The sequence below is a fragment of the Chanos chanos genome, chromosome 6 (genome assembly GCF_902362185.1).
Source record: "Chanos chanos chromosome 6, fChaCha1.1, whole genome shotgun sequence".
Taxonomy (NCBI): domain Eukaryota; kingdom Metazoa; phylum Chordata; class Actinopteri; order Gonorynchiformes; family Chanidae; genus Chanos; species Chanos chanos.
This window is the reverse complement of record NC_044500.1, coordinates 40,716,194-40,857,373: the sequence shown is the minus strand read 5'-3', so window position 1 is coordinate 40,857,373 and position 141,180 is coordinate 40,716,194. Positions and strand designations below refer to the sequence as shown.

The 141,180-nt window shown below is 40.2% G+C and overlaps 12 protein-coding genes across 17 annotated transcripts; 4 read left to right on the top strand and 8 right to left on the bottom strand.

Annotated features, from left to right (window-relative positions):
• Window positions 1–13,731: 13,731 nt before the first annotated feature.
• Window positions 13,732–19,397, bottom strand: rpn1 (ribophorin I). The gene is made up of 10 exons (XM_030777331.1): window positions 19,064–19,397; window positions 17,705–17,769; window positions 17,270–17,576; window positions 16,743–16,952; window positions 16,392–16,584; window positions 16,182–16,281; window positions 15,950–16,088; window positions 15,470–15,589; window positions 15,037–15,282; window positions 13,732–14,748 (listed from the first exon to the last, which is right to left on the bottom strand). The coding sequence occupies exons 1-10, from the start codon at window positions 19,289–19,291 to the stop codon at window positions 14,566–14,568; spliced, it is 1,791 nt and encodes a 596-aa protein (XP_030633191.1). The 5' UTR covers window positions 19,292–19,397; the 3' UTR covers window positions 13,732–14,565.
• Window positions 19,398–21,983: 2,586 nt separating this feature from the next.
• On the top strand, window positions 21,984–29,941 carry rab7a (RAB7a, member RAS oncogene family). Its single transcript, XM_030776980.1, has 6 exons — window positions 21,984–22,294; window positions 28,258–28,320; window positions 28,712–28,838; window positions 29,008–29,226; window positions 29,478–29,606; window positions 29,771–29,941. Exons 2-6 carry the CDS (start codon window positions 28,268–28,270, stop codon window positions 29,864–29,866), a joined length of 624 nt encoding a protein of 207 aa, XP_030632840.1. The 5' UTR covers window positions 21,984–22,294; window positions 28,258–28,267; the 3' UTR covers window positions 29,867–29,941.
• Window positions 29,942–31,874: 1,933 nt separating this feature from the next.
• hmces (5-hydroxymethylcytosine binding, ES cell specific) lies at window positions 31,875–34,484 on the bottom strand. The gene is made up of 7 exons (XM_030777213.1): window positions 34,447–34,484; window positions 33,721–33,925; window positions 33,495–33,638; window positions 33,200–33,397; window positions 32,745–32,896; window positions 32,471–32,663; window positions 31,875–32,215 (listed from the first exon to the last, which is right to left on the bottom strand). The coding sequence occupies exons 2-7, from the start codon at window positions 33,907–33,909 to the stop codon at window positions 32,009–32,011; spliced, it is 1,083 nt and encodes a 360-aa protein (XP_030633073.1). The 5' UTR covers window positions 33,910–33,925; window positions 34,447–34,484; the 3' UTR covers window positions 31,875–32,008.
• Window positions 34,485–34,687: 203 nt separating this feature from the next.
• Window positions 34,688–37,842, bottom strand: tada3l (transcriptional adaptor 3 (NGG1 homolog, yeast)-like). The gene is made up of 8 exons (XM_030777802.1): window positions 37,624–37,842; window positions 37,284–37,531; window positions 37,054–37,159; window positions 36,638–36,770; window positions 36,330–36,433; window positions 36,116–36,216; window positions 35,689–35,880; window positions 34,688–35,313 (listed from the first exon to the last, which is right to left on the bottom strand). Exons 1-8 carry the CDS (start codon window positions 37,831–37,833, stop codon window positions 35,121–35,123), a joined length of 1,287 nt encoding a protein of 428 aa, XP_030633662.1. The 5' UTR covers window positions 37,834–37,842; the 3' UTR covers window positions 34,688–35,120.
• Window positions 37,843–39,379: 1,537 nt separating this feature from the next.
• LOC115814005 (actin-related protein 2/3 complex subunit 4) lies at window positions 39,380–41,686 on the top strand. Its single transcript, XM_030776716.1, has 6 exons — window positions 39,380–39,392; window positions 40,005–40,123; window positions 40,213–40,324; window positions 40,421–40,516; window positions 40,751–40,921; window positions 41,126–41,686. Exons 1-6 carry the CDS (start codon window positions 39,390–39,392, stop codon window positions 41,129–41,131), a joined length of 507 nt encoding a protein of 168 aa, XP_030632576.1. The 5' UTR covers window positions 39,380–39,389; the 3' UTR covers window positions 41,132–41,686.
• A 1,766-nt stretch (window positions 41,687–43,452) lies between these two features.
• On the bottom strand, window positions 43,453–55,300 carry pfkfb4a (6-phosphofructo-2-kinase/fructose-2,6-biphosphatase 4a). Of its 6 annotated transcripts, none has more exons than XM_030776450.1 (14): window positions 55,249–55,300; window positions 49,379–49,495; window positions 49,186–49,282; window positions 48,907–48,973; window positions 48,656–48,730; window positions 48,509–48,565; window positions 48,296–48,417; window positions 47,790–47,997; window positions 47,515–47,661; window positions 47,326–47,430; window positions 46,414–46,543; window positions 46,137–46,199; window positions 45,925–45,989; window positions 43,453–43,554 (listed from the first exon to the last, which is right to left on the bottom strand). In XM_030776450.1, exons 1-14 carry the CDS (start codon window positions 55,298–55,300, stop codon window positions 43,495–43,497), a joined length of 1,365 nt encoding a protein of 454 aa, XP_030632310.1. In that variant the 3' UTR covers window positions 43,453–43,494. The 6 variants fall into 6 exon arrangements, with proteins under 6 accessions (XP_030632310.1, XP_030632306.1, XP_030632309.1 ...); XM_030776446.1 differs by lacking the exon at window positions 55,249–55,300 and adding an exon at window positions 50,809–50,999; XM_030776449.1 differs by lacking the exon at window positions 43,453–43,554 and adding an exon at window positions 44,855–45,322.
• Window positions 55,301–58,640: 3,340 nt separating this feature from the next.
• On the bottom strand, window positions 58,641–68,008 carry mapkapk3 (MAPK activated protein kinase 3). The gene is made up of 10 exons (XM_030777338.1): window positions 67,597–68,008; window positions 63,170–63,309; window positions 61,951–62,015; window positions 60,998–61,077; window positions 60,732–60,858; window positions 60,332–60,407; window positions 59,988–60,112; window positions 59,510–59,595; window positions 59,311–59,391; window positions 58,641–58,981 (listed from the first exon to the last, which is right to left on the bottom strand). The coding sequence occupies exons 1-10, from the start codon at window positions 67,867–67,869 to the stop codon at window positions 58,826–58,828; spliced, it is 1,209 nt and encodes a 402-aa protein (XP_030633198.1). The 5' UTR covers window positions 67,870–68,008; the 3' UTR covers window positions 58,641–58,825.
• Window positions 68,009–69,283: 1,275 nt separating this feature from the next.
• Window positions 69,284–97,810, bottom strand: dnah1 (dynein, axonemal, heavy chain 1). Its single transcript, XM_030778376.1, has 77 exons — window positions 97,607–97,810; window positions 97,387–97,447; window positions 97,073–97,247; window positions 96,699–96,855; window positions 96,359–96,491; window positions 96,039–96,193; window positions 95,449–95,684; window positions 95,177–95,334; window positions 94,891–95,102; window positions 94,452–94,750; window positions 94,113–94,263; window positions 93,230–93,423; window positions 92,805–93,030; window positions 92,520–92,639; window positions 92,257–92,339; window positions 91,872–92,013; window positions 91,576–91,731; window positions 91,233–91,431; window positions 90,691–90,944; window positions 89,814–90,026; window positions 89,467–89,631; window positions 89,205–89,326; window positions 88,997–89,102; window positions 88,706–88,885; window positions 88,476–88,616; window positions 88,218–88,381; window positions 87,893–88,006; window positions 87,511–87,699; window positions 87,289–87,394; window positions 86,986–87,099; window positions 86,707–86,856; window positions 86,528–86,614; window positions 86,202–86,388; window positions 85,924–86,015; window positions 85,668–85,822; window positions 85,274–85,451; window positions 84,896–85,090; window positions 84,625–84,744; window positions 84,238–84,396; window positions 84,006–84,110; window positions 83,721–83,861; window positions 83,231–83,391; window positions 82,920–83,077; window positions 82,172–82,345; window positions 81,612–81,790; window positions 81,149–81,379; window positions 80,860–81,056; window positions 80,282–80,417; window positions 79,995–80,203; window positions 79,716–79,887; window positions 79,258–79,449; window positions 79,017–79,127; window positions 78,675–78,860; window positions 78,098–78,289; window positions 77,854–78,021; window positions 77,231–77,422; window positions 76,750–76,881; window positions 76,528–76,653; window positions 76,263–76,382; window positions 76,015–76,164; window positions 75,773–75,933; window positions 75,317–75,542; window positions 74,970–75,165; window positions 74,520–74,671; window positions 73,981–74,177; window positions 73,724–73,868; window positions 73,370–73,528; window positions 72,543–72,674; window positions 72,282–72,452; window positions 71,935–72,114; window positions 71,365–71,541; window positions 71,010–71,180; window positions 70,651–70,781; window positions 70,411–70,555; window positions 69,995–70,201; window positions 69,601–69,835; window positions 69,284–69,405 (listed from the first exon to the last, which is right to left on the bottom strand). Exons 1-77 carry the CDS (start codon window positions 97,808–97,810, stop codon window positions 69,284–69,286), a joined length of 12,591 nt encoding a protein of 4,196 aa, XP_030634236.1.
• Window positions 97,811–107,792: 9,982 nt separating this feature from the next.
• si:dkey-202e22.2 (netrin-4) lies at window positions 107,793–112,661 on the top strand. Its single transcript, XM_030778375.1, has 10 exons — window positions 107,793–107,850; window positions 108,612–109,078; window positions 109,539–109,880; window positions 110,088–110,214; window positions 110,344–110,532; window positions 110,903–111,119; window positions 111,315–111,436; window positions 111,674–111,742; window positions 111,955–112,125; window positions 112,525–112,661. Exons 1-10 carry the CDS (start codon window positions 107,793–107,795, stop codon window positions 112,659–112,661), a joined length of 1,899 nt encoding a protein of 632 aa, XP_030634235.1.
• Window positions 112,662–113,293: 632 nt separating this feature from the next.
• On the bottom strand, window positions 113,294–115,593 carry chchd4a (coiled-coil-helix-coiled-coil-helix domain containing 4a). Its single transcript, XM_030777168.1, has 3 exons — window positions 115,470–115,593; window positions 114,653–114,751; window positions 113,294–114,516 (listed from the first exon to the last, which is right to left on the bottom strand). The coding sequence occupies exons 1-3, from the start codon at window positions 115,489–115,491 to the stop codon at window positions 114,170–114,172; spliced, it is 468 nt and encodes a 155-aa protein (XP_030633028.1). The 5' UTR covers window positions 115,492–115,593; the 3' UTR covers window positions 113,294–114,169.
• A 1,594-nt stretch (window positions 115,594–117,187) lies between these two features.
• ora1 (olfactory receptor class A related 1) lies at window positions 117,188–118,135 on the bottom strand. Its single transcript, XM_030778506.1, has one exon. It carries the CDS (start codon window positions 118,133–118,135, stop codon window positions 117,188–117,190), a length of 948 nt encoding a protein of 315 aa, XP_030634366.1.
• Window positions 118,136–121,127: 2,992 nt separating this feature from the next.
• Window positions 121,128–122,105, top strand: ora2 (olfactory receptor class A related 2). Its single transcript, XM_030778373.1, has one exon. It carries the CDS (start codon window positions 121,128–121,130, stop codon window positions 122,103–122,105), a length of 978 nt encoding a protein of 325 aa, XP_030634233.1.
• Window positions 122,106–141,180: the final 19,075 nt, after the last annotated feature.

Sequence of the window (141,180 nt, the reverse complement as noted above, 5' to 3'; positions counted from 1 at the left end):
TGGCAATTACGAATCGTTTGTTTCACCTACTTACGCTATTGTTTGGAATTAGAGAATTATCAAAATAAATTGTATTGAAAATAATTTGCGGATCGTAATGCCGAATTAATAATTGCACTTCAAACATTAAAATATCTTGAGAAATTGTGAACAGTCTGTCAGTCAGAGAAACAGCGATGACTAAGCCTGTCAAAATTACTTTCAGATGCATGTATGGCACTCTGTATTCTAACTCATATGTTGACTGAGTGATACTGATCAAGATCCAACAAGAACTCATTTAATCCCATAACACCGGTTACTAAGTGTTACATTCACTATTCCATAGTGCACAGATCACATGTTGTTGGAGGCAATATTCATATTACATTAATATAACAATTTGCAAAGTGTCAGCTACTCTTGTTATGACTTCTCTGCAACCCACTCTGAGTCTCTGTCTCAGAGTGGGTTGTAGATCTGATCAGGTCATATCCATTCAACAACAACAACAACAATGCATGCTCTTTTTAAGTTTGTGTTTTAGATCATTCAACAAGGCATTGCATTCTTTGTGGTGTACCTTAGTTAATCCAGTCAGTATCAGTACTAGAACAAAAGAGGGTACTTTTCTCAAGGACACAACGGCAATGTCCCACAGGGGGGGTCCTATCCCGGGAGTCCTTTTAACAGAGAGGAGCGCTCTAACTCTTTCCTGCTGCACTACATATAAACCACATCTGCTCTTGCCATAAGCAGTTCTGCCTCTCAAGGAGAAAAAGTGATTTTGCATGTGAGTGTGTGTCTGTGCATATGCCTCGATACAAGCAATGTTATCGGACGTAAATAGCATTGTAGCTGGTGTGATGATGACATCACATTTGTATAGTGCAGTGTTTTACTCTAAATTAATTGCTTAAAATAATTGGGTGAGCTTATTGCTCAAGTCAGTGGAACAAGCGTCGCATACTGCAGCAATCATTCCCATAATTAACAGGTGCCGTGAAATGGGTTTGCTTCTCTCACCCCGTTTGTCTCCATCACACATTTATCATTATCCATGGGGTTAAAGGGGGAAGGGGGAGAGCAGTGAGGACCACAGAAGGGTTTGTGAAGATAAGCAGACTCAGGGATGGGGGAATGACACAAACCAGCTGAAGCATTATTGTCCTTTACTCATGGGTAATTAGATTGTGACAGGGCACTGGGGGGCAGAGACAAGCACAGGCAAAGTCACAAGGCTCTCCTGCTGGAAGATGGATAACAGGGATTGGGATATGGAAACAGGGCTTTCGCCCCCTTTTTCTACACCGAATGAATGTCCACATTTAACGTGTTCAACTAAGATTCTCTTCTCATTTTATGAGCAGAGATCAGCAAACTGGTTGTATCGATCTTGTGTTTATTTTCCCAGTTTTTAAAGTACCGTAGGTTGTAATTCAGCGGTCAGACTAAGAGTTATGTATCCATATGCTTGGATGACCAATTGAAAGTTTTTCGAGAAACTGAATTTTGTTGGCACTTGATCCGTCTGAAGTCATAAATCTGAGGTTCGATGGCATTGCCGACGCCTCCCGTTGTGTTTGACAGCTCTTTGTGTCACAGTGATAGTAGGGTTAAAAAAGAGGAAATATTTGAATCCATTTGGTGTCTACAAGCGAACAGATGAAGCTCATATTATTCACACAATATGAATTCATCGTTCCGACGCTTACTCTTAGTATCCCGAATAAGAATGCTTTATGGTAAATAGAAATGTAGAAGTTGAATGCTAGATTATTATTACTCAACTGACTAGGTTTGTCAGCTTACAGAATTTAAGTGCATATACAGGGTTATGTTTCGGTCTCAGTCTTTGTCTAGGTCTTTTCAAACACTGTTCTTTTTCTTACTAAAAATTCAATTTGTCGCTGCATGCTTCTTTACCAATTTTCTTTTTTTTCGAAATCGAAATTTCTAACCTGAAAAGGTGGCGCAATGTCAGAACAAGTTAACGGTTGTATAATATTGAAAACCGTGTTTTTATGTAAACACACATGGGAAAACACGATGTATTTTTGAAAATATATTATGAACGTGTTTCAAATCCTCTGTCAGAATTCATATCGCAGTTACGACTTTGTCATATCTGTATTCACTGCCCTGTAGGTTGTCACATCACCCGGTAAACTATCAGATATTTTGTGTTACTTATAACATAAGGTAAATTTGAAAATTAAAATATCAACCTAAATAACATAAGCTGGTTCTCGTATGTAATACTGAAATGATCCTCATAATAACTCCAAACTCCCGCCCGGCAATAAGAAGGAATCTTTTATGTAATGGCACATTTGCAATTGCACATAATGTGTTCTATTTGTGGATTAATGATCACGGCAAATCATCACCGACATTATTATTATTATTATTATTATTATTATTATTATTATTATTCATTATGAATTATTATAGCAAAATACCACATTCCAATAGCTGTTTCTTCATTGTACGTAAAATATAAAATCAGTACATTTTTGGATCAAATTAAAAGAGTATTAATATTACTTCATGTTTTCCTGGGATGGAGTAACACTCAGACAAGCGCAGTATTATGCATCGCCTAATAAACACAATTTTATTTATTCTGCGGTAGACCAGGACTCTAACCAGAGGGCAAACATCTAAAATGGCACTTTAATCGCGTCAGAGAAATAAACATGGACATAGCCCATGCGCAGTCGCTTTAAAACTGCAAATAGAATGTATCTTACCTGTTCAACGTTTTACATTGATTACAGTATTTTCTCCAGAATTACACGGTACAGCGCGATCTTTCCGGAGGGCAAGTCGATGCTGCGCGGTCTGGGAGCTCAGTGCAGAGGTGAGTGTTCTTTATGCGGGTAGCTCACTACTCCTGGGTACGCTACAACCAGCTCAGTCTTTGCCTTACTTCAAAATCTTAACCGGTGGATGGCAAACTGTCAGGACTGTCAACACTCTTCTCATATGTTGTCGTCCACAGATGCATAAATGCTGCAATGATCTGTCTCATTTGACTTCTGTCCTCGGTTTGCGGTGTGGTGCCTCTCGACACTATCTTACTCTTTCTCTCTTTCTTTCAGTGGAAGCAGGGAAACTTGAGGAACAAAGTAGGCTGCAGCAACGTAGTTGCGCGTCAGCCAATCTCTAGTCTTCCGGGTCGAGGCTGTGACAGTTAGAAACTGAGTTAAAACTGGCAGGGGTTGGTGAAGTGTGGTTCACTCAATTGATCAACCTATAAAATTCCACCGCCACTGAGACTGCAAAAATGACCACACCATGTATTTCACTTAAGGACTGATTAAATCTGAAAAAAGACGCTAAAAATAGGATCAAGATGCTCGTTCTTCACAGTCAAAATCAAGATGATCAGTTATACAGATTTGGAGCGCTTTCTCGAGAATTGGCACATTGCACTCACTGTCATCTTGTGATTACTTTAAGGGATAAGGGCCTAAATACCATCTCATTGACAACAAACAAAAGTAAAGTATTGTGACAATCAGGGCAAGTTTTACTCCATAACATCTCTCTCTCTCTCTATTCAGTTATTTCAGTGTCGCAAAAACTTATTCTTATGAGCAGTCCATTTCTAAATGTAAGCTAATTGGGTGTGAATAATACATCCCAAAGCGAATTTAATTAATTCTATGCCTGATCGTGTTAATAATTGTTTGGCCAAGGAACTATTTTGCTGTCGACCCTACCCTCTCCCATTTTTTTCTCTCACATACATAACACCAACTTTTAAAACATGCAAAGCCTCGGCAAATCTCCGGCACGAGACTTGGGCTCGTGTGCGCCTCTAAAGCTGGGCAGGTGCAAGGGCGCTTGAGCCGCTGCGTCTTGCGCCCGTGCCCTCCAGAGCACGGAACACAATGAAAGCAGACTCGTGCAAAGAAAAAGTGAACTCTGACAGAATTAATTTCATTATTTGGAATGCCAAAAATAACAAATGTTACACTCAGTCTCAAGCATTATTTTCTTTTCTTTCACGGAGACATACAACAACAGGCAGTTTCAAAATCAGCACCAGAATAAATTCTTAGTAGGTCAGTCATAATGTATAAATTAACGATTATAAGACACGTAAAACCTTGGGTCGGTTTATAAATTAAGAGTTTAATTCTGTATTCTTTATTTAAGACACGTCTTGTTGAATAAATATGAACCTCCCCTTTCCTGCTTATAGATGGTGAAATGTTAATACAAAGACAAAATAATTAAATATTTAACACTGCGATTTATGATTATTTGATGTTTAAATTCATTCCGAGGTCATAAAAACAGCCAGTAAGAGCTAACTTTTTATGCAGTAGCCATTCGATCCGAGAATTTTTCATTTTACTGAAAAATAGTCGTATCCTAATTTTCAAACTTTATAACAACATGTAAAACATTCAGTCTTAGCGGAGACATTTACAGATATTTTCCGTCTGCTCCGTCTGGAATTTGAAGCCTCCCGACAGCTAATGTTTAAATTGGAACCCAATTCTTCTTGTGTGAACGCTCACAGTTATTCTGGAGTTACAATCTTCCTCATTTGCCCCATTAGAATATCTTCACAGATGCGTGTCACTGTCGGTCTCATGCCTCTATTGTGTAGTGATGTAGGCTACTCCGAGATACACGGGGCTTGACTTTACTACCTAAATGGATCCATAAATCTGATGTGATGAGGTGCCTGTTGTAGATTAGGGCTCGAGAGATAATGTTAACGTTGCTCACTGATAAAACTTTACCAATGCTTCTGCCCCAGCGTTGCTGCCCAAACTATTGACCAAACCTCAAACTGAAGCTGACTGAAAAACTGACAACTGGTAATCAAACAGTAATACTTACAATATTTTAACTCATAAAAAATATTATTATTATTATAAAAGTAACAACAACAACAACAACAACAACAACAATAATAATAATAATAATAATAATAATAATAATAATGTGATTGCTATTTTTACTGCTCAGTTTATTTGGAGCTACGGTTAAAATAAGATTTGAGTCAGCTTTAATGAGAATTTATCAGTGTTCTTTCGGTAATGCAACCATTGTCATGTTAATCACCAGAGATCAATATTTAGGTTCTTGGCTCAAGGCAGGTATTGCGATTTGACCGGCAAAAAGAGCTCACTCATGATGAGCGCGTGATAAGGCCTTATCAGCAGCCAGCTTGCATCTCCAGCCCGCATTAAAAAAAGAACACTTTAGACTAATAAAGCTGACTGCTAACCCCGCTTGCTCTTTTCCACAACGCACAGTGGCAGTCACGGTGACATTTCCATTTCAGGTTGTCCATCAAAGGCAGCCAGCATGTAAAATCTGATCAACATTTCCCAATTTCAGGCTTCGTGAAGTGAAATATATTCCGAAAAGTATGGCGCACATATCTACACTTTAAAAACGTATAACAGAGTGTTTTTTTTATAATAAATCTCATAACCACATGATGTAGAGGTGTTCAGTTGAATTTAATGGCACAATCAGTAAATAGAAATATTCAGTAAAAATATATAGATATATGGAAATAATATTTAATAAAGAAAAAAAAGACAAAACAGATTAAAAATTTTCAGTTCTCCGAATAAGTCAGTATTCATGGACCATTTAAAAGATAAATCATCAGAGTATGATCAATGGTTAATAGAACATAATAGTAACAGTAATAGAGAATAAACATAGCAGCAATAACAATTTCAAACAACAACAGCAACAGCAACAACATCATCATCAACAACAACGACAACTACAATAACAGCAGCAGCAACAACAACAACAACAACAACAACAACCACAATAATAATAATGATAACAATAATAATAATAATAATAATAATAACAACAATAATAATAATAAAGACGTGAAATATTTTATTGCATATATATATATATATATATATATATATATATATATATATATATAAGTGTGTGTGTATATATATATTTTTTTTCTTTTTTTACTATCTTTCTTTTTCTGCACGGCGCCATGCAGTAACGTTATTATTTATATATGCATGCATTAGATGCCAGGGCCCTTCTTCTGATGATTATTACCAGGGGTAATATTTCATCGGCGCTAGGCAATCTTTGTTCTTTGTGAAGATAATAAATGGCCTAATCGTTATCAGCCTACTGCTGGAGGTGTCAGGACCGACTGAGGCTGGAAGCAGGGTCCAAAGTGCCGCTGAATAAATTGGTGTTCCTTATCTCTCACTTCCAGATTATCGCCGCCTTTTCAAACTAGCACAACAAATACATTCAATGCATCTAATGCATCATTTGAGGGGAGAGATCGCGCAGGTTGATAGAGACAGATAGGCAACGCGACGGAGAAATATTTACACATTTAACGCGCTCCGGTGTAGGGCCAATATTAGCTTGTTTTTGAGCGAGTATATTGGATGGGCAAGGGTGCACACACTTAACATATCAATACAGCCAGTATCATTCATATTGTACTGTTGATGGCTATCTGGGTGATTATTCTTTCTTGTCATTAGATCTGTAAAGTGTTGAATTAGTTGTGAAATTAGCTCGTCTCATCCAAACACTTGTTTTCTCTTGTTTATCCGGGGAATATCAGCAGTTCATAACCCACGTGTGCTATTTTGTTTGTCTTTTTGTAGAGACTAAAATCAAAATCTAAAGAACCTAACACGATGCAATTCCCAGATGTTTCGGGGCTTATACCGGTGGTTCTTAAAAGTGTAAATAGTTCCAAATTAAACCAGTTGTTTAATTAATAGTTTATTTGATCAAGCATGTTGATTTTGTTTATATCTTTATTTTTGTTTGTGTAATTTTTTCTTTTCTTCGCTCTCGCTATTGCTCCTAAGAAGTATGCTCTTTGACGTGATACAGACAAGAAATCTGTCTTAACCTACTTAATAACATCATCAGACAGCGGGCCACATGTGCCGGATCTGTTTTGTTTTTGTCTCTAAATTCTCTAGAATAAAAATGTGGATCATTTGGCATTTTTGACGGGCCATTTTTATGTTATACATGTTTATATAACATTCTCATTGGTTTCACCAACATGATAATGTATATGAACTGAAATTACAGCTCTTTTGTCAAGTTTCAAACTTCTGTTAAACCTTGAATTGAATATAAACCTGGACGCACGTTGCCAACATGCCAGCGCGTTATATTTGTTAGTACAGATAACTCCTTGAGTATGAATGCGAGTGCAGTGAACATGTAGGCTGTATCAAATTGAACTTTTTCATCATTTCCTTCTTAATTACAGCGGACCTATTAGGTCACACCGGTTTCACTGAATAATTAATTATGAGCCCATAGAATGAGCATGTGCATATTTGTATATGCGCTTAATTTTAAGTTCAGGCAACAGGACATTTTAAATACAGATTTAATACTGCATAGAGCACTGGCGCCTCTAAAGTCCACCAAACCTTGTGTTTGCAAACAACAACAAACAACCTATTACTGCGAGCGACCACAACAAATCAGCAATAAAAACAAAGACGACGAAAACAAATATCATCATCATCATTATCAGGATGATGGTGATGATCATCATATGATAATCCTTTCATTATCATTATTGTTGTTGTTGTTGTTGTTGTTGTTGCTATTGTTGTTGTTGTTGTTGTACTTATATGAGACTAAGTGTTACTGTATAAGGCCGACATGGGTCTGGGCTATTACTCCACAAAGAAAATTAACGTTTTATAAGCCTTCGTTTGAAGCCTGCAATTTCGGTATTTGATTTTACCTAATTAACGTCTGTTAAATTAATTGGTGTCGCAAAGCTAAGAATGATAGGATACTCAACGTTTTATCTCTCAGATTGTGGCTTCATACCCTATGCAGATCTTTGAAGGCTCATTCCCTTAGAGGCCCAATTCTATCTGTAGAAAATGGATTTCTTTGCTTAACCATGCTGAGACGATTTCTTATGTTGGAGAGAAAACAGGTTTCCATTTATAATCGAAAAGGTAACATAGCGCTTCTGAGTGACACTTATGACAAAAAACGCAATATACAAACTCCCCTTTTAATAACTAGGCATCTTCACCGGCCCCGCACTCTGATGGTCTCCAAGGCAACCTAGATAACGGAGCAGCAGTTTTCCATATCGGCACCAGAGTCTATTATATCCTGGGATTAGCTCGTTTTCCGAAAAGGTCAAACACAAAGTCATGAAACCTGGTATTTTCACCCTTTCTGCGAGTCCGTGCACATTCATTCGCATAGGCTACGTCCTTGTGTCGTTTCATTTAACTAATTTCATCAACGTAATGGCCTTTGCAGGTTCATTTCCAAGTGACAAAGTATCAGCATCACATAAAGACAACGCTGTAAGTCGCGACTTTTGTATTGTAAATATACAAACACTGCGTCGTTGAGTGCGTAATCATTTTGTGGTGCATGGATGATCCCTTTCAAATGATTGTGGTCGTTAGGCTTTTATGCTCTGTAATCTACTGACCTCTAGTGGTCGAAAAGTGCTGTCGTCAAATTAAGAAACATACGAAAAAATAGCCTGTAGGTCTTCAAAAGAATATTATTATCTTATCAGTATACTCTGAAATAGCATGAATTTCTCTGTTAAATGTCTAAGATTTCAGACAAAGTGCTCTGTTGGGTTGTGGTAACCCCCCCCCCCCCCCCCATCCACACACACACAGAGAGAGAGAGAGAGAGAGAGAGAGAGAGAGAGAGAGAAACATTTTATGGATGGAATGTCCCAGTTGGGATTCCCAGTGGCTGCAGAGGAAGCGTGTGCAGAGCTGGCAGGAAGTGTGCACTGGGAGGACTAGCTTTGGGTGGTGAGAGAGGGGGGTAGTTTCCTGCTGGCTGATATTCCTCTCAACCCTCTCCAGTTTTTTATTTCACTTTCTCTACACTACCATCTCAACATTATGTATATCTTTCCACTCCAACAAAGCTCATTCTATCATCCTTCAGTCTCACATTTTTCCTGGGCAAATTTCCCTCCGGCAAGACCTGAATGATCTTACTTTTATAAAGCCATATTAATTTTTCCATATTCAACAGGTTCCTTACTACATGTCTGTCTTCTTTTACTGCAGAGGGTTAGTAAGATATAGCAGATATCTTCTTCTCTTAGGTCACACAGAGGAAACTATTCGTCTTCTGTTTCCAGAATGTTAACATAAGGTTATGTTTCAATGAAATTTTGACAAAGTCAGATTTGACATACTGAATTCTATGATTTAGACTCATGCTTTGTAGCCATGCAGGTGAACCATAGAGGACAATGTGAGTGTGGACAGCTGGACTACAGGCTGACATTAAAAGATTGGAGGTCAGGCTATCTGGCAGCCAGGTTGGCAGAGGTGTAAATAAAGTGTGACACAGGAATTAAGAGCGACAGAAGGGCACTTCCTTACTGTCAAAGCACTCAAGACCTCTGACTTTATAACTTCTCTGTGCAGGCTGCCAACACACCTGGATTCACCTTGCCGCTCTGTTTAGACAAAAAGAGGGCAAATAGTTAATGGTGAAGGGCACAGTGGAAAGGATAGAAGGGGGGAAAAAAAAAGAGAATTCGAGATAAAGAAAAAAAACATGAGTGAAAGTATGAGGAGATGAGACATAAAGATGTGTGTGTGTGCGCGCGTGTGAAATGTCGGAGGATGTATGAGGAAAAGTCTCTTTGTCTCTCTGAAGCTGAGTGGACTATCAAAGTTTCCTATCAGCACTGAAGTAGGGGAAATTGGCTGCCCTGGAAAACAGAGGGTTAGAGACTTGCGTCCAATGGGAAGTGCCCCTGTCACTCCAGATACTACTGGGAAGTGCTTGTGTGTGTATGTGTGCATGCATGTGTGTAGGTTTGTGTGTGTGCAAGCCTGCGTGTATTACTTTGTTTGTTTGTACGTGTGTGTGTGTATGTGTGTGTGTGTGTGTGTGTGTGTGTGTGTGTGCAATAGTTTTGAAATTCTGATTCAGAGAGACACTTGTATAGTATGATACAAACGGTTTCTATGTGTGTGTTTAAATACATTGAAATAGATGTCCAGGCTTTATGTTTCAGGAGATGAAAGAGAGTTAAGGCACAAAGTATACTGTATAAAGAGAATCAGAATGTTTACTGTATATATCTTGTGTATCTGAGGTGTTTATATCCTTAAAATGGATCAAACATAATTTGTGCTGCTCTAGCAGGCAAGTCTTATTCTACATTTGAATTGTTGTTGATGCCAGGAAAATTATAGTTATGAAACATTTGACAGAGATCTGTCTCATATTCAGAGATAGCTGAGATGTGAAGGTGCTTTGGGGGTGAAGCTTCCTCTAGCAGGCCTGAGTGGTGAGGCTTTGATGGTTTGCCATGTGGCACAGATCAGGGGCTCTCTGTTGAAGCTTTAGACTGTTACACACACAAGGTGGAGAAGGAGAGGATTAGAGACTGATCAACATAGATTCACAAAGAAACTGCTCACACACAAACAAATCTAATACCAAAAAAATATGCTAATGGTACATTTACTGTGAGTGCGGGTAGTCACAAACACAAACATATATACAGACACAGACACGGACACACACACACACACACACACACACACACACACACACACACACACAATGAAAACATTCAGATACAACTAAGACACACAGACACATATGCTTATACCTGAAGTGATAAATATCAATAGGTGCACACACTCACCCAAACAGACAGCATTTTCCCCCGCTGTCCCCCTCTACTCTCTTGTCCCTCTGTTTCGCCACACGTCCACACCCCCCCCCCCCCCCCCCCCAGTCCTCTCCCAGAAAGAATGCGTCCGTCGACACACGGGATCCAATCTTCTTTTTGAAGTTTCATGGGCAGAGTCTTCCTTCCATCTTTCTGTCTCTTTTCCCCGAACCTCGCCCCTTTCCCCTCCTCTGTGCATCTGTCTATCTGTCAGCCTTGCTCATCACCGCCCCCTGCAGCTGCGAGAGGGACACAGACTGCCTCTTTGTGCCGTCGTCCGCTCACGTCCCCACATCTCTTAGCGCCCTGATCACACCTGCCACCTGCACAGGACACGGCCTCCGAGCTCCCGCCTTTCATCCCCTCTCCAAAGCTCCGGCGCTGTCAGTGTGGAATGACTGGCAGAGAGGGCAGGGCTGGGGCTGTACAAACAGGGGCCATTGTAATCTACTCAGCCTCTCTTTCCAAGTCCCCGTGTTCTGTTGTCATAAGCAGAGGCCATATTACACGTTTATGAAAAGTCAGAACCCACTGAAAGGTCCGCCGAGAGCCGTCACAGCTGCTCAAGAATTTTTTTTTTTTTTTTAATTTCTGGAGAAGTTAAAAGAGACTTGTGAAGTTAAACTAGTGATCTCAAATAAGACCCCCTGGGCCTTTCAGGTCAACTGTAAATGTTGGATGTTGGGGTTTAAATTATTGACAGCAGATACAAGGTTATTTTCTTTTGGATTTTATTGTATTGGGCTGATGTACTAATGACTGGGTGGCTCAGAGTTAGTCTTTCTATAAATTCATCCTGAATATAACGTCACATTCAACGTCACTCATCCATAATAAAGTAAATGAGGAGTTAGACCAGGTACTGAAATACGTCCATGCACATAAACAAATAACCATCTGTGTGTGCTTCTTTTGTGTACATAATGTATATATTCTATATTTGTACTCTGGTAAATTACCTTGTCTGAAAGACTCCGAAAATACGGATCTCTGGGGCAGCGTCGGCATAGGATTTATGACATTCTGTGCGTGTGTACGTGCGGCTGCGTGTTTGTGACGAAGTGAGGACAGTGAGGGCGGTGTCTCTGTCACCGTGGTGATTTATGAGCGTGCTCTGTGCGAGGTCCACAGTGCAGGATATTGTTCCCTGACACTGACTGGTCTCTCAGCAGGCTGTCAGGGGAAGTGGGTGCATGTGTGGGGTTGGAGTTAGGGAGAGGAGGGGAGGGGAGGAGAGAGGAGAGGGGGTTTCGGGTGGGTCAGTGTCTGCAGGTGAGCCCTTCGCAATCAATCACCACCAGGTTAGTCCAGTCCTGAGGGCCGTACCCAATCCACAGCCAGTCTGCTATTGTTAGCCAACTAATCTGTAATTAATGAAGGTAAACTTTGAGTTTCAGAATAAATGAGCTTTTCAGTCTCGCGCTGCAGTATTGTGCTTAATTTTCTTGATGCTGTCACTCAACCTCAGAGCCAGGACAAACTACGCGCACCCAACCACATGGTTCCCCCCAAGCCTCTAACCCCCCAGCTCTCTAGCACGTCTCAGCTTTCACAGTTCACCACATCAGGATACAGTGCTGCTCATGGATTCCGGTTTAAACAGAATTTTAGCTCCGGTTTGTTCAACAGCTCAAACCGCAGTCTTGGCACAACCAGCGTGCATATCCCATTGGTCACAGCAGGCAAAAGAGCAGAGAACATCACCCCTAACGAACTTTAGCCTCTCCTATCAACCAATCAGCTCACTCCATAAATCACTGGAAACACTGACATCAAAACACTTTCTACCTTATTAATATCATGTTACAGTCCTAAAGGAAGGCAGCTCAACAGGGATGATTATTGCTTTTAACATGCTGTTGGCAATTGATTCTGAGTGAGGAATCAACAAATGAGTCCAAGATTTGATATAAAGCTCTTTGTATATATATAGTTTTATTATGCATTCACGACAGTTATGTCACTCCTCCACCTACAATGTCATAGAATTTGATCTGCTGCTGATAAGTAGAGACTTACTTGCTCCAATTATTTATGTACTATGAAATGTAAGTTTTAACAGAGGCCTTTCTGACATAACTGCATTTCAGTCAGTGTGAGAATATGGGTTTGACAGCGTTTCCCACCCTTCAGTGTGAAATCCATCCAAACTAAGAAAATCTGCACAATTGTGTAGCCTAACCAACAAAAGCATCAGCGCTAACAGACATTGTCTCTGTTTCCCTCAAATGTGTACTTTCAGAATGAATATTGTATGGCATATACAATATGTCTGTGTTATCATGGGCGGGGAGAATGGCCCTTGTTATTTTGGCGCAGGAAATGACTCGGTGTGATCCCAAGTGACCTCACAGGGAAAGTTATGACCCCAGACTGACCCACTGCCTCAACCTCCTGATTGTCTCTGAATCTGACACAACATGGAGACAGGGTCTTCTCAGTTGCCGAAACGTGAAACTGAAAGGAGCAGCGGTGACTGGGTGTGGTTAAATCACGCCTAAGTTTATTGACCAAAGTGTGCCATGTTATAAAGTCAGAGAACTAAGAGCTAAAAGATAAGGCTTTTTAAAAAAGTGATATTGAAAAGGACAAGCACTGTTTCTGACGATGGATGAGCATGTCTTTTACTGAAAAATCCCAAGTAGTATTGGCATGATTTGTGTACCAACAGCATGGCACGGCGGTATGCTTGAGCTAGGCCCTTTCTGATTCTCCGGCAGCTTCGGAAAATTCCATCGGAAAGCTGACAAAACTGGAACTGGTGCACCCCCTTCAGGGCAGATATGTAAGCACATTTACTCAGATCACATGAATTTCCAGGAATTTGACATTCAGAATTGATTGATGGCTAACGGAAATTAAAATATTATTTATTTATGCAAGAATACATATCTCCAGAGGATGCTTTTAAATTAAACATACATACATTTTTATTCTTTGTTCTTTCACATTGTGTGTTTTCTTGATTAATATGTTTCTATACTCAGAGTGCATGTTATGTCTGTGCCTGAGGGGAAAAAAAAAACACTGAGGCAAACTGAAACAAAAAATCTGTTTTTTTTTTATTTCGGATTCAGCATTTTCTGATATCACTGTAATTTAAACTGAAAACGTCTTCCTGAAGTCCATTCCCTATCCACACACCAATCTCATGCATTTGCTAATCTCATGTTCATGAAAGCATAGCATTTACAAATGAGAAATCATAGAAAAAAAAAAAAAAGAAAAGTAAGAAAATGTCCAAGTAGAAAAGGTGAAAACATGTACGGAAGCCATTGATGAGAATTTTCACAAATAGTCAGCGCATTAGTATCATTTATATTTTTCACAAAAGGACGGGGACCAGTTGTACAAATGTGTGAGATTAAGTGCAATGAGGACTGACAAAGTGGGAGTTCCAATCCACAGACCCCATCGACCATCCATCCAACCCCCCGCCCCCCCCCCCCCCCCCAAAAAAAAAAAAACTGCAAACAGCCATGACAACCGTAAAATGCGAGATGGCCACTGTATGGTCCTGACTCTTAAAGAACAGTCATCAATTTAACATTTTTCTAAGCTGAAAACAAATATTCAAAAACATTCCCAAATTTAAACATAGAAACTGCTGCGTCTGATCGCGCCTGCAAAGCTCCCACACACACTCAAACACAACCTTAATACTCAAAGAATACCAAGGAAAATGGGCAGAAAACCCCTGCGATGCCAGTTTTACACAAAAGCATCAATGTGAATGGGCATCTAGAAGTGTCGACGTATATGTGAGTACTTGTTTTTAAAACAGGCCCCAGATCAGCTGCATGTGAGCGTGTGGAAGGGCATGGCTGGGTTCTGCATGGCATGGCTAACGTAAGCCCGGGTGCGATGACTGATTACAAGGCGTCCAGCAAGCTGTCTATGCGGCTCACTAGCTCTTGCCTCTTGCTGGCCTGTGTTTTCTCTGACTCGATGTAAGCTTCCTTCTTCACCTTCCCGGCCACCAGCCGCTCGGCCTCCTGGCAGGAACGACAGACCAGCTCCTTTAGCTGGCCGTCCAGCTTCTGCACCTCACCCACCTGTGGACGGAGGAAAGGAGACTGTCACTAAGAGCCTGGTGTACGCAAGCCGCTAGAATGGGAATAACTTGTGCAAAACCAATCTTAAAACCCATCAATGCCAAGGTGCTTGATTTTTGAGATGCTGGTTATACCAACTTTAACAGAACAAAAACAAGAAAAAAAAAATATTTAAATGTATTTGAATATGTTGCATCTGTTTGTTTAAGTGCTGTTGGATAAAAATAAAACTGAGTTCAGTAATTTCAGGTTTACATGAGTATAAGACACATTAACAGGCCCACACACCTTTTCAGCCAGGTCAGAGCCCTCTGCTTTAAGCCTGGCCTGCAGAGAGGTAATGTCATTGGTCAGGGTGCGATGCTCCGCCTCCAGGGTCTTACGGCCGCTGTTCAGGGCTCCGGTGTCTCGGGATTGCTTGTAACGATTCACCACTTCGTCCATGTGGCGGTACAACCCCAACCTTTTGTTCACCAGAGTCAGAACCTGCTCAGTGATGGAGGCGACCTTCATCCTCACTTCTGCTGCAGGGTCCTGATGCAACATCACAGGGAAAGCAGAAACACAAACCCACACAGTCATAAGAGACCAAAGGAAAAATGCGGACATACAAGAAAGGATTACTACTAACAAACATTAACTTCTGGTTTGGATCTCTGCCTTGAGAGTGAGAGGTGGGGTGCATAAGGAGAATATCATACTTGAGTGTTTCCAAGAATACCTTGGTGATGGAGAAGTCCAGACGCACATAGATGATGACAGTGAAGAACAAAATGTAGAAAGCTCCAACCACAAGCAGTGGTTCCTGCAGCATCAGAATCTTGTTGAATGTGTAGTGTACCTGTGATGACAAACATAAAGGACGGTGAGTGAAAAACGGCCATTCAAAAGACAAATGCTATGCAGCTATGATCAAGGTTGTTACAGTTGTTATTAAAATTAACCAGTTATTATTTGATCTTAGTCCTGGATCAAAAGTTGAATTGGGTGCGCTCGCTCTGGGTCGGTAAAGATGTGATAGTGAGTGGGTCCAAGTTACTGGAATTAAGAAAGGGGGTTCAATACAGTATTCTAACCATATGTTTACGATCTCTCCCTATCGAGACTTCATCTTACAAAACTGCTCAGACACTACAGAGCTTTTTTCCAGCCTCTGGATCCATGATCAGAACATTTATTTCAGTTCTCCCAAAAATCTTACCACCACATCCTGAATGTGCTGCTCCACAAGGTTACTCTTAGTGGCCACCAGTACTGGTCTGCCAAAGGTGTCTAGATAAGTGTAGTGTAACTGGTCTGGGTCACGGTCAATAGGGTAAGGAGTGTCCATATGGATATTTCTGTGGAAAGAATATGAGAATATTGGAGTAAAAATAAATAAATAAATTTAAAAACGCTAATTTTAAGATCACAGCATATAAACCACTGCCTACCTTGCTCCCTCCGGAAGAATGATCTTAACAGTGAGTTGGTCAATGACCTGGTCATCATAAACATGGTCCACAAGCCTCATCTTCAGGGCATACTGATCACCTACAGAACAGAGACTTGCATTTAGATATGGATGATATGAAAGTGGAAGTGAACATAGTTTCACGTTTATCAAAAAAAAAAAAAAAGGGAATGGAAGGCAGGGGACATACCGAGGGTGTACAGGTACTCGTAGCTGGGCAGATTGTAGCCAATGATATAATGAGTCTTCCAGCCTCCAAACAATGGGAAGCGGGGCCGCACCTCCACCTCAACAGAGTCCTCAAGAACCTGCAGGTGGGAGGTGGAGATGTTGCCAATCTCATCGCGGTAGTACACATCCTGAGCAGAGGCGGGGAGGATGGTCTACGGGGGTGAAGAGACAAAAACAATACAGAGATACAATTAGACAACAAAAATAAATTGATGTTAAAACAAGCCATTTATGATCGAACTAACACATCAAGACCCAAAACAAATTGATGTCAGCACAATACTATAGGCCAGGCAAAACACAAACATACCTTGAAAGATTTGACTGAGGAAATTCCACTGTCAGACTGCCTCTGGTAATCATACCGGGAGAAGGGCCCCTTCAAAAAGGCTCCAGTATGACGCAGGTCAATGGTTTCCTCTACTGCAATGTTCCCCCAGTGGGAAACCTCAATGGTGCGTGTGATACTACTGATGGTAAGGAAGGGAGTGTTGTTCTCGTAATGGATTTTCATGGCATCCTAAGGGATAAAAAAAATTCAGTGTCATCATCTCATGATAACCTGCTCAGCAACTTGCACCACTGTGATATCTCGTCCTGTCGTTTTATATTTTAGGTCAGATGTACTTCTCACATTTTAAAAAATGCATTCTCGATACTGACATACCATGAATTAAGAACAAATATACCATTCTACCATTGAACACACATTGCCTCTCTAATAAATAAACGGCATGGACAATTTCACATTGCAGAATCAATACTACACGAAATCTAATATTTAGCGACAATCAGCCACATAAAGCCGCAGTTGAGCTTTCTGAATCCAGTCCTTACCTGGCTAAATGGAGCAATGTCCCTGAAGGGCCCGTATTCGATGACATCATCATTTTTGCTGGGGTTGCCCAATTTGGTGTAGCTCTCTACAGTCTTGGAGGCCAAACGAACTCGGGTGGTCTGAGTACGGGTGGGGTAGGGCGAGTACAGGTAGTGGTTGCCCTGGAACACCACCAACTGCCGCTCGGCTTGGGTGATGTGAGTGGGGAAGGGCCGAAGCACATGGCTCAAAACAGTCTCAACCTTTACACGTAGCTTACCATCAACTGCCAAGGAGGAGGGCAGCTGCACCTGGAAGAATTTTCCACTACAAAAATAAAATGAAAATATATTTTAATATTCTGTTGAACCTGTGTCAAATGTCAGGTTTGTCAAGTTTAACTTTCCTTCAAGACTTGCTCCACTGATATCTACCATTCTCATCTAAATGCATACCTCTGGCCTGGCAGTGATGTCTCCTTCAGTTCTAGGGTGCCATCCTCCTCTTCCTCACCTTTTATCTATTAAAAGGAATAAAGAAAAAATACAATGTTTGCAATAGACAGAAATATAAAGGAACAACGTCATCATCAAAATGAAACAATGAAGTTAACTTACATCGTGTTTTGGATTTGGCCATGAGGAGTAGAACTAGATGGCAATGAAATGACCTACGATTTACAATCCAAACCAGTGTGGGGTCTTTACTTTACACCATATTATTTTCTTCCCTAACATATGTACAATGATCAAACGGAAAAATTTGGATTAGTGCGTGCTGAAAGATCAGAGGGGGGACGGAACAGAGTAGTTTAGTGATTTTTTTTCAAGCAATGGTTTAAATGTTCAGTGTATTTATTATGCAATTTTAATACAAGCGTGAAAAACTGTGAAAATATGCAGAATAAATGTTTTTCCAAATATTTTTTTATGTGCACGGATAAGATACAACTCCTCTTGTCCACTTACGTTGACTGAAAGAGTGCGTACATTTTTGCGGAACTAACCACTGCTCCATGTGCTTACGTGTCATACTCCAACTGCCAGACTGATATGACCGCGGAAGTGATTCCGAAAATCGAGTACAATGCTAGCTGCAAAACCAGCACGGAGCAATAAAAAAAAATTGCTCATAGATATAATCATAATTTGAAAATTTACATGCACACTAAACAACTTATTTTGCACGTTGCACACAAAGCCACAAGGACACTAACAAACTTACATTTCACTGTGTGGAGGTTTCTGGGTCCTGTACTAACATCAGCTAATGTGTGGCTATTATACCTGTAACGTCATAAACCTACCTAGCCTGAAATTTATCGTGAACTCATTTTAAAAACACCATCCTACAGCTCCTTCTACCAAAATAATATAAACATATGCAACCACTGCCAAGGTGACAGCAAGTTAACAATACAATGTTAACTTAGGCATGCAAACGTAAAGCTAGTAGCTCGCACAACTGACAAGAGCAGTTGGCTAGAGACACTAAAACACAAAACTATAGTTTGTAGGGTTTACAAAGGCCGCTTGCAAATTAAAGACATCTTTCAGCAGAGTGGGATAACGACCTGGATAAATAAATAGGTGTAAATAGAACGAGTAATGAGTCTTGTGAAGGCGTAGCCAGCTGAGCTAACTAAGCTAGCGAACAGCCAGCTAGTTAGCCAACTTTATACAAGGTAGGGCGACCACTAAGCGAACCTAGCCAGCTAGGCTTGCTAACGCCGGTTAGCTACACTTATTTTATTGTGTGCACATTTAGACTTCAATCAATGTTAGCTAGCTAGGGACTTTAGAGAAAGCACTTACAGACGCTCCGATGTACGCAAGGTGTGGAGCAAGGTCGGGCTCCAAAGCCAAGATAAAGCTTTGTGCAGGAGAGTCTCCCTGGTTTGATAGAAGGATCTCCGATGTTATCTTGGCAAGGTGCGTGCTCAGATCCACTGTGCGTTTCACCTCCTCGTTGACCAAACCGTTTACACTGCCTAGCCAACTGACTTGCAAAACTACAAGAATTACACCGATTATTCGTTGCATTTTGGAAATGAAAAAATTATGTTTGTAATTTCTCAGACGTATGTGTCAAAACCAAGTGATCCGAGGCCGAGCGCTATGGAGCCCAGTTCCCAGACACTGGCGAATGGATGACGCTTCATTCATTCAGACGTACAGTGACGCAAAATCGTGGCGCGCTGCGATAAGTTGTTCTCTCCGGTGCTACGCACATACGCCCATGACTGGCAATGGCAACATTGAATAGCCCTAAAAACATAATATTTTTCTTATTGAGTTTTGTGCTTAATGTACGAAAATTAGTGTGTATCTTTGTTAGTGTGTTGTTGTTTACCATAAAGATGTAGGCGCAAACTTCAAGGGTGTATACATCGTAAGGGTTGAAAATATACCTGACATCTGGAGTCATGACACTTTAATTCATAAATGGGGTGTCTGACAGTCTGACAGAATCACGGCACTTTTGATTTAGCGTTCCCTTAAATACCTATGTTCTGTCTAATGTCATCAAGGAAATAAGATGCATACTACTATACTTACTATATTAGCTAGAAGTGGTGCTATTCACCAGAATACAGATATTGCAGACTTGTTTCAATCACTCATACCTGAGTTCTGTACACTGATAGAAAGAAAAGAACAAACTCAGTTCAATCGTATTGTTCAACTAATTTTTAAAAGTTGTTTAAAGAAATGTAGAAAATAACAGATGCTGAAAAACAACCCTTAAAGGTATATAACATACTACATGAGAGGCACATTAATTTGCTGAGAATGCCTAATTTTTTCTAAGGGAATTTTGTTCTGCAATCATAGACCAACAAATCTCGGTTCAGGTGCAGGAATACTGCCACCTGGTGTGATACACTGATTTAAATACATGGATTCAGGTGACATAAATGGCTTTCAGACAGAGATTAGACAGAAACATTTCTGAATCTTGATCATCTTGATGAATCTAATGCTTTCTCTGATTTCCCTGCTGTGTCAATCAAACCTTTCTGAAATATGTCACAACTAATTCGGTCAACTCATCAGCACACACTTCACCAGTGATTAGCCTCTGGCTTCCCCTTACAATCTATTGTTCCTTTACAATCAGGATCTGAGTTTTATTATAGAAGTTGCTTTCTGACAACCATATACATGCTGAAGTCACAAAAGAGGGGAGAAAACAAGCCAATTTCCTCACCACCAAAGACAAAACGTCCCACTACATCACATTGTCTAGGTTACTGACTGCTGCTTGGAGAATGCAGAACCCAAAACTACGATCGGTTCATGGTCCCTTAATTTTGGCCTCCAAAGTTTCAAAGGACTGTGTTGTGTACACCCACAAAAGAGGCAATTTGGGATAGGCCAGTGCAGTTTGTTTAGACCTCTTCGTGAATATTATCAAGTTTGTTTTTCATTAGCCTCACAATTAGAAATATGGGTATGAAAACATTTTGGCTCATGATCGCTGCCCTGAAATCTACGTCCCAGTTGTTCAGAAGTAATCTGATCAGAGATCAGCTATCGGATTGGATCAAATCTTGGAAATGGCTTGTTCAAGAGAAAAAACGTATTCTGAAATCAGATTAGACTGCAAAATCCAATCTTGGTTTTGATCTGGATCAAACCTTCAAAATGTGTTGTTCAAAACTTTTTGGTAGGATTGGGATATCTTTGATCCAAAAACTCAGGATTATCCTGATCCCAGCAGAAGGGTGGATTCAGGATGGATTTCAGGAACAAAGAGTATTAAAACTTTAAAATTGGTCAAATAATACAACATTTGTATCATGTAGTATAAATACATTTATTTATATTTTGCACTTGATTTGTTTAACCGTTGCATTGATAAAGTAGATAAAGTAGACATTGGCCTACCTATTAGGCTTCTTACCTAAGCCTTTCAGTACAATAAAGTTAAAAAGAAAAAAAAAAAGAGGGGGGGGGGGGTTTTGTCCCCATAAAATAATCCCCCAAACAACTGTCAATATCACGCAAAAATAATATATTTAATTTTAAGTGTCATTTATCACTATATATTAATTACAATGACACAGTCATCAGAGATGAACCAGTCAAAAGAAGTTTCTAACAACTGCATCCCTTATTACATGTCCAGTCTGTCCCTCATTCTTTATATTGTTAACTATTGGACATTTAAAACACAAGTTCAAAATATCCACAATGTATTTGTGAATAATGTGTATTTGTTTGTTTGTATTTATTTGTTGTGGGTCAGATGAGGGGTTTGACTGTTTAAAAGAAATTGAAAATGGAAGGGGATGTTTGTATTGTTTTATTGTGCTGTTTTCTGTCTCTTCAAATAAAGTGATAACCACACTGACTATTCTACCTGTTGTTCTTTACATAGCTAGGAGCCTACCATGTGTTATGTAATCTAGAGCACTGGTAAACTGGATTTTGTAATCTTGAAAAATTTGTATCTGGATCAGGTTGATCCAATCGAATGTGGCTTTGAAAAACCGGCACAAAAGTAAGATGGATTACCTGATCCTGAAGAGCAAAACATGGGATTTCCAAATCCGGATCATTCTGATCCAGATTGAATTTTTGAACAACTGGGCCCAGGGAATTTACAACAGTCTGATTCGGACTCAGACTAGATGAAGGTGTGCCATTTGCGTGATGACGTCACCCACTGCCTCTACAGGGGTTGTTTTGGAGGAAGTGGACTGTGAATCCAAAATAAGAAAGAGAAAGAGGTAGAGCGTATGGTTATCCACTAGCGGTGTTGATACGATAGGTATCGGCTTTTTAAATGTTATAGTAGAAAATCCAATCCTCGCTCTAAAAATCAGTCCGTTTCAGTGAATCAGTTGCTGTCTTGTCGTTGTTACGATTTGAAAGACTGAAATCTTAAACAAAAGACAACAGTTAGACAGCTAGCGAAATTAGCTTGCTAGTTGCGCCAGTTGTATAGCCTCCACTTAGCAATTCAAGCTAGCAAACCCAAATAAAATTCAGAGGCTTGACATTCTGAAAGACGTCTTCCTCGGGTATTGCTTGAACAAGGTAAGGATTGTCATAGAATTGTAATTTACTTTGAAGTCACTATTTGTTGAATGTTGATTGTGGGTAATTTTACGTGTTTGGTTAGCTGATCACAATATAAGATTGCGAAATTCCGGACAGTGTGGAGCTTGCTTACCATGTTGCCCTTGTCGGGCTCAAATTTCGACTGTGTCGGAACACAGAATAATTCCTCACTGAATCACCTGAAGCAGTCAGTTAATAATGACGTAAATATCACAATTTATGTGAATATTCATCTAAGCTAGGTATGATTAGCACTACTAGGCCCGAGTTTAGATATTTCAGCCCGTCGCAAACAAACCACAGGCCTTGATGAAAAATGGTTCTCGTGGGATTTAAATAATGCGCCAATTTATAGTGTAATGACAGCTAATAAACTGCTAGGTGCGTTGTCGTTTAAGCTGAGAATGTCCGAATAGTGTTGCCTTAAGCATTGTGCAGTGTTAGCAAAATCAGCTGGTGATGGTTGATGGATAAGCTGTCGATTTCACATGAAGTAGCTCAAATCATATCAGCTGAAAGAATCATGACTGCTGTGTCTGCTGTATTTCAAGGAGAATCTTTCAATTCTTTGTTTGTGAAATAAGATATTAAAGCTGTTTGAAAGTTATACAGTCTTTTCCAGAGTTAGCGAATGTTGTATGGAAATGTATATATACACGAATAACCGTAGGATCATGGCAATAGCTAGCTGCGGGCTAGCCATCGAGAACCTTGGTTGTGAAATTGATGGACTAACCAGGTGTCCGATGGTAGAGATTGCATGAATGACTGGGACAGGGTTCAGTAACGGTGCGACTTTAGTAATATGTGTCTTTGTGACAGTAGAGTTCACAAATATGTTTTAACCCAGTCAATACAAGCTCCTCACATTGTCAGTGAGTTGGAGCAAAAAGAAAGTGGTGCATCATGTGATCCGACTTTCCGAGTGTCATGGGTTCCAGATTAAATATGGAGTCGCAGGGAGCTGCAGGCAACTGCACCGGTAACGAGCATGTGCAATAAAAAATGTATTCAAAGGTATATAACTATCACTTTCGTTTTTTAGATGTCCCCTCCTACATAACATTATGCTTGCAGTTTGGGCTTCAGCATTTGCATACCTTTATGGGCTAGGTTGGTGGCTTATGTTTTGGAATCTAAAATTTCGTTCGAGGGAGGCAATACCGCTGCTTAAGTGTTGCATAAAACTTTTTGCTTTTTGCATATGCGGAAAATAGGGGATGTAAGCCATCATGCACTTTGCATGTTGTAAGTTTTTGGGACATCTTAGAAGTTTATAAGCCTGAATCAACAGTCCATACTGAGGTTGGGTGTGAGACTGTAGACAGTGGAGCTTCTCCACCATCCAACCCATATGCAGTTTGTCACTGTATCATATACAGGTCACCAGTTGTGGAGAAAGAGATCGTGGTGGTTCCTCTGTAGTGTCTGTGAAGTTGTGTTCTCATGTTTCCACATTTCTACTGTGTGCATGTTTGCTTACAGTGGCATTTATGTGAAGATTTTGCTTGAGATCTCAGACTGGTGGTTCATTGTGATGGAAATTAGAGCTTTGTATTTTTTGAGGTGTAACTCAGACGCATTTAGGGCATGAATAGTTGTTGGAGTAAGCGCTTACGATTGAGAATTTCAAAGCTATCAGGCCTGCAAGTGTTTAAAAATGTCTCCACATATGAAGGAATTGGAACACAATTACACACCACGTGTTGTTTGAAGAGAAGGCTAGTGCAGCGTTCCGGGAAATTCCCAGATAATTTGTGATGTATTAGTGGCTTCTACATATAGACAATTCTTTTCCCCAATAGTTGTCACTGAAGCCTGTTACTGTTGTTTTTGTGAAGTGGAACACAAAACAGCATAAGGAATGCTAAGAATGGCCATACTGTCTGCTTCCAGACTACTTAGCTACTCTGGTTATGGACCAGTGGCGCATTGAGTCCTGACTTTGGGGGAAGAATGTGATATCAGGGGCTGCAGCATATCTGTGAAATGTTCCAGAGCAAAAGGTGCTGATTTAGGGACAGTTTTGCCTTTCATTATCCTAAGAAATAGAATTGATACACTTTGGCCCAGACTGAGCTTTGATAGGGGCCAGAGATAACAGTCCTGCTCGGCCCAACTTTTCTCATTTCATGTGTCAAGTGTATAGTAAAGCAATAGGACTAAATGTACTTGACTTGTATGATGTTTAGTGAACAGGATATGCATTTGCATTGAAAATGAAAAAAAAAAAAAAAAACACTTACACCATTGCAAGAAGAGTCCCTTATTCCCTCCCCGCACATTATTCTTTAAATTCAAGGCTTTGCCAAAAATTGAAGCGAAATGGATCATATGCGTTCAATATTAAAAATGAACCAGCAAATTTCTTTCATTTGTCCAAGGAGCTAAGCATATTCCATGATCAGTTGCCTAAGGGATAGTTGGATGCTCATAATGCTATGCAGCTTATTAAGAGCTCGCTGTTATGACTGAAACACTGCGGAGCTTTCATGTGGGACATATTTTAATATTAAGACTAGTGGACTGCTCCCCGGTCCTTTGATATGGATTTCAATTTTGGAGACGTTTGAGAGGCTTGAATTTTAGGGTGTTTGTTAATGCATTGCTGTTTTTTTTTTTAAGAGGAAATGTAGGTCAGACGGAGTGAGAGGGATGGTTTAAAGGGAGAGAAAAAAGCTGTTTTTATGATGAGGAGTCTTCTTTTTACTGCTTGCATTAGCCGTCTCCTATACTCAAACCTTTTTTCAAATAAGACATTTTTCTGGTTTTCTAATGGATCAAATAAGAGAAGCTAAAAAAAATTCCCGTCAAGTTTTTTTTTTTTTTTTATGACAGCGAAATGCATGTTATCAGTGAGATTATCTTTTTACTGATCTAAGTGGTTTGCATCGCTCTATTCTGCAGAAGAAGGTAGTTGTAGCATTTAGCATCTGACTGAGGTGCTGAAGGGAAAAGGGTATGCAGAGGTAGCACAAATTTCTCAGTGTGTACTCAGATCATCATCTTAGCCTAGATGCTGGCAAAAAGCAGTTGACAGCACGGTCTTCTCATGTAAATCTTATAATAATTCTTATGAAAGCAGGAAGAAAAACCCCATCCCAAACATTCTGGTTGATGATAGATGATGGTTTAGTTTATTCTTCAAGACCAAAAAAAAAAAAAAAAGTGGCTTTGTTTGAACACTAATTGAAAACAAAAATAAAAATGACCACATTCACTGTGTTCATGAGTTCTTTGTAACCTGTTTGAGGCACTGCACTACATGTGTTTGGGTCTCTAATCACAGTTAACCCCATAGTAACTTTGTTCTTTCTGTCTGTGTTCTCCCTGTGTAGAACGTGGTGTGCAGACCAGACATTTAAGTTAATGGCTTACTGACTTACTCATGTATACCTGGGTTAATATTGAAGTAAGAGGAAAGACTCCGTTAGGGTGAGACGTTCAAGCCTGAGCTGAACAGTTTGGTTCTCAAGAGAGGATGAGTTTCAGCTGCAGTTATTTTCTCTGGGGTTTTTTTTTCTCTCCCCTCCCTTTAATACTTTTCGAGGCTTTCGTGTTTCTCTGGAGTTCTGAATTCTGTAATGTGCCTAGGGCCCTTATCCCTTTGTGTTGTATGCTCAGATTTTGTTTAATAAAACTCGCGAGAAGTTATCGTTGCATTTTGTCTGAGCCTGGAAAAATATCCTAGTTTCGTGATGAGATCAGTTCTTTATTGCTCTTTACTTACAAAGAATTTAATATGCCTAATGACCTTACATTCTGTTTACCCTACACCAGTGTTCCATAACCCAGTTCTGGAGGCCCTCTTACCCCATACATTTTTTCCCCCAAAGCATAACTAATTTGGTTGATTCTGGTTTTGAACGTTGACCTTGTATTTCTTCTACAGCTGAAATAGTAGAACACTCCTTAACAGCAGCATTTTTGAGAAGTGGACGGCTACCGTGAAGCACTCTTGTCTGACGGATTAGCAATCCAGAAACCGTTAGCACATAACGTAAACAGTCACTCTGTTTCATAAATAACTTTCTAGCCCGCTGCCAACGCTTAGAAGACGTATGGTAATGTACACTAGTTGTATTCAGTTTGAGTATGTTACATTTGAATTTTTCTTCAGTTTATGTTTTGATACAAGATAAATGCTTGAACAATTTGAGGTTTATGGTAATATTTTGATGATTATGTCAGTAAACTATAAACCCATGGTCATTTTTCATATATATTTAGGGTTAGGGTCGGAGGCAGCCGTGCCTAAAGGTTAGTGAAGCGAGCTTGGGACCAGGAGGTCGCCGGTTCGATCCCCAGGACCAGCAGGAAAATTGGGGGGGGGCAGTGCTTTCCCCTCCCTCCATATGCACGGCTGCAGTGGCCTTGAGCGAGGCACCTAACCCCCACCTGCTCCCTGGCCGCTGTGGCTGTGTAGCTGCCCAGTGCTCCGGGTGTGTGTGCCCACTGCCTCCTAGTGTGTGTGTGTGTGTGTGTGTGTGTGTGTGTGTGCTTATTGCTCACTACTCTCAGTGTGTGTGTGTGTGCTTATTGCTCACTACTCTCAGTGTGTGTGTGTGTTCACTGCTCCAGATGGGTCAAATTGTAGAGTCCTAATCTCCACTCAGGGATTAATAAAGCATCTAAAATTTAAAATAGATAAATAAATGAACATTTACTATGGATGAAATATGGAAGAGGAAATGGTGTATGTGAAGGTATAAGATAGTAGGCTATTTCTCAGTTGTTTGGTGTAAAATTCCAGCTCTGCTGAGCAGCTGTGTGGTTTTTGGGAGTCACCCCCCCCCCCCCTTCAATGAAATGAAAAATTGTGGCTTTTTAAATACCACTTTATAAAGCTCTAACCCTCAAATAACCTCAAGGTCACAGTGAGCCACCGCACTGTTACAGACATCGGACTTGCTGATTTGTTTTTGCTGTTGAAATGTTTGTAACACAGGACACCCTGTACCTCGTAATGTTGTTAGTTTGATTTAACACTCTGAGTATTGAAACCACAATGTGTATGCACTGCCAGTTGGCCTGTCGCTTCTTGGATACACGTTCGCGAGACTGACAGACTGGATTGGAGAGAAATTTTCCACGTGAGACAGAATAAGTAAAAGTGGATGTCCGTGGCACAGAGCAGTTATTGCTTTATTGAAAAGGGGGGGAAGTAAGCCTGTCTAGTGTGACAGGGCATAACTCTGTTTTTTCTGTGTTCCTCGTGACTTAAGTTGTTGCAGAGAACGAGCACATGACTAGTGTATGATTTAGAGGGAACGCTTTTAGAGCTACACTCAAAGTAACACAAAGCGTTTTCTATCGCACCCTGCGCTGTGTCTATTAATATGTCGGACTAATGGTTGTAGCCTAGTTGTAATAGTGGTCTTATGTGCTTAGAGTGAAAGCTTTCTAAAGAGCCTGTAGAATGTCTCGGAGAAGTCCCGCCCACTCCCGTTCCCACAGCGTTTCACACGCTAGTTTGGTTGTGTTACAGCCCGTGTCCACTGATTTAGGCTGCAGCCTATGCGCACACCCTTTTTGTAAGCTGTCCTCCGTTTTGATTTATTTACTTGTCCCAGAGTAGAAAAAAAGTTTGTTGATTTAAAGTCAAAGGTCCTGGTTTGTTTGCGATTGTTCTCAATACCTGACATGTTTTTTTTTTTGTCCAGATATGATGTGCTGTTAAAGGTAGTTTAAATAAGTTCTGCTTTGACTAACATGTATTTGTTATCAGCCGTTCTTTGCTGCATATCTGTAATGGTAATGCATGTTTCTTGGTGCATGTTTTGATGCAAAACGTTAAAAGGTTTTCGTTCTAAATTCACTGCTTTCTCTCTGTAAGTTCATTGTAGTTAATGATGGAAATGCCTTTTCATGTGTGTGTCTGTGTGCGCGTGTGCACACGTCATGATCATTGGCTCATGTACGACCCTCTGTGTTTGCAGCTGTGACAGAATGACATCTAGGAAGAAAGTGCTGCTCAAAGTTATCATCCTCGGAGACTCGGGGTGGGTAGGATCTCTGCACTGCATTTTTTTACTGGAATAGACAAATGTGTTTATATGTAAACTGGTAGAAAAGATAGTGTGGCTGTGAGTGGGAGAGATCTTGAATCTAAAATAAAAAGTCTGTTCTGTCAGGAATCAGCTATGAATGATTTCTGTACAGTATTCATCTCTTCAGCAATGTATCGGCGGACGGTGAATATTAGGTTAAATATTTCTTTCATAAGGATCCGCCTCCTTATTGTCAGTTAATGTTTCATAAAGATGTTCTCTTGCCAAACTGAACGTATAGCTTTCTTGTTGTTCATCAGTAATCTAAAGTAAGCATACACGAATGGTTTCAATGTTCTTCCTCGCCATTTTTCATGAACTACATCTCTCTTTTTCTTTCTAGAGTTGGAAAGACCTCTTTGATGAACCAGTATGTGAATAAGAAGTTTAGTAATCAGTACAAAGCAACAATAGGAGCCGACTTTCTGACGAAAGAGGTGATGGTTGATGACAGGCTTGTCACAATGCAGGTAAGGGAGATCTGCTTATGGAATCAAAGGAACAGTTTTATCAATAAAAATCTTTTTATGCGGATTTAATGCCATATCAGACCTTTATGTATCGATGGATCATAGAGTGTGCTGATTCACTGTTTATTTCACCACCTCATTTTTTTTTTTTTTTTTTTTTAACTTTCAGATCTGGGACACAGCAGGCCAGGAGCGTTTCCAGTCTTTGGGTGTAGCTTTCTATCGTGGTGCTGACTGCTGCGTGCTCGTATTTGATGTGACCGCACCCAACACCTTTAAGACACTGGACAGTTGGAGAGATGAGTTTCTGATCCAGGCCAGTCCCCGTGACCCAGAAAACTTTCCTTTTGTGGTGCTTGGCAACAAAATCGACTTGGAAAATAGACAGGTGAGTGCTTCTGCAGGGTGTACCCAAAGTGTATATTTCATGACGCGGTATGTCAGTCCCTGTCGGACCTGTGCCAGCATTTCATTGGTTAGCAAATTCCCAAAGAGATCCAAAACACATTTGATGCATCAGTTGCATCTGTGCATTTGTTTTCAACTCTGCTTAACGCTTCTAAATACAGAGAGGCTGTGCTGAGGACTGGGATTGTTCTTCAGTAACTGAGAGTTCCTCTTTGGTTTTGCTGCTTGTAGGTGACAACCAAACGAGCACAGGCCTGGTGTCAGAGTAAGAACAACATCCCGTACTTTGAGACCAGCGCTAAGGAGGCCATTAATGTAGAGCAAGCTTTCCAGACCATTGCACGCAATGCTCTTAAGCAGGTAGGGATGGAGGCGGAGAATTTTACAGACGCGCAACAAAGCGGCGACCCTGAACCCCGATTATTTTTCTCCCTATTTATTTACCTAACTTGCATTATTATTCTAGCCTTTAAAGTCATGCGGTCTCCCTTTGTGCTCAAGCCTGCGTGTGTTGTCTCTTTCAGGAAACTGAAGTGGAGTTGTACAATGAGTTCCCAGAGCCAATCAAGCTCGACCGGAACGAGCGAGCCAAACCGTCGGCGGAAACCTGTAGCTGCTGAGGACATGGGATCCTGCAGGGGGGCTCTGCTGTTGACCCTCACCTTCTCTTGCCTTGTTTATCTCACCCGCCCCGCCACTCCCCCGACCCCCCCCCCCCCCCCCCCCCCCACTCTGTGTCCTCCTTTTACCCAATGTAATCACTGGCCTTTGTAGGGCAAGCAGGCTTCCTCTCATAGAATATACCGTACACAAAATGCACTCTCCACCATACAGACACACATACACACGCCAACGTTCAAGAGGCTAAAATGCAACCCTAGACGACCACCAAATTGAAATCAAATGCTCTGGTACTTAAGTACATTTTCCCAGCGTTAGCTCTTTTAACCGTTTGTTTTTCCTTCAGCCCTCGTAGAGTTTTTCAGGGGATTTTCTGTTCTCCCTTATCTTCATGGTTTATTGTGTAACTCTGTGTAAAACTAATATGGGAGTTTGCTGTACATTACGTTATCCTACAGATAAATTGACAACTCATGTTGATGGGAATGAGGGATAGGAATTATCAGTGTATTTGACCTGTTCGGGATAAATGACTGCCTGTTCCCTGACACTGGAATACTAATTGGTTTGAGGCTATAGGATGACAGAACAAATGGAGTATGCTAAATCCCTTTCTTTTTTTGCACTCAGCCAATGTGCAAACCATGAATGCACCTCGATTCTTAGCTGCATACACCACCTCAGCTCAATACTGGAACACTGTAGCCGCATGGACTTCAGCACTGCCCCACCACCATTTTGTCTGTGAACTACAGCTGACTAACAATCCCTCAAACACACGGAGAAACCTTTTAACATACTGTACCTTAAACAGCGGATCATTTGAGGAAATCATCAAACCGAGAGTGGATAGCCAATCGTATAGTCAGGGAAGGGGAGCAGGATTTTTCTTTTGAGTATGAAAATGACTCACCGAAACTAGTACTACTTTGACAACTAGTATTCCTATATTGTCTACTTTTTTATTGTCAGCCTTCATGTTGCAATACTTTGTATCATTGCAAATCTGTCAGTCAGCTGATTAGTGGCAATGGCCAATTCTTTCTCTGTTTTTTTTTTTTTTTCCCCCATATCTCGCTCTATCTCTGCTGGTAGCTCAGGTTGGCGAAGAAATTAAGTGCTTGATATCACTCAGATCTTTTACTTGTTTGTTCATACATTATTATAATTATTATTATTATCATTATTATTATTATTATTATTGAACACAAATGAAAAATCAGACTTGATAGTAACAGGGGAAAACTGAAGCATTCATCATGACATGTAATGAAGCAACAAATGCACAGCATATACATTGTTTGAAAATAAATGTATTTCAAAGTAATAAGGAAAATAAAAAGTTGTTGAATAAATGTGAGTTCTGTGTTGTTAGAAATTCAGATTATTCAGTAATCTGAGATTGGTCTAAGAGGTTCCGACTGAGAAACATATTCCTGGCTATATAAGCATCATCTCCACTTTCCCTGTAACCAAATAAGTAATGGTGCTAATGAGGATGAGATCTTTTATCAAGTTATAGAATGGGAAAGCACTTACATTTCCACTCAGATTCCCAAATGAGTAAGAATGTACTGTTTTTCAGCATGCAATAACTTCATTCATTTACTAGGAAGACTTTTTTAGAGCAAAGCTACCTGTAATGGAATATATACACTCATCCCCATGCATACACACTTATCTGCTCAAAATGGTGGAATTCCTGCAGAGTTTAATTCAACATTCCACCATATTAGTCAGTAGTGTTGAAATAAAACATAACGACAAAGCATGTATGATCCCATATTGGCCTCATCCTGTTTATTTGACTGGTGCATCATTACTCTGCTTTACTGAATGAAAGGGGCAAAAAACGTTAAATACTGAACTATATGTATCTATCAATACACCAATCGCCAGCTAACTCTCAACAGCTCAGGCATATTTTCACCTGCCGACAAGGAAGATTAAGTTATCTTATGAAATAACAGTGAAAAAATACAACATGTTCATTTTTATTAATGCAAAGTTTATTAAAGCAGATACTCTGAACAGGGATTCATGCTATTTTGTTAAAAAATATATATATGGAGAGAAAGTTTTGACGGTACACTCCTCTTTGATGATTTTTTTTTTTTTAACAGTCACTGCTTGTTCTTTCATTAAGTAGTCTGGCATTTCTTGTTTGACCGTGATTCCAGCAGCCACTGCTCAAGGACACTTCCTGGCTTAGGCTGCTTCTTTGGTGAGGGTTTTCCAAAAGACCTTTCCTTGTGTTTGTCGTCCTCAGCTGGCTCCTTTCTTTTTGTGGGTGATCCAGTCTTCAGCCAGTTCATCATCCTATTGCTGCTTGCTGAGGGCAAAGGTGCCTAGGGGGGGGAGTTTGCATGGTTTAAGTTTCAATCGAAGCTGAGAGTGTAAAAAGTATGACAGAGAAGAGCTGGAGAACTGTATCTCTTAGTTACTTTAAAAATATGATTTTTTACACTGCAATAGTTTTATTCATTTGATGACATTTCACTTTGATGCTTGCCTCTGTAATACATCTCCACCCATTCAAAAATCTTTAGGATTTAAACCAGAGAAGTGCTTAACTCTTATTATGCATCTATGAATCACTGTACCTTCTTGCTGTTAAGGTCCACAGGAAGCAGACACTCAGGAGAGTTATTGCGAGAGTTGTTGACAAACGAGGAGACAGGGTGAAAGGTCAGTGTGGATTTAGGCTGGAGTAATTTCATGGCATCTAAAGACCGCACTTCTCCAAAATCCAACCACCTCCTTACCTCCTCCTCTCCCTCCAGCACTGCTGGCATCCTATTACACACACATGACAAACTGTAAGGACAACTAAACAGGACCAAGTAACTATAAAAATGAATGCACGTTTGAACATACCTGTTATGTATGTCTTGTATGTTTGGTGCAGCATCCACTGTGATAATACTGTAGGAGTAGAGTGCCTCCCCACCACCAGGGGGGGTCCAGCAATCAAAGAGTCCCGCCATAGTGAGCAAGCGCCATCCTCCCCATTCACTGTCTGCTTTATCCTGTTACAAACAATGTAAATAGTGACAAGGGATCGAAAAGATGGTCAGGTGTTATATTGCAAAATCTCAACCAGGATAAAACCCACTCTTAGTATTTATCGTGTTAAGCATTTATGCATTTCAAAACTCAGTACGAGGAATACTGAGTTTTATGGGGAGGGGGTTATGTGTTACGTGTTTTACTTCTCATTATGTGTTATGGTATGAGTATTTGTTGTCCCGTCATGAGCATACTAATGCAAATTCCTAACAACTAAGTTGTATGGCAATAAAGTACTGAATCTTGAATCTTAATTAACATACTTGGTCCAGGTTTTTTTCCATGGGGAGCAGCTTTGATGTGTTTTTTTCATCTTCTTTAGCTGTGTCTTGCTGACTCAGCACTTTTCCCTGGCTCTGAGGGAAGTAGATGAAGAAGGGCTGTTTGCCCTTTTCTTGCCTCTTCCACTCATAGAAGCCGTCAGCTAAGATGACACACCGCTGCCCTTTCAAAAGAGGATCCTAAGGCAAAAAACGACATAACTGTAATACACCTTTCTGATAAAGAGTAAACCGTGACTGTCACATCATTTCTGGCCGTTCATGAACTGCATCAGACCTTGTAGGACTTCTTCTCCAGAAGGCTTTCACTGCGGCAGTTTGAAGTGCTGTACTGCATCTTGCTTGGGTCGTTCTCTTTGAACCAAGCTGGCACAAGACCCCAGCGCATTGATGCTAGGACGAATTCATCTGCTGGTGCATCCTGAATGAGGAGACATGACTCAGTTTATTGCTCATCAGATCACTAGTTTGTAATTATACACTGATAATGCACATGCTCTTGCCTTATTAAAATGTCTATGAGACAGTAAAACTGGGCTGAAAGACTGGGGACTTTTGTTGTAAGATGATCGGTATTTGTCCGCATCTCCGTCCTTCCATTTGGGCCGTCGTCGTCGCCCTGCACGGTCGCGGTACCTAGAGGCTCGACTGATCTCATCCGGTGCTAGAGTGCAAGCTGTTCTCCCACACATGCCCAGGCAGATACCACTGAACACAACATCGTTAGCACATACACTGGTTAGCAGTGGGTTATGCAGGAGCTCGAAACGTATGTACTATACACAAAAAACTTGCTATTTGTTTGAATACGTGACTTGTGCACTAGTACACAAGTCACGTATTCAAACAAATAGCAAGTTTTTATTCAGCCATCACAGAAATCATTCAACCATTACCTAAAAACGCGGGCGGTTACAACTAAACAAGATACAGTCGTCATTAGTAGCTGATAATGCTGTTTAAATGCCATGCATGAAAATTTGTAAGCACAAAATGTCTTTGCACAATTGGAGTCAATCCATATTAGCAAATTGGTCATAGACGTTAGCTTCCTAGCTAGTTAGCCAACTTGGGTCGTCATAAGGAGCTATAAAAAGCACATAACGTTTGCATCAGCTCGTCGATAAAAATGCATTTCGTTTTTTTTTAGTACAGAATACTGCATTGTGACATTAATGGCAAACTCATGTCAACTTCAGTTTATTAAAAAATGTTATGTAATATCTCACCTGACAGAACCAAACGCAGTGTGACTGAGAAAGAAAATGTTTCAGTCCAGGATTTATTGCGCGTGCTTGCCCCTTTAGTCCAATGAGCAGGCTGCACGACACTGGCTGGAGCATGCATGAGCGAGCCAGATGTTTTGCCGTTATTTGAAACACCGATGTCAAGCCGTTCATTTGAATATTATCAAAATGTCGTTTTAATGTTACGTACATGCACATGAGCGACAACGAAAATACACACAAAAGCCCAAAACAGGTAACAAAATCCACAATACCAAGTGATCTCGTGTATATAAAACCACATTTTTTTCCGTTCACAAAATATCTTGATACACTCCAACTGCATTTTGATGAATACTGTATTGTACAACTATATTTGCGACCTGTTATTAAAAAAAAAAACTGAATTGAAAAAAAAAAATATTCTGCATGCATCATAACCCGTGTACTTCAAAGAACAATACATCATTTACTTACAAAAAAAAAGTCCAAAAGTGGCAACAGCTTTCAACTGACAATTACCGAATAAAGGAAACAATGGACAAAGACAAACACCAGCATGATATGGCCACTCACAGTAGTGTATTTTCAGTGACAGATTAGTTTATTTTGTTAGCCTAAGACATCTGGCCCACCAACATACTAGAACATTACAAAAGAAAACCTCTGTAGTCCTTCTATCCATCTAGCAGTTTGAGAATGCTGTCTCTTTCTTTCAATGCCTTCCAAGCCTGATCTTTCTCTTTTTTTGTCGGTGTGCGTTTTTTCTGTCTGGCAGCCATGATGCGACGGAAAGCCTCCATGACTTCGTTATCGGACACACGAACCCGTTGTCGAAGCTCCTGTTTCCGCATCTCCTCTCTTGCCAACCTTCAGTGACAGTATACAGTGTCAGGAAGGTAACAATAAGGCAATGAAACATTTGAAGGAAAGAGAAGACAAAACATTCCACAAAATGACAGCCATAAGATGAATCCACAAGAATTTGATCTTGTGTGTGATCACATTTTATTGGAGCGAACACAATGAAGTTTAAACTACTTCAGTGTAAGATTCCTTCACTATTATTTACAATACTAGTTACCTGCTCAGCCCAACGCATTTCTGTATAATAACATCATATTTCTGGTATATGCTCTGCAATAAGCCACAGCCTTAGCATCCAACAAACTTTTTTGTTTATGAATACTTGTACACATTAATGTTCTCTGACTGATGTTATGGGCTCAGTGTATTGACTCTCACCGGAGTAGTTCTTGTTTACGGCCACGGTTGTGGGCACTTAATGCCTTCAGCTCTGCTTGTCTCTTATGTAGCTCCGCCAATACCTCATCCTCCGAGTCCCCACCAGTTCCCTGACGCTCCTCAGAATCAAGGAGGCCTTGTGCTATAAGCTCCTCCTTGATTCGTGCTTCCAACGAGCGTGTGTGAGGCACACTGTGGAGGAAAGCAAGTAAGAGCCTAAATATTATGACTGATCTAAAAGCAAACAAAATTTTAAAACACATATCTATAAATAAAAATGTAAATATAAATCAATACATACATACATACATACATATAGTATATTGACACACCCGTATTTGTATCATCTGGGCTTGTTCACTCCCAGGAGTAGGTGCCACAGCATTGGTTAAATGTAGGCTTTACAGGAGCATTATATGGGCTTTACCTAAAAGCTTTTCCTTGGCTGCGAGGTGAGGTACCAGCTCCATCATCCTTCCCTGGAATGTCTGGAATTGGGGAATCCTCCATAGGGGATATTATGTTTTCCTATAAAACAAAGATTGTTTTCTACTTTTTTCACCGTAATTTTCGGTAAACCTTCTTGTTTATCTCAGTTGAGTATAATTAGGCCCCTTGAAAAAATGTGTCATTCATCTGACCTCCACTAGGGCCTGCAGGAGGCGCTGTGTAAGAGGGCCAAAAGGACAGCCATCCTCTGGAGGGTCATGCTGGGACTCAGACTTTTTTAGGAGTGCATCCACATCTGACAACACAAGGACATATTCAATTAGTCAAAAGTAAAGCCTTCCTTAAGCGGTTAAGCAAGGACAATACACAAAGTTCTCTAAACTGTGTGAGGTCATGTGATCAGTAAAAGCGTAGGCAAACAGTCTTGTATATGTAAAGTCTCATTTTATGGTTTCCCACGTTAAGTAGAATGTTCTCTTGTGTTCAATTATAGTCTTACCTTTGGCATCAAGCTCAGAGAGTGGCCCCATAATGCCTTTCTTCTTGTCATTGGCCCTGGCTCCCTCCCTCTGCTCCTCTAACAGGTCCTCCTGTGCCCAGCGCTGAGAATAGTGCTTCCCCAATGCAGGGATCTAAAAGACAAGGAGAAATTTCATTCAATCATTTAAGATATAGCATTTTAAAAAAAATTAAGAAATTGAGTTTAAAATTCGCTGCCCCAGACAACGTTAAAGTATTATTATTATTATGAAACAAAACAATAGTAATGCATCATACACTTATTTAAATTGACCTGATACTAATACATTACTGAATATCTAGACTGTGTTGAATTTGACCTTCTCAGTTTTTACTGAACCTCAAGTGAAATGAGAGGACAAATCACAGTTTTGATAAATAGTGAATTAACTGTACCTTATAGTATTCAGCCTCATCTTCAGGTGGCTTAAGAAGTTCCTCAAGGACCCTTATCTCTTCATTGGTAATATCAGCACAGTATGGCTCCACTGAGGCCCAGAACCTTTGACAAAAACAGATATTTTCATATGTATGTATGTATATGAGATACAATAGGTTTGCAAGGGCAAGTAATATACAAGGTATGACAGGTTTCACAATTTTAGGGAACAGAATTGTGGTCTTACCTATTAGGAGCATCATTTTTAGGGTTGCGGGGAATCTCTTGTGGGTCATCGCCGATTTCGTACTCTTGGGCTTTCGGCTGCAAGTTCTTAGATTTGGGTCTGCCAGGACCAGGTCCAGTTCCATGTCCGCCTTTGCCATCTAGTTTTTGTTTCTTGGGTTTGGAATGGCGTGGAGTGGTTGAAAGGTCTTCTTTACCCAGCTTCAGAAATCTTTTGTCCCCTTTTTTGTCCTGCCAGTCTGTAAGAATCTAAAAGGCACAGTGAAAATAATTGCCTTTAATTAATAAAAATAATTAACAATACAAATTAAAATAAAAGGACATGAGAATATCTCTCTAACCTGTCTCTGTTCCTCTAATGCTCGCAGACGTCGACTGGCAGAAGAAAGGAGAGTCTCAAGTTCCAGCTGCAGTGTATCTAGTTCTTCTATGCCAATGCCATCGTCCTCTGAACGGCCTAAGACAGCAGTGTAACGTGGGCATAGCTTGACATGCTCAACTGGCTTGAAGTCATAGTACTTGAGTGGTGGACAATCCTTCAGCTCACTCATCTTTACAGGTGTTGGTGTCTGTATCTGTGAACGGTAAAAGAAAAAACAAACATGAAAAAAACAAATCAAAACAACAACAACAAAAAGGATCAGCTTGTCTGATGAATGATGTACAATATCTCCTGAAAACAAATTGTTTTTCCCCCCAGAAAACTCTTGCAACCCATGAAGCAACATGCAACAACCGGTCTGTGAAGAAGGTTAGATGTTCTAAAAAATAACATCCCATATCTCTTAACAACGCTAGATTTTGATATCCACGTTACAGCTTTCCCGATGATTATACCGTTGGAGACGCAGTGCACTACATTGTCATGATGCATAACGTGGAATCTCACTTCAGTTTCATAGTTTGTTTGGTGTGCAGCGCCCTTGAGAGGGAGGGAAATCTACACTTTAGGAAAATACAATGTTAACTTCCTACCCAGCAATAATGCGGTGAAACAATGTCACCTATATTTTTAAGCTGACTGTAATTTCAACGTACCTTTAGACACTCTTTTCAAAACAACCTCCATTCACTATCATTTACCGCATTTTTATCCTATAATGATAAATGAATCAGCTCTCCCACGTTGCTCCATATAACCAAAGTAGTTAGCGTGAAGCTAACGTAAGAAGCTATGTATAGCAGGTGATTTAGCAATGTTCTCGTATTCGACGCAGTGTATACTTATTGTGCACAAATAAATGGTTAAGGGCCCCGCATCCAGTATTTACTTTAACTGAGAATTGCCTGAAATGTGATTTCAAACAAATTACTTCATTTCATATTCTCTAAATTTGATTATAAATCGACATTATTTACCTCGGAAAAGGGGCATCCATTACTGGCAATACCATCTGAGGAGGCATGGGGGTGTACGGGCCATCAACAGTTCGGTTTCTTTTTTAAATTTATGACCGAATAGACCGTACAGAGTGCGGCAAGTACAAAATATAAGTGAAGCACATACCTATTATTAAACGAAGACTAACATTTACCGGTTTTCCCATCTAACTATTTTTGCGTACCATTGATATCCCCCAAACGCATGAATTGCAAATTTGCTAATGAAATGGTACATTCTAGATGGGAGCGGAGCAGCATGGCATCATTTTGCATGACATTCAATATAGCTGACATTTATTTTATATTTATTTGCTTTTTATTTACTGTACTGCAGTTGTATACCCTTATTGGTACAGATAAATATCCATTTTGGTACCCCCCCTCGTATTTCACTAAAATGGCTGTGCCAGTTTCCCTTATATGGACAAAAACTCGAAAACTGCTTAGACCCCCTAAGAACCGTAAATATGTTAATATGTAATACCTGTACATTTTAAATAAACAGACGAAATGATACCGGGGTGTCTTATGTGTACAATATTTTATTTAAAGAATGATGTTTTTCGTATTTGTGCGCACTCATGTTGTATTCAATATTTTTGCAGTTATCAAAGAGAATAACTACATCAACATAGCAACCGGTTCTGAGTGCGCACACGGACTTGTCTCCAGATAGCTGCAGGCGTGACGTAAAGACTTCCGTCTTTCTGAAAGAGCACAGAGAATGGTAAGACAATTTTGTCTTGATAGAATATAATTTTTTTGCAAGACAGTTTCTGATAATATTGTGAGAATTCCTGCGTTGTTTTCTCTTTTTAAAACGAGGTATTTAGGTATAGCATAGATTTAACTTCAGTGGTGTAAATAATGTTTTATCTCTTTTAAAAGTCTGGACTTTGCTAGCTAGTTAGCAGTGATCAGGTATGCGGTTGATTTGCAAAGTACCTGATTGCACGTCTCACCCTGCTCGCAGTGGTTTGAAATACTGCAATACAGACTACAGGAACGCATTGACCAGATACTTGGTTACGTCCACGATGAATATTGCAACCAAACCAATGTCATTATGTATCGTTACTAACTCGAACTGTCTTCAGCTGTTTGCGGAACAAGGGTATCGGAGTTAGCTTCCCCCTAACAGCAATGATAATGAAAAATTTGTGGTTTTGGAAATGTCCTTATGTGTAGTTGGTTTGTAGCGTTCAAGGTAACAAGGGTGTGAGGCTTTTTGATCGACTGCATTGGTTTGGATCAATGAACTACGACAACTAAACCTCTCTGTATATATCGTTATATGCTTGACAACACATTTGATGACTATGTCTGTGCCTTTTATTAGACCGCGACCTTGCGACCATATCTGAACGCCGTGCGCGCGACGCTACAGGCGGCACTGTGTTTGGAGAACTTCTCCTCCCAGGTGGTGGAACGCCACAACAAACCAGAAGTGGAAGTTCGGTGAGTCATTAAAATTGTACAGTAAACTGTCTCGTTGCATGCTTAAAACACACCTCATTACTTACCCATTCCCTTTTTGTTCATAACAGGAGCAGTAAAGAGCTGTTGCTACAACCAGTGGTAATTAGCCGCAATGAAAAAGAGAAAGTTCTCATTGAGGGTTCCATAAATTCTGTGCGAGTCAGCATCGCAGTGAAACAGGTCAGATATTTAAGTTTGCAAGCAAATATCAGTGTAGCATCCTTTAGTCTTAATATTTCAGACTTGTGGTTTTATGAATTCATTTTGTCATTATAGGCAGATGAGATTGAAAAGATCTTGTGCCACAAGTTCATGCGGTTCATGATGATGAGAGCTGAGAACTTCTTTATTCTTAGGAGGAAGCCTGTAGAGGTAAGTGAAAAGTGAGACTTTTGAATAGAGATAAAGAGATGAGAATAAAAGTGAGGAATGAGAGTGTCATTTAGAAAACTGCATAAAAGTTTTATTAAAATTTATTTAGAATGGACTTAAAATGGTTTAGGAAATCTTTTATAAACGCGAATAAGTGATGAAATATGTTGATACTGATGGTAATTTCCTTTTGAGTTTTTAAATGTCCCTGTTCCTCTTTTTGAAATGTTTTAGGGCTATGACATCAGCTTTCTCATCACTAACTTCCACACGGAGCAGATGTACAAGCATAAACTGGTGGACTTTGTTATCCATTTCATGGAAGAAATAGACAAGGAGATCAGTGAGATGAAGCTGTCAGTGAATGCCCGTGCCCGTATTGTTGCTGAGGAGTTTCTCAAAAACGTAAGGCTTTTTTTTTTTCCTTCCCCGCTGTTTTTACTAAAAGCAGACAGAGATTCTTCGTAGCAAAACTACTCAATTATTTATTTATTTATTTCGCACTAATGTTATGTGCGCTTAAGCACAATTTGTTAGTTGTTTATATTTGTTAGTAGCTATTTCATATGCAGTCATATTTTAAACAGTATATTTTGAATGTCTTTACAGTTCTGAGGATGTCTCGACGTTCCCTACGCTGGTCATGTAATCTGGTTAAATCTGTGTTGCCTATGGAGAGAAGCATGGCAGGCTTGCAAACTGAAGAAGAAGAAAAAGGAGTATACAGCTGACAGGCAATCAGCAAGAAAACTTTGCAGGAAAAAAAAAAAAAGACGTATCTTGTAAGATATATGCAGTGTCCCCTTTACCCTTTATTCAAGGTGCTCCATGTGCCCAACAATATTAACAATTGTACATTTTTCAAGAATTTAGTACCGTCATTTTCTGTTGTTCAGAGAGAAAAAAAAAATCAAAAGGTGAAGGCAGGTCCTTATGAGTATTAATTGATATTTGTGGGCACATGAACACTGTAAATGCATTGCAGTGGATACGATGGCTTGTTATTTTTATACATGTATTCTTATGTTGTCATTTTTGTTAAGATGCAAACATAAAAAAAAAATATGGATGTTTATATTTTGACAGCCAAACAGAATAATTGAACTGTTCAGAGAAATATCTGCGTAAATTCTGATGAAAAAGACAAATCCAATAAAATCTGTCGTGCTTTTTTTTGTACTTGTAGAGTTATTTCAGATACTTAACTGCTGTTCACACTAAGCATTTGCATACATGTAAAGCCGACTTTGATACAACGCTTTATATAAGTATGTAGTGAGAGTTATTCAAATTAACTTCCATTCACTACCTGCTACCCATTCTGCCTTCCACTGTTGTCTTTGCCGGAGTAGTTACATCAACATGAGGCTTGCCAAAATAAGATTGTATTTCTGTTCAGTAAACTCAGCTAATTAGGTGGCACAGGGGAACATATGACCAAGAGATGTTTTTCTCCTTAAGTTTCCTCAACACAAGTCACAATGTCATAAAAGAAGTACACGTTTCCTTCCTCTCTGCGGAACATCACAGTGTACCAGTCTGTCAGATGTGCTCCATATCTTTTCTACCAGTGAATGGAAACACAGAAGAGCATTAATTATGTCAGCCACAAGTACTTAAAACATATATTGATCAGAACACCATGTAAAACCACCACAAAATGTTTATTGAAGGAGAATTTCATATAATATACTAAAAACACACCAGTACAGTAGTTAATTTTTCACAAAGTTTGTTTGGTAACATGCGTCCCCTTGACATGGTTCATATGACAGTGCTATTCACGTCACAGAAAACCACACATGAAATATCAAAGCTTTACAGGTTTTAAAATACAACATAATATGCACCAGAAAGATGTTCTGAGTAAATGTCCACGCACCTAAAGCTCACTGTTTTGGCAATGGACCTTGTACTATAGAACAGATGGACCCAACTATACAAAACTCATATTTATAAACAATGTTGTGAAATGCATAAATATAACAGTGAAATTTTTTTTCTGCAACAACACAGTTGAAGATGTCTCTGCTCCCACGTTTAACACAAAAATTGGTTTGTACAGTTGTAATGTGTTGAGTTTTACTTCTTATTTACCTACATCCATCTTTCATTACTTCTTTCATTCCTAAAATCAGTTTGATGTATTGGTGAGACATTTAAATCTTACACTGCTGTATTATATGGTCTATTGTATGGGGTGCAAATTATCAGTAGAATTTTATTCCATCACAGTCACAAAAATAATGCCCCAAGCAGCTACTAAACAAGTGATTCAAATGAATTTTTTCAAAATTAGGGATTCAAATCTCATTCAAAAGGACACATAAAATATCACTCTAACTAAATTTCACATAAATAGAGTTTCATTAGACAGACAAATCTTATAGGTCTTGAAGTAAAAAATATGTTGATCATAAAATATATTTTCTTTAGTATCACAGACACATTCAGTAACACATGAAGGAAAAAAAAAACTAAAATAATAATAAAAAAAAGGAAACCAAAACACACACACACACACACAAACAATTGTTCTACCCCTCTCTCAAAGTAATAGAGAGATTAGAGTCAAATGATCATTTGTTAAAACAGTAACACAGTACTGACAAAATGAGCAGTGCAAAAACAGGAAACCTCCAGAGTCCATCCAGTACTTAATGAACCCGAACTCTTCATAATGCTAATGTCTGAATCCCAAGGCCAGCTGAGCTGTGCAATGTAAACGCTATTTCTGATACAGTAAATCTTCTCCGGCCAGTGGAGAGACAGTAGCCAGCATGCTACGTCGACAACAGGTATGAACACATGAACACACGAGACAAATCTTTCACTCTGAATCTTCAGTTAAATTAGATATTATACTTTAAAAGGTCAGGTTTTTTTGGACTTGGACAAATCAGTGTTTTCTAAAATCATAGGTGATGCTGGACAGAGAACAGCAGAAGGGAGGCCATCCTGAACTTCAGCTGAAGAGGTCACAGATGAGGGGGGACAGTTTGCAAGGCATCTTCTTTAGTGCGATGAACGTTCACATTCTGTTGAGAAAAAAAAAACAAAAAAACACACTGAAATAGTTCATTTACTGAAGTCAAGCTCTTAGAATTATCTCATTAATATTAGACTACGAGTCTCCTAAAAAACCTGAATCATGATCAGTCACCCTGGTGAAAAGACACCACTACTAAGGAATGAGAAGAGCTGATGCACTTCTTCAGTAACACATTGTCATCGTATTGCTTTGGTACATTGGCTGAGAGGTTTCTCTGTAGTCTGTGGGAGGATTATAGCCATAGACAGGGGACGTGAAATGATTGAGTCATTCACACTCACCATGATGTTCGGTGTAAAAATCTTTGAGCAGCTAGTGTCAGCCACTGACTATTTTTTGTCAAACACAGACCTTTAATAATCATCATCATCATCATCATCATCTGGCGGCTCTCCATAACTACCAGAAACTAAATTTAGTCATGTACTGAAACATAATTGTCTAATGCTTAAGGGCTATGTTTATGACTCATTATATTCAAACCGTGAAAGTCTTGACTAACTCTATTTGGTCATTGTTTGTATTAAAACTGATCTTTATATCATAATCATGGATGGCCATGGAACTAGCATTACAAATGCTAAAAAAAAAAAAAAAAAATCATGCTGGGTGTTTTGCTTCAGTGAGGTGAATCCTTCAGCCATGTTAAAGTGAGATGTAAGTGAACTCAAGCCTTAAACGCTTGTTTTGAATGGTTGTGTCTCAAATGTCAGTGGCTTTCTGAACGTTGCCCAGGCCAAATTGACAACCATCCATTCTAATAATTTACTGTACCACTGTGCCAAGAGGGTGAAGAAAAAGGAAAAAAAAAACATGCAGATATAGTTTCATCAATTCATCATACAAACATGAAAAACAGCAGTCACATAGATTAGATTATAGTCATCGAGTCAAGCAGATTTTATTAACATTGTCAGTAGATGATGCTCAGCAGGGGGGAGTTGTTTTACATTGCAGACCTCCTCAGCCTACTCAATGAGAAAAATCCATACAGGATATACCAGGAGTGCACCGAAAAACTTCAAGGGCACGTTCTACAACCCAGTGGTGGCTCAGTGAACAATCACATGATAAATAAAAATGGAAAAACTAAACAAAAATAAATTTGGCATCACAGACAAAACAAAAGCTTATAAAATCAATTAAGTTTCACAGTAAAAGTGCAAAACACATTGGCTGCATTTGGCCATCCAAACTTTGGAAGCTAAACACTAGAATGTGCGTTTCATATATATATATATATATATATTACATTATCATAGAGGTGTACATACACACACCAAAGTTCGAATTAGTGTTGTATGATTCATGATTAGCTGCTACTGTCCTAAAATCCTATTATTGTTGTACTGATCTAAAGTGTCTCACAGGAACTACTTGAAACCAGAAACATTTCATTCTTGACAAACAACACATTTGCATAAAGAAATCTCACTGAATGAATCCTTAAAATAATTAGACCCTAATAGCAGGGTTAATCACATTTGAACTGGATTCCAGTTAATTACCACGGCATTCTATAGGATAAAAAAAAGCTCTGAAAAAGCCGTATTTCCTGGTGTATGAAGCTCAGAAAATATATTAGTATTAGTATTATTGCTCTGATAAGGCCCAACTGGGACAATTCTAGCGAGTGAATGCCCTGTCCTCTTGAGTAAAGACAGTTAGAGGGATAGGGAAGGACAGACACTATGTCACTGGTGAGCTGGCACTGTTAGCAGAGCTTCCTCTGCCATCCGCGAGACATCTACGTTCTGTTCAACAACACAAAGACATCACAGAACACATCAGAAACACAGGAAAGAGCAGCAGGTTTGGTGAACCAAGCATCAAACAACATTCACCATCAGACAGAAACAGAAACTGATCATTATGTGAAAACTGGAGGCTCTGATAAGAGAAATTGTGAATATTGAGGAACGCTGTTAAATAAAAGTTAAGACACAGATTTAAGGAGTAAGGGTGTAGGAAGTAAGTGGGTGTCGGTATTGTGTCAGAGACACTTCCCTGAGTATCCAGTAGGATGAAGATAACCTACTGGAGAATATGTATGGTTTTTTTTTTTTTTTTTTTTATATAGGTAACACTCTTGTACAGTGATTGCAATCATGGACAATCAAAGCCCTGTCAAATGGGCCTCTTAAGCTATCATTGCTGTAATGAAGCTCTGTTTTTATTGCACCAGCATTAACTGATGAATATAACTAAATAAACAGGGCACAGAGCACAGTCCATAATCCCCTCATCAAAAATGAGGATGAAGGCCTGCTCACACAGAGTCAATGAACAACAGTACACTGCACTTAACCTTGATCAGAGAGTACTGTTATGTGTGTGTGTGTGTGTGTATTCATACCTCTGGTCTGTCTCTGTGGGTATTTACTGCCTCCACATTCAAGCAGATAGACTCCACCTTACAGCCTGGCATGAAATAATGTGCAGTAATGTATCAAGTGAGACACCTTATAGAAAGATTCAACAAAACAATCTCATCTGTAGCCCTAAGTGCATTAACACATGTCTACCATTAGACAGAGAAACTGAACAGTCAGGAAAAAGCAGTCTTACCATAGGCCACTGGTGTGAGCTTCAACACTGTGTGCAAAGGGCACTTCAAATAAGGCAGCTCCTCTAAGGGTAATAAATGATTTCAATTACACACAAAAAAATTTTACTGTCTCTTATTAAGCAAAAAGTCATCCAACTATTTGAACTCAGCTGTCATTTTTTTGTAATTATTAATAACTCCTATAGATCAGTAGTGATTGAATTGGTCACAAGCTTCCCATGGGTAGACCTAAGTGAGAGCTACGGTTTAGGTTCAGTAGGAGAACTAAACACCAACCTGCTGACTTATCAAGGAAGTACGCCAATAGACAGCGCATGACTGCCTGGTGACAGATAACCAAAACGTTCTCTTGACGTTCTAGCTCCATGATCACAGGCTCTAGACGCTGAACCAGGTCCTCATAGGACTGCACAGAGAGGACAAAATAATTATACCCACCCCCAACAGTCTTAAGGGCCATGATCAGGATTCCGCTTTGAGGTTCAAAACAAGCAACAGATCATAACGCCTGCAGAGAATGTCCAAACAGTGGTCCACCATTTAATAACCCAATCCTGCTGTAGATGCTATATAAGTGAATAACTGTAACTGGTAGGAAAGCTTATCTAAACATGTCGTGCTGGTTTTGACTGAGAGGCATTAATTCAGAGTGCTCTATTGAGCAGTCCCAGCGAGGGAAACGGTAAAAGGCCCAAAGGGTAATGATGTGTGAGGTGCTTGCTATGGACACAACACGATTAGACAAAATAAAAACACATTTTCACATAGCTGAGAGAACAACCTAATAGGTTTGTTTATTCCTGTTGCTACAAGGCTGATCCGTCAGATGGGCAGATTAGCCTGCGGGTAATCGTCAGTTGGCTGAGTAGCCATTAACCACCTGGCCACAGTTTTCCCAGCCTGTGAGAAACTAAATCTGCCAAGGTCTGAGTTACACCACCGCTTCGACAGCTTACAGAGAGAAACGAATTCAAATAGGGGAAACGAAAACGTAGATTAAATTAAAGAATAATGGTTGCATTCACAGGAAAACAACAGTAGCATTCTTTGAACGCTGTGAGTAAATCACACTCACACAGGTGCATAACAGCTCATAAGTGGAACGTTCTAGAAATGAAGGTATGTTAATGACTAAAAAGAATGTTCCTTTAGCTGAGGGTAAGGATTAGAGGTAATTAAGAGACTCACTTCTCCCTTTGGGTATCGGTAGCGGTATTTGTCCTGGTCCCGTAGGGCGAACTCTAAAGGGTAGTGTTCCTGGATCTCTTCATACATCATCTCCTCACAAACACCCTGGGAACCAAAGGACAGTCAGTCATCTTCCACTTAATACGCAAACTGGACAAAACAAGGTGAACTAGGTTGGTTTATACTCACAGCGTCGATTTCATTAAGAGCCTTCCACTGCTCGTAAGGCACACTCAGTGCTTCAGCTGTCTGAATCGTCCTCTTCATCTGACTGGTCCAGACCTTCAGATCACTGATGTCCTGCTCCTGAATGAATTGGCCCAAACGTTTGGCAAACTGTAGAAAGACGTAAAGCAAAGAACACAAGGAGAGAAGGTAAGGGAGGACACCGAGAGCTGCTCATTTGGATACAGGAAAGAATATAATGTATGGGTGAGGGGGTCTGAAAAGGGAGTCAATTATACCTCCTTGCCCCTTTCTGAGAGACCGGAGTCCCCACCGATGCGACCCTTGACATTGAGATCACTCTCGCCGTGCCGGCACAGGTAGATGGAACGAGGTGTGATATGAATATTCATGAGGTAGTAAACAATACGGCTCTGGATGTGGTCCTGCACCCGGTTCACCAGGTACCGCCGGCCAACATCAATGATCTTAATGTAGGACAATTCTCTGTGCAGAGGAGAGGACAAACACAGATATTTTCAGTGGCACTGATTCATTTCACTTATTAAACTGTAACTCTCAACGTAAAATAGTAACGGCTTCAAAACATCAAGCTAAGCCAGCACAAGAGAAGAAAAATGATCAGACCCAGATAAATCCAACCATCCATCCATCTATAACCCTCTCTTCCCAAAACACTACTGCAGAGATTCTCTGACATTTCATTACTGTGAGGAGATTTTTATTTGACACTGGTAGTGTTTTTTTTTTTTTTTTTTAAATATTTCAGATTTTATATTCTTACCTGTCTAAGACCTCATCAAGTGTCTGGTACGAGTTCTCATAACATTTTATCCTCTTCATAAAGTCTTCCACAGCTTCCTCTGTGTTGCAGTGGGTGTAGTCTGGACTGCCTAGCTTCACTTGCTGTGCAATAAAATTCACAAATTTCAAGCAACACAGCATCTACGAAAGGCAACTTTTTAAAGATATTAACAATACCCTCCAGAGCACTCACCACAATGTTTTCTGCAATTACATCAGGGTCCTCACAGACAGACTCCACAAAGAATACCTGTGAGGGAAGGAAATCAGTCTTAAAAGTTCAGAAATTACAGAGATTACTAAACCAGTAACAATCACTGCGAGATGTCAAATACAGCACCTTAAAACCATTCTGTTCAGCAAATCTGATGATGGTGTCTCTCCTCTCCCTTGTAGTGTTTGTTGCATCAAAAACCTGTAGATGAGAACAGGTAAACCATATAAGGGTAAACATTTAAAGGACAATTCATATAGTTGTCACGACAAAGGAATTATTGAGATGTTGAGTAACTGATGCTCTACAGTAAAAAGATGGATATTTATATCTAGTAACGAGTCATTCCAGAGATTTTTGAACATAGATTGACTCACTGCCACTTGGCCTCCCTCATCTGTGAGATATTGCCGTACGTCATTGAGAGCTGCTGATGCACACTGCCTGGGGAATAAGCAATTGACATTATTACTGAGTGAATCTGAGTTTGAACTCTTGTCATCGAAAACACTTTTCGGCTGAGTAGCGGAAGTGCTTAGAGTGGAAGAGTTTCAACTTTGTGCACATACGCAACACAGAATTAAGTCTTTTTTATCTTTTTTTTTTTTTTTTATGTCAACACACTTATCCCACGCAAACTGGCTTTATGCCCTTACTTCCTAATCTTGAGGCCCTCTTCATTGTCTGGACGGAAGAATTCAAAAGACTTGTAGATCTTCACAAACTCCCTTCTGTACTGCCCAACATTGAACTCTAACAAGGTGGAAAAACAGGGATTGACGGTCATCACAGTCTCTTCATGATAACAAATAGAAATTTCCAGTTAGTGACTCTAAATTATCAATGTACCTTTGGTGGGAACACCAATCCAGTTGAGGTAGCGTGTGAGCTTCTTGGAAATGTAGGTCTTTCCCCTGGCTGGAAGGCCCACAGTGACTATAAGTGTGGGGCAATTTGTCATGCATACTGAAATAAGAATGAATGAGAGAGAGAGAGAGATGACAAATGACTGAAAGAACTGACAAAAAACTAATGCGACACAATGAAATGGCTTCACACTGCCACATCTTATCAGACAGAACTCTAACCCCTGTTTATTGAAGAAAACCTCAATGTCTTGATAAAAATCTAAATCTTTCACTCCTCCCTTTTATCAAATGCTGTGTGTTAGACACACCGGAGCAGAGTTCTCTGCATTCTTATCAGATACAAACTTACACAATTCAAAACACGTGGCAATCTACTGTAATATATGTACAAAATTCATATTTCTTATCAGGAACTCATGTATAGTATGCTGATGTGTTTGAATGATTACTTGCATTACCAGGAAACTACACAAGACGGATCCTGGAACTTTTGATGATCTGTTTGTTCAAACAGAGGTTTTTTTTATTATTCAAAAGAACTGCATTAGGTTTGTCTGCCTGACCAGAAAGACTGGAAATCACATAGTTCACATTAGTACAGAGAAAGAGCGTTGAAATGGTAACAACGGTGAAAGTTCACCCACATGACCACTCTGACCACCTGAACTGCCTGTGAATCAACAGATAGAACCACAATAATACAGCTCTGTTCCATGTTTACCAAACGAATATCATACACCGAACACAGACAAAAGCCTTTTCCAAATCGTCGGAGCTTTTAAAGAATACAAATAAATTCGGGGACTCTCGGGGATAAAGGGATATTCTCGTTTTTCTCTAACACGGGAGCATATGTGTGTGCTTTTTCGCGCTTTTAAAAGTACACGACCCTTCCCTCGACTTTTAGTGCTGATATAACTGAGAGAAGTGGGCCGCGATGGGAATTCAAAACATTCGCTGTACTAAATGTAAGGCAGTAAAATTTCCTCAAAAAATAAAATATTTAGTTCAGTCAGCCTCATATAGCATTTGGTTCAGGGTTCCAGGTAACTAGAGATGACGTAGTAGTTTTCTCACAACGAAGGTAAATAACTTTACTTGAAGATTGGGTTCTGCTTTGTATTACGATGAAACATTTTCACTTGTGTGTTGATTTAACGACCTTAAAATCAATGCGTCCAAGACATTTATCTTATGTTTATGTCATTTATAAGACATACTGGCTCCATGGTTGCCAACCCAAACGTGTTATGGATACGCGAGCCTGCATGTTAACCCTACACTGAGCCGACAGAAAGATTTGAGAACTGGAGCAGAAAATGTATTACATCTGAATAGAGCATCACTGGCTGAAACGCAGCGTGTAGCCGGCTTTTCTTCTTGCATCATGCTCATGCAGTATCTACATACCCTTCCTTTGAAAGATGTGTTTTTCTGGAAGGCCATTTTTGCAAGGCATCCATATTTTCTTCAGCGGATTTTGGGTGAGTTCTCGTGGTGGTGTTGTATTTGTAAATTGCTCGTCGCCGTCCACCATTAAGCTCATTGTGTATCTCGTGGTGTGGCTAACCGGCGTTGTGTCAAGACGCAAGGTTGCTGCATCAACGCCTCCTACGACGAGGACTGCATGTCATATGGGCTGAGGAATATCAGAAGACTGCAGATACCGTAATGTCACGAAACCTTACGCACAAGACAATACAATTTCCTCGTCCTCATTACGACATTGTAATGGGATTCAAATTTATAATATTATGGACTCTGTCGCCGTTCACTGTTCGTAAAATAAACAGTTTAAGAGCTAAGGTTTAGAACTATATTTACACCTAAAACGATCTTAAGCAGACTCTACTTTAGTCGGGCCAATTTTGAAATGATGAACCAATATTAAACGTATTTGCCAAGTTCGCTTTGTGAAACACAACTGGCTATCTAACATCAGATAGCCAGTTGTGAAGCACTCTCCAGAACATCATTTTGAATTCGAGCTGACTGTCGCACTTACACTATGGGCTGGCTCAACAATGTGAATATGCCTGTCTGCTTTCAGAATTCCACCTCTACATAAACAGCGATTCGTCTTCATTCTTTTCGCTACTATGTCGCAACAATCATTTCTGCTAATATTAGTCTTTTTTTTTAATGATGAAAACAACCCCCCAGAAACAATATTAGTCTACTAAACCTAGCGTACTTTAGAGGGGTGAAGACCTACTTATTTTAACAACATTATTGCCGGGGTAACTGGCGTAACTTCGGGTTGATTCCACGGTGACTGATGTCACTACGTCGAGTCACTTTTTAATAGGGTAAAGTGTCATAGTAATTTAGGCTCCACGCGTACACGATAGACTTAATAACTGCTACTACGCTTCTCTGACCGCTCGTAAATTCTTAATCAGAACTCTACTTCGCCTGTTCTTGCATGTCCTTTGGATCTCCACGCTTTCAAGGCCTTTCTTATGGATTAACCGAATATTTAAGGGAACCATTACACACACCAGTGTAAGTGGTCAAAGAAAGAACAGCAAATATACCCTATGCCATACAACACTATTACTGTGAAACATTACAGAATTTTAAAAATCTTCAGGCAAAGAGAACCTAAATGTAGGATATGAAAAGTCTTGTCTGTTTTTAAGTTCATGCACATTGCTTGTTTTGTCTTTTACAATCATGTGCCTCCTTTCAAGACAGATATTGTCAGATACACAAGGCAAGTGTTTTAGGAATGCACAAAATCCATAGATTTATTAAACAATGGTTCTGTCAGACAGAGTATTTGTACATAGTCCTTTATGTTGGGCCATTGCACCAGAAAAGGTCACCCCAGGGATACATTTCGTTATAGGTAGAAATGTTTGTCAGAAGCCGTTCCGTTGTACACATCCTTATATTCGGTCTTTCAGCTATCAAGGTCACTTAACAGACTGTTTAAGTACATTGTAATTGGAATTTGTGCATTTGAGTCTACGTGGTCCAGTGCAACCTGGGCCTTGGCAGCAGCAACCATTCCATTTTAAACATTTATAAAAGTTTTGAATCCTATGTATAAAAAATTACACATATAAATGTAGTGTTGTTTGTAGTTGACCTCCCAAATTCCCTATCCAATTTTATGTGGTTAACTGTCGTTGTAACATATTGTCTGTGGTCTAGTGAATCCAACTAAATTCCAGAATGTTGAATGTGTGTCATTACCACTGTGAAAACAACCACATTCACATCTGGTCTAAGTAGATAATTCAAGATTTGTCCTCATGCTAGACCTCACACAACTATGGACAAGGTTATATGTATTTTTTGGATCAATAATTAAAAAATCAGTTCTTTGCTACTTTCTGAGAGCTTCAGTAGTAATTCAGTTCCTTAAGTCTATCTGTACAGATTATAGAGGGTTTAAGAAATATGCTATCAATTTTTGACCAAAGGCAGCAATGCAGAATATATCCATCTCAACATCTGAAAATGGTATGGTTTGCCCATAATGCGTAATGTGTTTATCAAAATCACAGCAACCTTGTAAAAATGTACCATTTGCAATACTCTTCATGTCCACATGGTGGCAGTCCAGGGCAACAGATTTCTAGCTATGACCCCAGTGGATTGTGGGTAGGTATATTTTCCACTGTTTGTATGTGCGGGTTTTGTTAAGGGAGAATAGCACCCCTCAGGTATATGATCAACAACCCTATCCAGTTTGAGACAGACACAGTTTCCTCTATTAACAACAACAAGCCTTGGATCAAGACGATACTTAAATTTTGGTAACTAAATATCAGTTTCTCCTATTCATAATTCCCTCAAATATAATAACATAATTCAGCGATTTGTATCAGTTGCATTCAAGGGATATACCCCAGAGGAGTCAGAAACTTAACATATTAACCAGCGTGGAAAAAAAAATCAAACATATCAGCGTATTTGAACAAAAATCATCATATACAAAGACATGTTCACAACACATATCTATTTCTTCAGAACAGGAGGAAACAGAAAACCTCAAGTCCACAAGCAAGAGCAGTGGTGCAATGATTTCTCAATATGTTACCATACGTCACAGTCTGCCCAACAGTCTGTTATAGTGAGTCAGAAGTGACACTAATACTTCATCATGTTTCTTCAGGTGTGCATGCTTATTGTCTGTTTTGGTTTGTTAACAGTCAGTTAAGAGAGAGGCCTATATATGGTGAGCTTGTGACAAATGAAGGTAATTTGTAATGAAAGCTAAGGTTGTCAGTGTAGAAAGTACATGTTTGGTTTTGACATACAATCAGATGTAACAACGTTGTGTATGCCTCTGTGATCAAATGGAGTTTAATGAAATTCAGTATCCCAGGAATGGTTCTAGTTTGTCTGAAAGTTAAGTTACATTAGAACAGCATGCTTTTGATATGCTAAATTGAAAAATATTGGTAATTTTGGTATCTGAAATGTTTTGAATACTGGAAAATTAATGAGGCTATTTGTAGGCAAACATTGTTTATACTTTGTACAAAAAAACAGCCATCATCTAGAGAAAAGAGGAAAAACACCAGAACTGCATAAAATTTGAATTGTATGACACAAACTGTCACATCCTCAAACTCTCTGGCAGTCACATATTGAAATAATGATAATGGAAATATTCTTTCTTCCTCTTCTTGAAATTCTGATCCATGGCAGATGTATCTTGCACTGGATAGTCAAAGCATGTGAAACTGATTCAACCAGTATAACCCATTGTTTATCCCAGTCCCCATTTTCTTTGAGTAAGTTGGAATGTGCACTATGCAATGTTTCAGCACTTTAAATTCCAAGAATGGCTATGGCATATGAGTAACTAACAAAGAGCAAGGCTCTTCTCCATGGAACGAGATGCCTAAAATCCCCGAAAACCAACTTCTCCTTTTAAGAACAGGAGGGGTTGGCCCTGAAACAAATCCCCTCCCCTGCGATCACCTCGTCATAAGGTTGTATTGACTCAGGACTACGTAGCACACAATCTTAGCTATGTTTGAAATTCAAGAATTTCGTTCCATAGTACACCCTTTGTATACAGTGCTGTTAAATTAAAATGTGCAAATAGAACATGTACCAAAGATTAGTTGAAGTTACTGCCTTTATTGTGCCATTATAAATGTAATGTTTACAAGTGTTTTGGTATGATTTCAACGACTGTTTACTATCGTATCTTCGTAAATTAGCCTACACTTAAACAGATTTAACTTCTACCTTTCCATAACTCTAACCATGGCACCTAAACCAACAGAGGTAACTCATACATGAAATCATGTAGCAATTAACCAACATTCAGCTGCCACGAACTTGACCATGGACTCGTACAAATAGAAAATATAATCAAGCTGCGACCTTAAGTAGCCCACTCTGAGGTCCCTTTCGGGTGAATGAATGAGTTGCCCTGACAAAAAGAAAATCAAGCAACAAAACACATGTTGATCGATTTAACCAAAATGAACCAATTCCTCTTGCAAATCACTACAGTGCCGTAATACACTGAAAAAAAGAAAGAAAAAGCCCCATGTAAACAGGCATCAGTGGTTACACGTATTTTAATTAACGTTTACCAACAATCTGTCGTAATATAAAGCCATAAATGCAGGTTAGAAGAAATACATATTATGAGCACAGTTTGAGATTACAACGCATACCATATGTATAATGCGTTATTATTGTAGGCAACATAAGGTCTCTTTTACAGTTAAGACTGAGCACACGCCGCCTACGTGACAAGTCTTGTTTACTTCTTCCTCCTCAGAACGTTGTAGCGCTAGCAACCTAGTAACTGAGAGCACAGCTTGTTCCTGTAACCAGCTCCTTAATGCAGTCCGTCAAAAACCGATTCCTTACCTGTCCTGTCCAGGTTCTGTGTGTTTTTGGATCTGCCAGCACCCCTCATCATCCGTATTCTGTGGTGCTGCTGCTTGTAGAATCTTAGTGGTCGAACGAGGTAAGTGTCCTGTGCGCGTGCTGCTCGTTCCCACAGACTGAGACACGCCGCAGCCAGTAGCTCAAGGTCTCACAGTATAGCGTAATGTACACACCCACCTTGCATTGGTAAGGATTGAGCCCAAGTTTTCATTCTCTAAGAGCTATCATTTAGCAATGCGTTCATATATTTTGGGCACAGCTTGCAGTTTACAGAGTAAACGTTACATCTTTCCCCCATAAACCTCTATTTAGACCACTGAAATAATAAGTAGGTGAAAGGTTAACCAGCTCTCCCGTTTTCATCGTCAAATTATATGTATCAGTGGCCCTGCTGCAGTATGGGGTGTCTTGTACACTGTCCGGCTCAACTCAAAATATGGAACAATAAGGAAGGAGGTAATTATACAGTAAATCCCATAAGAATTTTGCTCTAGATTGAAAAGTGTGTCTTGACCTGCTGCAGAGACTGCTGTAGTTGGATCCTGAAGAACACGTTTTCCATACTGTTTCAGCCATTAACCTAGAATCATTTCAAATGCTAAGATCATCTTAAAGCAGGTAAGATGCTGAAAATATAGGGCATAGCAATTGTGCAGTGTTATGTCAGAACATTAGCTGCCTTACAAAATTACATCCATCTTTTCAAAACCAAAATGAAGCACACAAGTCAGACATTAAGGGTCAAATACACATGAAATCCCACTCCATATGCTTACCACAACAACAAACGGAAAAGTAAGCCTATGATGCATTCATCAAGGCTGTTGCTATTTCAGTATCCACAATGATACCCTTATCAGCTCAGCCTCTGATAAAGGCCTTAATTGTCAGGAGCTGGGCTCTGTACTTTACAGCTGGGATTTGTTCATCTTATTGGATTGAATTACACAGAGAAATAAGGATGAAATCAGCAAGGATGAAGAAAAACAGATGCCATATTGAAAACAAAAAAAGTCTTAAAATTGGACCTAAATCATACAGTGAGGCAGGAGAAAACATGATTAATGGATTAAGAAACTCTGACTAACACTAACATTAACTGACACTAAAAATAAGAGAGGGTGGAAATATGATTGCAGTTAAGATATGTGAGAAGATAGGGACAGAGAGTGACAAGGTCATTGTTATGGGAAGACATTAACCTCCATCCTACTCCCGCAACAGATTTTTCCAAAAGGCCAGAGAGCTTAACGACCCTCCCTCTATCTAAAACATCCCTGCGTCTGACTAACTCACAGGCACTTCTGGTGCCTTTCCATATTTAATCTTCCATAAATATACACACATATCATGTAGGCCTCTCTGTCTTAATGTGTACTTCTGCTGCTCCATGAAAACAGTAAAACACAATATAGTCACTAAATTAAACTATCCTTTTACTCAATTTAGTTAAAAGGGAATCTCTGTTCAGAAAAAAAAAAGAAATTAAAGCAGTATTCTGATCTTTTGATCTAACGTCGTCTGATGTCTTTTACGATATCTGTCATGAGTCAGAAGACTTAGCCGAGAACAATTGAAAAGATGTTTGACCACATGTTTCATCATCCTAAAGGATGTGAAGAAATCGTGTTGTTGTATGATGCATGTTGTATGAGGAAGTAAACGGCATTCTGGGTATTTTCCACACACAGGACATCCACCAAATGTGTCTCCTCTCAGCTGTGTAATCTATTACCAAATAACATGCAACAAAACACTCTGGCCGTGACAAGAAACCTAACATTAAGATAAGCCCACGTTGATATTGACTGTAAAATGACCCAGGTATAGTCTTGTGGATGTAGTACTGTGATATTTGCTATACGACAGTCCTGTGGGATTACTCAGCTATCTAAGAGAACAGTCAGAACATTGAGGTCAGCCCTAAAATGGGTAAGTAGGGTAAAGGTGCAACTGTTTAGTTATATTCTAAATATATTCCTAAGATGGTGACCTTTCCGAGTGTAACCATCAAAGTCACGTTGGCAGTGTTTCAGACAGTCATGGTATTGTTGCTGCTATTCAAAAGCCCCAGTGCTTGATGGGAAAAAAAGGAAAAAAAAAAAACTCCTCCTCCAGCTTCCGTATTTTTTAAGACATTCTCTTTTGGCTTTCAAACCCAATAAGTTTTTTTAATATAAGTCCCGAGTGAGAAGAGGACATGTTCTAGATGCAGTGTCTCAACAAGGAAGCTTTTCAGGCAAGGGTGGTTTTGTTTCCATGAGTGTTGAGCATCTTGCAAGAAAGGACTCCACGCCAAAACCTCAAAAGAAGGAGGTGGTTTATCAAGGTGAAGTCATGCATTGCAGTTATCCTGGGTGACAAGATTTTCAGAGAGCTAAAGAATGCGTGAGCACTCGAGCCAAGCGAAATGAAGAGAGTCAACCTTGATCCATATTAGGCACGGACCTAAGTCATCTATGAACTCATTAGCAAATTAGCCTAAGTACGCAGAGCGTAGCAAAGTGCCTAGGCATGCTCTGCTATACACATTGCCAAACTTTAAGAGATGATCTGGAAACATCCAAAACGCTTTAAAAAAAAAAAAAGTCTCATCTGCGTGGACTATGGAGTATGCATTGAGAGATTCTCCAATAGGTTCTGAGATTTGTCATATTCTGAGTGCAAATATTCATACTATGCTAGCAAAGAGCTTTCAGCGCTACATGGGAAAGCTGGCTTTAAAAAAAATAGTAAAATTAGTCTAAGACGTTTCAATGGTAAAATTCTCAAATGCTGTAAAACAGCAAATATTTCATTGAGACTTCTGATTTATAAATATAACTGTTGTATTCCCATGTCAGTCATCAAGAAAGTGGAAAATCCATCAGAGTTCAACTATGTTTTAATCCCTATAAAAAGGACCAATAATAAACAAACACAATAATAACAGTGATGTGTAGAGTCTCTGAGGCAAACCGACCAGTTCTTCCATTTTCATTTTAAGGATTTGCTCACGACAGTGAAACAATAAACACACAAATCCACACAAGTTCACACACATATAAATCAACGTCAGAGTGGGAGCCTTCCTAGCAGAGTGGTTTAGACATGTGATAACTGTTCTCTAGGATTTAGTCTTCGACAGAAGAAACAAACGAAGGCCAGTGGGTGGAAGTTTAGCTGTGTGATGTCTTGACCGCTCTGTGTATTTTGTGGGTAAAAAAAAACAAAAAACAAAAAAACAGCATCCCAGCTTCAAAATAACTCAAGAGACATCTCAAAAACGAATAAACACATACACAGCTGTGTATGAATTACAGGCACTGAATCATTTCTAAAGCAAATATACAGACATAAATACAAACAAAATTAAAACAAACACTTCAGAACCAAAGGCTAACATGTGGTGTCCATAGCTGATTTTCAGTCAGGATTTGACATTGTACGTCTGTCCTCCACAGCTGTGCCCTGAGTTGAGGATATCTCTCACTCTGTCTGGGTCCTCTCTCTTCAACCTATCATTATTTTCGTCCCATTTTAAGTCCCTTGATGCTCTCTCTCCCTCCCTGTGTCCTTACTGACTGTTACACACAGTGCCTCCGCTCTTTCCTCCAGCTGCTGCCTTCTTGCGCCTCTTATTGAGTAGTGGGTTGCTGGATGTGTCCAGATCTTTGATCTTCACCTGATCATAGTCTACACGCATTGTGGCTAAAGCACTGGTCATCTCCTCCTGTGGAAGAGGGAGGGGGAGAGTGCTGCTGATGATAAATTCAATCACAGAGCAGAGACGTGAAATCACAATTCAGCTTTGTGCTGCCCTCTGGTGGATATAAAATATTACTACAGCTACAAAATTGATGATATTTTTTTATAAGATGTAAGAGTTACTTATTCAGGTACAAAAAAAAAATCTCAAATTTTTTTCACATGTGGATTTATAAGGAACCTTTTCTCCTCTGGCATAGCTAATAGTTAGTGTACTGATACAATGACATATGCTACGACACAAAGTGCATTTCCCATTATGACCACTAGATGTCCCCACAGAATACAGCTTACCTTAACGTCATCCCACATTTCTCTGTCCTCAGTAAGAACCCGTGTGGTGTGCAGAGGCGTTTGGGGCACCACCATCGATTGCTTAAAAATGCAACCGTATTTTAGAAACTGTTTAGTCACACATTTACCAAATGCATATCCACTTTCATACCCCAACACATAGACACACACACACTGTCAAAGATGGGATAATGCTTACTTTGATCCATGGGTGGTTCATGAACTGTGTGATAGTCATTCTCTCACTGGGATCTGTCTTCAGCAGCTGATGGATCAGTTGTTTGGCTGAGGGAGGAGAGGTGGAGGGGTTAAATGTTACATTATCGAAATGGATGTCGGTAAAATGTTATCATGTTCTACTCTACAGGATGCATGTGTTCATCCCTAGTTAAAGTTTGGTTTTGCAAGAGAGCACGTGTTAGAACAAGTGCACAGATGTCTGTCCTACTGTGAATTTACAGATTCAGCCAGAGTATCTGTGGCATTCACAAGCCTCTATTTACACTCATGTTTCACTTCACTAAATCTTGTGTATTACGCCACAAGGTCTGTTTTTAGTCTGCCCTCTGCTTTGTGTACACGTGCGTGCACATTCACAGACACCCACGCAACACATTAAGCCACTTGTAACAATGTACAAACTTTCACACGTACGGTCGTCAAGTCTCCAATCTTACCTTCCTCTGAGACCTCTGCCCATTCTGGGTTTGGGAACTCGTACTGCCCCATGCGAATACGTTTCTTCATGCCTGGTGAGATAGCCTGGCCTGTGTTGGAGTAGAACGGAGGAAAGCCACACAGCCTGCAGAGTAAAAGAACAGAATCAATACCCTGCTGTTGATCCAATTATAACTAGCGTGAAAAAAAAACAGTGTGACCAGAGAAGCGCAATGAACTGCTAGAGAAATGAAACAATGACATGTACATAATCACATTATCACTTTCAGAAACCTGAATGAGAACTTTGAGAAGTTTACATAGCCGCACTAAGGCACGAAATACAAGCACTATTTATACTTACAGGATATACATGATCACGCCCAGTGACCACATGTCACATGACTTGTCGTACTTCTCTGGGCCTAAAACTTCAGGGGCTTAGAAACGAGAAGGCAGAAACAGAAATAGAAATACGAATGACAAAATAATAAAGTTTTTTTTTTTCTTTTAAAGTCATAGCAGGAGCTTAAGTCGAAGTAGAGAAATGGATATGTTACAGATAGATACTAAATACCTTGAATTCACTTTGTAAAAGGACTGACAGTGGAAAGCTATTTCATCAGAATGTAAAATGCTACATCAGATTGACTAGGCAGTTCAAGAATCATATCTCATTTCTCTTTCATACCCTCTCTTCTCACATAGATGCAGCTTCCGAGGAAGCTGGTAGGGGTCGGAGCTATAATAAAGAAAAACCTTACCCACATAGTATGGTGTGTAGCAAGGCGTCTGCAGTGGGTTGTGGAGTGTCGTTTCTTTGGCAAAACCGAAGTCTGTTAGTTTGAGGACGCCTTTACTGTCCTTACTAGTGTAGAGTAGATTCTCGGGCTGGAGATGACAGACATTCAGTGTGACAAAACGCATCCTACATGGTGTCATATATCACTGCTATTTCCAGTGTTGTCCTTCTTGTATACAGTAAGTACATCTTAATCTGCATGTGCATGTGTATGTGAATTTGAATCACCTTGACGTCTCTGTGTGCAATGTTCATGATGTGGAGGTATTCAATGGCCGTCCCAATGTCATGCATGATCTCCGACGCCTCTGAAAGTGGACACAACAGTTTACTGAAACTAAGAGAATATGGACCTTAGAGAGGGCTTTCACAGAGAGTCTTTTGATTGAATATTTTCTATTACCAGTATTAATACACACACTATAACAAATGAAGGGTCTGATGATCTGCTGATTAGTTGGACTGAAAGAAGAAACCGTTTGGTCAACCAAGCTGAAAGGAGTGAATACCACTATGGAATTTTTTTATGGGTGCTACATTCATAAATAAAGGTGATAACATACTAAAAGCACTGCCCTGTCATACCTTTACCGTTCTTCAACAGGTTTGCTGATGCATGACGTCATGTGCAAGAATGGAGTTAACTTAATGGCTGCATGTAAAATTATAGGTGTAAAAATTAACTCTGGCCTTCAAACTTCAAAAAGGGGTTTTGCTCTGTCAAACATTATACGTCTCTGACTGGCTAATGAGTGCGCAGAGCTGTTTCACAGAAATCCATTTTTGAAACAGTTTAAGCACTGAAGTCAACAAGAGCTGAGCTGGATGGATATGATGTCAGTCGCACTGAATGGCCTGAATATAGACATTAAGGTTCTGCATGTTTTAGAACTTTTTGGAAGGACAGAGTGTTAAGATGCCAAGAGAGAAAAAACCACAATGGACTTTTGCTTATGTCGATGTGTTCTTCAGACACTGCCACAGAAGGGAGTACAGACACAAACAGTCCAGCCTCAAAATTTCGGTGGCTAAAACCGAAGGAATAATGATTTAGCCTTGTGTGAGAGTACTGTAGGTGGATTTCAGTGATAATTACTGGAGCTGATTGTCGCTTCCGATGGAACATAGAAGAATTTAGATTCAAGCTCAACTAAAACAAACATAAACTATCTGTCACCCACCTCTCTCAGTGAACGCCTGGTCTCCTCTAGCTTGAATTCGGCTGAAGAGTTCTCCCCCCTCCATACTAAAACAAAAATAAGACATTCACACAATGAAAAACCCCACATCACCCATATGACCCTCATTCCTAATGCATTGTTTTGGGCAGCCGTGGTGTAAAGGTTAGAGAACTGGGCTCGTGACTGGAGGGTTCGATTCCCAGGCCCAACATCCACGGCTGTGTGCCCTTGAGCAAGGCACTTAATGCTCCCCGGGCGCAGAGGAATGCTGCCCACTGCTCCTGCGTCTGTTGTGTGTATTCACTACTGGTGTGTTGGATGGGTTAAATGCAGAGATAAATTCACTGTTCACAGTGTGTGTGTGCAATCACGGAGATTTACACAACAGAAAGGGACCTTAACACAAATTCTCACTTCTTACTTCTATCCCGAAAGTGAGAAACCAAAGGAGAAGGGGAGGTGAGTTACAGAAAGTCGGAGCAGATGCCAAATTAAGTGATGACATATTTCCTTACTTTAAAATGTGTCTGTGTTCTTTTCTGACAACTCTACTGAGTAAAAGTAAACACGGTGGAGTGATAGTAGGAACAGATTACACTGTACAGAAACAATTTCACAACTTACTGTGTACTTCTTCCCAACCACAAAAAAAAAAAAAAAAAGCCATGCAGATGGATAAGACATTACAAGATCTCTATAGTTATTACAACCTCTTCCTCTAAACAATTTCTTAAACTAGAATTTGTCCTATTTCTCTTTAAGACAGTAATAACATTTATGGGGAAATGAAATCCTATATGTATAAATTAAAAATGTGATATGGCACCGGAATGAAACTGCACTTCTGACATTATAAAAATAAACATGGTTTAACACCAACTTCAAGCGGTAAAGGAACCAGTCTGGTAATCAGAGGGTTGAGGATTTACATCGTCAGCATTGTGACTCTGCTGATGTGTCCTTGACCAGGACACGAAACTCCCCAAAGTTGTGTGAGAGGCAGGCAACCTCAGATATAATTGTAAGCAGTTCCAGATCAGCACATTTTCTCATTGAATGCTTGGAAATATGAGTAAACATCTGGGGAACATAGAATTAGAAGAGGTAGAAGGCAGTTCAGCACATGTAGCGTTAATGTGTGTTGAGTAAGGACTAATCAAGACATAAGACATGAAATCAGTATTAGAAGAATGTAGTTTCATTCAGACATGGGACTCACCATTCCATGATAATGAGCAGACATTTTTTCCCATGATGCATATTCTCATACAGGTTGAGAATTCTTACTATGTATGGCCCCCCAGACACCCGCCAGTGGAGCTCTACCTCTCGCCGCGCTTTGGGACTATCATACAGGATCTATACAGAAAAATTAAGAAAGAGAGAAGGAATGAGAGAAAGAAAAGGAGAAATCATGAGTAAAAAATAATCCCTTAAATGCCCATTGAATTCCTAATTGAAGGGGGTTCCGCACAAACAAAATTGTACGTAAACACTCAAAATGCCACCATAAACATTCTTCAAATGTTAATTTCAGTGCTCTTTTCATCTCCTCAATAGTCCTACTGTTCTAAAACAACAGTAGCAGACTGTTCTTGTTATGTAATTAACTGTATTGTCAAAAAGCATTGAGCCAGGCAGGAAATTCCTTAATTGGTCCTTCTTTCCCTCCCCCCCACTGTTTCATTCATTTCTAGTCAGCAATTCTATCCATCCCCTCCCCCAACCTGTGATAGTAAAGCACGAGGCTGACAGACTCACTGGACACATTCCCTGTACTGGAATAGGCATGAGGCCTTCACATTGCACACGTTTTCAATCACCAGATATTTTTGGGAGCTGACAGGGATGCACCTCCTTCTGTTTGCACCAGAGCTGAACCCTTAAGCTGAGCCAGAATCAGACAGGAGTGTATGCAGTCTATCAGTGACTCTTCCCTTGGGTGTAGTCATAGTCCCCTCTCCAATAAATAGTAAACAGTAAACATGTCACATAAACAGCTTGTTGTTGAGAGGGACTTAAAGGTTCAGATTTCCACAAAAATGTGGGTAGGTAACAGAGTTGAGGGCATGAGAGCTTTATCAATCACCGCCATATATTCACAGACAAAAAGCAAAAATGAAGATGGGCCTACAAATTGTATCAATTAAAAATGAAAGCAATTTGTTTGTGTGAGCTGTGCAGAGGTGTGAATTATGTGCAATTTCATTTGACCTCCACCCACTGTCTCTCTCATTCTTCACTGATGATGAAATAGGAAATGTGCGTATGTTTGTGTGTGTGTGTGTGTGTGTGTGTGTGTGTACGTGTCTGCATTGTTTTCTTCATTTTCCTAACAGAAGGTTCTTATTGTTCTTACTAAAAGTAGATTCATGAGTAGGTATTAACCAATAATTCAATGAATATATATTGAGTCATAATAACTGAATCACTTGACAATATAAGAAGAACCTCACTGAACTTCAAATGACAAATTTAAAGGTGTCAGATTTATGGTGTCTGCTTAACTTAGACTAACCTTTACAGCTAAGGCTACATTCAGGCAAGGGAGGAAACTACAAACACTTTGCTGATCTGCCAGAGAAATTCTGAGAAGACAAAACAAAACAGAAAGTGTACACACAGGCAGACAGTATCTCTTCTCCTGCATTGTGTAAGGTTTGAATGCGATAATCTCCAGATAATCGTTATTCATAATGTAAGCTGACATCTACAAGCCTCGTGCAAATCCTATAGGGACCATCATTACACCTGTAACTGATCATCTTCTGAACCATTTTAACTGAGTTCATAATGTACACGGAGCTTCTCTCCTCCCAAGAGGGAATGAAACACTTTGTAATCTAGCTAGAAGAGCAAGGCCCTTGTAAAGTAAAATCTCTTCATGTCACAAGGCGGAAAAATACACATTTGTGAGTAAGCACTGGTCACTGCCACAAAGTAAAACATTACCGCTAATTGCCTCAGCCCACAAAAGTATAATGTATTTGCTGTAAATATAAACTAAATACATGTGGGAGGAGGCGGCCTGTGTGCTAGGAGAGCTGCTTTCAGCCAAACAGGAAATTCAGATGCTGCTTAAATATATCGATTAAAGGCCTAGAAAAGTACAATGAGCTTATTGATTCTTTATAATTTATTGCGGCATTTAATTTCCTGAGTCAACAGGTCTGTTGCCGCAGACTACCAGTCTTCCTCATCTTATTTACTTGGAGATAACGCACTGGTTTGAGTTTCCATTTAGTAAATACAACCACAGTATGATGATAAAAACTAAGGTGAAGTGAAAGGACATACATAGATTACAGTGTACTGTCATTATTAGCCAGGATATAACCACTGATACCAGTAATCTTAATTCACTCCAGAAAGCACCAGAGAGAGTCCAAATAAAAAACTCTTAGCACAACACAACATCAAGTGCAACACTTACCAACCCCAAAATCTTAAAATTCTTATTGGTTGATCATATAAACTTTTTGCATTTTAGTAAGTACCTTGGATGAACCCTTATGAGGAAAGATATGTAAAACCAGTTGTCATTGTTAGTGCTGGGAAGCTGTGAGTGTGTTTGTCCTGCCGAATGAGTCAGGTCTTATCCAAACACGTGCAGGGAGACACAGTTCTAACGCACGTCTCTCTAAAACAACCTTGCGGTAAAACAGAACCCAAAATCATTACGACACAGCAATTTTCTCTGAGAGGAGGTTCCATTTTTGTAACAGACACAAATCACAAATATTCTCACACTGATTAACAGCTTTTTATGAGCTCTGCAGATACACAAATGACCCGAAGGACAGAGTTCATGTTAATGTTTCAGGTTTTTTAAGCAGGCAGCTAGCATTACGATACCTTCCAACTCATACTGCACAACAAAAATGATATCCCAGAAATCCTTTGAGTGTCTCCCTGTGGGGGGAATAAATTTCATCTAACTCTTTATTGAGACCAAACAACCTAAATGAACCTAGCAGTGATCCTCAAGCAGCACAAAGACATGCTAAAATTTAACAAGGACTCCACTCCGACAGAACAATATCCAGTCGGCTCACAGGCTGAGCCCAGAAGGTACACCAAATGGACACATAAAAGACTAAAACCAATCAAGCCAAAGTGTAATCTGAGCTGGCAAACCCAGACGGTGTAGAAACCGCCCAGGCAAAGGACTGAAGCCCAAACACAGGGCCAAAAAAAATACTTTTATTTCTGTCTGTGCGGTGAAGTCACTTCATTCCCACTTACTGTTGGGAGGATTTTCACTAAAAAAATTTCTACATCAATGATTGTTGTAAATTAATGATTGTATATCAAGCACGCAATGAAAAACAGCGGTAAAAGCAGACCTTTTGGCCAAAGTCATTCATAAAAACCAGTCAGTCTGACTCTGAAGAGTACAACCGTGCATGCTAAGGCAGGATAGAGAATCTACTGAACAGCCTGTCAAATTGAACCCTGACAGATGAATCTCAAGAGATCAGGCTAGCCAGTCAAGTCCAGCGAGGGAAAATCATGATCTAAGTAATTGAATTAGATTAAAAGGATGGCATCCCTCCAGGATTGTAGAGTGGATTAAACCTATACTCATCCATTACACTTAATGTTCAACACAGTCAAGTATAGTATTTGTTGGTGCTAATTGAATCGGAATGACAAAGTTGATGGGTAGTCAGAATAACTCACGACACATTACAAAAGGTTGACAAATCTCTTTGTCTTTTCGCTGTTTTCTGTCCCTCTTCTCTCTGTCCTGCTTTTTATGTTCTCTTCCAATCATTTCTCCCATGTGATAACTGTCCAACTCTTGGCTTTTTGGCCATGATCCTGTGGGACATAAATCCTTCTCCATACTGTTGCATGGTGCCATATTTCCTCAATCCGAATAATACATGTAAGTGAACCCAGAACCTCTGAAGACCATAAGGTCCAGCCAGTGGTCTTAACAACACACAGCTACTTCCAGGAACCCGACTTCTGGTGCCCACTCCACTTGGAAACTGATATATGAGAGCTGGTGCCAACACACACACACACACATACAAATGAATACTGCCATGTTCCCTTACTTTTAACATAATGATAAAGCAAAGAGGCTAGAAGTCAGGGACTCCACAAATGCAGCTCAATTAATTCTGTGATTGTCCTACAACAATAACGTCCTCATCTTAATTATGCCATCAAATTAAACCACTGTGAGAGGACAGATTTAAAATGGTTGACAATGACGATGTTACACAGAGAGAGAAGTAAAAAGACAGGTGACTGTTAAGACAGGACTTTGACAAGGGTGGACCGCTTGTAACTAACAGCAGTAACATTTTAGAGCTAAAACATCAGTATGTGATGTGGACATATTTCCATTTAACTTGTTTTATTTTTACGTGAATATATGTTTAAGGGAAACTGGAAGGAGGAGACAAGGAAATATGATAAGAAACTTGGCTTGCTCGTAAGGTCAAAGTTCCTCAGATAAGTTTATAGCCTATAGCCTTTAGTGAGATACAGTACGAAGCATTTTACTAAAATTATTCCAGTTTATGTCTACATACTAAGATTTAGTGTAAAATATGGACTGTGGATTCTACTGCAGTCCCATGAGACCACTTAAGGCATATCTGCTTATTTTACAGGTGGAAACAGTAATACCTTGAGTGCGCACTTGATTCCTGTTTTCTTACAGTAGCATTCCAATACTTTTCCGTTAATGCCCAAACCCAAAACTTGACTGGAAATCTTGTAATCGTCTGTGACCGCATTACGCTTGATTTCCAGCTTTGGATAGACCGGCATTGGAAAATGTGTACTACTGTCGGTCTGCAGGTTAAACGCTGCGCTGTCACCAGTCGCCTGGCTTTGACTTTCTGGCTGGGGTTGAGACGTCTCTGACTTCGTATCTTCATCTTTGCCATTTTGCAGCATGTTCACAGTTCTCTTGTGTGACACTGGTCCTTAAGGAGACAGAAGGCTGCCTGGTGGTTTATAGGAAATCGAAAGAAATCCTCAGGCGGACTAACTTTCTGTGAGTCGACCAGTCAATGACCTCGAATCGTTAAGATTACGGGTGTTCTCGTCCAATTCCCTCGTATTGACTGATGGAAACAAAACTGCCGGACATAACATCCAAAGATTAAGGTCGAAATGTCTTTGATTTTAGAGATTTCTCAATAAGTGTGTCTTTTAAAACAAATTTCCAAGTCGCCAAAATTTCGATACTTCTGGATGAAGTTTGCAACAAATTTGGGAGGAAGAAAAATATTATTCTGTTTTGATAAACATTCGATATCAATCATTCATTAACATCCATTGTAACCTAAATATTTAGGATAGAACCTGTAACAGTAATACTGCAGTAATAAGTCCTCGTCCGGTTAGTGAAAGCAAGCGGCTCAGTCAGCTTTAGTTCCCGTTAGTCTCATCCTTCTCCAATGCCCTGACCGCTTTCACATGCGATCATAGAGAACCTTGCGTAAGCACTACACCCCACTTCACATAAGTTCCTCTACCGTTTGTCTCTTAAAGGAGCAGTACATGTAAAAAGAGTTGGTAAACAGCTGCGAAACACAGATTTGATGGATGAATACAAGTCTTGACACACACACACACACACACACACTTACTCCGCCTTAACCAAACCGGCGTTTCATCACATTCTTCCACAGCTATGTTGTACATTCTTTTGTATTGCTGATTCAAAATTTCCCACACCTGTTTTTTCAGCAAATTTTACTCACAAGGTTATGAGCTTTTAAATGAAAATTAAAGCCTAGATAGCAGCTTGGGAATGTATTGAAGACTGGGGGGGGGGGGGGGGGGGGTGTTGCAGAGTGAACAAAACAATCAGTAATAGCCTTGTTTGCCTTTTGTAGTGGGTGTTGTCTTGAATGCTCAGGCCTCAGGTCATTAAGTGTAACGCCAAATGATACCTAAGCTACTGAGTGCAGTCTGAGAGCCTCTTCCTACACATGTATAAGAAATAAATATATAGAAAGGTTCACAAATGATAACTACATTAAAATATTTCACACACATAGACTGTGTGGACTTAAACTGATCACTTTACTATTGCACTCTAAATGTGTGGACAGAAGCTATAGCACAAATGACTCAAAACAAGTACTGGCAAAAACTCTTTAGCATGTTCATTTGTTATTTGTTTACACACAAAAAAAAAAAGACAACATTTTTTTAGAAAGTACATTCTTCCAGGACAGGACTAATATGTTGACCTGAGGGTTTGTGTGGTTTTTGGATGCATTTGTGTGTGCGCACATGCATGTTTTTGTATGTGTATGCATACGTGCGTGTGCATGTGTGTGCAATAGAACAGTTATGTCTAGTAGTCCAGAGCACAAATTAGTGCCACACCCTGCTTGATCCAGTGTCTCTGTGGACGGTTTGTTGGCAGCTCTACTGCAATCACATAGTTTGTGGAGTGTCCTGTGGTGGAGAGAGTTCCTATGGAGGAAATAGAGAAAGACGAAACAGGAAATAAATGACTGAACCTCCTTTTCCTTTTTCAGTTTTGTTCTCTCACCAGACCAAATTGAAGAACACTGTATACCTTGAACCTACAAAGCAGTCTGAGATCTTTACACCTCAGTCATTTAATATGGAAATTCAGTATCCCTGAACAAGATGCCAAATGCGTACCAGCACGGGTTAAAGTCTTGTAGATGGGACAGACGTAGACCCCAGATGGTGGAGGCTTTCGGTTAGGAACAGGCACCATCCAGATAACAGCCATTTCTGTGTACAATTCCTTAGGCCGTGACTCAGTGAGCTGGCCAGCAAGGGAGTCCCAGCGTGCTCCCTCAAGAAACAGACCGTGGATGAAGCAGCCTATTTTAGGCCGGTGTTTCAGCTCCGCAACTGATTCCTTCATCACCTGTGAGAGGATTAGACAGACAGGTGAGTAGGTAAAACCAGTCCAAAGCAAACTGCAAAGTACAGCCAGTAAGACGGGTAAGACAACAATCAAATGTTAATAATTTGCTGATTAAGCAGACATTACCGCTGCTGACAAATGACACTATTTTTACCAAACCTTAAAGTCAAATCCAATAGTGTCAATGGAGACCACAGAGCAGCGAGCAAAGTTCTGCAGGGTTCCAGTGAGGAAAGCTTGTGGGAAGAAAAAGCCACTGATCCAGAAGACTGCTGGGATGCCATCAGAAATCCATCCCTGTAGAAAGTTGATCCTTTGAAGAAGGTCTGACACCCAGGAGGCCAAGGGTTTCAGTGAGGGATAGGCCTTTGGAAAAAAAGAGTGAGACAGCACAATGAATGTGTTGATGATATGCTGAGAGCCATGCTAACAAGTAACAATACAATAGCCAGAGAGGCAAGGCATTCCAAAAATATTATTAATGTTTATCCTTCTAGATACCATTTTTGAAATAACTCTAGGGGGGGGCGGGTGCAGAGAAAAAGAGAGAGAGAGAGCATGAAGGAGATTATTGCCTTGGATTTCCAAATTTCTGGAACAGCATTTATGAACAGACTGTTGGCCATGAGTTCCAGTTCCGATGACATCACCACCAACCCTTTCAAAGCCTTGACCAGATCACTGAGGCTTTTGGATATGACTTCAAGTAACTTATTATATCTAGAGAAAAAAGAGACAATGTAAGTTGTGTGTCAGATTAGAGACTGCTGATAATTGATCTTAAACCAGTATTTGCATGGGAAGAGAGTGTGTACCTAATGACCTCCTGGATCAGCACTGTATTCATTGACTCCTCATACATTACTGGATACTTGGTCATCACTTGTTGTACACTGATGGGTCCTGGGATCTTCTCAACAATTCCTACCACTATTTCCTCCACAATCTGTAGTCGAGCATGAATACAAATCATCAAAAGCCTTATTCACGGTACAGTCAACCATATTATGCAACACATAAGACAAAAAAAAGCACTCAAGGGAATTTCCTTTGAGAACTATGTGGGGTTGTGGGAAACTAATGAGTTGGCATCAGAATTCCCCAGGTTTTCCAGATGATGGTCGAAACTCACTTAACATGCATAATAAGTTCAACAGATAGAGAAATCCCGTACCTCTTCCCTGGCCTTTCCTCCAGTGGCTGCTGCCCTGGGCTGCAGTTTTACTACAGCCCCCAACAGGGCAAAAGTCTCATTCTGGGCAAAACTAATGTTGGCATTGTCATGAAGACCAAAGATCTCTGGTGTGTCATTTATGGGCAGACCACGGATGTATTTCAGATAGTCCTGACAATGGAACAATATGCTTAACACATCAGTGCAAGAATACACCTAATGAACCCACTAAAAAAGAAGAAATTCTTACTTAACATAATACAAAAGAAATCTGGGTTTCATACAAGGACAGTAAGAATGAGTCTGCTTGGTAAGTAATGGTCGGTTGTTTGTTGAAAAAAAGAGACTGGCTCACCTTGACATCCAGGTCAGTGCTAATCTGGCGATACTCTCCAGAAGCAGAGTACATGTGTTCAGGGCTCAACACAGCAGGGCAGTAGAAGTCCTCCAATACGTTTAAGATACAGCGGCGGTCCCAGTCATCTGTAACACGACCTCCATAGTTGATCTCGCCTGCAGTGTACTTTAGCACCTAATGCATAGAATATAGGACACATCAGGGACAGTGTCCTGCACAGCTTAGGTACTAAAGTCATTAGAAACATGTACTTAACACTACTAACATTCTTCAAAAATGGGTGTTGTGTCTGTAACACATCTGGACATGCATCTTTGATCGGTATGTTTAAAACATTAGATCTACAGTGTAAGCATATATATATGCTTATAATTAAATATAGAGTGAATATTGTAATGATCACTAAATGTTTAATTAGCGAATAACAAAGAAATAGATGACGCAGGAGCATTTTAAGGGTTAGCGTAAGAGCTGGATGATGAGACAGAGAAGAAAGAGGTAATGAAGAAAAGATGAACATTTGAGAGGAGGAGGGCAGGCAGCAGGCACAGACACCATCTGCCTTGCCTTGTAGGGGATGTCCTGGTACTCATCCAGGAACATTTTCAACTGGCTAATGCAGATGCGCAGGTCTCCATCTGTGAACTCATAAGGAATGTTGAATCCCAGTGGACCAAACTTCCTTCGCTCAATGGCATTTCCATGAAAGAGGCACAGAGACAGGAGGAGAGACTTAAACTCTGCTGTCTGGACAGAGACAAAATGGACATTAAAAGAAGTGATTTCATTTTGACATATTTTGCAAAGACGTGCATAAATAACAAAACATTAATTTATTTCATTACAGCTAAACTTGAGTAAAAGGTGCACCATGACTTCAGCTAAAATGAAAATGTTTCTCAGTAAACAAAAACCTTAGAGCACGAATTCAAAAAATCATCAGCGAGGCTCATATAGGTCTTCAGCAAGTTGGCCTTGATGCCACGGGGCGGCTCAATCGTCATTTTAGAGCCGTTTTGTAGGATAGACACGGGGAATTTATTACTGGGCAGACTGGTAAGCCAGAGGCGGAAATCCCGATGAACCTACAGTACAGAAACCATACTTGGGATGAGTATTCAACAGCTATAGTCTATGTTAGAATTACTGGAATGAAGTTGTCTGTGTGAGCTCACCTTGTCGGGGTCAATGTTCTCGATGAGCCTCTCCAAAGAAGGCATCCAACTGGGTGCCAAATGACAGTTCTGGAAGAAGACCCATTTTCCCCTCTCCATGGCTGTGTGCATCATTGCTTCAGCCCAAGGCCCCTGAGATATGACGAGCAACAATTATGAACAAAGTGAAAAGATCAGCTTTAGTGTAACTACACATCAGTCAAAAGCAACCTCATGGCATTGTAATAACAAGTTACGACACTAACGGCTTGTCTCTGTGTCAAGCAAAACGAGACAATTACGAGACAACAAACACTCACATAGTAATGTCATAACAAAAACAAAAAAACAAAGTCCAACTCAAGTAGGACTCTCCTCAAAACAAAACAAAAAACACAACCATGAAAGACCTCACAATAACCAAAAGCTGTAATATAATGGTCTTATAATGATCTCTGAGACAGCTAAATTACACCCTAGATATGAACACGCCACTCATAGAATATTAAGTTTTACCATTCATGTCTCAAAACACAGAGGTGAGCCAAATAAATGAAATAACATCCGGTTATGTATGAAATTTAGCATAATTCAGTGTGAGACAGTCTAATTACTTGTTACTAATTATTCTTATTACTGAGTCACTCTGTGTCATCGGGGAATGTGACATGCCTTCAGCAGGTGACAGAGGACTCTGAGTCCTTTTTGAGAGTTCTAAAAAGACACATCATTAGCACCGAGGTGGAGAGACGTCCTTTATTAGTGTGTGAGAGCAAACTCATTTGTAAAAATATGTTTGAGATCTCTCTCAGGTACATGGCATTCCCATGCACACCCTCAACTCTGACCTGGCCCTGGCCCAGAGAGATGGCACTCATTTTCTTGGAGAACTTCATGACGTCAGCAAACTTATAGAGGTCAGCTGCAGGGTCAGTGCCAGGAGACAGCACAAAGATAAGGGGTGTGGACGGAGAGGACTCCTTAAACACCACAGACAGATCTGATGTCTGAACAAGAAGGAAGTCAACTGTTAGTGAAGGTTGCTGGCACTGTTTAAAGCATAAAACTTAATTCAAACAATCTGAAAATGGTTGGTTTAAAACACATTACATTTATCAAATAAGTCTTCTTTGTCATTTCACATCATGTTTTTGTATTTCTCAGTCGTTGGTGTATATTTTGTTTATGTTCTGTTCTGGCACCTGGGGTTCAACGAAGCGCTGGCCAAGCTGTGCAGCCACAAAATCTTGCAGGCCAAGTGTGAGGCAGTCTGTTCGCAAACACCGCAGAATCAGCAACTTCTGAAACGAGTCCAGTTTGGTGTTCCATTCACCTGGGAGAGGTTCCCTACACTCACACAGAGCCAAGAATCAACCTTGAGACATATATATTTATGTTTCTGAGACAGTCAGTCAGTTAACGTTATAAATCAGGTCTGTGCGTGCGTTATCATGACAACCTGTGAGGCTGGCTGCTGTCGAAGATCTTCTTGAAGCTCTCAGGGCACGTGGAGAAGCTATGTGTTAAGTTGGAAAAGGTCGGAAGGCCACTGAGGGCCAGAATGTCTTGCCAGGCCCGGTCTGAAAGCCAGCCCACTGCAGGGTTGGGCAGCTCTTCTTGGGGCATACCCCCTGACAACATGTACTGCCATTCAGTCTGGGGGAAAAAGCACACAACTTGATATAATATAATCTATTGGTTCTCAGTCTTATTGTGCTTTTTACAAGGGCTGAAGTGTCCAGGCAGTTTAACTGTCAGTTTAATGCTAGGTCACAGTGAGTAAATCCAGATTGAAAAGAACAGGGAACAACTCACTAACTGCATTCATAACTGCATACTGGTTTCCTTAGTACAATGACTATAAATGACAAACAGCACATTGACTCCAACATCAAACCATCTGTTTAAGCATACCTTTGGGATGTGTACATGGGCAAACAGAGAAGTGAGCACTACAGAAGTTCGAGGAGGGATTAAAAAGGCTTTTGTCTTACTAACCAAATCAATTTTGTTTTCATTCATCATGATGCGAGCACACAGGAGAAAGGCAAACATGAGCTTGTGTTTCTCAAACAAACTGCGACAGACATTGCTGTAAAGACTGAACGTGAAATACTCATTGATGTTGATTATCCGCTGCTCCACAGTGTCTGTGAAGAGATACACAGAGGCAGAACAGAGTGGTGAAAAGAGAATGCATAAAATAGCAGACATAACAAAGCACTAACAAAACCATAATTGCTAGAGTTACTTATATTTGAAAACTGTCAGTCATCTGATATTGATGAAGACATATCAGTGTCTAACTGACTGTACTATTAATCAGCACATGACTGAATGATACTGAATAATGTATATATGCGAAGTGAAACCAGCATACACCAGAGAGTGACATCTATATGAGGTTAGGGTCATTTAATGGGCATCTGTGGTACAAATATTCTATACCTGCTCTTTCAGAGTAAGAGATGCCTGCCATAAAGATGCCTAAGAACCACTCCAGAGAGTACTGGTACATGGGGTCTACGTTGGAGAGATCCGACACACAGAAGAAGAGGATCTGAGTGCGTACAGCCACGGGTACATACTCCAGACGAGTAGCGTCAATGTCCCTCTCTGTCTCCTCTGCCACTGCCACTTTGGCCTGTGAATGTCATTCTGTTAATGTGACAGCATTGTCCCCTACGGGATACACTTGACAATAAAACTGCAACACGTCGTTATTAAAATTCAAATCCTGTGTTACTAAATGACTATGGTTCATTTGTGAAGGTCAATCCCACGCATTCTCCAACCTGGATCTCTCCAGCTTTGACTTTGGACGCCTCAAGCACACGGATCAGTTCCTCATCATCCACAGGGTTCCCCTCTGAGGAACTGAGGCGGAACAAGATCTGATCCTCAATCTCTTTCAGCTCCTGTTTCATGCGTGCGTTGCTCACGATCAGCTGGTTCTTGGCGTCCTCCAGATCAGGACGTTCCTCTGCCACCACTCTACCCAGAAGTTGGTCTTCAAGCCCACTGGAGACACAAAGAGCCAGGCTTAGGCTTATGACATCCACTATAACCTTAATAATAGACCCTCATGCATAAACGGTATGTTTTACAGTTACAGAGTGAAGGCGTAAGTAAGAGGAATTGAGAGAGTGGTGAAGTGATATACTATGAAATGAGAGTATATAAGCTGATTCGTGTATAAGCTGTTTAGAGAGTAATAAGAATAGAGGACACAGAGGATATGAGACGAATACCTGGGCGACAGAGTAAAGTTGATGAGGGTAACTTTGGTAGAGATCTCAGGAGAGTAGTGTGGATTGGGCAGTTTAGTAGTGATGTACATCTTGAAATCATCATGGTAAGGGATGACAGCATCCCCCAGCTTCAGCACCACACTGCCCTGTTGTTTATAGGTCTGAACGGCACAAGCATGTGTGTAAGACTGTGCATGTATAAAACGCAACAACCGAGAGAAAGAGATGCAGTGAGCAGGTACCTGTCGCAGCAGAACCGGATCAAGAGCTGGGTCTAATTCCTCCCCAACATTTTCAAGCAGACATGGCTTTCCAAAACGGATGGCATTTTCCAGACTGCGCAAAAAGTCCCGGTCGCTCAACTTCATCACATCTAATCCGTTGTCACGCTCCTTTGGGAAACATACACACCAAAAAAAAAAAAAATCAGTTTTTTGTTTCATTGTAGATCTTGACTGCTTGAATTTCTAGAGTATTCTAATGCCTTTACCATATTCTTAATCCATTTGTTGGCCTGTCCTTGTGGATCTATGAACAGAGACCAGCGCTGAGAGTACTGGGCAATCACTCCGTTTTCTACAGAAAGATTGTCCTTTGGCAGTCCTGAGATCTGTACACACACATGATTAGGAACATATTTAAAAATACATATTACAGTATATTCAGGAACATTTATGAATTCCCACAGAACAGAACAGTGGTTGGTCACCTCGGATTAAGCTGATGTGCTTATTTCTGCAGTGACTGGGACTGACCTGCCATGAACGTATCTTGATTTTGTCACCCAGCGTGCTTATCAGACTGGGTTCATCAGTGTGAGGAACACCGAGTTTCTTAAATTCACGCAACCACTCTTCTGCCATGGAGGCCCGATACTCTCCCTGGAGGAAAATTAATTATTACAAAACACATGCACATAAATGCATAAAAACATACACACACACACACACATGCTGGCACAAAGTCAGCATACTCACAGTGAAGGGGCCTAAGTAGGCCACATATCCTGCAGACAACAATACATCTCCAGCTACATTTTCCACCATGAAATCCAGGTGTTGTACTGTCTCTCCCCAGCGTACCTTTTCATCAGCCAGCCCTCCAATCAGCTAAAACACACGCACACACACACACACACACACACACATACCCCAATAAAGTAGAGTAAGACATGATGACATTTCTTTGAGCTTTGAATATGAATTCACACGCCCTCAACACTCTAGATTGTTGTTTAAAATTTCTTTTGGCTGATCACTGTTTCTGAGTCTTAGCTGAGCTTTAGATACGTACTCAACAATTGCAGCTCATTATAAGCACATCCAGTGCTTTGCATAATGTACTAAAAGCTGATGCATGATTTAAGTGATAAAAACACTTCCAGGAAACACTATCATAGATAATAAATAGTGATACTGTGGTCAGTGCAGGCTGGATAAGTCTAAGTGTGTCTTTTACCTTGTCAGCTCTAATCAGCCTGTTCTCACACAGCTGGCATTTGCTGTCTAGCTCGTCCCTTTTGGCCAGGCAGTCATGGTATTTGGCTTGAAGCGTGGCAATGCCCTCCTCTACAGCCGCCAGTTTATCTTTGGCTTCATCTAGGATCTGCTGGGTCACAGCCAAGTCCTCCTGCGCCTCCTGCAGGGCTTGCTGCTCAAAAATAGAAAACAGGATAATACACTGAGATTAAAAAATGGCAATTTACAAAACACCATATGCTGTCTTCAACCAGTTCAGTTGCAGGAACAAGGCTTACAGTAATTTTAGGTAAAAAAAAAAAAAGGCTGAAAATGGATCTCCAAGTCTCACTCTGTAGGGTCAATTTTGAGTGTTGCTCATGCAATACTCGTTCTGAGCTACAGGGGGCAGCACACTACACATTGTTGATGAAGTAGTCGCTCTAGTGTTTCTAGTTATACACGGTTATTTGACTGAGGATCCGCTTTGATTATGTTGTGACAACAGAGATGAAAAATTCACTTAATATAGTATAAGCAGATCTGACAAAACCCTTGCAGTGACACCAGTGAAACCCTTTACGTTGTGACAGTATCAGCTGACATGAGGCAAAAAAATCATACCCGCTTAGGCTCCACAGCCCTGGCCACAAAATGATACACATGCATGGCTCGCACCCACTGGCAGATTGAGGTACAGGCCTTTGACACTTTAGCAATAGAGGCTGGCTGGAACTCTTCATTATCAATGTAGGGCTGCACCAGTTTTATCACAGAGTCTGGGATATTGTCCTGGAGAACAGACAATTCATGATTACCAAACACAAATACCAGTCACATTATGAACTGAAATATGATGTCTCCTTACCTTATCGAACTTGAACAGGCCTTCCAGAAACTTGCCAGGGTCCTGCAGAAGCCCCTTTCCAGGCTCCCAGTAGTCGTCTACTTTAGTGCCTGGCTTTTCTCCTGCCACTTTCTTAGGCTTGATACCTTTCATGATACACACTGCCTCTATCACTAGCTTCACTCCTTGAGGGGGTCTCTGCATGGCTCTAACCTGCAATATAGCAGACACAATCGCAGGGGATCTCTACTACATCCTGGGTTGCCTAAAAAAGTTATGGAGAGGCACGTCAGTGAGCCAAAGTTGAGTTTTATGACATAACAGGTCCTAAAATGGAACCTAACAAAGGCTTTAGGTATGAACTGGCAATGGACAGACAGTCCAATAAACATCCTGTGCCTCTTACTGTATAAGAACCCTTGTGACAGTCAGTGGCTCCTTAGTTAGTTTTCCACTACAAAGAACTTCCAGTTTTTCGCTATGTCTATGAATCAGATGTCAAGATTATGTCAAGAATTTGTAAAGAATTGGAGTCAAAAGAATGGAAGCGTCACAGGAGCTGAATAATGAAAGATGACTGTGAAACATAGAGAGGCACCTCAATAACGTCGTTCTTGTTGAGTGACTTGAGGCTGGTAAGGGCAGCGTCCAAAGCAGGCAGAGCCTCGTCCAGGTCTTTCTGAGCATCGTCTGCAATGGCCTGGGCCACACGAGCCTTCTCTGAGGCTTTAGCTTCCTCTGCTTGCACTGCCACTCTGGTCTCTTCTGCAACCACAGTATCTTCCTACATGCAAACACATACATACACACACATACATATATATGTGTATATATATATATATATATATATATATATATATATATATATCTGAATTCAGAAACAGTTAAGTTCCAGGAAATTTTATTGAGTATGATGCTTTGGTTTGTTTGGACAGAGTACCTTGATCTTCTCCATGGTGACCTCAGTGTCTTTAGCTGCTTCTTCCAACAGAGGCCTCATCATCTCTAGCTCCTCCTGCATCTTACTCACATCCTCTGCCGTGCTCAACAGCTACACATGAATACACACACGTGACATACAAACAAGTGTGTCATTGACATCATAAAATACATTCTAACTCTTGGTGGATGACATAATGTTTATGTATAGACAGAGTAGATCTTGCTCCTTTTGCCTTTACCTTGTCAAGACCAGTTTTCATGCGCAGTCGGGCACTGTGCAGCTCCTGTTTCTTGCGACCAATCAGGGCTGAGAATATGCTGAGCAGTTCAAGGTAGCTCTTAGGAGTGACATAGTTGTAGCGTGAGAGCTCAGCCAGGTACTGTTCACACTTTCTGGCCACCATCTGGTGGATCTCCACACACATCAGAGTCTATACAGAAGCAAAAAACCATCAACAAAATACAGACATATGCATAATCCTGGATTTCACATTGATTTGTTTAATTACTGTCCCTTACGGCTTTCTAGTATTATTTTCTGTTATTTTGATGATTATGATGATTTAGTGATTTTGATAATTATGACGATTTGATGTTTTAATGATTATTTTAGTTTTTAGTCTTTATTCCGTGTTTAAGATGGGATTAAGTAATTTGCTCTCAAACACACACATATACTGACAGACAGTCTCCTCACCAGGCCTTTCATTGTTGCTGGGTTGGCCTCCAGTTCTGGCAATTCACTGAGGAAGGAAGCAGCCACAGACTGCAACGCTTCCTTTGGCCAGGCACTGAACCAGTCGATAGTGCAACAGGTCACCAGAGAGGGGAACTGTCTGAGACGAGCTCGAAACACTTCACCTATCGGGCTGCAGAGTGGAGAGAAGGACATAATCTTTAATCTACTTTTTAACCTCTATTTTAAGTAAATGCCAATAGCAGTGAGTTTCGCTGGAAAAATGTGTGATAAATTCACCTCATACAGAGCACTGTGTGGATGTTACTGCGGACCCTTTTGATGTAAGCAGCCATGAGATTAGCTTTAGTGGGCTGTTGGCCCAGATCCTGCACTACAGGCTTCATGGCTGTCAGGATACGCTCCTGCTCATCCACTGCATAAAGGTTGGGCACATCCCCTGAATTCAGGATGCTGTTTATATCCTCCAGGAATGATTCACTCTTGATCTAGGAATGCGGAAACAAAGGTCAATTGTGTATGTGTGTGTGTGTGTGTGTGTGTGTGAAGTTGTATACAGAGCTCACCTGTGTATCCACGAACAGGAAGGTGATCTGAACATTTTGTAATCCAGCTTTCATCATAATGCTCTTGATGTCCTCTCTCCACTCTGCATGCCCATAGTTTTTTGATAGCTCAATCTGGAAGCACTCATAGTCTGACCTGGGGGCGCAACACACAGATCTTCAGCTACCACATGAGAAAAAAATAAATAAATCAAAAATATGCAAAGAGAGGATTTATCTGAAGTCTTTAATTATGATTCTCAATTGAGGTGCTCATTTCAGTGTAGGCGATATAATGCCACATACTTTAAACCACTACATGTATGTTCCCATATGCTTCACATGTGGTGGGAGGATGCAAATTCTTGTGGCCAGTGTGTTTTGTAACAATGTAATAATTGGTACCAGATTCAAATGCTCGGCCAGTTTGTATCGATAGACTGTATTAGAATTTAAAAATGTACATAAGGCCCAGTTACTTTGACAGTCAGGAAATGTATGAGTGATCCAAAACAGATCATCCATAATAAACACTGGTGTCCTCTTACAGGAGCGGCCTGTTGAATCAGCTATGATGCAATGACTGGTTTAAGCCTTACATGTGTGTGGCCAGTTTGGTGAGGGACTGGCGTCCACTGCCGCCCACTCCCAGCAGCAGGGCATTGCCAAGCGGCTGGCGCAGGATGCGACTGATGCGACACACATGCTGGATGGCATCCATGAAGAGCACTAGTTTCATTTTAGTGGTACTTATCTGGTTATAGTCATCCATATACTCCTCCATGGTTCTGGCCAGCTATGTGGAGGGAAAGCAGACAGACAGGGTTGGGGGGGGGGGGGTGGGACTAGGTGCAGTTAGACAGTTAAAAAAGGAAAAGACTTCTCTACCTTCTCTCTATCCTCAATGAGTTGGTATGTCTTGTTTTCAGTACCAGGGACCATAAAATCCCCAAAGAGGATGGGCTGGAAGGGCACAACTTCCTTGAAACTGCAGCCAAACTCCTCAATACGGGCTTGCAGGAGCTTGTCAAACCACTCCCTGTCCTCAGCGCTCACTAACCGGTCCTGAAACACCCGGCAGCACTCATGGTACCACAGTTGGAGCAGTTGCACCTTATCCTGCACGACAAAAACAAACTTAATGTGCCAGTACAAGACTGATGTGTTAGACTGTGCACAAGCTTAATGCTTTCTGTCCAAATCTGTGATATCAAGGGTCTCTATTGGCACAGTCTTTACTTCCATCATGTAAGGGACCTCAATATTCTGAGAATCTCATACCATATGTTACATTCACTTAAGATATCAATGATTTTATTTCACTTGTGGTGAAGGTGCTCTCTCCATCTACCTCTATTTTGTCAGCGCTTGCCATCAGGATGCCTTGGAAGACCTTAGAGAGGTCGCGTAGATTGAAGGTGTAGTGGGACTTGGCTGGAGTGGGCAACAGGCCAGAGGTAATGGTGGAGTACACTTTGATGGTGGCGTCCACTAGCGGTTCATTAAAAGGCTGAATTTCTGGAATCTTTTCTGGAGGAGCATTGGAAGCAATTAGGAAGAATATTCAACCGGAAACATTTGGGTGTGCGCGTCTTACCATGACTTAAACCCTTCTCTCTCCATCTCTCTAACTCTCCCTCCCTCTTTCCTGTTTTTTTTGTTTTTGCCCTGCCTTTCCTCCAACTTACTTCCTGGATCTCTTTTATTCATGTTTCCATCTGTAAAACACAAACATTTCTTAAGAAACTAAAAAAAAAAATCATTAGGAACACAATAACCAAAATAGCTCAGTAAATGAAACTGTGCAGCAACTAGAAAACAATCATATTCAAATCCGAAGTAGCTGCAAGCAGGCCTAGTCTTGCTAAGACACTCCCTCGCATAGGAACCTTTATCGCTGACGAGACTCACCCATCCAGTTGCCGAGGATGGTGGAGAATATCTTCTTCTTGCTGGCATCTTCCATCTCAGTGAAGGAAAGGTAGTTAAAATGGCGAGTGAAGCGCGGGGTAATAGGGTTTCTGCCCCCTCCTGGAGGTCCCATTGCACAAGCAAAGTTAATGTCCACAAGGTGTTTGAACATGCCTGGGAAGCAGAAAAGTTGGCATGGCTTATCTCATTTAAGCATCAGCTTAGATCTGATATAATTTTTTTTTTAAATCAGAACTATGAAAACAGTATAACAGAATAAGCTAAACTGGAATCCTGTGCTCAGGGGATAGGTTTTTTTTTTTTCCCCTGGGGAGCGGCAGGTGTTTGTAAGCTTTGTTCCAACATGTAAACACACACAACCTTTCAGTATAACAAAGAATGGAGGAAAGGACAGCAGCATGGGTGAGCTGAACAAAATGACAAAATGAAATATTGTATTATTTGTTATCAGTTAAAAGAAAACTCCATGCTATGATACACACTGAATCCACGCAAAATTCAAATTATAGCATGAATTTTTGACTCCTCTACCTAGCCATAGATACTCAAACTTGATTCAGTCACTTAAGCCCGTGATAAACAGATGTGTTAGGTGTACTGAATACGCAGTGAAGTAAAAGTGGAGGTTTGTTTATCCTTATCTATCCTTGTCTATGCTGCTTTAAAATAAGGGAGAGGGGGTGCTTAAAGTGTGCCACAGTATCAGAGGTGGTGTGTAGATTCTCACCTATCTGCTTCCTGTCATACCAGCCACTGTGGTCCATCCACTGGCGGAGCAGTTCTATAGGTGGCTGGGCTCCATATGTCTCCAGCATGGGCATGTTCAAGTCATCAATGAAAAAGATGAAGTACTTTCCCAGAGGAGGTCCAAACACACCCTTACGTCTGATATATAAACACATACAAATGAGTTAAAGGCAGTTATAATCTTAATTCCTCAGAAACGACAGTGATTTGTCTAGAAAGAATGCACTCAGATGGAGCACATAGATTTTCACAAGCACACATACAGTGGCTAAAGATAAAAGGGGTGTGTACCTCTTGTCCAGTTTACTGTCGATGTAATCTTGCGTTTGGTTGGCAGAGGTGCGGGCGGAGAACATGAGGAAATGGGTGATGTACTCAGCAGGCATATTCTTAAGCAGCTTGTCAGACATAGTGAGAGTTTTCCCTGTGCCAGTGGGTCCAATACACAACACCTGTCCAGAAAAGAGAATTTAGACTGAACATTACTCTCACATGAAAACAAACACACACACATCACAGAAACACTGTCACGCTCTGCTTTAAAGGTTTATGAAAGTTTTTTTTAAAATTCTTCCTATTTAGGAAAAGTTATCCAAATCCAATCATTACACAGCCTGACATCTAGCTCTTATAGTGTAAATAATACACTCTTCTGGGGGATTTCAAATGTCTCAGCATATGAAAATGTAAAAAACCTGAACCAAGATTTGGCCACTTCCAGTGGATTATCATTTATGTGAATGTAAGGTTCACTGTAAATAGGGTGAGGCAGGTGACGTACAGGCTCCTTATTGGACAACAGCATATCCATTAGGAAGGACATGCGCACTGTGTCTGCAGTGGGCACGATGATGTCAGAATAGCTGGTCTCAGGAGTGATGATCACATCCTGGGCATATTCCATCCAACTGACCCAGCGAACCTTAAAAATACAAGACAAATGCCATTACATATTCGCCAACTGAACCTTGACTGATGGAGGGAGATATAAATACATCATAACTCAGTATTTATTTATGGATTTAGCTGTTCTTTGGGAACAACAATGGCAGATGTGAAATCTCACCTTCCTCTCTTTGCTATCCTCCTCATCCTCCTCCAAGTTACTGATCCCTGCATCATCTAGCCTATAGTCATAAACAAGTCCTTCCTCTGGGAAACACAACCGAATCTGTACGACAAACACATAGCTGTCATTTAAAAACATACAGAATTTGGACTTTAAAATATTACAATAAACATACCGCAAACAAGCCATGCTGTTGACCTTTGCGTAAATCATTTGTGAGACCAATCACCTTTTCTTGTGCCATTTTGGCTCTGAGCCAGGCACTAAAGCGTTGGCAGCTGGGGGCGTCCCCCGTGGCTCCAACACTCCATATGAGAGAGAAGATGAACCAAGGCTCTATGAGCTCTTTCAGGCATGAAAGCTTCTCCTGTGGGGGTGGCCTCTGCCCCTGGACAGAATACAAACAGTTCAAGTGAATTACCTCTTATCAGACACAAGCACAAGAGCGTAACCATTATAATTCAGGCATGCCCTCTATGTAGTAGTGCTGTGTTTGGAGTTCTTGGGAAGAACATAGTACTTCATGCTCAACATGTACCTGCTGACTGTGACGTGCAGTATAACGGATTCTGTACTAAATGTTCAATACTCTGGAGCTGAATGGAACTTCTACTACCTCTTTGGATATGAAGGGCTGGAAAAAGCAGTTGAGCAGTTTGAGCAGACTGCAGGTGAGGTTACTGTCCATGGAGGCAATCACTTCTTTTACTGACTCACGCACAAATGTAATGGAGTCCTGCAAACACAGAAAATTTTGGAAACTGTACATTTTTCAAACACTCATCAACCGCAGCCTCAGACACCTCATTTAAGTCTGAGAATCTTCAACATTGCTCTGATGATCATAGTAATTATGCTGTATACGCATAATAGGTATTGGATTTCACCTGGAGGAACCTGGTGAAGAGGGATTTCAGTTCCTCCTTATAGGGCTGCAGGGCAGCTGGGATGGTACGTAGCCAGCACTCAGAAAAGGGGGTCAGTCCAAGGATACTGGGCTCCAAATACACCATCCCACAACGTGACACAGTGGCAGGGGAGGCTACTGCTAGGTCCTGTACTTCAAACATCATCGTCATTACCTGAAAGATATCAGAGAGGCATGATACATTCAGAGAGAACAGAAAACTGCAATAAGTACAATAAACTTGATTTCACAGAAAGTGGGAAATCAAAATGTTTGCTGAATTAGGCAACACCACTTTATTTCTATCGAAATATGAATAGAGTTAATAAAGGAAGAATAAAGAAGATTCTTATTTCACATCTGTGAGTTTGATGATTTCTCCAGAGCTCAGACATAGCTTCTTATTGTCGTCCAGCACTGTGTTCATATTCTCAATCCACACTGCATCCACGGGCCCATCAAACATGTACCACTTCTTTTCTTCATCCATAGAAGCGGCTCCACCACGGATCAGAGAGGACAGGATACCATCTGTCCTGGTGGGGGAGGGAGGAAGCTTATTTTCGTTGCATTTGTGTACTAACAAATACACCTGTATATAGATTTATATACACACAAAAAACTGTATATATAATTTATAATTTATGTTCTTTAGAGGCATGCATGTATGAGGAGATAAAGACCTCTAAAATGTGTTCCCTATTTTACTACTGAAATATATTTGTTAGTGATTTGTTGAGTGGTTTGCTTACCACTCGTGTGTCAGAAGGTCAAACTCTCCATATAGCTGTCCCATGGTGATTGACTTTGGGTTGAGAACATAGATCTGCACAGCTTCATACACTCCACCACTGACCGAGGGTTGGCCTTGCAGAGCGGTAATAGCTGCCCCTAATATCTCATAACACTAAGGATACACATCAGAGAGCTCTGAGGTAGTTAGAAAAATAACTCAGAAAAATAACACTCATCTTGAAGGATTATATTTGGTGAAGCAGAGACACTGACCTTGGTCTTGCCAGAGCCAGATGGTCCCACTAGCATCAGGCCATGCCTCACCACAGTAGTCTCGTATAACTGAATACACTTGGTAATGTAACCTGGACAATAGAACATGTAGCTTTATATTCCACAATAATGACTGAAATGTCTTCTCCTAATGACCTTACAGAAATGCATTAATGAGTCCATGACTCTTCTGTTTTCTCTCTCTCTCTCTCTCTTTTTGTTTTGAGATTCAGATTTAACAAGCTGTTACACTGTACTACAGCAGACATCACCCTCACCATCCACGTCTTTCAAGTTCTTCTTCGCACAGACTTTGCGAATCGACTCCTCCAGTGTGCCATAGTTGATGGGTTCCTCACGAATCTGTGGAAAGAGGTCTGACACAATCCCATTGAAGAGCTTCAGATCGTCCTGTAGGAATTTGGGTACGTTGACATCTCGAATGGCTCGCAGACAGATCAGCTCCTGGAGATACAAGGGAAAATTCTAATTTGTACCTATTACTCAGCATCCACAGTGAGTATTCATATCATGTGAATGCTGGATAACCTACAACTCACTGAGAACCACTTTAAAAAGCGGCAAATATTCACAAATATCTAACCTCATTCATATCAGGATTCTCCCTCTTCAGGTTTCCGGCAGCAGATATTACAGTCTTAACAGCTCTCATACCAAAGTCATAGTGATCCTACAGATAAAAAGGATCAAACAACGCTCAGTATAATAATAACAAACTGTCCAAATTGAGCTTACAGTAGGTGATGGAGATGAAGGGCACACCTGGGAGCTAAGCTGCTCTGAGGAGAGTTTAAAAGTGCTGGTGATCTTCTTGGATAGGACTTTGGCATCACTGAAGCCAAAGGAATAGAGAGAGATCTCTGCTATCATGGCATAGTCTGGGACCATCATGGCAACAGGACGAAACAGTGCCTGAGGATCATAAGATATTGGCGTCACCATTCTAAATATCACCAATTCTAAATAAGATGTTTTAATCATGGAGCTACTGTGTTGTTTAATTACACTTGTGACTGTGATTTGAGACTGTGATAAAACTACCTTTAAATTGTCTGGTAGTTCAGTACGACCAGCATAACCAGGGTTCATGGTGATGAAAACTGCACAAGAGGGAACAAGAGGGATATCCGCTCCCTCAAATACAAATCTCTCCACCTAATCACACAAATGCATACATATATAAACATGTGTAGTATGTAATTACTATAATCATGTCACTATAAATCACTGTAGATATAAACAGTTTCCATATGTGACTGCATGCGTATATGATTGTTTGTCTCTAGATGCGTGTGTGTGTGTGTGTGTGTGTGTGTGTGTGTGTGTATGTATGTGTGTGCTTACTCTTTGCTGTTGGGCTTTTTGGATAGTAGTAATTTGTTGGGCAACCACTGACAGCACTTCAACATCAATGCGGTTGAACTCATCAAAACAAGCCCATGCCCCAGAGCTGTAGAAAGATACATTAATCACTAGCATCACATTATGTCATCTATTGTGCTTATTAATCACAGTGTTTATTATTAAGCACTGAATCCTTTTTTTTTTTTTAATTACTTCCCTCACCTGGCTAGACCCTTGAGGAACTTTCCCATGGCAATGAAGTCCAGTTGGTCTGAGCAGTTGAAAACCACAGTTTGTATGGCCAGGGCTTTGCCAAGGTCTTTAGTGGTTTCTGTTTTTCCTGTTCCAGCAGGCCCGGCAGGGGCTCCTCCAAATTTCAAATGCAGTGCACCAGTGAGGGTTAGGTAGCATCTGTATGGATAAATGGTGACCTTTTTATCAAATTTAAATCATATAACACAAATATAAAACAACATGATTTAGAGATATATTTCTGTTAATGGCCATGGTAAGAAATGCAGTAGGCCTGTGTGAAGTCAAAAACCTTGCATTCATGTGATATAAGTATCACTATGTCTTATGACTGATTTGACCTCAGTCTTACCTGTCAGTCAGTGGGGTGATGACCAACCGTCCTGAGTTGCCTAGGTACTCATAGCCATACAGGAACTCTGCATTCACTGCTCTGATATACAAGTCACCTTTCACCCAGTAATACCTGTCAAAACCACCATGGCACACTGACTTGACAAGCCAAAACATGTATCAAAATTTAACAATAATTTACAGAAGCTACTTCCTAAAGTGCATAAGTAACTAGCAAAGCTTACATCGTGCAGGTGTTGTTGTAATGGTAATAACATCTTGCCAAATAAATATAGTTTATCATATAGTTTACCATGAGTGTATTTAGTCAGAAGTCTATTCACCTGAGCTGGCTGATCCACTCAAAGTCATTGATGCTGGATACGCCCTCGTCCACCAGCTTGGCTGCCACATCTTTGGCATGGACCTCAATGACAATTAGAGCTGAGAGCACAGCCCTTTGCATCTTAGATAGATGACCTCTCACCAGCTGTACCAGGTCACCCAGCTGCACAGATTGACACACAATCCATGTGACATTTGCCCACACGTTTTTGTAATTGTAAATGAATAGCTGGAGCACAGGAGAGTTCAGTCTGTACCTGTGTCTGAAGCTGAGGGTAGAGCCGCTCAGCAAGGTCTCCTTTCTCCAAAGCTTCAGAAACCTCAGTGGTCCAGAATGTCTGACAGCCAGCAATCACCACTTGTCCTGGCCAGGATAAAACCCACTCTGTGCGTGGTTGCTGCAGGGGTGAACTGGACATTTAGCTCAATTTTTTTCAGAAGAATTTACAGAAAACCCGTACACTCCCTTAGTTCCCCTATGCCTGACCTGTGGGTACACTTGCAAGGATCGTTCAATGTTGTCCCTCAAACTGCCTTTCATTGACTTCTCCACTTCCCGTAGCCAGTCCTCCACATTACCAGAGGGACACACAGGGAGGAGGAGCTGGACCTCCTCACCCTCTCCAGAGTACATGTGTGTAATCTGAAGATCAGATTGGAACCGCAGCTGAAGGGTAAATACAGGCACAGTGTTATGAAACTCAGTTGGTATGTTCTGATCTTAAGATGCACGAGAGGAAGCAGTGACATGTGATATAAATGCGCCACTCTGACAAACCCGGGCAATGTTCTCGAAACACTTGCGCAAATGGGGCTGCACGGCTGTTGGGTCCTTAGTCTGGGACAAAATCTCAAGGAGTTCATCGTCTGATAGAAAGTAGAATCTGAGGAAGAGAATGCAAGTTTTGTGCTCTAGAGCAGCTAAGTCATTCTTACAGAGCCTAATGCAATCTGTGGTATGATTAAGGACTACAGTGATGGCTAACCTGGGGAAGGAGCCACGTTTAGTCTCAAGATATTCGCTCAGGCCCTTCTGTACCAACTCCAATAGTTTATTACAGTCTCTTAGATTGTCCAGCAGACGCGGGTCTGGACATAGATCAATCACCTGGACACAACGGGGCAAATACAAATACACACACACACGCACACATACACACACATTTATATATTGTATATATATATAAATAAATATACACTCAATGCTACAACGATTCACTCAATGGCAGCAGTTGTAAGCAAGCTCACCTGTTTATTGTCATGTGCATTCTTCATGATTTTTCTCCACTTGTGCTCCATGGTTTGATACCTTTTGCTCTCCAGTGGTAGCTGATGGTTGATGTCATCAGAGCTGAAAATGGGCTCCAGGTAGAGCCAAGAGCGTTGGCAGGTCAGCCACTCCTCTAGAACATCCTAACAGTGGTAGAAGTGGTGAATTAATGAAATGTTTAGGAGATTCTTGTAGTATCAGTTATACACCACATGTTGAAAAGTCCAAATATTGCTTTCTAACAGATCAACAGAGGCCAGGTAGATGGTATGGATAAACCCTCCAAAAAGATGCGACCTCTGAGGATTCCATAAGTCATGTGTACCTGGGTCATTCTTAGTTTGCCCTCCCAGGTGGTGATGCGGTCCTCAAATGGCTTCTTGTACGGTGAGAAGGACATGCTTTGGGTCATGACGATGTGGTCATCCAGCAGCTGTGAGGCTTCATCTGGACTCTTCAGGATGTATGTGCCTGTGTCCTTATAGGGTAGCACTTCAAATAATACCATCGACCACTCATGCGCCATCTTATCCAGAGCCTATAAAGAAATGACATGTAATTTAATTTATGACAAACCTTAAAACACTACTTTAAAAATGACTCTTGAATAAACATAGTCCATATATTTATTAGGGCATGTAAGGGTACAAATATTCATAGTGCACAGTATGCATGCTGTGGTTTCCTATGAGTTATCAGACAAATAACTCTCCACTAAGCTTTGGTCATATAGAGAATAACATTTCAGCACTCAGTATGTGTGATTGACAGGTTTCACTGCATGCCTCTCACAGCAGTAATTAATATAGCAGTCTGTATCTCAATGGACAAATGTACTCATCATTTAAAATGACCAGTAGCAACTTTAACAAAGTGATCTGCAGTAAGGAGTACAGGAAACAAGCCTGTGCAGAGATGCATATTGCTCAGTTTAGATAAGAATCCTTTTTCTTTTTGAATGAACACCTATGCGCCATGAGCCATTTGTTGTTTGTAAAGACTGACTGACTTTTTGGTCAAATAAACAAAAGTCGAATAATTGTTGTTCTGTTATTTTTTACATTTTCAGAGGAAAAAAAAAGTGACCCAAAAGCCACAGAAGAACTGTGGCTTTAGTAAATAATAACACTCCTAGTTTTTAGTTAAAATGCTTCTATAAGGGCGGAAGGGCATTCACATGACTATGCAAAATTGGGAATCACCTGCTCAATGGCATATTCCTTCCCTGCCACCTCAGCGACACGGGCAATCTCTTCCACATGGTTCTGCAGGCCCATCTCCAGACAGCGGGAGAAGGTCAAGTTGGCCTTGGGCATCACGTTAATGTGGATGCGGTCAGACAGCAGCTGCCAGTGACGACTCCTCATACCTGGGTTTCTCAAACCCTGAATGAGAGGAATGAATGGACTGAAGTCCTCGATTTTTCTCCGGACTTCACAGGCTACCTCCTGACAGGCTGGTGCAAGAAGGATAGGGGTAAAGAGAGAGGGGCAAAGAGAAATAAGGGAAAGGGCGTATATTGGAGGTAAGAAGAACTCTTGATTTTTCTGTGAGTGTAAGTGTTACTATAAGTGATATCGAATCAAGCATTTCGGGGATAAGGTTTTGGATAACTACCTCTACGAACCGCATGAAAAAGTCATGTTTATCACAGACAGATTAGTTTCTCTCAGTAATATCCCTCTACTGTGTGAATCCCTCCACTCAAACCAGATTACACACGTTGGTTCGGAGAGATGCTCACCAGGAATGTCCTTGAACTGTTTGACACACTTATGCAAGGTCTTGAAGGCATCAGTGACATTGCGCTCCAGCTGCTCTGGGTCTATGATGGTCAATGGGTCATTCAGCCAACTCTCATGCCATCTCATCCAGTCTGATGTGGTGGTCCAGAGGTCTCTGAACGGTTGGAAGTCTCTGCTCAGCTTCTGCAGGAATTCATACTGTACCACAACAAGACAGAAAGTCAACACAAAGTCAAGTATAATTAAAGACACTGTAAAAATACGTAGAGGACATCAGATCCTAAAAAATAAGACACTGTGCAAAACACAGCTTGACTTCAGTTGTTTCAAAAAGACACTCACATTAGTGACAGGGATGCCAAAGAGACGTTCCCGGTTGTTGTACACTTGAGCCATGTCCTGTGACTCTTTCAGTTGCTTGGCCACACGGCGCACTTCATTTGCCACCTCATGAGCTCGGCTAACGTCTGTGTAACCAGCGAAGCCAGCGACCACCATCTGTATGCACAGTAATAGCGAGGGTTAGCCATGGCAAATGCTTCAGTTCACCACTAGGTGGCCTTGTGAGTGTATGTGACTATTTTACTTGCTCGTAGAGGGAAAATCAGGATCTTCTATGTTCACTATGCAAAGCTCACCTGCAGGGACTCCAGACGTTCCAGGAAGTTGTTCTGGTCCACCAGCTGAATCTTATGGAAACGCTTCTCATCTTCCTCATGCTGCTCACTCACTGCCTCCATCTGAGACACTATCTTGTGAGGCCAGGCCATAGCTGTCCATCTATACAACATTCAACTTTTACTCCTGTGTCTTAGTTTCCATCCAATCAATGAACAAAATTTTCCAAATCATGACCTCACCCAGGACCTCAATGGGGATATCTTGAGCAGAGTTGGGGCTGACGTATTATTTCAGTGAATATCAAATATTACAAAGGACAGGGACATCACTCAATACAACAAAAATTAAAAACATTTAAGGCGGAAAGAGGTGGCTTAGAGGTGCAATGACAGCAAAACTTACTTCCTATTGAAGTCCTCATTGGAGAGACTATAGAAGAATTCATCAATAAGTTCATAGTCAGACATGGCTTTGAGTAAGATCTCCTGCGAAAGAGTTCATTAAAATATGGAGACAGAAAATGAAGAATATTTTCAAATAAAATGGCAAAGAGAGCACTGCCACAAACAAAGGAGTTAAATAGTCTCCACCAGAATCCAGAATAAAAAAACTCATCCTAAAAACTGGTACCACTAATATCTTAGTGTGAACATGTGTTCCTTTACCTCATTGGTTTTGAGTTGATCAGGGATCTGTTTCATCCACTCCCTCTGCTCTGTCAGTTCCTCAATACTGTTAGGCTTTTCATACAGCTTCCTGCTGATGGCTTTAAAATTTTCACAAGCCTGATCACAAACAGAAAAACCCAAGTACACACACACACACACACACACAGAGTTAATTCTTCTTTAGTGTTAATTCTTCTATAGCATTAGTATAAAATACCTGAGTGCACATTCACAGGGTGCTTTACAGTGCAAAAGATCCCTGCTGCAGTTAGTGTGACTCACATCCTCCACTTGTTTACGTAACCTTAGGGCCAGACGATCAAGCACAGCATCAGCCAGACCACGGCGTTTTTTGGACAGGCTCTTACGCACCGTCTCCACAATGACCAGAAAGGGCCCAATGATGATGGAGGCAGGGAGTGACTGGTCCAGACACTCTTTCTCCTTCAGGTGATGCAGCACCTCATTCCTCACCTCCTGAGGAGTCTGTTCCTCCTGACTGTAGGTCCTGAGAGGAGGTAAAACACCAAAAGACTAAATATTTTTTGGTACACATGGAAATATGTTAAAGCATAGTTTGGTTTTATATAAGACAACATTAAAAACCTGATCCATACAGTGAACCACTTTGCCTTCCCATTAACTATCTTTGAAAAATAAACGGTAGTAAAGGGTCATTACGGGATGAGATGAAAAGGAGGACATACTTGAGAAAAGTCTCAATGTCACAGTTGTGCAGCTCCAAATGACGCTCATACTCGCGAGCGTAAGCTCTGAGTGGTACAGTAGCCTGGTGTAAGGCTGCTCGCACTTTCTCCCTTAATTCTTTCACTGCTGGCTCCCACAGATCCACAGACCCCAGCAGAGGAGTGCCACTAAAGAACATGTTCTTCATCACAAACTGAAACGGTCAGAGAGAGAGAGAGAAAGAGAGAGAATATTAAAAACTCTTTAGCATACTAAAATCATTCCTTTATTCAAAGGCATGACCAGGCCAGGCAGACAGTAACAGATGAACGGGACTAATATGAAAAATAGCGCACATGTTGATTGGAAAATTAATGTCCAATAATTCTTTTCTAAAAATTGCAATCAAGTTGCAATTTACATTTGACCAGTGTTTTGAGAACTGTATTCCATTTTAAACTGGTTTTCACATTAACAGTTAATGTGCTTGACCTAAAAACAAAAATTTATAATTATGCATGTAACTTTAATTCAACCCAAAATAAAGCCGTTTCAAAACAACAAATCTCCAACAAAAATAGAAAAAAAAAACAAAAACCAAAAACAAAAACAAAAACAAAGGAGAGTCAGACACATACACATGGAAAATTCCTTCTGGTTACAAAATGGGTACAAATTGCTTTGGATTTAGCATGGAAAAGTACAAAACTGTTAACAACCACAGTGTCATTTAATATCCATTTGTTTGTTAGTTTATTTGTCTGCATGTTTGTTTGTTTGTTTGTGCAAAACACTCCATACAGATTTCACCTCATCTACCACACCAAATCCATCCATGTGTTAAAAATGTTATCACGGAGTTCCCAATACGCTTAACGTGAACCAGATGTATTAATGTCTGACCTTTTCCAACTGAGGCACATTATGTGTGGACAGAATCCCCTTATCAAGTAAATTTATGATGGAAGTCTCAAAGTTTTCCAGTGGTGTGCTGTAATGAACACCAGTCTGGTCTAAAACAAGGTCCAACAAGAACAATGGGTTCTTTCGTGGTCTGGAAAAAAGGAAATAATTACAAAGCGTTAAATACATGGTGACATAAAACCATCGAGGATAAAACAACCGCAAAAAGACACAACAGATGATAGTAAGAGAGAGTTCAAAAGTTTCAGCCAAGAGTAAAGAAGAAAAAAACAGAAGCAGACAATAACACAGAGGGATGGAGGATGAGACAGTTCTCACTTATATGGGCTGTTGATGAGGTCAGAGCCCCAAGTAAGGTCTTCTGAGCAGTGGATGACACCTTGGCAGACATCCAACAGCAGCTGAGCAAAGCTAACTAGAGAGTCCTGCACCAGGAAACGGAGGGAGTCCTGTAGCCTGTAGCGCACCACACTCATCAAGTGGCACAGTTTGGACATGCGGTACACCTCCCAGCGTGACTCTGTCAGGCTGTACCAGCCAGGGCCTATATCACGCAGACTGGAGCGGATGCTGTTGCACATGGTGGTCACCCATGAGTCTCGTAAAAACAACTGCACCTGAGGAGCAAAGAAAGGAGGACCGTCTGTGCATGAAATTGTGTGTGTGTGTGTGTGTGTGTGTGTGAGCAGGTGTGTGTGCAAGTGTATGTGTCTGAATGTTTGCCTTTGACATGTTCCATAGATTGATATTGCATTACCTGTGCATGTGTCTGTGACTGCGTAAGCTCAAACTCCTCCAGGCGTACTGCCTTAGTGAATGTTACATGGTACAGGTTCATTGCTGCAACCTTGTTACACTCTTTAGACACTTTAGACAGGGCAATGATCACCTCTGCCTTTGTGAGAAGAGAGTTGAAGGCAAACGCAGCCCGGTTCTTCTCAAAGGGGTAATCAGGAACTGAAACATAGCCTGCAACGAAAACAAATATATGTTCCATACGTTGAATATCCAGCTTAAATATTTTGAAGGCCACTCCCACTTACCTCTCTCAGGGACGTGCTCTGGCTCTTTTTGAGGGAGAATGATGTGAGGGAAGTCCTCTGGATTAGCCATCACCACTTTGTCAAAGCAAATCTGGTTCATGGTGCGATCATATTCCAAATGAATCTCCGTCTCAAGCCTTCCTACATGCTCCTGTAAGCTGTGTCCATATAACATGGTTTTATACACATAACACCAAAGTCAGGCTGTGTCACTAATTACACACCAAAGGAGAAAGAAGGGATAGATTTAGAAGGGATACAGTGATAGAGACCTCTTCAGACGGAGTCCTGGTGTGGAAAGGGCGTGTTTTTTAATGCAAGTAAGGCTCTCGGAGCACAGAGGTGGCGTCCCACTCCATTTGGGCATGCAGTCGATGGACAGGTGGTAGAGCAGCAGATTCTCTGTGCTTTCTCGCCAGCGCACCGCAAACAGAATCCGCTGAGCAAAGAGGCGTGGATCCTCTGCACAGAAAAGCAGCCTTATCCTGGGCACCCAGTACTGACCCACCTGCAGACAAAGTGCTCCTACATACAGTGATACGGAGAGAGAGAGAGCAGAAATTAATTCAGAAGATTTTAAAATATTTTATGATATTATAATACATCTAGCATTTTCCCTTTCTCTCCTACAAGTGACTTTAGTTTGAGGCATTTTGGACCGGAATGGATTGTATGTAAGATCAAACCACTCATCACAAAGAAAAAGTTGTGGTTTATGGTAAAAAAGAAAAAAAGGGGGGGGGGGGGCGGGGTCACAGAAATCAGAGCAAGAGTTGATTTAAATGAGTTTAGAGTGCATGATTAAGCTGAGAGCAAATCACTACTGAAACTATTACTTCAGACTTATGCACTTGCCTTTTGCTCTCTGACCTCCATTCAAAATGGGTCTGCCCTTAGTATCCCTGACTTGGCCGTTATGATCGGCCTTATGAACCAAGTAAAGATCCTTCTCCTGGTTGTACTCTAGAACTCCAACAGATTGCCAGGAGTACTCCAGAGATGAACTCTTTGGATCTTCTGATGCAGTGGTCAGATATGTGGAGATGGAGGAAGAATGAGACCTTCACATTTGCACTTCAGATATGTTATGATGTTATTGCTTTTCGTAGAAAAGTATAAGAGGACATAATAAAATTGAATCTATGTAAAAGCAGCTTGAAATTATATTGGAAGGAACTTTACTAGATGGGATGCTATCATTGGTTGGCAACAGAGCTTTGGCAGGAACAGGTTTTTGGTCTGTGGAGCCATGTTCATAGCCCAAAGACAGCCAGTCTTCTGGTGTTCGACAATCAAACTCTACGTTGTCAAATATCTGAGGTATAGCAGAAAGGACAAACAAGTTTAAACTAAGTCACTTTTCAAAAACAATAGATGATTACTTATTCAGCTCACAACTCAACATACGTATTAATGTTCTAATACACAGCATAAAAAGGATTGTTTTTTTACACTATGATAAAACATGAGGAACAACCTGCCTTCCTTTTCAGACATAAAACTAAGCATTTGTTAATCTTACCTCTAAAGGCAGGTAGTTTGAAACAGGAGGACATGGGTTTTCTGGGTTAGTTACATGCTCCTCATTGCTCAGCTGTTGTGGCATCAGGAGGTTGGAGTCAATGCCATGTTCAGCAAGGAGCTGATTAATGTCCAACCTTAAGTAATCTCTTCTTCGCCTGCAAGCAGAAACTTATTTTCACGACATTTTTACAGTGTCAACCAAACTCTGTGCATTTTACTGTGCTATATGGCTACTCTATGCATTTTTAATTTGAATTACCCTTGGATAATCAACTAGAAGTCCTCTATGCAGTTTTTCTGTTTCATTTGTCTCAGGTGCATACAATCGTCACTGAGTCACATTCATAATTTGTATCTGTCTCACTCACTCACCTCTCAATCTCAACCTTGCGGGGCAGCTGCTGAGGGAGGCAGCTGTAAGGCAGCTGGACTTTAGCAGTATAACCCCCTGAGGGAAAGTCACTCTCCTGCATGAGCTGCGTAGATGGGCCATGCCTGTCTTGCTCCACTATACTGTACAGGTTTGGAGGAGTTTTGAAAGTTGTTACTGAGGTTGAGAGATGAGATAAAGAAAGGAAGAAATTATTCATTATTGAAATCGTTCATTGGTCATCAGTATCCTTGCTAAGGAAGTAGTTGGTAAGAGGCCCAGTGAAATTTTAGGTGTGTCTGTAAGTCTGCCTCACCTTTTGGGATGTTTGACACATATCCGGATTGGCAGAGTAAACTTTGTTGGGTCACTGGTCCCTGTGAATAAGACTACATACAACAGTGATAGTTGGTTACCCTGCATTTTATCTGAATAACAATAATGATTCTGCATGCTGCACACTGGGGGGGAGAGAAAGGGAGCGAGAGAGTGAGAGAGAGAGAGAGAGAGAGAGAGAGAGAGAGAGAAATGTTTACCTGGGGATGGGATTTGGCTGATGTTGTAATGAGCTCCGAGTAAAGCCCCTTCTGCTCTAACACAGGATACCTCCTCACCGGAGGGAGTTTAGTCCTATCACACTGCAGGGAGGCTGCTTTGTGCCCTTTGTGTTTTTCAGGTAGGTGAGGTAAGAACACATCAAGTCCATGTGGATGTTTTTTGTGAATCTGTTTACCCTCCATCTCAGGGCGCAATTTAATGCTACCCAGGTGAGGAAAATGAACGAAAGAGCTGTTATGCACGTTGCTGTTTAGACTTTGTCACTCCCCATAATTAATTTCAAATAAGTTGTTACCACACAATGTAAATGTTTAACGAGGTAGAACTCTCAGTGCCGAAGAAGGTAATACCCGTTGCTTAATTAACGTTTGTATAAAGTAACATTATGCCTGTCAATAGCAGGCTAACGTTTGTCAACTGGGTAACTTTATGTTTATCAAGCATGCTGAGAGGAGAACGCCACTGCAACGTTACTAATGTGAAAAAGGTAAGCTAAAACAAACGTAAATTTACACAAAATACTTAAAACGTTTTTAACAAGAGTTGTGTCTGATAAGTAAATCATACGTTTGCAAGCTATAATGACATACCTCTAGAGAACTGCGGGTAGGTTAAAAAAAAAAAAGTATTTGAGTGTTTGCAAACTTCTGAGGATCCTACTGTAATCTCGGTCTCTAAGTAGTAAAACCAGGACGCGGCAACGGTTGTTAGGGTGGTACCATTCAGTTTACGGGGGTGAGCGTGGTCCTCACGAGAGCTATGTTCAGTTACTTTTCACAACCGCGGAACTTTAACCTGTAAAACACTGAAGTGCTTTTGCAAGTGAAAGTTATTTACACATGAATCTAGTGCCTCGAGACACAGCTCCTCAAGTCTACTCTGTGCTCTACTCTGTTCAACTCTGTGCTGCAGAGTAGATTATAAAAAGTTGTCACATTTATTGCGTCAGGCATAATGTACTAAAGCACCCATCATATGATGTAACCAGAAGCAAATTACGTGCGGCTGTGAATGTGTCCATTGGAACACAAACATAGCTGTGTTCAGAAAGCGCTCAAATGGTATTGCATAACAAAATAAAACTTCACCTAATCCTTGACAAGTATGATTTAACTATTCTGTCTTTTTGCAAAACGTTTGCATTGAGTTTAATGCTTGAGTGGTTTGACACCTATGTAAATGATGATGATGTTAATGGAAGTAATGATGACACACACTGGACTGGACATTCCGGTATGTTCCCTGCCCATCCCTTCCTGTCCCACCTTGTCTTTCATGAATATATCCAGGAGGCACATTTTAACTGACCCATGTGAGCCTATAGAGGGATCCCCACACTCCTAGGTCAAAAGGTCACAGTATCCCGTCCCATTTCCCGTGGGAGATCATAGGCATCACACACGATAGGCCCCGCAACTCCTAAAGATCATCCTGGTTTTACTCAGTGAAGCGAGCATGAATTACCTCATGTGTCTGAACTCACGTGTCATTCATGAGGGACACACAGCAAAGTCAAGGCTAGGGTCAGAGAGGTCACAGGTTCAGCATCTGTGTGAAATTCAAAACTGAGAACACAAGATGCCTTTTGACTTCACATGGCTGCTAACTCACATCACTGTTAATGAACTAAAAGGGAAGTGACAGTGAGATCATTAAAGGCCTTCATCAGTATAGGCCAGTATGTAGGGGAGGATTGAGTTGACAACCCAGAGACCATGTGAACTGTGTGAGGGTGTTTTTGCATATTGGGCCTGTCAGTTAAGAACTTGAGCGATAATTCCATGCCAAACTATTCCGTTTGTTACCTTTCTGTCTACAGCTTGAAATTGTATACAACATAAAAGTGTTTCAAAAACACAGACAGTGTTGTAGGTTAATACAGACTTACATAATACAGAGCATGGAGAAACATGCTGATTTCTTTTTTTTTTCTTTTTTTTTTTTTTTGATGATTTTCAGTTGAACAGCGTGTTTTAAGTTCTGCATGAGTTAACCTTAATAATTCTGTGGATCCCACATTCTTTAGAGATTTATGGTACCAAACCTTAACATGATAACATACCATGTGAAAATGCAAGGAATGTGAATGTGTGGTATGAAGAAAACATTGCGTTAGCTGGTGTGCGACCTAATCCTTAATCCAACAGAACACATTCTGAGTTTGTTGAATGTAAGAGTTAAGGTAAAGCCGTGTTGAGCCTGTTGATTACTCATCTTAAGGTGGAGTGGTTCACAATACGGCCAGTTTCTATCCTTATTGTTATATTACATGACACGGTGATCCAGTCATTACAGCCAAACCACTGTTCATTCCACTGAATGAATCGTTTTTATTCATAACTATGACTTCTCTCAACATAGTCTTTGTTGGAATTGCATGAGAGCTGATGTAAGGCTTTATTCATTGTTGAATGGAACAAACATCTAATTATCAAACCTATCCTTGAGATTGATTTTGACAAGAGTTACTGCATGTTGCGTATTGTTTTAGGTGGTCCTTGTCCTTAGTGCGGTCACGGTAAAATGAACCAGTCTGTTTTTCCTTTCCTTTTCCAGCCCTTGCTTTCTGCGATAGACACAAGCCTTTTCCTGCTTGCTGTCAGCACAGTTAAAGATATTTTTACCGAAACATTTTGCTGGATTTTTTGCCTGAATCCCCATCTCATCTCAATCTCCTAAATATGACCTCAGTCATGTCTGGGGAGCAATCAGTCTCGATAGTGGATCAGCAGAAGGGAATAAGTCACTTCTAATGACATTATCAGAAATCTCATCTGCAAGTTCTAACAACCCTCTGCAGCCCATGACTATTAGTCATTAACTATTGTCAGGTGTTTTGCCATACTGACGAGATGTGAGCACAAATGGGGCCTTTGTAATACTGACGTTAGCCCCAGAGAGCAGTTGGATAGTTGTCTCAAGACGCAGCTGTCTTGGTCTATGAAGCTTAAAGGAGATTGCCAATTGCATCGCAAGCATTCAGCACAGACATGGGTCCTTTGTGACAGATGTTTGATAAACAGCCCTCAGAACGTGGAGCTGATTGAGATCTGACAAAGTTGTCACAGCTTTGATCCACATTTTAACTTTCCTCTTCATCAGAAGTTTAGTAACGAAGCCTTTATCATCCCAGGCTTCTGGTAAACTTAGCCTTGCTGCTTTGACTATATTGGAAAAGCATACCCACCCAGTATTTTCACCCATTTACACATTATTTAGACTAGAGAAAAAAAAATCTCCACTTTGCTTCCACCCTCTCTCCCCCTCTTTGCCTCTCCCCTTATTCTTCCTTTGGCTTTTACTGCGCAAGGCGGTTTTTGGGGGTCACGCCTGCTTGAGTGTGACTTCTATTTTACAGTAATGAGAGCAGCATGTGCTTCTAACTTTAGCTGCTCATGATACCCAGATGTTGACTTGTGGGATCAAATGCAGATGACTCTCCCCTTTGCTGTATCTCATTGTTAAAGGGGCCAGAAGGAGTAAGTGGTTAACTAAAGCCTACACCTTTGGTCCATTATGCCTTTGTAGAGTGTAAAAGTGGATGCAGTTTAAATGCTGACAACACGTAAACATTCACAAACTGTCAACAAACAATATATGTTGTACTCCATGCTTGTGTGTGGTCATATTTACTTGTTTGATCATGGTTCCTTCTAAAAAATGTTGCGTGAGCATCTTTTTTAATGTACATGTGCTGATCTGCTTTGTCAGGCAACAGTGAATCTGTAACAAACATATACAGCAAAACAAACAGACATGCAGACCAACACCAACAAATATTTGCTGTCTGAAACTGAATCTGAATTTTTGAGGGGACTGTTGCATAAACGGCAGTAACATTCACATGCAACATATGCGAGACCATGCAAGTCCTGAAAGCCTTCAAGTGAGAAATATCGCTCACAACTGTTTTTTTGGCCTTTTTATGAAGTGGAACCCCAACATACTGTCTAGTACTGCAGTATATGACTATCATCTGTTCCATTTAATGCATGAAGGTATACACCACTGCCAGGGCATTTACAGTCACATTAACACTGCACTGAGTGTGTGTTTTATGAGTAAAATGAATTGGAACTTGAGAGGTTGCCATTATGGGAGATTGTTTCTAGTGTGAGGCAGGATGGGGACTAAAGTGAAGTTAATTGTGACCTTTAGCTGACAGGGACATTGAAGTTCCATCTGGGGGTCAGGTCATTTCACAGGTGGACGCTATCCATGTTAACACTCATTTCAAAAAGAAGAAAAAAAAGTGGCAGTGGAGCATAGAAGAGTGTGTCAGGGAAGGCGACGTGGTCGAAGAGTCTCATTCACCTAAGATGCATCTGGTTTCTCCTCCTCATTTGCCCTCTTTCTCACCATGGTTTTAAGAGGGTCACCAAACGTCAATTTATAGCTCAAAGATCAAAAACTGTAGGGTCATAAAATCACTCTGTGAGGAGGAGAGGTCCTTGTTGGTCTGAAATGTCTGTGTGTGTGAGAGAGAGAGAGAGGGGGAGAGAGAGAGAGAGAGAGAGAGAGAGAGAGGAAGGAAAGGGAGGGGAGCATGTTTGCACATATGGGTTAACACACAGCACAGGATTTAGATTTATTGATATCACCTCAGCTCCTAAGGCCTGACCTCTAATTTTATAATGTGCCCCATTGGATGCTGGGAAACCTTGTCGTCAACTGTTGCAGATTTTACCATCACTGGATGTGTTGTTTATGGCTCATACCATTCTGAAAGAATAATGTCCTGAGCAGAGTGTCCCAAGGTAGGACAAAAGTTTAGAAAGAGAGATGTGCTTTGTTCCTGACTAATGACCAATGAAAGTTCTGTATTTTGTAACGAAATATTTTTCCCATTAACCCAATTAACCACTGGCGATGATCAAGGCAAGTGTGAAGCGTGCAAGCATGCCTGGCTAAATGTTACTGTGGGAAAAGTTCAAACCCTGTTAGATATAAATGTGGTTTCAGCTGCATCAGAATAATAAAGCGCTGCCAATCAGCTGAAACCTCTTCAATCAAAACCACTCACATAAAAATGCCTTTAATTCCTTCTTCTTAAGGGCTAATAACAAAGAAATTAAATGGATTTAAAGACTGAGAGCATATGTAAGTGTTTATGAATATAGTTCCCCTGAATAAATATATCCAAATCCATCTACACACACACACGCATGCACACACACAAAGACACACACACACACACACACGCACGCACATAGAGCCACTGCTTTGGCGATTTGCCTATCTGTTCCACAGGAGGTTTTGCCTGTCACAATGCCTCATCTGGCCTCTATCAGTTGCTTGCTTGACAGCCTTAATCTGTGTCATTCATTCTTTCAGATCAAAGGAACTCACTGCAATTTCAACCTATTACCCACACATAAAGACATCCGCATGTTTTTTGCACACATACAAAGAAATATGTGCTCACAGACACGCAAAGCCACATTTGTACCACTCTAAACCTACATTCACAAACATACACACTCTGTGATTACGCACCCAAGCTGCACAACAGTAATGCCGCAACCAACAAAACAACGTTGGCGTAAACAAAGAAAACTCTGACCCTCACACAGTATAATTTTCTGCAGTACTGATTCAATATATAGATGCGATATGCAATTCTTGCTTTTGAGTGCTTTTGTTATTACATGACACTGAATGAGAAACATAAACCAAATGTAAATTATCTTGTTCCTTCTTGCAGTGTCTCAGTAATTAAAGCAAATTTGACTGGATGTTCATTATATAAAGTCTCATGTGTAGGAGTCCACCACCAGCCCAAATTGTTACTGAGTACCCACTCGACATGCAGTGATACATAGCAGCACAAACTGATGGTTTAACTTTGACCTCTGGGATGACCTTTGCACATCACATGGTGAAAAAAGGCCAAAACCTACAACTGTGTGACCACCCAAACAGCCTATTCGTATGTAAAATCCAGGCACCAGAGGAGCCAAAAGAAAAGAAAGAAAAAAAGAAAGAAAGAAAAAAACCCCCACCTAAATCAATCCTGAGAAAGTAGGGGTCAACACAAGCTGCACAAAACAGAAATTTCAGATGAACTGTTACCAAACAAAATAGAACAACTAAAACAGATAGAAAGACTAAAAGTGTGGATCAAGGTAAATATATGGCCCATGGCTATCCAACATTTAAGACACAGACATTCGTGAAATGACACTTAAATCACTGACATGTCTCAAAACACTCCATTTCTGTGGTTATTAACAATCTGAATAGTACTGGGACAGGTGACTGACAGCTATTGTATGAAGTCAAACTCTATCTTTCTTTATCATACATTTAGACCAGATACTTGCCAAAGCATAGAGAGAGAGATGGTGGATATTGATTTTAACTATTCATTAGCAACAACATTCATCAAAGTCATTAAACGGTACAAAAACTGATCATTGTAAAGTACTGACACTCAGGCTGTCCTTACTGAGACCAGAGGTGTGTGTGTTTTTTTCTGTTGGGGGTTATTTTCTGATACTGAAATTTCTGTCAGTACAACTGAAGGTTCCTTTCACACATTTATTTATATATATTAAAATTTGACCCATTTACATCATGGCCCATCACCATTGTCGAACACATTACCATATACATAAATATTCAGCTATCTAGCTTTTTGAAGAATATAGGTGCATCGGGATCATTAATTCACAAGGTTTCAGCTCTTTAAAGATCTCCACATGAGAGAGGATAGCAATTAAAGGTGAAGTCATGTTGCAGGTAGTGGACCTTTGTGACATTGCCCCTCTGGTATTTGACCTCTCACAGGAGGGAGTAACGGAGTGCTGAGAGGCACAGAGCTTAGAGGATGCCATTAAAATGCCATGTTTTAAAAAAGGATGCTCAACAGCTATTTTATCCTTTTCAAGAAAATATATGTAGCAAAACAGCAACACACTATTACCTTGTTTTGTGCAGATATTTATTTAATGAGTTGTTGAAAACATTTACTACTTGAGGTCTGGAGAGACTCCAGAACTTTCCCTGGATAACAATTGCCAAGCAATTACCATCAACTCAATTAACTTTTAAATGTGTTTCACATTTCAGACTGCAATAAGGAGCCAAATAAAGATCCTTACATGCATGTCTTAAAATAAGGGTTTATAGTCCTCCTTCCCCGTTCCCATCCCATCATATCCATCATGTTACGTGAGAAATATGAATTGGCTTGAGGAACTACAGATATTAAATTCAGATTTACAGCAACACTGTGAAGCTGGCATATAATTTACAAACAGTTAAATACGTGAGTGGCTTTTCAACCTAGAGCAGAAATATGTTTTGAGTTGGTTTTCTTCCTATTCAGATGTCACATCTTCCTGTTTTTGACATACTGAAATTTATAGATGGCTTAAGAAAGATGGAGTATATCACGACAGTCTCAGTTTATCACTCAACACAACTAAATAATATTAGCATGTAGTTTTTTATTTGAACATTAACACGCAGAATTTTATCATGCACTACGCAAGGACTGTGGAATGAATGTGATTGTAAGAGATATGTAACACCATCTTTTAACCAATAAACACATGGGTTACCTTGAGAGAAAGCACAAAAGCTACAAATAGAGATATTTTCTAACACACTTGTGTTATATTCAAACTACAGATAAATATGATTGTCTTTTCATTTTAGTCTAATTCCCACACAGTATGGTTACAAAATGAGAGTGACAACCATAACAACTAGTCTTACTGATAGGAGGGAATGACAATGAATCTGACAGCAGTTCATAAGCAGATGGGATTGGCACTTCATATGTGATCAACTGCACAACACCCTGAACTGAAAAAAAAAAAAAAATTACCTCAAGGTGGATGTTAAACCATACTAGACATACAGGTAATCTTGCTGTAGACACAGTAGTTAAATAATCATTTTTAAAGTTACTTGAGAGGAGAATGGTGGATAAATAACAAACGCAAGTCTTAGAGGTGTAAAAACTACTACTGAATAACACTAGTGATTGCTTTAACAACTTCAGTTGTTGATCCTCAAGTTCTGTGTTTACAGTTGTAGACCAAAATGTTTTTTTTTCTGAAATATTACCAATACTACTAATAGTTTAAAAAGACTATCATTCTGTTTCCACATTTTGATACATCTGAAAATATTGCTAACTAATTCACCCAAAACCACCAAACACAATCAGCAATAAAGATATTTCTTAACTCATACAGAGACTTTAGCTTTGCCAAAAACCACAGCAGGGACATAAGGATGCTTGAAGATGAAGGAAAACCATGTGAATGTTTTATAGCCTGGAGAAGAGCCAAATGCTGAAGTGTTAGACAGTGGAATGAGACTATGGACAAAGAGTCAGACAAAAATCAGATGGGGGATGGGAAATAATAGGGAACAGACAGATAAATGAAAAATATAACCTGCATTTAAGGCTGGTTTATAAGGGCTAGATTTTTGGAACAGGCCAAAAGGACATGGAGAAAACAGAGATTCAAGATTGTTTCCTGTCTGTTGTCATCACCTGATTACTTTAAAATGGTCAGATGACTGATGACAGCAAGAAGAATCTTTTCTTTTTTTTCCTTGTTTAACTTGTATTTTGCTCTTTCTCAGTATCCATAAGAGGATTTCTGCAAACTTACTGGAAGAATAATGATCAAACTTACTGTGCTTATAAAATATATAGCATTTTAATGCTAGTTTGACATGTACTGACTTCCTCACTAATGTGTTGTTTATCTTCTAACAATCATTTTGTCGAGTTAAGTTTAATCAGAAAAGTGTTGTATAAATAAGCGAGGCTAATTGCTGGAACGGGGCAGGAGAGGATTACTGAGGGAAGACAGGCCAAAACATCTCTGAAGAATATTTCTTATAAAAACTTTGGCAGTATTCACTCAAGCTCTCCACTGGCAAAGAGAGCACACAATGCTGCCCCAGTTTTAAAAGTGATGAGGTCACACTTTTTATCTCCTTTGCTACATTTATGTAAGGTAAACTAGGCAAACTCCTGATTTCATCTCTGCTTTTTAAAAGGATTCTTTAGTTTTGGGTTTCTACTAACTATGTTATAACACTGAACAGTAAATGGGATGTTTGGCTCATCGTGTGACTTCAAATTATCGAAAGAAAAGGGAGCACAGAACTGTTTTAACATATATTCATTTTTCACTTCAAATGAGGCATCAAAGGCACCCATAATATAGAGTTACTGCGGTTGAAAACCAGGAGGAAAACGTAGATAAACTAATTTCCTTTCCAGCCATTAAGAGGCCAGGTTTTGCGCTCTTTGAAGGGAGCTGGTATAGTTTGGTATGCTCCCAACGGCTGTTTCGCATTAACTTTGTTCACGAGGTCCTGCAAATCTGCCTTGACTCAAACACTACTCACGCTCGCTGGTGGAATGCACGAGAAACCGGGACATACTGCTCCACATACCACCATTAAGGAGAGAAACATTGTTCTTCTACGCTGGTCACAGTGTTAGAGATGCATTACTACCCTTTACCCACTGCGGGGCACTGAAGGCATGTACGTAATTTTCTTGTGTACATTCAGTTGCGGTTTTGTCCAGTGAGGCAGTCAACGTAAGCTTCCGAACAGGTCATTCATCTCTGACCAGTGTAACTGCGACCAAATCGAGAGGCAGAACACAAAGGACCCGAGCGTATCTCCCATTGTTATCGTATCGACGTTTGATTTGTTGGCTGAAACATTTTTGATCACTCTGTTGTACATAGTTTTTTCCCCTTTTTACAGCTCTCGAAACACGCAATAGCCAGAGGTGTTCACGGAATAAACAGTTCGGTGCCGACAGCGTTGAACAGGTGCATTTAGTGACGGACCAGAAAATTCTATCTGAATATGTCTTTAAGAAAAAGTTGACTGGATGCAAGGGGATTAGCCAACAACTGGATTACGAGTAACATGACTGGACTGGGTTTAGTGTGATGTGTTTTGGACAACACTGCTTTCATTTGTTGACATTGTGGATCTTATCTGCTCTCGCTTTAGTGGGTAGTCAAAGACGTTCCAATCAACATGACGTAAAGATGCACTGGAATGCATGGGCACGAAAGAATATGATTTAAGCGAATCTCTTGGACAGTGCATTCACTGGAAAGCACAGGAGTTTCAACTATGAAACCACTTTTGCTGTGTCTTCAACTTGCGATGCTGGCATTCAACTACGCACTGTTTTTGTTTCCTGGATTTTTGCAGGGCGTGACAGGTGAGATAGTAATGGCAGTATCAGTTTGAGTGCCAGGTAGCCCAAATATTAAGTGTGTTTAACATGATCCAGGATATATTGACTCTGTTTAAATAGTGTTGTCTGGCTCTCATTATCAAACTGATATTATTGAATGTTTCAGTGGTACTTTCAAAAACACGTGTGTGTTATTCTTGTTTCATTGTCTGATGTTGCACAGCTCTTTTGAATACACCCCTAGTTCTGTTACATAATCGTTGAAAGAAAAACATTTGCTACTGTTTGTTGCCTAAACTCAATGTATGGGTACTGTATTTTATTACTCTCATTTTCAGTGTAATTACAAAGTCCATTAACCTTTTAATGGGCAATTTACACACTTTGTAAAGCTTAGCTTAAAGTGATATGATAAATACAGTCTGACCTGCAGACAGACGTTGCGTCTTCTGTCTGGGCAGGCTGTGTGGCCCTTGCGCAAAAAAAAAAAAACAAAAACGCAGCTGGTATTTGACAGAATCGGAGCATGCAGTTTTCAAAGTGACCCAGACCGGCAAACACGGCAGTAAAACAGCAGCCTCCCTCTCTCGCTGTGAAATTTACATTCGTTGTAACTGGAAAGTGGTTTCATCCAGTTAAAATAGATTACGCTTTCTGTGTGGTAAAGAACGGTCTATCAAAGGTTTATGAGAATGTATACCGAGCATAATCCTGTCTCTACATGAATCAGTTTCTTTTTTCTTTTTTTTTTTCTTTGTCATGATCCTCTTTGTCTTTCTCCGCAGCCTCCAGATGTGTTGGCCGCGCGTGCAGCCCTCCTATGGGGAACTTGGCCACTGGCAGGATCCTCCAAACTCTGACTGGCTGCTGTGCCAATGGGTCCCACACGACTTGTTCTTCTTATGATCAGTCATGCCCACAGAGGCTTCATCCACCTTCTCATATGGTCGACGACCCCTTCCAGCACCCCAATACCTGGTGGGCCTCCATGGCAGCTGCGGGGCAGGAGGACGAGATCCGTCTGGACTTAGAGACGCAGTTCTGTTTGAGCCATGTAGTGATGCTCTTCCGCTCTCCTCGTCCGGCTGCTATGACGCTGGAGCGTTCTCGAGACTTTGGTATCAGCTGGGAGACCCTCAAACTGTTTGCTGATAATTGCACTGCGATGTTTGGTCTCCCCGACGATACGCACCAGCCGGGCTCACTCTGTACCTCCCGATACTCCAGTGCCACGCCCTGCAGCAGAGGAGAGGTAGGGGAGGGGAGAGCTCTTATACTTTCAGAATCACACAAGTTTAACAATGTACTCTTTAGCCTAAAAATGCTGCACACCCATGTGGCAGACATAGAGAAGGTCTTATTCTTTGACATTAGCAGTGGAATCGTCTTTGTTGTTGTCATAAACTAGGTGCTCCTTGTTTTGCTTATCCTGTTCATATTTACACAATATTGTTTGGAGCAAACTGGTTTGATTTTGACTTCATTGTTAACGATGGTCATTTGCACGAGCAATGTGCCGTGTTAGCCCATGTGTTATAAAGTGGGTTTTATGGGTGAGTTTGATCTGAGACAGACAGTCTTATAAACAGTTACAGTTGCTTGTAAGGCGCAGCGCACAGGGATTTTCTGTTCAGTTCCAACTGTTTTTTTTTTTCTTTTTTAAAATGACCGAGAATAGATTGTAATTTGATCTGCTCTGAATTTTTTTCCAGATCATATTCCGGTCCCTAGGTCAGGGCAGTGGAGTGAAAGATCCGTACAGTCCTGAGGCGCTTGCCTTATTGACATTAACCAACCTGCGCATTCGATTCTTAAGACCTCAGTTCTGTCCGTACCCCGGCTCCACCACGCTCAGCAGACAGCGTCGTCCACCTGACTCACAGAACCGCCCTAGACTCTCACCTGCTCTATCCAAACGCAGCACAGAGCCTACTGATGCAACACCCTATGCGGTTTATTTTCTCCTGGCACGCGGAACCTGCCTTTGCCACGGTCACGCAGAATACTGTCTCCCAGCCAATCGCAGCCAAGACGCTCCGCAGCATAGCAGTGTGGTGAGTTATGTGTTTATTCTATGTTTGGTGCGTCTCCCCCGCAGGTGTATTTACTCTAAGCTGTTGTTTGGTTGGCAGATGTTTGGTAGCTCAGCTTTGCACTGCAGGTGCAGTTCAGCGTGATTTCAGAGTGTTCCAGCCCTTTTTTTTTTCTTTTTTTTTTGTTATGGAGTTGTTTGTGCTGAAAACCTTCCTTGTTGGTCACAGGTGGCTGGCAGGTGTATGTGTACACACCATACGGCGGGAGAGCACTGTGAGAGGTGCGCCCCACTCTTTAACGACAGGCCTTGGAGAGCAGCCAATGGGAGCAGTGGGGAGCCTCACCCCTGCCAAAGTGAGCGGTCTTTCTAGAAGGGGTACCCACGAAAAGGGTTACGGAGGGGTCATTTTAATAGGTATGCTAAATACAGCTTTGTGATTTACCCTGATGTTCCCCTGTTCCGCCCTCCCTTTTCCCTTTTAGAGTGTGAGTGTCACGGACATGCGGATAGCTGTCATTTCTCCCAGCGGGTGTGGCAGGCCACTGGAGGTATCAGCGGGGGAGTGTGTGACGATTGTCGTCACAACACCGTGGGACGGCGGTGCCATCGTTGTCGACCGGGATACCACCGCCACCCGGCAAGGCCGATAAACTCTCCCCATGCCTGCACGCGTAAGATGGTGGTAGAAGGAGGGGACGTTTGATGGAGGGAGGGGGAGGGAGAGAGGTGGAGGGGGAGGAGGAGACAGAGATGAGGATGAGAGAAAACAAGAGGAAGCATGCATAATTGATTTGACAAGACTTGCTTTCAATAAAGTCGATTTTGTCATATTGAATTTAATGGAAACCACCTGACGAATGAGGGCATGCAAGATGTATTGGCCTGAGGGAACATGAGGGCAGTGAATGTTACAGTTAATGTCATAAGGACCCCTACCGGTGAAAGAGTGTAATAACATCCACTTCTCGACTTGACAAGGGAATAGAGGGTGACCCATGACATCTGAGTTTATGACCTCAGAACTCCCCATTTCATGTACAGGATGCTGGTGTGATCCAGTAGGCTCCATGCCAGCCCAGTCTGCCGATGAGGGGCCGTGGTGCCACCCTAGGAGTGGACAATGTCATTGCAAACCAGGAGTAGGAGGCACAAGCTGCAGTCACTGCCTTCCAGGATACTGGGGCTTTGGGGAGAACGGCTGTAGACCCTGTCTGTGCCCCCTTAACTGTGATCCCATCACAGGTCAATGCCTCGACAGGTTAGAACTAATTTGGTTTCATTCTTACTAACTGTGACTATACCAGTCTCATTTTAAAAAGAAACTAGGACATATGTGCTAAATTACATCGCCACTATAAAATGACTGTGAAAAAGATGTGGAGAAATGTTGCAAAAAAAAAAAAAATATGGGAAAAACATTCTGTGTTCTGTTGTGTTTAATTGAATTTTGCAGCAAACCCAGTGACAAACTCTACAATGTTCCCATTGGAGGCAAAATCCCTGAATTAACCCATAGTATTGATGATGACAGAGTGTGGTCAAAGGAGCTGGCTGTCTCTGCACTGTATTACACAGGTGAACTCGAATTTCACTTAACGTACAGTAGAGCTACATACTCTACTAACTTCAGATAATGAGAAAACAGTAGAGGACGCAAATTGACATGGTCATGGGTCAGGTTTGGAGAGGCACTTTAGTACTTTAATAATTTTATTCAACATCATTTCATTGTAACTGTACTGCTGTAAATGTCTTCAGGCAAAATTCGCTCACTCATTGATTTACAAACCGTCTGATATTTTCTTTCAACAGGGAAATGCAGTTGTAAAGAAAGAAAACTGAAGAGCGTGTCTGACCTTTGTAAAGTGAAACATCCATACGGTAAGGCTCTTACTGCAAAGGGAGAGGGACAAAGACTGTTCCCTTTCCCCCATCTCACCCTTTAGAGTAGGGTACTCTATGCTCATTCTTCACCAATTAAACCACTTTCACATTGTACGAGAAGTCATTTCATAGTACGGTAACAGTCACTGATTAATGAATCTGTATGATAAAAGCTCATAGTGAAAGTGCTCTTTTATGGTGCTGGATAGTGATCAAAGCCAGCGTGCTGTCAGCTCACGATAAAGGCACCCATGCAGTGGTGCTGGTGAAAGTGAGGAAGGTCCTTCGTTCGGGGAAGGTTCCTCTCTCACAGGGTACACACAGTATCTTCCCCCTCTCCTGGACCAGCAGGGGCTGCACCTGCCCCATCCTAAATCCAGGTAGGCTTTGCCAACGTTAACTTCATAAGCACTTTTCAGACTACCCGATAGGTTTTTTTTTTTTTTCTGTTGTTTGTATTAACTGTTCCATTTGAGAGCGGAGTGATTATAATCAAGAGAACATTTCAATAAGACTGCTGATAGACAGTGGACAAAGCAAGTATTGTAGACCACGAGGGACCTCGTCATACAAGTTCATTTCATAGAACGTCAAATTGCACAACACTCACTCATAAATTCTATTTCTAGAACCATCTATCAGTCACTCTTTTGTTACTCTTATTAAGACCGATAAGTATACAGTCTACATGAAAAAGTTCTTACTAAAGCACTTAAGCAGTGAAAACAATATGACTCAGCTCTCCCCCCTCCACCCCCCCCCCCCCTCCTCTCTGGTAGGTGTGGATTACCTGCTGGCGGGACCAGAGGAGGCAGAATCAGGAAGACTGCTGGTAACCATGCAGAGTTTAGTGGTGCCTTGGACACCCATACTGGGAATTCAAGTAATGGAAGCGCTGCGGCAGGGCTGCCTTTGAGAGTGAGCCCTCGGATCCGGGGAGGGGTGCATTAAAAAAACGTTAAGTGAAAGCACAAGGAAACAGACTGACATTCACAAGACAAGGCGCAAAGAAAAGGTCTACGTGGAGGAACTGAGTAATCCATATTTATTTCTCAGACGCGGTTCGCCGGCACATCAGCAAGTTTCGAGAGCTTTTGCAGGGAACTGGACTGAATGGGCGGACTCTTTCATTTCCGTCCACATTTACATTTTTTGTCCTATGGACATTGAAATTTTGGTGTATGCAAATTCATCTCCTATATGTCGCTTTTAGCTTGTATCATTTTACTGTAACGGCCACTACTTTTTCTTTCAATCTTTTTCTTTCCGATTTTAACGTAGTCACCGAATATATGGTTTCTCAAATATTGCTGGACAATTCTGTGAATCACAACTACTTTTGTATTTTGTTTTCTTTTTAAAGTAAATTTGTGACTCAAGTAGAGCTTATGGCATTAAATATTAACGTGATAGACCACTCCGCTCAGATGGTAGAGGAACAGTGTATTAAACATTTATGAAGCAAGTTTGGTACTTCTCCTGTTGTTTAAAATGAATTCAGAGATAATCTCATCTGGTTTATAATTTAAGTTTCTTTAATCACACCACATTAAAAGGATGAGGATTCTGTTAAGGCTTTGAATGATGTGGATGATGAAAAGCATCTTGGATATGAAAGACATTTGTGAACTGTCAAACCACCACAGGACATGATTTTACTGAGGTAATATAAACTGATAAAAATGTAATGATTTTGTTCTACCAGAGCCTGAGGCTGTTGTGTCAGGCAAAGAGATCTTTTCATTAAGAGCAACAAAACCATTTCCCTATTAACTTAACACCTGAAACCAATGGCAAAGCAAAAATGGTTGAGTAGTCATTTTCTCATTAGGCAAATTTGCATAGGTATTGGGTGCTATCTTTTCCATCATGATTAGATTCCTTAACTCTTAAAATCATAGGGCTATTCGTGTATTAAAAGCACATAGGAACCATGGTTGAAGCTGTGGTCACTCGCTTTCTTTGACAAAGACAACAGTCACAGAAACACAGAATGCCACAAGATAAGTCTTAATTGATCAGTAACAGCACAAATCAGTGGCAAAATTCCACTGTAGCTCTTATCCAAGCAGTACAACACCCATCCTGGTTGTAAACTAATAAGTGTGAGAATCACAATCATTAGCACTTTAAGCCTTTGTAGAACTTATTTACTGTCTTAAGTTTGAGTGTAGTTTCTGATAAAAACTCAGGTGTACAGCAGTCCCTGTGTTGCACTCTGTATTTTCAGTTTTCTTCAGATGTTCTTCTACAGCCTGATCTCTGCCAGGGAAAGAATTTTAGCTGCAGTGCAGTGCAGTTTCAATCGTCTTTGTTCAACAGTTAGCCCCAAGGAGCACTCAGAGAACATAAGTTGTTGATATCATTTTTTTTAGCACTCGGGACAATTCTTTCTACACTATGGAACTGAAAAAGGGTATAATGTTAACTGGCGGCCTGGTCGTTTGTGGTTGCCTTGTCGGCAGAGTCAGTGGCGGAATCAGGCGTAGGGGAAGGCGGAGCCTCAGCGGGAGTCGATTCAGAAGGGGAAGCATCTGCCCCAGAAGAGGGGGTGCTTTCGTTGTCATCCTCCTGAGGGTAAAGCTCAGGGTACTTTTGCATGCACTCCTGCATACTGCGGAAATTCTCCACACAGTCTGAGCCTTTCACCTCTTCCTTACTGTAGTGGAAACAGGAGAAAGCGTCCTTGAACTGCTGCCCGCAGGGTCCGCTGGCCATGCCGCCCAGACACGGGCAATTCCAATTGATCTCTCCGTTGGGCAGGATTAGGCCTAAAAATGATTCACCATACCAAAATTTAGGAATTCAGTACCACAAAATAAAGAACAACATATCTGATAATGGTTCTTACAATCTTCTTAACTTCAAGTCAGATCTAACACGTTTATTCGTCAGTAGTCAACTCACCATGCTCTTCATAGGGGTCGTCAGGGTCATCAGCTACAAGTTCAGCATTGCTAGGTGTATCATGATCCTCTTTAGTCACAAAGATGATACGATCTTTCCCTTAAATAAACAGCACCGAGTCGATAAATTCTGAATTTCAAATTAGACTTTACCACGCTTTACCACAATGGTATCCGTCCACACTAACCACACAATATGATTTTGATTATGAACATTATACTTAGAACATACCAACTACACAATAGAATTTTAATTCTGAACATTTGAGAACTATTTGATTCTAATCAGGATAAAGGACATTACTAGGCATCCCAAAAATATTCACACACCCTAAGTGTGGTCACATTGACTACGTAACGCTCCAGATCATTCAAACTTGTGTAACGACACTAAATACCACATTAAGTGACACCCATTCAAAACCTGTCGCTACAGAGGTTATCAGACGCTCACCGCAAGTATATCAAAACGTCATTTTAGATACGGATGAAAGAGGAATTTTGACCTGCCTATGGAGGAAACGTAATTAGCAACTTGACATGAGCTAGCGAGGGATGCCTGAACTGCACCCCAACTCCAGTTCGATGTAGCTTGCAAAAACTAGCAACCAGTCTGATTATAACCCATCACTGAGACGCTTAAAGAATGGCATGCAAAGTATTTGTCATTATTCAAGACAAGTTAACATAAGGACAGCGCTCCACATGACACAGGGCACTTGCAGCCTGGCTTGGCTAGCTAGCTCAATGACATTGAAGAAAATGACCATGGGCTGACAAACCCTCACACAAACTCAGAGGAACAAAATCCTAAGTACCTTCCTGCTTGCAGTACGACATATCTGCCTCCAGTGACGGGAGTCGGTTTCCCGACAGTGCAACTTGGTCTCCGTATTCAGATTTTGGTCCTCAGCAACCGGCGTTGAGACTAGTTAACGCACGTTTTCGTTTTTGCACGCAGTGTTACCATGAAGCTTGCTACAGTAAGGATAAAATAAAAAAAATGTCCACCGAACATGAGATTTTTAAAATAAAAGACCACAGAAAGCAAACTGTCCAGAAATATGTACGGACGTCAGAAACACACACACACACACACACACACACACACACACACACACACACACAGTTGATTAGTATCACACTGTAAGATGCGTATTGTCCTTGTAAATAAATGAGCGACATACTGCATCAAGGTGTAGTGCTGTTTCTAAATTATTCAGATCTTGCTTACACTGAAAAAAATGATTACTCTGCAGAGTAGCAATTTCACACTAAACTAATGTACCTAAAACACACAACAAAATTATAAGTGAGGAGTGCTTTTTATTTAGTTTGATTTATTCTATAGAGAACAATAATTGCCATTAAATATCACTTCATAGTTACTCACAGCATTAGCACCATACTTTTCAGTTACCATACACAGTCATACACATTAGTTAACAGGTGCACAGTTTTCTTCGAAAATTGCTGTTTTCATTAAAGTGAAATCAGTTGAAGAGGTTACATTTGAGTACATATTCACTAAATCTCATTAGATATTAGATACATTAGATATTGTTATATGTAATTTCAGCCTGATGTTTGTAGTACTTTGTCAAGTTGTGAAATTGAAGTGTGATTTGTATGTTGAAATGATTCAGCAGTTTCAAGGCTCTGTTACAAAGCAAAGCAAAACAAAACAATTTGTGGTCAAGAGGTCTTGTATACTGTTATATATTCAACTGACCTGGACTAAAAGACGATGTTTCTGGCCACCTGTCTCTCTGAAGTTAGTTTTAAATCTGGTTAAACATGAGTATTGTTTTGGTTTGTTGCATATTTACCGGCTAAAAGGAGACTCTTACGTTGGTACGGTTTTAGTGTTTCAAAATAAACTTTGGTTCTCATCGTTTCTCAGGTCCTGTCACCAGTTTAACGGAAATTATGAAATCAGTTCCGGGTAACTTTCTCTTACGTATGTAAATTGCTGCTCCTGTCAATGGCGAAGAATTTCAATGGATAACTGTATTGACGCGAGGTTACTGTATTTGGTTGTTGTTTTAAAAGACGTGTGAAACTGGCTACTTTAAATGCCTGACAGAATTCTGCAGCAATTTACATGTCATTCACAGTCGACCGTAGTATCACACATAGCCTGAAATGAAATCTAGAGAATGTAGAATTATGATAATTTCAATTATTCATGTGCCTGTCTTCTAGTAGTTTTCGTTAACGCGGATTGGTTAGCATTCCACTCACAATGGATTATTAATAACATATAAAATCCGTAAAGTCCGTGAAATCGGAATTTAGAGTCTTTTCTTCTCCCCCCTCTTCTTTTTGAAGGTTTTGTATGCTTCTCAGTAAGAGAAGGTTGTTGTAGGAAGACTGGCTTCATCACCACTGCAATGGTTCATTTTTTGTTTTGTTCCAAGAAATCTTAAAAATTCACATAAGAAAGAAAGGATTTATATGTATACATTATGTCATAGCAACAGCAACGTGAGAGCATTTACGAGACATTTCAACTCCAGAAGCAACTGACAGCCAATTAGACTTTATCACTTGAATCCTGAGTGTTGCCTGACTGCAGTTCATGATCAGTAGCAGCACATAACATCCTTGCTTTGATCTTCTTGTTGGAGGTGATGATGAGAAAGGGACTGAGGGAGGCATAGCAAGATGAAAAAAACACTCTCATGTCTGCCACCACAGGCGGCACCTGAGCCACAGTCAGCATGTAGATCCAAATCACGTTATCGATCCCAAAAAACACTGCATACAGGATTACCAGGGTGACCACGGTTTTGGCTGCCCTTGTCTCCATCGCGCTTCCCTGGGCACGTCGGATCCCCCTCACCTTCCGGCTGTGTTGGTGCAGGAGGACAAGAATGTACCCACTAGAGCCCAGCATCGCACCCACAAAGACAAAATCACGCCCTGACACTGCCACCCCATTAATAACATAGGACAGATTGTCACGAAAGTCCACATGACAGAAGCCCAGGTTTAGGGTGAAGGCGGGTACAGTGCCATTGCGTGGAGCGATGGAGAAAAAAGGGGCAGCGATACAAACAGCCATGTTGATGAACCATAACCATGCAAAAGTGGGGATGACAAACTGAGGTAGCTTGGCTTTTAACCTGGACACACGTGGTCCTGCAGGCGCAATGGTCACAGCTTGGAATACGCTGAGCATGCAGGTGATACAGACAGACAGAGCTCTAGCAATGCGATAAGCGTAGATGACCACTTTGCAGCCGGGGTCATTCAGCAGGTCCCGCAGGCCAAAGACAGTCATGGTTTGTGGGACGCAGCGGGTGAGAAGTAGCATCAGGTTGGCAAAAGCCAGATGGCACAGGATCGTGTCCACCGGCTGCATGCGGGGCTCCACCAAAATGATATGGGCATACGCTAGAAGTACCAGGAGGTTTCCCAGGATACCTAAGCCGGTCTGTAAGAGGAAGGAGACTCCTTTGATGGTCACGCACAGATCCATGATGCCTGTTCTGCAAGCTGTGTTGCAGTACATAAACAGAAATTTAAGGTTTGCGTTCAGTAGGTCTCACACACAAGAAAGTGTGGGTTACTTTTCCCTTTTCAGTGTTCACTGCACAAGCATAAGCAACACCATTTTTACTCACTTGTGATTGTTATAAGACAAGAATACATGTTCACACACTCCAGTTTTAAGATACATTGTACTTAATACCAAATGAAACCTTAATTTATAGTCTTCAAGGTACCATGGGGGACAGATGGCATTTCAACACTTACTTGTAAAACACAAGAGAATTCCACGCAAATAAGACCACTAAGGATACATCTGAGCACCAGATGTAATTTTCTTTTTATAAAGAGAACTACAACAACATCACTTTTGGGAGGTTTTATTTGTTTTGTACACAGCCAAAGCCACGCTAAACTTAGTGCTTACGAAGCTCTTAGATGTCATGAGATTGTAGATTGCACAGTAAATTAGTTACCATAAGGTCAGCGTCTCTCAGCACTTTTTATGAGGTATGAAGATGTTGCAAGAAAATGCTATGAAAATTAGAGTTACACTGTTGTCACTGCTCACCTCTAGAAAACACTGTACAGAAAGGGTGTTATTTTCATAATTGTCAAATTTGTTCCACACTGTGACAGCACAAGCTTTGAGTGCAGAATGCGGTATTGTTCATTTTAGGCCCCTGCTGGAGAGAAATCCATCTGAAATCTACATGACTATCTGTTTATGCCTCTACAGGCTGCAAACGCTGCATGGTTGATCATTGAATATGCAGATTAAGACACAGAAATATTTTACAGATTTTTTTTTCCTGAAATATGATTTTTTTTTTTTTTTGGAAGAAGTGAATAAATGAGGAATTTAAGTGTATGCACTGAAATGTTTTGAGGGCAGAAATGTAACTGAACCTGTTTTTCCTTTTAGAGTAGTTTGACAAAAGAGTGTTTAGCTTGATTCTTTATGGAACGCCTGAAATAATTTGTGATGAAAGTCACACCTTAGTGAACATTTTACTTGTGTTTCTTTTTTTTGAAAACCAAACTGAAAATATTTACTTTCAAACTATGTGACCCTGTGCAGCTTTACAAGATAATTAAATGACATTAAGTCAATCAACTAATTAAATCTCTAAAAATATTATCTGTAATTATTCTTGTGATGTGTTGTTGATTTCCCTTAGGTACATTACCAGGAAAACAGCTCATTAAAATGGCAAGCCCGTGCATGCCTTGTCCTGGGCTGCAGCATTTGTCATGTGAATAATAATTTCATATGTATTTTCTTAATGTAAGAGCAAGTAAGGGATGCAATGACATTATAGCATTTATTGCAACACTCGTACCTTTAAAGAAACATTTTGGAAAAAGATGAATATATATTTAATCTAATTCTTAATACTTAAACTTGTAATAGTAGTCACTCTCCGTATTATTACTAACAATCAACATCATTGTAGTGTTTGAATAATTATGAACAATTTTTATGTTTTTGTACACACACAGTATGTGCTATATATATGCAATATGGAATGCATGTTGATGAACATACACAAAAAACGTACACAAAAAACTCTAAGCTTGTGTCTTTCCAAGCTTGAGATGTTTATGAGAAAGGATTAAAGATTTTTGATTGATGCAGACTCAGGGTTCCCAAGCTGTTGTATAACAGAATGACTGAAAGACTTGAATGATGCCTTGGCTCTTTTTCAGTGTAAACACACTTTACTCTGAACGCTCAGTAGGTTATAAACATGTTTTTCTCTATATGCTTACTTCCCTTTGTACAGTGTCACGCAAACTCTTTCCAGTGCTGTCTCAAAACTATAGGGAGATATTAGGTATCATTAGGAACTCATTACACAGTTGAAATACATGTCCCCTTGGGAGACAGGCAGTTGCCCTCCTGTTATTCTTCTGATTACCTTTTCTCTTCTTTCTCCTTTCATCCTGAAAGAGATCATTTCTTCTGCAGTGATCCAGTTTGTTGACTCTGTGTATTTTAGTTTAACGAGTTCTTAAATGCTTCGCAATTCATGTGTGTCATGCTGATGTGTAGTAACACCACTGAAAATTCCCAAACTGACAAGTTTTTCAAGAAGTTACTCAGCTGCAGTAAACAACTTAAGAAATGTCAGTTTTCACACTTCTCCATTGGAGGGCAATATAGTGCTCTTTTGCAGTCAGTAACTCTACTTAATCAGTTCAGCCCCTCACTTTGAAACACTCTGTAAAAATGATAAAAACCTAATTGGTAAGTAAAATAATATCTTTTCAAATTTGGTCATGAGGCTCAAAAATGTTTATCAGAGAATGAGAGAGAACAGAACAAACAACTACATATAAAGCAGCATTTTTTTTGTGGACCTCCTGAAAAACAAATGAATGTGTCCAAAAGAAAGCAACTGCATGTACTTTGCCCCTTGCACTAAAATAATACTTTGTTGTTATGTGACATATTTGAAATCCTCTGTCGTAATGAGCAAACAGACTAATGGGCCTCTGGAAGGTAATGGTAGTCATGCCCATAAGCAGTTTTTTTTTTGTATTTGAATCTGTTTTGAATGTCTTTTTGTCTCTGAAATTTTCATAACCAAAATTCATGCTATTTTCATGTACGTGTAACATAGGGCTCTAATTTGTTCAACAATGGTATCAGAAACAGGGCCACGTCTGGGACAAAGTTAGTCAACTGGATATCATTTTAGTAATTAGAGTCAGGTGGATATCCAAAGTCACTGGACCATACTATGCTGGTTGCTCCCTGTGGTTTATCCAAGAACGATATAAGAATAATGGAAGATGCTCATAATCTGATGAACTGGGAGAAGTGCTCTGAAGGGTGGGAGAGGAGCCAGAGAATTCTTCAAGATTCAAGCTGCTATCTTAATCAAGAGAGCCGACTTATAGAACACAGGTCTCTGCGTTGATCACTTGCTTTTATTGCTTGTGCCACATGTCTAGTTTCTCTCAGACTCGTGAGAATGGTCGTGGATTCTGAGCTTCTCACTCGTGGAATGCTTTACTTATCCCTCACTGTGGTGGGTGTTCCGGGCAACGGTGTTGTGATTTGGGCCTTCCTGCTAATGGCTCACCACGAGCGTCGTCTTCTCCCCGCTGATCGCATTGTGCTGCATTTGGCCTCTGTCAACCTGCTGATGTTGTCTGTGCGCTGTCTGCTGGAAACCTTGGCTACTTTCCAGATCGCCAATGTCTTTGACGACACCGGATGCAAAGCAGTCATCTTCATCTATCGTACTTCCCGTTCCTTATCCATCTGGTTGACCTTTGTGCTTAGCGCCTACCAGTGCCTTAGCGTCGCCCCTCCTGGGTCCCGCTGGGCAACCGCCCGTGCCTTTTTTGCCCAGTATTTGGGGGTCATCTTCCTGGCGCTGTGGCTCATAAACACCTCCATGAGCTCAGCGGCTATAGCCTTCTCCCTGGGTTCGAAAAACAACTCTCTTTTAATGCAGCACGGCATCAACGTGGAGTTCTGCTTTGTGCGATTCCCGTCCAAGCTGTCGCGGGACGCGAACGGGGCAGCTCAAGTTGGCCGGGACGTGGTCCCCATGGCGCTGATGACCGCGGCCAGCCTCATCATTCTGGTCTTCCTCTACCACCACAGTCGGCAGGTGAAAGGCTTGCGCAGCGGGGGAGGGCCAGGTGGCGGAAAACAGGGTCCATCGGCAGAGCGGCGGGCTGCCATCTCCGTCGTGACTCTGGTGACTCTCTACGTGCTATTTTATGGTATAGACAATGGGCTTTGGGTGTACACTCTAACCGTGAACCAAACCATGAGCTCATCGCTCATATCTGACCTCCGTGTCTTTTTCTCTTCACTCTATGCAGCTGTCAGCCCCATAGTGATCGTAGTTTCCAATAAAAAGGTGAATAAACAGTTGAAATGTGGCATAGAGGAGAAGAGTGTACCAGGGCCAGATACAGCCATGTCCACTATCTGAGTGTGTGTGAGCAACGTTATTCTACTGAAATATGAAACTTGAACCTGACCTCTTTTTCGTGGGTTGATAAACAAATATGGATTGTGTATAAATTTTTCAATGCAAAGAGCTTTTAGTTCTTTTAGTGATATCTCAGTGATCTGCAGTGAACACCCTGTAATGAGTGACTCTTTTTTCAGTATACAGAGATTGTCTTTAAAACATATGTCTGGGCACAACTGGTTTTTCATCTAAAGAAGAGGCATTTTTTGTGAAAGCAGGAATGTGCTTTTAATTCATCAGAACAAGCATATTAGAGAGCAGGTTATAGGGCTGTCATTTTGAGAGGTGAATGATTTCATTTGGGCCTTTTGAATCTGTTGCCCTGTTCACACCGGCTACCTTATTTATGAGCACTGCTCAATCAAATAAAGACAACAGGTAGCTGAAGAATATTTCTTTTGACAGATCCAGAATTACTTGAAAAATATTCACCTAAAAAAAAAAAAAAAAGAAAAAAAAAAAGAAAAAGGGAAAAAAAAAATGACAGATTTTCCATCAGCCATTTTACTTCATGAATCTCTTTCTCATTACTTCTGCTTCTTCATCTTTAATTGGATGGAGAATTACAACTGGATGACTTACAGAACAATATATCTGTCACATGTGCTCATGCATAGTCTGTAACTATAATTAACAGTTTGCATGCAGTGTGTGAAATGTGCCATAGCTAATGAAGATGCTTAATTACCTCTGAGAAGACTGAAACAAAATATTAAAAGTGCAAATCAACTATCTGTGGAGAGCCTACATTCATTGTGATGAAACTCATGAAAATATTACTTAAAAACTGTAAAAGAAATGAACATATTTTATTAACATTTTACTTTAGCTGCTATACACAATGATTTTTTCTTTTGTGTGCTATCTTTGAGAAAGTCATCGATCTCTGTTAAACGTATTATGTAACATTTGTCAAATCATTCAAGTTATTTATTTATTGTAAAATGAATCAATGAAAGACAACAGGACTCCTGGAAATGTCAAGAAACATATCCAAAAAAACACACAAAAAAAAACCCCACACACACCAAAAGTCTGTTGGAATTTTTTGTCGAGGGATAGTTCCATGTTTCATACCCTTCACACCACTGAAATCTGATTTGGTAAAGACACAGACTCCGGTGGAATGAAGGATACAACACAGGGTCAGATCCAATCAGGCAAAGGGTGATGATGTTAAAAACAGTGCTAAAAATGTTTCCTGTAGAGACGTGTGCACCCAGTTTTCTGTGAGGAAAAATCAAACAAACACATATAGTATTAATAAACACAAATGTCACTGATGTAACTGTTCCATCAATTACATAAAACACATCAAATTTGTGTGTGTGTGTGTGTGTGTGTGTGTGTGTGTGTAGTGAACGTATGTGTACTTGTGCACAAAATTTGTGTGAAAGGGCCTGCCTGCCTCTCCCTATACAAGATGAGACCTGTTCTAGGCTAGTCCCTTAACTACAGGCATTTCCAGATCTGCGGTAAAAGTTTCTCTGTAAAACGTGTATGGACAAGATTTATCTCTCTTTTTGAAGTGGAAACTCCTAAGCACCATTACTAATACGAGATGAAAAAAATTAGCAAGCAGTCTCAACATAATAAACAAATTGCCTCTGAAATCTTGAGTAGGAAACAAATCAAATTTCTCCATCTAAAATACTCTTGATCAGTTCCAGCTGGAATATCTCAACTTTAACCACATTCAAACTGTCAAAGGCTTAATGAGTGTTTTGTTTTTCTGCTACAATTATTCCCTCATGTACTCTGCTTCTTGCACCACTAATAATGTCCGTGCGGACAAGTTAGTTACTTACCCTATTAAAGGTCGCCTCTTTGCCTGTGCTGGGTTGGACCTGAAAACATAATTAAAATGACTCAAATTCAAATTCAGAGCAAGCTGACACTTACACAGCACAGAGCTTATGACATTGAACATACAAGATTCATTTGACAAAAGTAGTTGTATTCACTCTTTTTAAGAAAGAATGTGATCTATGTAATCAATAGAAAAGAAAAGTGAATAAAATGTATACACTGGAAAATTGGAAATTCCCATCAAAGCAGAAGAGCGGGGTAACAGATCTGCAGTAATCCAGAGTGATCTTTTGTATAATGCCTGGCAGCTCACTCTGTTTTACCTGTCCCAGGTAACTGGCATTTTAGCTGACAACATAAACCAATGGCATTGCAGGGACTTAAATAAACCCCACCCTCTCCCTGTCGTAAAAGTGGATCCACACCCAATAAAGTGCATTAAAACCTACATTTTGCGTTTAAGCATTGCTTTCTTCAAAAAGGATAACTAACCCTAACATCGACAAAAAAAAAACCCATCAACCAGCACTTTTAATACCATCACTCATCACTTTTCCCTCACTGTCATAAACTATTCAAAAATGCTCTGGAGGTTAGACAAACATCAGGAAAATAATGGTAAAAACAAACAAACAAACAAACCAACCCCCCCCCCCCCAAACCTTAGGAACAGATCTACTGTCTGTAAAAGTTTCTAAGAGTAAAGATATTCTTAAATGAATTATGATATGGACTTTGGACACATTTACAAATATGTTGATATTATACATACATGTAAAGGTTTTTTTTCAGTTTTTAAAAGTTTTTTTTAAATACATTAATACTTATTTTAAGATATGGCTTGTTAGTGTTGATTAGGTCACATTTATGTTGGCTTGCTTTACTGTAGCAATGAAAAGTTTGTGTGTCGTCAAGTGATTAATTTCTCATTGTAAATACACTGTATGAAGAATCACTTTTCTTGATTTGAACACTTCTGCTGTGTGGAGCGCTTCTACCCTCAAAAACTGTATTTTTGCATAGCGACTCCTCTTTGCAGAATGGGAGGTGAAGGCAAAAAGGTTTTATGGTTGATATTTGACTAAAAAGCAGAATTCACACTGAAGTGCCATGACTGTCTTTACAAGGAAACTGTCTTTTTCTGATTTTTATTCAGTAAAGAATTGATAAATTATGGTATTGCAGAGTGAGAAATAATAAGGAAATACATTGCCATGATGAAGTATTGCCTTCCCCTCAAATCCCCAACCCCCAACCCCCAAATCGTTCCTCTTCTCTCATCCCTTCATCTCTCTCTTCCCCTCTCCCATTCCCTCCAAACCTGCCTAGACATGCTGAATGAGGAATGCCTTCTCACAGAAGGGGATTGCCTAAGGGAATGAAGCAAACTCTAGCACACACTCACAGACACACATATAGACACACACACACGTACACACACACACACACACGCACACATGCGCGCGTGCACGCACACACACACACACACACACACACACACACACACAAACATGCACACACACACACGTGTGTGTGCTCATGCGAAGACACCCACAATCATGGATTTTTCATTAGGTTATGATTCATACAGCTCATTGTAATCTACAGAGAAATTACTTGAAATGGGGTTAGAAAAGCATACCTGTCCAGTGACTCTTGGTTTTTAGAATGCAGATTTCATTAAAGGTCTGGTTTTCCACAGTTTGATTACGTGGTCATTATTTGCATTAGTGAAGTTCTCTTGTGGCTGTGGGTTGCTGTCTGGTCTTGACGATTTGTCTGAACTTGCCCAGCATTCAAAACCCACAGACCTTCTCTCACTGTTACAACTTATTTGCATCACACAAACTGGATGAACTTTAACACTTTTTGCCCTTGAAAATGAGAAAAAAGATATGCTTATTCATAAGAACAGAGGGTTGTTTTACACCTTCATCTGTCATAGGATTGAGAGAGACGGTCAGAGACAGGATTTGGGTATGACCTCGTATTTTCACTGAGATGCTCCTAAGTCTGTCTGTTTTAACACTTCGGACAGCCAGTGGGAGAATCTGACTTTTATTTCAGTTTTATTTAATTATTCAGACTGAATTGCACTGAGCCAGAATTAATGAGTTGATTCATGTTTGGATTTTTTGTGGCTGACCATAAATTAAGGCGTGCTTTTAACAAGTGGAGACATGAAGACTTATATCCCTGTGGAGTACAGAGAAATTAAAAAAATGCAACATTACATCATATGATTAATCATATACAGCAGAAAGTAGTCATCAACTCTTTCTAAGTCAAACTAATTCTAAAGAAAGCTTATAAATTACCAAGGCAAAACAGTTTTTTCTTTTTTTTTGTCTAACTCCCTTGTCAACTTGTGCTGATAAGCACAGAAATGACATAGATCAATATCTGCATTAAAATGTAGCTTTTATGAGACTAACTCCTCTGATGAAACTTAATGAGCAAATGCCTCAGTTTCTCCTGAGACACAATGGAGAACCCTGCTGTAAATAAGTAAGAGTCTGGAAACGTTGACATGCGTCAGATATTTCTCTGTTTTTCGTGAAATGTGTTCCATGTCCATAACAATCTGTACCATGAGAAATCCTCTGAGTGTTCACGTCATGAGATACAGAAATGGTCTTTAAATTCTAAGCTGTAAACCTGAAATACTTATGAGGGATTTCTGTTGTTCAGTGACCTGTGAAAAAAGTGCAATCTTCCTGTTTATTCTTGAGAGATTTGATTTATTTATGCCTGAGGGGCTCTGACTAACTGCCCTACCACATACTAACCTAAAATTCCGGGTCATATTTCTCAGTTCGATTTTCATGTGTAGTTTAATGTATTATCTAAAGCTGTCTGCTGCATCTCACAGTCCGATGGCCTCAGCTTATGTGGATCTACCTGTTAATGTTTTTAGACAGTTAATCTTTCCCAACCCCACTCTTCCCACGCTTACCATACAGATTGGTAGGGTAGGCATGTTGCTACTGATGCCACCCCTACTTGCTTTCAGCTCCAACATGTCACCATTGACCTGTTGTGACATCAAAGGAAGGCACGTTGTTTGAAGTGAAATTTCATTAACAATATAACAACAGAGATTTCAGATGGATGGGTCTAAGGTTATTAAATTATGTTCCATAATGAAAACTTTGCATTGTAAAATGATTTTTTTTTCTGTTTTTAATGACATTTGGAATAATGTTTAGTTAAGCAATGAAGGGATTGTTGAAAGTTAATTTTGATGAAAGACTAAAATATGTTCAGAATCGAAATGAAAAAGTGCAGTTGGTGCAAGAAAGGAGAGTGGCTTATATGTCTGAAAAACTGAAAGAAAATCTGGTGTTGTTGCAATTTTCTCCTCTCCCTACATGACTCATAGCAGTGGAAACTTCCACGTAACAGGTCTTTAGAACATTGGAATGCTTGACAAGATTGGACTTGCTTTCAGAGCAGGCTGTCACCTAAAGTCTTTCCAGTGTAATCTTATGTTGTCTTTTACATATGCACGTCTCCACTGGTCTTCTGCATAATTCAGTGGGCAGTCACCCTCCTGAGGGGTGTTGGTTTTATTGGGTTTACATCCTCTGGAGTTAATGTGGAATTCGAATCCCCTGGGGGGAGGGCAGGATGAGGGGGTCTTAAGTCGGGTCAAGAAAGGAACGAGAGAGTTTTAAGGAATTTTTTTGTATAGCATTCCATGGCCAGCAACCCAAACCCCCCCACCCCCAACCATGATATGTGTGCGTTGCATGACTCTTTTGAAACATGACACGGTCTCCAAGATATTACAAAGAAAATGGATGCAAAAAGACATCTAATAAACGCTGCAGCTGTCTACCCATATGCTGAACAGACTCAAAGAGATGAAGCTGTAACGTGCAGGCATGTGTCAACGCAACACATCTGATCTGCATGTCACACCTCAGCCAGAGGGTCCATAGGGAAATGAACAGTTCAGTTGTTTTTTAAAGGCATGCCTAACCAAGCCTCTTTAAAGATGAGAAAACCTAGGAACATGGGAATAACGCACAGAAAAGAGCACATAAAATTCCCTTACAGATCAAACCCGTCAGCCTCTATAAACTCTGTGTTTAAGCTTCCATTTTGTAACAAATGCTTTGCCATACTCGAATGTCTTTGATTCCTATGTCTTTATAGAGTAATTGTACTAATAAGTGTAGCTTTTGTATTGAGTTGTATGATTTTTTTTTTTTTTTTACCTCAGTAGAATTATATCATGTACATTGTAGCATTGTAACGTTATGCTGTTTTTGATTTGCACATGCACAGTAGTTAGATGCACAACATTTCTAGTATTTTCTATCATGTAAATGCACAGGTAACTGTGATACTGTATGTAAAGCAGTGCTGGTTTTTTTCCAGCCCTGTTCTCAAAGGGGATTTGGATGAAGGTTAAAGTTGGTTTTTGCAGTAGCATTTTGGGATGAATATTTAATCAGTTGCAGTGGGTGTATGTGTTGAAGCTGCTTGTGCTGCTGAAACAGAAATCTACTTTACCCTACCTCTCCCCTGTGGCCTTGGGCATGCTCTTAGTACCTGAGGGCATAAAGACACATTCATTTTGCTTTAGGAGGATCCTATGTATGTCGACATAAAATTCCTATAGGAAATATAGATACTATTAACATAACTGTCACAGCATGCTGAGGAAAAGAAGTCAGCACATACTTAACCAACAGATGTGTTGTTATGATCAAGTGTCTGCTTTTTAGGAGACCTCATGTACCCTCTGGGCAGAATGTAACTGCAAATCTGAAAATATACATTTGTGTGGCATGTTCATAAACTACTCGGTAGTTGGTAAATTGTAAAATACTGTCATTTGCTCAGGGAGATTTTGTTGCCCGGTGTTAAAGTGCTCTGTCTCCCACTAACCTAAATAATGGATATTTGATGGCTCCTTGGTGGGAGGCTGAATTGAACTTTTATGGCATTAAGATGTTGATGCATCTGTCAGATAGTGTTTATGTATTCTGAATTAATTGGAACTGAGTCCTCAAACTCATCCGAAGCATTAATTTGTTTTCAGGACAAGTTTGCATGAGTATGAATGAACAGAAGGGAAAAAATTAAAATCTATTTCTGTTTCACATGGTCATCCAAAAGACATACATACAAAATGTCATTGAAATACATCAAGCACATACTCTTATGAAATATTGCTCTCAGGTATGTATTATGTACAATTACTTTACTTCCTTTTCCGTCTTAGTGTAACTAATTATTATGAACGCCTGTACATAAGTACATAACACAGGAATGTATATAATTTCATTGAGCACAGGATCAGTTACAACATATAAAAAAATTGTGATTGCATTCCACTTCTCTGTGTTATCAAGTTTCAGCACTTCTCTGTGCTATCACGACTGAAATAATATGTAAATTTGGTACCGCAATACATTGTAAGCCTCTTATGAACTCTCAAAGTTGCATGGAGCTTAATATGTCATAACCTGAGCCCAAACACTGAATTTGCTTACATAGTCCTAAGCTCTGGAGGAAAGGAGCTCAGACTGTTTTTCTACTTGTTTGAGATGAGTTGATAACAAAAAACTAAAGAGAAACCGCTGGCACAGACGGATGCTTGTGGCAGATTATATGATTACTTCCTCGTGATTTGTATTTTTCTGTGGAGATAATGGCAAAAAAATATTTTTTGATGTTAAGGGGAGAGCATTAAGCAAATCAAGCAAATTGCCCAAGCCAGAACGAGGTTCTTCTTTCTAGAATCACATTGAGATGGTAACCTCCTGGTGAGGGCACTGAGATAGCACCACCTACTGGTCGCAGTGTTTTTAGAATAATATGGGTACACTCAAAAAAGGTAAACAGCTAGCATTTGTAAATGAAGTTAGACACCAGTAACATCTGAACAGTAATTAGAAACTGGTACATATGGGGTACACAGAAAATACCTCAGAAAATACATGAGAGAGCTTTGCAGGTTTTGCATATTTTTTTTCCAAAACTTTGACTTTCAGTGACATTATTGCATAATGCTTGCGAACAGCATTGCAGGTTATTTAAAGTCTTCCCATCAGGGCAAACAAGAAAAATTTCCTGACTAATAAGATCAAAGATGGCTAGTAACAAGGAGAATTAAGCAAAATGTTTTCAGTACTTTATCACCCAACTAATAAAAGAAAAGGAGGCATTATCATTCTGTCTGTAGCAACATTCAAATAACACTGTTCTTGATCGTTCTTTATTGGCCAGCACTATAGACCTTTCTTCTGACAATTTATGGCCTGCCATGGGGTGTTAAGTAGACCATATGATGTTGGGTGGAATGAACAGTGTTAGGATGGAAATCAGGTAGATTCAAAAGAAGTGCTGGAAAGAATGTTGAACATTCCTAAGTGGGAATATTCTCACTAATTACTGTTATCATCATAAACTGAAAGTTAGACGCACAACAGGGTAAAGGGGACACAAGCATGCTCCTGCTTGAGAAATCACAAGTCAAATTTACCTGATGAGATAATTACTCAATTTACTTAATGCAGGCAGATTGTGGGGAGTCGCTTTCAAATTACCAACAAACCAAAGAATGCACCTGCCTTGTAATGACTTTAAATTTGGTTGGACGCAATTTGCATCCATGAGATGCTCACTTAAAGGAAGCCAAATTTCTCATGAATGCTCATTCTGTGCTGCAGAGTTTAACAAACTAGTTCTGAATGGAGATGGAGTATATTTAAATTGTGATGAAACCAGTTCCATCTTAAATATATAAGTTTAACAAGTTTTAAATAATTAGTTTTATCTTCTGGTGTTTAAACCACAAGCCTGCCTCAAAGCTTTTCTGCATTAAAACTGAAAACTTCCATGTGCACATACCAAACCTCTGTGATAAAAAAAAATACATAGAATATGTTGATTAGGCTGTTATATTAACTATAGAGCAAACAAAGTACTGATGATGGTAATGTCTGAGGTAACCCTTGTCCCATAAAGCAAACCTCTGTTGGTATGTGAATGAATTGTCTCCTACGTTGAGCACTATTTATGAAACCTGTAGACTGCAACATTAGACATGTAAAACAGAGGTACTATTTTCTTAGGGATGACAGCTCTTTGATAACTACTTCAACTTTATAACACAGTCTGCACAAAGTTGGCTTTCTGAAACGATTATAGCTACATGTCATCACTCCTCTGCAACACTGAATTCGGCTAAATTAGAACAATGTCATTACTGAAAATCGTTCCGCCGTGAATGATTTTTAGCACGTTTCTAAATGCCGCATAGGATCAAAATTACATTTGATGGAAACTCAGATGATGTTTTGATTTGGGAAATCATTTATATTGAATACGTATCACGTTGAAATTAGAACGGTAACAAGTTAATTCCTAAGGTTGAAAAGGTTAATTGTCTGCTCTTTCAAATGATTCTACACCACATTTCATACAGTCTAATATCATACATCACCCTTTCAAAATGTGATGTTGTGGATGACAGTCTTTAATACAGAGATACAAATATTGTGGCTTGTTTGTCTCCTATTGTACCTTTTTCTTTTCATTTTGTCAACAAAGCTGACAACACATTAAATTTAGTTTACAGCCCTAGGGCTTTGTTCCTCAAATGCGCTCTGATTAGTTCATAATGAAATGATCAATTCGTGAAGGCAAGTGGGGACATAAAATATATTTGTGGATGTTTAACAGTGCTTAAGAAATTAGATCAATATATTCAATATTTTTTTTAATTGTGGATAATCCTATTATGGAACTGTCCCATGTACTCTATTTAAGTATAGCTGTAAGTTACCACCTAATCTAGAAAAAATGTATTTTAAATTATTCCACCCAACGTACATTATATCAATATACAAGATGATATTCTTCCTGATAATCAGAAAGAATTTATTTGCCTGATTACATACATTGAAAAGTAGAAACTAAAAAGCAGGAGAAATGTTTACATTGGTTGATATTACTATCTCCCAGACATGAATTTGCATGTGATAATGACTTGAGGGACATCAGCACAATGCAATTTTGAAATGCAAACAATGTGAGCAGTTCTTTCTGATTACACAAGTTTATGAGATAACATTTTTAAATTCCCCTCAAAAGCAGGGATGCTTTAGCACACACTCAGCATCAGCAATTATGACTGAGAGAATAGAATCATTTCTTTTGCAAGACATGCTAATAGTTATTTTTAATTGACCATTCACATTTAATTGTCCATCACCCTTTCTCTTTGTGTCATGCACCCTTCATCTCTTGAGGACTCTTAATGGATGTTTCCATCTCATGATTTTTAATTGAAAAATTAGAAATCCCTTATTGGCATAAGAGGGTTGTAATTAAAATAGAAAGGATGGAAAGTTCCACTAATAATTTGATCTGTCTTACTAGCTCACCATTTTCAAATGGCTGCAAACTAATTTCCCAACTGAATTTGATAATAGAGAATGAAAAAGACTCAACAGGCAACATATACTTCACATATATACTAGATATTTTGTCTAACATAAAGCGATAAACTGACGCCTACTGCATTCATCATGTTGCCATATCATAGTGAAACACTGAAGATAAAACTTTGAGACATCTTTGTTAATCATTGCATCTTACTTCAAGGATGGCAAAATGAAGACGTCATTTGTGATAAAGTGGTCTGCTAGTGAAAGGCTTGCAGCTCATCAGTTATGTTGTCAGTGTGTACGTGTTGTTCCCTGGTATCTGGGATCTATTAGACCCCTCAAGCAACAAATCTACACCACATTACAAACCTTAATGGATACTGTAATGGGGCAGGAGATTCTAAGAGAAAGCAGCAGAATTTTTTTTTTAGACTTTTACTTACTTTTATACATGCAGTATAATAAAGTAAAGCCAACGTGAATATTCTTTCTGGGTCTGGTGACACAGGGGTGTAAAACTGATTTTTTTTTTTTTGCTGGAAAGGAAAACTGCTGTATTGTTCTTGAGTGAAAAAAATTATAGCACTCAGTACTATGGGTACTGTTGGTTATAATGTCTTTAAAAAGTAAATCCATTTGACCTAAAACACCTTGTTAGATTCATGCAAACCGTTGCCTTAAAAAAAAAAAAAAAAACTATTTGTTTTTACATTGTATTCACTGTAATGCCACTTTTCTGAGATTCAGAATCAAAAATTCATATCATGTACCGGTTTCAAGACACACCACACATATTTTAGTCCACATTTGGTCAATTTCTCCCATTCCCCTGACACAACATGTAATTACATTCCCCGGCCTTGCTTTGATAAGCTTTGTCAATATGTCATTTATCGACTGATTACACAGGCTATAATGTCTGCTCTCAAAATGTTCCCTATGACTTGTGTGAAGCTGGTGTCAGACGCTTGCAGAGTCCTGAAGCGTAAGGGTGGAGCAGTACTAAGGCCAAGAATACTTCTGTGCTTGATATTACTCCTGATATTGCTGTGTAACTCTCACTTTGTCAGCTGCTGCACAATGGATGCTCATATCCCACAGATCTTTTAATTCTGTCCTCCGTGGAGTGCTGCAGATTTTAATGAGAGACCCCCATAGATCTGTTCAATGGCCTGTGAAGAAAGCTGTCTGCGCTTCTCACAGCTGGCTGTTTTCTCAGAGGTGGGGTTTAATTGCAATGTTATTCTGCTTGGATCGACCATTGAGGCTCTCAGATGCTCAAAGATCAATTTGTTGGGAAGTAACGATAGTTACAGCAATGCAAATTGAATTTAACTTTTATCAGATCTGTCCTGATTTCAATTTTAGGATAAGAGCCCCAGAGCAGTGGTAAATAAACATAGAGCACCAGGTGTTGAGTGAGTTTTTATTTCTCGACTCATCTTCACATCTGCAAGGATAACACAACAAGTATGCCCTTCAGAACAGCTTGTGAAGGAGCTCTCAAGCTGTACTATAATTCATCTGAATGGAAATCTAATCTAAAACCAAGTGAGAGCTGCAGAAGTGCTTTTTGAACAAACATCAAATGCATTTGGAGCAACTGAAGAACTGACATCATTTTAAGGAAAGACTTACAAACAAACTAGCGAACACACAGCAATATATCAAATATCAGTAACATTTTACTGATGATTAGCCGGAAATAAACAATGCAATGCACTCCTCAGAAAAATAACACAAAATGGAATCTAATGGAATCATTACAACAGCTCAGATCAAAAGAGCTCCCAAACCCCGTTATAATTTTTACAGCATGCTTTTTTATTGTATGATTTTTAATAAAGGCCCACCTAAAATGGCCCCTCCCTAGAGCGCTATACTATCCTGACAGTCTGAATTTAATTTTGCATAAGCAAGCTCGTTTATCAATCTGGGACTATGAGCGGAAAAATCTGTCTACACTTTGAGTAAGAAACACGATACACCCAAAGCGAAAACTGCTGAGCGTTTTTTCCATCACAAGTGAATGATTCTCATATTCTGTTTAATGAGCCAAGATTCCTTGCATGATCTGTTCCCACTTGGTCCATCAAGAGCATGTTATTTGTGATACTGTTTTTTTTTTTTTTAATTCTGCCACCAATCCAATCATACACTGCTGACCTGTGAGAGCATCCAGTTAGACATGAAGTTTGTCCCAGTCAGTCTTTATAGAAGGGATGACAAAGCACTTCAGTATCAAATCGGTGACTCTGAGGTTAATAACTGTTTGCAGAGAAGCCTTCATGTTAGTTGGCTAATGTGATGGAACAGCAATGGGAAAAATTGATTCTGGTACTGTCTCGTTTTAATGATGGGGAGGCCTGTCAAAAGGTTGAGTGTGAAATGTGAAAAGATAATTTGGCCATTAACTACAAAATGGCAGCACTGGACAATGGATGTCACCCAGTACGAAAAGGAATACTCAGCTGCCATGTAGTAATATGGTTCTTATTAATAGAGATGAAGTTGATCATGGTGCAGATGTAAGTTAGATGCAATTTGATGTGACATTGAGAACACTGGGAGCAGTATATTTAGTATCTGTCTGTCACCTAATGGTGTTTTAACAAGTGCAAGAAAGAGTTGTAGTACATTTACTTTAGAAGGTCATGCATACTTTCAGTTGAAAACATTTATTCAGGTTGACAGGTACACTCTAAAATACATCATGTTTTGTGGGAGAACTATGAAATGCATATTCTCTCAAGGCCAGACTCTCTCTCCTTAGCAGTGGTCCATTGCTCTCAGCATCACCAGTGCCAATGTTACATTAACAAAGAACAGGAAACTAAAATAAAAAGAGTGTAGAATAAGCTTAGCAACCAAACAAGAACGTCAGTCCAATCATTCACAGTTGATTCGCTTTAATTCTAAAGGCCTCTGTAAAGCACTGGTATGCTGTTCAAAAGAGAATTATAATTCAATTGTGAAGAAGGCTGGATACTTTATATTCTATGTAACATTTCCACATGCATGTCATATTGTACTTTCAAACATAACGACAGGAATTTATTGTTCATAACATCAGTTTACATCATATTATGTATAATTCTAAAGAAACAAAAAAGATTAAGAAAAAGAAACAAAAAATTAAGAACAATTCTCTCTTTCCAACAATATTTGGGGAGCACACTCACTGGTACATGGTAAGACATGAAAAATATATGAGAACATCATAAACTTTTTAGGCTTTACTCTGGAGAGGGTTATTTCACCAGGGATTTTCATCTTTGGTGGGTTTGTTCTAATGCTCTGAGAATGTAGCTAATGTGTGGCATGTCTAACCTGAAAATGACCTCCATGAATCCCTTGATAATTGTGGGAAGTGATGACACTTCACCAACACAGAGTTTGGTACAATCCAACTAAAGCCATTCATCCACATAGAAACTATTCAAACCTTTATCATGATGGAAGAAACAGTACCGACAACCAGCAACATGATCTCAAGATGATTCAAGACTGTTATCAGGGACTGATAATAAAATATATTAGATTCAGTCTATAGCAATTTTATTCCCCCATGACAGAATGAAATGAATTATGTTATGCTGTAAAAATGACAGGGGACAAATTGTAATTTATGTAAGTTGTCACCAACATTGCAGTTTTGTGGGTCCTACCACTCTGCATCTTTCCTGGCTGGTCTACCTTGTCAAATGAGATAATTTTTCACTCTGATAGACTATGTTTCGCAATGGATAGCAACTGTAATTCCAAGAGCATTGTCAGCTCAATAACTGCCGTGATGAAAAAGCTCTGGCTAGGTGTAGGTCAGCTCCCTTTGTAAACTTTGACAGATTGAAAACAGAAAACCTTTGACATTTTATCACGCTGTGTACCAGCAAAGGCCATTGCCTACAGTCATTCACTTCCAATTTCCTTTTTTGCCCCCAAGATATGTTTTGGTGTAATAGCCTGCAACAGCAGCAAGGGGACCCCAGGAAGGATTTTGTTGCGCACAGAGACACATGGAAATACATGTAGCCTACACACGCTTCAAAAAAGGGAAAAGGGAAAAAAAAGGGTGGGGGGGTTTGAGTGTAATTTCCTGAGTATTTTCCGATATTGATTTAAACAATGTACGTATGTAACATGAAATAACTGAGTATTTTGTGCATTGCTCTATCCATCTCTTGAAACTTTGCATGAAATGAAGAAAAGACTGCTGTAGTCTGATCACATGTCTCCACTGATTGTGTTCTCTTATCAAGTAAAATGAACCACTATTTAATCAGTGCAGGTGCCACTTACAGGTTGAGACCCAATGTGACTTTGCAGTAATGTCCCTGTCAGATTAAAAGACTAAAGAGGTGAAGAACGAAGCTTTCTGGCCATATCTTTGTGACCTTTAAAGGATTATCAGCATGGCAGGACACTTGGATTCCCTGCTGTTTTGGTGCATCTACACCTCTCAGTGTTTGCTCCAGGCTGTGAAGTTAAAGCGCAGTTCAATAACAGAGAGGGGAAACCAGATAATGTACACAAAAAGACACAAGGTGTATTGTAGAAATATACCTATACGCATTATCACTTAGAAATTATGATGGCTGCTGTCCAGAGCAAACAGAATGGCACCAACACCGCACAATATGGTGCAAAACCCATCTCATTATTTTTTTGGCTGTGATCCTTCTATTTCTGTGGTTGGCCATAAATGTATGAATCATAACTGATCACATCAGCTCATTTAGCTGTGAATGGTGACACTAATGAATTCTACTGCCAGAGATGCAATGTGGTCATTCCCCTCTGTAAGTGGGCTAACACTCGGTAATACTGGTGCTAATTTCACCACATGGTCAATTGAGATTAAACACCAGTATGCAAAGAACATTTTTTTTTATTACAAGACAGCATTGGTGAACTGTGCAAATTAGGTAAAGCATTTGAAAAAGACTCAAACATTGGAGGAACCCCCCCCCCCACCCCCTCAAAACAACAGATGTGTATGTACCCAGGGGTAATGGTAAATATGTCACGGATGTATAACACAGACAGGAAAAGCATAACCATGCCAAAAAGTGTCCATCTGAGCTGTTACAACATCCTGTGTGTTGTCTGTCTGTACTGCATCCACTGCTCTCAGGGAATGAAAGACCTTAGAAATTACAGTTCAACCCTGAGTGAACTGTAAGCGATGGAAATTGAACAAATTAAATATTCAGATGCTGTCAGATTCAAACTGTATAGCCATGGAAGCCGCTGAATGAAGAACAAAAGTTTGGAAAAACGATTGTGTTAAGCTATGATCATGCATTTTAATAAGATAATAGTACATTACGCCCTTCTCTCAGTGAAACTGTGCCATAGGAAACAACATTGTCATATCAGCAAAGAGCTTGACAAGAACTAATTTGAACCTGGCAATTATGAGAAAAATGGGAAAATGAGAATGTGAGCCTGACAATTAAGAAATAAAATTAGACTTTGTACCAGGTCCCATGAAGTTAAAACTCATCAGTGCTGTGAAGCTGAAATATTATTGAGCCTTTGAGCTTAATATTGAAATAATATTAAGCCTTCCACTTTTTTTTTTTTTTTTAACATTTCCTGATATTAGACACAACTTTCTCTCTCTCTGAAGTCTCTCTGAAAGGAATTTCATGCTCTGGCTCAGTGCATTTAAATAATTTTCCATTACGTATGACACCTTTCATACACTTGTGGTTTCAGGCATGTGCCTTTGAGTGACAGAGTCTGTTAATGTCCCATTTATCTGTATGAGCCCAGGCTGTTTTGCCAGGTGTTCTGGTGATAAGTCGCTTGATTTTTCTGATCCTCAGTGGCAGATGCTGTAGTCTTCTAACGGCAATCTGGTAATAGGCCTGTCAACAGATACAGGGTGGTGAGCAAATCTACCCTGTGGAGGTGACCACCTCTCCCACTCCATCTCCTTTTGGCAGTCAGCAAAAGCCCTTAAAAGACCTGGAGTCACCAGCACGAGCAGCTTATTCCAGCAGTCGCTCAAGCTAGACTCATTTAAATGTCAGTCTAAACTCCAGAGATATGAGAACTGACCCAGCCATAGGGGACATAAACAATTCTCTTTAACGGTGAACTAAGCTGGGTGAGTGTCAGTTGGGTTGAGGCAGAAGTATTGCGTGGGTCGCTGGGTTCTTGCAGTAGCTCTTATATTTCATTATATAAACAGGGAAGGTATGATGGGGCTTACTGTCATCAGTGTGGAAGAAACATGAAGGGAATTAGAGACTGAAGAATCTTTCAGTGAGATAAAAGATTCTCATTCTCATTCTCTCATAAAACATGTCATGCCTGTGACGTTTTTTTTTTTTTTTTATAACACATTCTGCATCTGTTGCATATTTGCTTGGACTCAGATTAATTAAAGATTGCTACAGCATAGCAAAACATTTACATACAGAGTTAGTGTCTTCTGGTTCTATTGGTTGTTCATCTGTAATAATCTCTTGCTCTAACATGTTTGATGTGATACAAGAGGCAAAACATGAATTCTGAGAGACCGATTATACTCTGTGTGCGTACAGATTAAAGCTAAAGTAAACAAGCATCTAATAATATATGACCACAGCTGCATTAGTCCAGGAATTAGCTAAAACAACTATGATCATGCAGAAAAGAGGAATCCCAATTCATATGAATGTGCTTAATATTTCCTGATGTTCCCTATAGCTCTGCCCTTTTGAAATCATGTTGAGCTTGGATTACACAGTCATGAAACTAAAATATACAGGTCTGGCGAGACACATCTTCCAATTATTAATGGTGTCCTGCTCATAAAAGTAACCTGATCTATGACGCAGATACAGTAATTACAGCAGGTTCAACTGCAGTAACTATGTTAAATGCACCAAGGGCCTAAGACATGAAAGGCTAGAATGGAGCCGTGTTCCACTGAGAGGAGTAATAATTAGTGTTCCATTCAAGCTATAATGGGAAACCGTGTCTTTGTGGGGCCCCTATTAAGCGTCATTGATTGTACACCACTGAATAAACGTAAAGAAGCTTACATGAAGAAGGGCGAGGTGGAACAAAAATGATAAATTAATCAAGCAGTGTGTATACACTGTACAGAATCTAACTGTCATAAGAACACATTTGATGTCCTGTGTTCTTCCTACTCTTCGTATGATTACAGGGGATAGAAAAAGTTGTACATGCTAGCTATTCAAGTGAGTATATGGGCATCTAGACTGCCACTTTAGACCTTCCATCAAAGTTGTTTTGCACAGAAACTTTGGAATAAGGCAGAACTCTAACAGACGTCTACACAGGTTTGCCTTAGGGGCACCATTATATAACCAAGTTCCTCCATATGTCTGAGGAAACCATCAGTCACTTTACTTAACTTTATGTGACAATCACAGGTCCAAGACATACTGCAGTGACACTCACACTGAAAGCCTCGGAATGGACCTGAATAATAGACTCTACATGGTGCATGAGTCTGGTAGGGAGGAAAGTACACAACATGGGAGACTGAATAGCTCTTCTGTGACTGTTTCCATAAAGTTTTGAAAATAACAAGAAGTTGGGACCACTGAAATATTTATTGATTCAGTGTTGGAGACCGTCTCTAAAAAGCGCGGTTGCAAAGGAGTTGACACATAACAGAAGTAACTTCAGGTGTGGAAGCATGAGTTGAAGCACAAACATGATTCAATACCATGCTTTAATGTAAGGGTTTTTGTCCTTGTTTTTTGTTTCTTTATGGAAGACAAGATTCAAATGTTCAACACATAATCCGTAACAGTTAAGAGACAAAATCAAAAATCAAAATGTCAGATAGAGATCAAATGTCAAATAAATCTCTTTTTTATTTTACTCAGAATTCCAGTATTTCTACATTATTTTAAACTTAGTATTATCTGCATTCTGTACAACAATACTCACAACAAGATAATGGTCATTTTAACATCTGAAGCATTTATCACCACAGGAAATATGCAGTAAGTGTTGAAAGACGTCTTAATGGTCATTTAGAAAGCTCTTAACATTTTTTCAGAGAACCCCAACAAGCATCCTCAGATCTGAATAAGGCTGCAAACACTGCCATGATGAATTTGTAGCGTTCACGTAACTTCCTCCAATTAAGAACCAATTGCAACGCAATCCAAGTGTCCTTGGTGCAACAACTGCGAATGCTTTTCCTTCCCGCGACTATAAGGACAAAGAACACCACTATATAATAATTTTGCCTTTCATAGCCTGAATCTGTCTCTCTTTTGTTTTCCTTCTCCATTCCTCAGACAAATTCATGCCTCAGAAACCCAAAGCATTTTTGTAGAAACATTTGCCAACCTGTAGGGAGAGCCCTCAGGTAAAATGGAGAATGACACATGGAGAGAAGAGAGGCAGTCAGAGTGCCAGACAAGCTGGACTGTGTTTCCGCGTTGGACTACGTCCTGCTGCATGCTGAGATAATACCAAGGTCCGGAGCTTTTGGTCAGGCTCATCAGAGACCATTGTCTGACATGTGATCTGTGATATTATAGATGACCTTCAAATCAGCTAAATTACATTCATTTTCACACCCTTCACAATCACAAAGTTTTGATAAATTTCTTGCCCTTCAAATGCTTTTCCTTATTGGCAATAGGACCAATCAAATCCTCAGTGTGAGATTGCCGGAGGTTAAACAAGTCTGTAGAAAAGATGGCCTTCCCCCATTTTCATTAACCTACTCGGCAGTGTACTTATCCTTGTAATATCCTTTCAATCAGGCAACAACGTCCTCTTTTCAACCATTACCTGTTCGGACTACTAAAATGTCTTATTTTCGTTATTTA

What these genes read in the sequence shown, in the direction of transcription:
- ora1 (XM_030778506.1), bottom strand. Translation starts at nt 118,135, where the DNA reads ATGGATCTGTGCGTGACCATCAAAGGAGTCTCCTTCCTCTTACAGACC.
- mapkapk3 (XM_030777338.1), bottom strand. Translation starts at nt 67,869, where the DNA reads ATGCTGCAAAATGGCAAAGATGAAGATACGAAGTCAGAGACGTCTCAA. An exon ending in CTACACACCATACTATGTGG is followed by an intron (nt 60,408 to 60,731) that starts GTAAGGTTTTTC and finishes CTCGTTTCTAAG; the next exon opens with CCCCTGAAGTTTTAGGCCCA. An exon ending in TGAACCACCCATGGATCAAA is followed by an intron (nt 59,392 to 59,509) that starts GTAAGCATTATC and finishes TGCATTTTTAAG; the next exon opens with CAATCGATGGTGGTGCCCCA.
- chchd4a (XM_030777168.1), bottom strand. Translation starts at nt 115,491, where the DNA reads ATGTCGTACTGCAAGCAGGAAG. An exon ending in GTCGTACTGCAAGCAGGAAG is followed by an intron (nt 114,752 to 115,469) that starts GTACTTAGGATT and finishes TGTTTATTTAAG; the next exon opens with GGAAAGATCGTATCATCTTT. An exon ending in CGACCCCTATGAAGAGCATG is followed by an intron (nt 114,517 to 114,652) that starts GTGAGTTGACTA and finishes AATCATTTTTAG; the next exon opens with GCCTAATCCTGCCCAACGGA.
- ora2 (XM_030778373.1), top strand. Translation starts at nt 121,128, where the DNA reads ATGGTCGTGGATTCTGAGCTTCTCACTCGTGGAATGCTTTACTTATCC.
- si:dkey-202e22.2 (XM_030778375.1), top strand. Translation starts at nt 107,793, where the DNA reads ATGCTGGCATTCAACTACGCACTGTTTTTGTTTCCTGGATTTTTGCAG. An exon ending in CGCCCTGCAGCAGAGGAGAG is followed by an intron (nt 109,079 to 109,538) that starts GTAGGGGAGGGG and finishes ATTTTTTTCCAG; the next exon opens with ATCATATTCCGGTCCCTAGG. An exon ending in CTGCCCCATCCTAAATCCAG is followed by an intron (nt 112,126 to 112,524) that starts GTAGGCTTTGCC and finishes CCTCTCTGGTAG; the next exon opens with GTGTGGATTACCTGCTGGCG.
- pfkfb4a (XM_030776446.1), bottom strand. Translation starts at nt 50,944, where the DNA reads ATGAGCTTAATGGTGGACGGCGACGAGCAATTTACAAATACAACACCA. An exon ending in GATTGGTGTTCCCACCAAAG is followed by an intron (nt 49,283 to 49,378) that starts GTACATTGATAA and finishes CCACCTTGTTAG; the next exon opens with AGTTCAATGTTGGGCAGTAC. An exon ending in CTGAACAGAATGGTTTTAAG is followed by an intron (nt 48,566 to 48,655) that starts GTGCTGTATTTG and finishes CTTCCCTCACAG; the next exon opens with GTATTCTTTGTGGAGTCTGT.
- rpn1 (XM_030777331.1), bottom strand. Translation starts at nt 19,291, where the DNA reads ATGCAACGAATAATCGGTGTAATTCTTGTAGTTTTGCAAGTCAGTTGG. An exon ending in ACATTGCTCCATTTAGCCAG is followed by an intron (nt 16,953 to 17,269) that starts GTAAGGACTGGA and finishes TTTATCCCTTAG; the next exon opens with GATGCCATGAAAATCCATTA. An exon ending in ATTCTTCCGGAGGGAGCAAG is followed by an intron (nt 16,089 to 16,181) that starts GTAGGCAGTGGT and finishes TTCTTTCCACAG; the next exon opens with AAATATCCATATGGACACTC.
- dnah1 (XM_030778376.1), bottom strand. Translation starts at nt 97,810, where the DNA reads ATGGAGGGTAAACAGATTCACAAAAAACATCCACATGGACTTGATGTG. An exon ending in ACAGTTCAAGGACATTCCTG is followed by an intron (nt 90,945 to 91,232) that starts GTGAGCATCTCT and finishes TTCTTGCACCAG; the next exon opens with CCTGTCAGGAGGTAGCCTGT. An exon ending in CTGATCCAGGAGGTCATTAG is followed by an intron (nt 70,556 to 70,650) that starts GTACACACTCTC and finishes TTTTTTCTCTAG; the next exon opens with ATATAATAAGTTACTTGAAG.
- tada3l (XM_030777802.1), bottom strand. Translation starts at nt 37,833, where the DNA reads ATGAGTGAGCTGAAGGATTGTCCACCACTCAAGTACTATGACTTCAAG. An exon ending in ATGAGGCTGAATACTATAAG is followed by an intron (nt 36,771 to 37,053) that starts GTACAGTTAATT and finishes CTTGTCTTTTAG; the next exon opens with ATCCCTGCATTGGGGAAGCA. An exon ending in CGTAAACAAGAACTACTCCG is followed by an intron (nt 35,314 to 35,688) that starts GTGAGAGTCAAT and finishes CTGTCACTGAAG; the next exon opens with GTTGGCAAGAGAGGAGATGC.
- LOC115814005 (XM_030776716.1), top strand. An exon ending in AAACCAGAAGTGGAAGTTCG is followed by an intron (nt 40,124 to 40,212) that starts GTGAGTCATTAA and finishes TGTTCATAACAG; the next exon opens with GAGCAGTAAAGAGCTGTTGC. An exon ending in TCAGCATCGCAGTGAAACAG is followed by an intron (nt 40,325 to 40,420) that starts GTCAGATATTTA and finishes TTGTCATTATAG; the next exon opens with GCAGATGAGATTGAAAAGAT.
- rab7a (XM_030776980.1), top strand. Translation starts at nt 28,268, where the DNA reads ATGACATCTAGGAAGAAAGTGCTGCTCAAAGTTATCATCCTCGGAGAC. An exon ending in ATCATCCTCGGAGACTCGGG is followed by an intron (nt 28,321 to 28,711) that starts GTGGGTAGGATC and finishes TTTTCTTTCTAG; the next exon opens with AGTTGGAAAGACCTCTTTGA. An exon ending in TCGACTTGGAAAATAGACAG is followed by an intron (nt 29,227 to 29,477) that starts GTGAGTGCTTCT and finishes TGCTGCTTGTAG; the next exon opens with GTGACAACCAAACGAGCACA.
- hmces (XM_030777213.1), bottom strand. Translation starts at nt 33,909, where the DNA reads ATGTGTGGGAGAACAGCTTGCACTCTAGCACCGGATGAGATCAGTCGA. An exon ending in CTCATAGACATTTTAATAAG is followed by an intron (nt 33,639 to 33,720) that starts GCAAGAGCATGT and finishes CTCCTCATTCAG; the next exon opens with GATGCACCAGCAGATGAATT. An exon ending in TGGACCTTAACAGCAAGAAG is followed by an intron (nt 32,216 to 32,470) that starts GTACAGTGATTC and finishes TCCCCCCCCTAG; the next exon opens with GCACCTTTGCCCTCAGCAAG.